General features: G+C 41.3%; 2 protein-coding genes across 2 annotated transcripts; one reads left to right on the forward strand and one right to left on the reverse strand.

The window, feature by feature from the left end:
* Positions 1 to 10,196: 10,196 nt before the first annotated feature.
* LOC126236875 (zinc finger HIT domain-containing protein 1) lies at positions 10,197 to 36,004 on the reverse strand. The gene is made up of 4 exons (XM_049946498.1): positions 35,803 to 36,004; positions 27,777 to 28,146; positions 12,711 to 12,804; positions 10,197 to 10,825 (listed from the first exon to the last, which is right to left on the reverse strand). Exons 2-4 carry the CDS (start codon positions 27,919 to 27,921, stop codon positions 10,597 to 10,599), a joined length of 468 nt encoding a protein of 155 aa, XP_049802455.1. The 5' UTR covers positions 27,922 to 28,146; positions 35,803 to 36,004; the 3' UTR covers positions 10,197 to 10,596.
* A 302-nt stretch (positions 36,005 to 36,306) lies between these two features.
* Positions 36,307 to 78,141, forward strand: LOC126236874 (hydroxyacyl-coenzyme A dehydrogenase, mitochondrial-like). Its single transcript, XM_049946497.1, has 7 exons — positions 36,307 to 36,629; positions 39,548 to 39,664; positions 50,526 to 50,684; positions 50,828 to 50,965; positions 54,108 to 54,270; positions 75,724 to 75,840; positions 77,757 to 78,141. The coding sequence occupies exons 1-7, from the start codon at positions 36,513 to 36,515 to the stop codon at positions 77,876 to 77,878; spliced, it is 933 nt and encodes a 310-aa protein (XP_049802454.1). The 5' UTR covers positions 36,307 to 36,512; the 3' UTR covers positions 77,879 to 78,141.
* The last annotated feature ends 66,038 nt before the right edge of the window (positions 78,142 to 144,179 follow it).

Below are 144,179 nucleotides of genomic sequence, written 5' to 3' on the forward strand. Positions count from 1 at the left end.
ACATCTGTTAAGACACCAAGGAATGACTTCCACGGTTCTAGAGGGAGCTGTGGAGGGCATAAAGTAGAGGAAGACAGAGATTGGAATACATACAGCAAACAATTGAGGACATAGGTAGCAAGCGGTACTCTGATAAGTGCTACGCTGAAATGAAGAGGTTGGCACAGGAGAGGAATTTGCGGCAGGCCGCATCAGACTAGTCGGAAGACATGACTCAAAACGTTCAGTCATCCCTAGATAGTTAATGGCCAGTCAGTCTGACTGACGTCCCCTGCAGTTTATTTGAATGGATGGTGGTTTGTCAGCACTGTTGGCACTTTGAATCACAGAACTTATTGTCTCTTTCCCAGTGCAACTCTCTGGAGAGGAGGTCTCCGATTGGTCATCTGCCTTGATTGGAAACTGCAGTTTGGCAGCTCTTTTCTCAGCACCATCATCAAAATATAATTCAGTACAGATGAGTAGGAGAAACAGTCCTGTGACATTCAAATATAGTATTAGTGGTGTGCTATTTGACGCAGTCACCAACAAAATATTTGTGTGTATTGTTGCAATGCAACATGAAATGGAATAAGCATGTAAGGTTTGTTGAAGGGAACATGATTGGTCAATTACAGTTTAGAAATCAGGGCTCATACAGAACTTTAAAAAAACTTTGTGTTCTGCCTTACGGCAGGCCTGGTCATGGGGGAAGCCTCGTCAGAGAGGTCCACCGCATGAACGTCTAGGGAAGTGATTCCAGTGGTGCTTTCCCGTTGCCTTCCACTGATGATGATGAAATGATAATGAGGGCAACACAACACCCAGTCCCTGAGCGGAGAAAATCTCCAACCCAGCCGGGAATTGAACACAATCCCCTAGGCGTGACAGACCGCCGCGCTGACCACTCAGCTATCGGGGTGGACTATAGAACAATACACAATACAGTCATTTTTCCCTCGTATTTGTGGCTAGGACAAGTAAGGGAACAACTAGCGGTGGTACAAAGTACCCTGCACCATGCACATTATGGTCATTTGTGGAGTATGTACGTAGATACAGATGTAAATAAAAAAATACTAGGGGCTACTGAGTGAATGCACATTAATTTTACATTGTATTAATTTTGACAAGTCCTAGTAAAAGGGTGAACAGGGACAGACTAATTGAGCGAAGAGTAGATCAAACAATGGAAACTCCAGGTACGGTGCGCCTGTTGCCAGTCTAGTCCCTGCACACTCCAGTGTGTTTGTCTGTCTCCCCAGCCACGTATTACCCTTTCCCCTTTCTGCCCCTCCAGATTGCTCCTTGCATCCCACATAATAGCTACATTCTGGCCCAAGATGCTGGAGATGGTAGGTGTGTGTGTGTGTGTGTGTGTGTGTTTTAACTGATGAAAGCGGTGGCTCAAATATCTATGTAGGTGTTTTTTAATGTGCCAGTCTGCAACTTGACGTGTCTTCTTTGTGGTTGTATAGTTAGTTAATTATTGGTCCACCTCAACTTGTACCTTTTATATATTTTTTTCCTTTTTACTATCAGTCTTCTGATAAATTTGTTGCAGACCTCCACGTCGTCCTCTTCTATGCCAACTTTTTTTATCTCATTCACACCCCACGTCCTCGGCTATTTGTTGGATATATTCCAAACTCTGTCTTTGCCTTCAGTTTTTGCCTTCTACAGATCCCACGAGTACCATGGAAGCTATTCCCCACAAATGTCCCATCATCCTGACCATTCGTCATATTCCTTTCCTTGCCAGTTTTGTGTAAGTGAATTTAATTTCTTATCTTATCAGTCCACTTATTTTCAAGATCCTCCTGGACACATCTCTAACACTCTTGCTTCATTCCCATATAATATTGTACAGACATTTGCAGGTGCTGTGGTGGAGAAGAGTTTGTACCTCTTTAATTCTGGCAAATTTTGCGTGAGAACTAGACACACACTCGACCCCCTCCTTACCTACCACCTAATTAATTAAGTGCACAACAGTAACGAAAGGAACTGATGGTGCACCCTGCTAGTTGGTAAAATAAACTCAGTAAAAAACAAAAAAAGACAACTTTATCATAATAAACAATAGTAAAATGGGATTCTGCATCTATCTACGAAATTGAAATTATATGTGGATTAAATATTACAATGAGATTTATTATATATCAGAACATAAAGCCACTTGATTATCGATACAAGCAGTAGGCTAAAGGATAGGGTATACTGGAGTATTATGAGAATAAGAGTTAGCTTGAGAACAAGGGGCTGCTACTCTCTGTGATGCAATAGATTGACAATAATGACTGGAGGTCCTAATGAATCAAATATTACTACCCCGACTGTAATGGAGTATCGCGATAAGTAGTGAGAGTTCACATGGGAATAGGTCCTACAATGCTGGAGCCACAAAATACTTTACCAGCCCTGAAACCTGCAGCACATTGTCAGTAGGCAGCATTCCGATGATGTAGGCACCAACTCTGCTGTGCAGCAACTCTGTTTCAACCTGTGGCCTCGAATGCTGTCCAAGAATTCGAAGTTGTGCTCACAAGGCCGAAGCAGGGAAACTCCTGGATCCACAAGGATGTATCTCTATGAAAAGACACAGCAAAACCACCTAAACTCGCCCTGTCTGTACAGGTGTGAAAACGCAGAGTAAGAATCTGGGATTTAAGTTGCAAAATGAAACTGGAGTATGACCAAAGTCATGCTCCTCAACGACTCTGAAAAAGTACAACTAAGTCGCAAGACTGTCCGATTCCAACGAAGATCAGACTCCAAAAGCCAATGCAACGCAAGAGCAGAGCCAACGTCACTCTACTTCCTACTACCCTCGAAAAGTCACAAATCCGCATTCAGTGCTGATTCCAAAATTCCCCCACACTATCTCGGATCATCATCCGCGCCAATAGCGATCATTCCCTCCAATTTGGGGCAGGGCTTTATGACATCAACTGGCCTCAGTTTAAGTTGACCATTCATGCCTCTGCTATTTAGCTGGGCGGCACTGAACTTGCCATTTGACTGGCTACGGAAACAGCATGCCAACACCACTGGCCATCCAGCGCCAGACAGTTGCGCCTAGAAGGGCACGGTCCATAAGTATTCTCAGAATCATGAAGACAGTACAGTCAGTCGGCAACAGCAGTCTTCATTCCAGATGCAACGGAATGGTAAACTGCGGTAACACTCGGACAGCTCACAGGTCGTTTTGCCCTCCATTCATAACACCACATACAGTTCCCAACATGCATAGCAATCAGGTGAAAAGTAATTTGAGCTCTCAATACAAATACTCTGATAAGAATAACCTTATTCGGCCCGTTCCCACCTTGAAATGATATAAAACATTAATAAAATTGATGGAAATGAGAGGTGACATGCAAAAGAAGGCATGGATCTGTCACATTCTCATAAATTTCTTCCTTAAACTGACGCCTGTGTTTGATTCTAATAGACTTCTTGTATTGAGGAATGCCCTCTTTGCTTCTGGTTGTCTGCTTATTATATCTTCCTTGCTTCACATATTGTGAATTATGTTGCTTCCAAAGCACCAGAATTCCATCACTTCTACCACATGATCACTATTTTTGGTGTCAAGTTTATTGATAATCTCACCTCTACTACTCCTGATTGTGTTTGTCTTCCTTTGGTTTACTCTTAGTCCATATTTTGTGCTCATTCATTCCATTCAACAGACCCTGCAATTCTTTATTGCTTGCACTGAGGATAGCAATGCCATCTGTGAATCTTACCATTGACAGCTATTATAGCACACGATACAAATGAATATGAGACAGTTAACTTGTTTACTGACCCAAACACATGACATCGCAGAATGAAGCGACAGATGGAGGCAATACTAAGTCAGTAACAATTTCTAGCACAGCTTAGCACAAGCAAGAGTGAAATACAAATAGCGTACCAGCCCGGCATGGTAACTGTGAACAGTATGACACAGAAAGATGATTGCACAGATAGACAGTATACATTTATCAGCATTCACCGCATAAATGTTACATTCCACATAAGGCAGAAATGATCATCCTTGATCAGAAGTAAGTATAAATCAAAATCAAGGAAAACAGTGTTCCAATAATCACCATAGCGCAACTACACAGTGGTACTGAATCCCCAGGAAGGTCGCTGGTAGCTGCTTGGTGGCATAGTGGAGCAAAGTGATAGGTGCAGACTTGGTTGAAGCTCCAACAGATAGGATGTTACAGGCGGCCAGTGTCTCCTGGAGAGCGGAGCTGCGACTGCAATGCCTGCCACAGCTTACACCACATCTTAAATACACTGCAAGTGGAGGAGTATCTGTGGGCTCTTAATGACTGTGTGATCTAAGAACACAAGCTAGTCCCCCCCCCCACACACACACACACCTGACAGCAGTGCTGCCATAGTTGCTGTGTTTGCTGAGAGATGATAGTGGTTCCTGGTGGCACCTGTAAGTCTTTAAGCCTGTAAACAGAATGTGTGTGATCAGCAATGAATCCAAACATGTGATGTATTAGCGAGATGCGTAAACAGTCTCCGAAGGAGGAGGAGCAGTAGCTACGGGCCAGGCCAGCAACACACAGGAAGTATACGTTGTGCCAGAAACAGGAGTGGCTGACTATGCAGGGGCACAGCCCAGCATACCCTACAATATTGGTTCCCAACCTCTCTTAGATGATTACCCCAGACTGCAATACAACATTAACTAGTACCCCCTGCCCTACTCCCTCCCTCTACCACATTATCACCAACTTAAGCATCTAACTAAACTCTAGAATGAAAGACTTTTCTTTTTTAAACGATGAAAGATAAATGATATTTTGTTCATGGTGCATCACAAGTGCTACCCACAACTCCTCCTCACACAAGAAAGCTAACTATCCACAGTGAACATAGACACTTATTACAAATCAAACTTCCCCTGCATTTACTCCTCACCATTGCAGCACTTGCTTGATCTGCACACTGCAACCCCATTTAAAATCAACCAAGTTAAGTGCACTATATTTAATTGTTCACAAATTCATTGATTGTTACACTTCTTACTTCTCAACTGACTGAAATTGGGAGACTTCAGGCTGTCAATGCTTTGTGTCTGACCACAGCCGCAAATAGTAAGAGTATAACAATAATTATACAACGGTATACAGAACTATAGCAGCCCTTATGTAGTTACTGCACTTTCATACTGTCAATTAATTTGTTTATTTTGAAGTGAGTAACAAAGCAGTTTCTGGACTACTTCAGGTACTATCTACAACTTGGAGAAGACACTTTCTTGAGATATTTAGCATTTTTTTTTTTTTTTTTTTTTTTTTTTTTTTTTTTGTATAAGTCTCACTTTTATCACTAGCGATGTACAGGACAAAGTGAAACCTGTGTGTAGTGGGTGAACTATGTGAGGAATCTGTAACCTCCACCACATTAATGCCATTAATTGGGAAAAAGTAAGTCGAGGGGCATGAAAGGGAAGCAGTGGTTGGGAAAGGAGTGAGACAGGGTTGTAGCCTCTCCCCAATGCTATTCAATCTGTATATTGAGCAAACAGTAAAGGAAACAAAAGAAAAATTCGGAGTAGGTATTAAAATTCATGGAGAAGAAGTAAAAACTTTGAGGTTCGCCGATGACATTGTAATTCTGTCAGAGACAGCAAAGGACTTGGAAGAGCAGTTGAACGGAATGGACAGTGTCTTGAAAGGAGGATATAAGATGAACATCAACAAAAGCAAAACGAGAATAATGGACTGTAGTCAAATTAAATCGGGTGATGCTGAGGGGATTAGATTAGGAAATGAGACACTTAAAGTAGTAAAGGAGTTTTGCTATTTAGGGAGTAAAATAACTGATGATGGTCGAAGTAGAGAGGATATAAAATGTAGACTGGCAATGGCAAGGAAATCGTTTTTGAAGAAGAGAAATTTGTTAACGTCGAGTATAGGCTTAAGTGTCAGGAAGTCGTTTCTGAAAGTATTTGTATGGGGTGTAGCCATGTATGGAAGTGAAACATGGACGATAACTAGTTTGGACAAGAAGAGAATAGAAGCTTTCGAAATGTGGTGCTACAGAAGAATGCTGAAGATTAGATGGGTAGATCACATAACTAATGAGGAGTTGTTGAATAGGATTGGGGAGAAGAGAAGTTTGTGGCACAACTTGACTAGAAGAAGGGATCGGTTGGTAGGACATGTTTTGAGGCATCAGGGGATCACAAATTTGGCAGTGGAGGGTAGAAATCATAGAGGGAGACCAAGAGATGAATACACTAAGCAGATTCAGAAGGATGTAGGTTGCAGTAGGTACTGGGAGATGAAGAAGCTTGCACAGGATAGAGTAGCATGGAGAGCTGCATCAAACCATTCTCAGGACTGAAGACAACAACAACAACAACAACATGATCTATATGAGAGTCTTACAAAATTATGATAATAGTAATGATCTTTTGAAAATAATTTAGTTTCAAAACTGAAGCAGAATCAAATTGTTTAGTTTTTACCCCCCAAAAACCCATTAGGTTGTAATTACCACCAGATTGGGAACCACTGCTCTACAATATCCTTTCATCCTGAACCCTACTTTTCCATTATTGATATAATGTACATGAACAGTAGTGGCAATGGACTGCACTCCTCCCTTATGCCCTTTTTAATCTCTCTTTGTCTTGCCCCATCATGGTTCTTGTACTTACTGTGTACCACCCGTCTTTCCCTATAGCTTATGCTTATATTTCAGAGCATTTCAACATCTTTCAGCCATTGAACACTTTCTCTCGATTGAGAAAACCTGTGAACGTGTCTTAATTTTTCTTGTTGTCGTCCCACAGTAGTGTCTCGATAATTCAAGGTGAAAAGGACTGGGACCACCTGGAACTACTGAAAACTAACAATCAAAATTTATGTGGGAAAACGAAATAAAATGGTGCTGTAAAGAATAAATCCATAAAAAATGCCTCACTTGTTTTTCTTTGTAGTTTTTCAGTTACGAGATACTTCACAGCAAGGTGTTCTCACCCCCTTTGTCTCAAGTTGCTCCAGAGCTTCTAACTTAACATTCAAAGTTACAAATTTCCTTTCCTTATTACAGCTCATTTTTAGGCATACAAACAACAGTAGTTTACAAAGAAAACGAAACATAACACTGTGCTGCACTGACAATGACAAACCTGAAACACCACTTTCAACAATGTTTGTTTGTGTACACAATTAAATACTATGAGAAAAGTATGCATGAGACCATTGACACTACTGCAACTAACAGGAGCGAGTGGTTTAACAGGTATTATGCTATGAGTAGGTGGGAAAAACAGTTCAAGGATTGATACAGTGTGTTTTAGCTTTTTTTTTAAAAAAAATTATTTTTTATTTTTGGCAACTAGGATGTATGAGCTGTTAACTGTTTATGCAACTGTTCTGACATTTACGATCATTTGCAATCTCACGAGATATATGGATGTTATTCTTCAAAAGTCCAGTGGTGTATAAAATCTATGAGATTGGAGATGTACTAACTAGGAAAATTGTTTAGTTTTCACTTTTCCCAACGATTTAAAAATTCTGAAGGAATGTGATTGGTGTCTTCTGCCTTGTTTCACAGTAAGTCTCTAAAGCTTTTTCAGGCTCCAGCTCTAGTACTGGATCACCTATGTCTTCCAAATCAGTACCCATTTCTTCTTCGTATCATGTCGGCAGACAGTTTCTGTCCCCATGTTGAGGACCACAATGTACTTTTTCCAACTATCTGCCCTTTCCTCTATGTTTAATAGTGGAATTCCTGTTACAATCTTGGTCTAGACATCCTGGCTTTTAATTCCATCAAAATTCCTTTTGGCTTTTCTCTATGTTGAATCTGGCCTCCTGACAACCCTTTACATTGTTTTCATTCACATTTTTCCTGTAGTCATTTTGTTTTAGCTTCCTTGTACTGGGTGACAATTATCGAACTACATGAAATAAAATTGTCATAACTTCTGAACCATTTGCATTAGGGCATTCAAACTGAATGGTTAGCCGCGATGCACGATGGGAACTGGTATGCACATGCATATGTGCCTCGTTGTTCTCGGCCATTTGCACATGAAAATGTTCATTATTAAGCAAAATTGGCGCATTTGAGGGACTGACAATCCGCATTTCACAATTGAGAAGTCTCTTCACCAACAACGGGTGACTGTGTGGTATGCAGTGCCCAGTCATGGAATAATCAGTGCGATATTTCTTGATGGCACAGTGATTACAGAACAATATATGAAGATTTTGGAAGATGATTTCATCCCCATTATCCAAAGTGATTCTGATTTTGACAAGATGTGGTTCGTGCATGACGGAGCTTTATCCCATCAAAGCAAGTGAGTGATGTCCTGATAGAGCACTTTGGGGACTGCATCTGGCTCTGGGGTATCCAGAGGCCACTGGCATGGGCTTCGATTGGCCACCATATTCTCCAAATCTGAACACATATGACTCCTCTTTGTGGGGCTATATTAATGGCAAGGTGTACGGCAATAGCCCCAAAACCATTGCTGAGCTGGAAAGAGGCATTCAGGAGATCATCAACAGCATCAATGTTCCGACACTTCAGCAAGTCATGCAGAATTTTGCTGGTATGCATATCGAACATCTCATAACCTAAATCCGAATATCTGTAGTAATGTTTACATGTTGAATAAAGTGCGTGCACACCGTAGTTTGTAATTAATTTACCTTATTTTTCATATAGTTCAATAATTGTCACCCTGTATGTCCTATTGATTTCTATGCTAAGTAATTTTCATAGCTGAGCTTCCTTCTTTTGTTGGTCAACTGAAGAAATTATTCTGTCGCCAAAGATTCCTTTGCGGTTACCTGTGTTGTACCTGTATTCGTGTGTTTAATTTCTGTGAAATGAATGCAGTAATAAATACAACAATTAGGGAAATGACCCAGAGTGAAGAGAAAGCATCACAAATAGAATAGGAGAGAGAGAGAGACGGGGGGGGGGGGGGGGGGGGGGGTGCTTCTGTGATTATCCATTGCAGGGAAGTCACCCCCCTTTTCATCTAAACTTAGTGATGGGAACAACCAAATGAAAACAGACAACTCATTTTGTTATTGCTTAGCATACTGGTTGGATTATTATTATTTTAGTGAAACTAGTCTGTGGGAGCAATCAAATGAAAATAGCTGAAGCAGATCATTGTAATTTTGCACACTGATTGAAGTATTCATTTTTCAAGTGAAACCAGTCTGCAGTTTTTCTGTTTGGTGAACAATGTATCAGATTAGCTCTGTCAACTGAAACCTTTCTTTTGTGTTTCAGTTGACTGTGTCATTCATTTACTCTTCTGAGTGAAACCAGTCTGAAGTACTTTCATTAATTTTATTAAAGTAGTGGTATACACAACTGGGATGTACATGGAGTAGGGCAGCCCTACGCCTGGCAGTACTTAAAGACAACTCAGGGGGTACACCAAATTTAAAATAAGCATTATGCATATTCATTTAATTGTGTACTGAATAAACTAATTCTTCTTTTCATTGTTTACAACTGATTACACATTCTGTGGATTACTTGTTCTAGATGCAGTTAACAAGTAACTAATGAAAATGATGTATTGACTGGGAAACAAATCTGAGCATCAAAGTTCTCCTAGCAGTAAGTGCAGGAGAAAGGAATATTGCCACATTTTAGTGACTGCAGTCTGTTTTACTGTGAAGGTGTGATAATGTTCATTACTTAAAAAACATCTGAACAACTCCTAACCATCTGTAAGCACATTCACATCCCTCCAGTCAACTGAGGTTGACAATTGGAGTCTTCTGTTCATTGATGCATTCAGTTCTTAGCAGAAAAATTCGATTATTTTGGCATTGTCTAATTATTATTGTTCACTGCATTCTATTATAGCTTGTTCTCACTGCTATTGTCTCCCATTGAGACTATCGTGTAAATGGTCAGCAAGCTCCCATATTTTTCAGAGAGATGGTGTACTATTATTGTCTCATTCCATATCACAGCACTATGTCACAATTATGAACCAAATAACATGTAAATAACTAATTTAACTTACTCATACAGCAATTAGATTAGGAATTTAATCACTACAATATATTCATCAGACATCTTGGCCATGGCGGTGGCTGGTTCAGAGATAAAAACTTAAAATGAGAATTTTATCATTGGATGACTACCGTATTTACAGAATTTTTCCAGGGCTTTGGAGAGAGAGAGAGCGAGAGAGAACCGTAGTTACTTGAAACAGTGAACTGCTCATTGCAAATTCACTTAATTTATTAAAAATGTATTAATGTGTAATATTTTACAAGGACACTGCAGGAAGCAATACCAAAACACAACTAAGACAATACAGTGAAGTAAACTATGATTTAACACTGACCACCAGATTAGTACTCAGCAAAGTTACTATTTTATTTACTAACACCAAAGGCTGCATACAAGCAAGCAAAATTACAAATACACAAGGAAAGAAATTATCAATATTAATACTTATGTTTACACAATATATCAGTATACTTCCAATTAAGAAATCAGTTACAATGGAACTTTTTCACTGAATAAAACAAATAACTTCTCCAACAACTCAAGAAAAAGAGTAGTGTTGTTTTCCACAATTTTCCAAGAAGATTCCTAAGCTGTCCATTTCAGACAGCGAGTGTCAAGATGTGTACCTAAACATCGAATACTGCAATATCTTGCGCCACATGGAATGCAGGTATAATTGCTGGGAAATCCACACACAGCACAAAAGTGTCTTTCTGGGAACCTTGATGGTGGTGCCTGAGCCGACATATAATTTGGTGGTTGTGGGTTAATATTTCGATCTTCCTCAACCAACTGGGCAAATGTTTTGCGAAACCTGTAAAACAAAAGACAAATATATGATAAATGAAGTTGTTCGGTAAAAGTTAATCCTGTTTTGTTTATTTGTAGTTAGGTAACAACTTTGTAACCCAGCTGCATTTCAACAAAACAATTGTGAATGTATCACAAGTTGACATTGGGGCACCTCATTACAAGAGACTTAAGTAGCATGATGTGGATGAAATCAATGAAGATTCAGTGACATGAAATGCTATTGGTGTAAACAATTCAGATATGCTGAACCTGTATTGTGCCGAACATTCAGTTAGAACTAAACATTTATGCTGGACTGTCCATCAGCTGCAGCTTCAGCTTCAGACTATCTTTCCTTCAATCATATACATTATGTGATCAAAAGTATCCGGACACCCCAAAATGATACATTTTCCATATTAGGTGCATTATGCTACCACCTAATGCCAGGTACTTCCTATCAGTGACCTCAGTAGTCATTAGACATCGTGAGACAACAGAATGGGGCACTCCGCGGAACTCATGGACATCGAACGTGGTAAGACGATTGGGTTTCACTTGTGTCATCCATCTGTAAGCGAGATTTCCACACTCCTAAACATCCTTAGGTCCACTGTTTCCAATGTGATAGTAAAGTGGAAACGTGAAGGGACACGTACAGTTCAACCTCGCCTGTTGACTGACAGAGGCTGCTGACAGTTGAAGAGGGTCACAATGTATAATAGGCAGACGCGTCTATCCAGACCATCACACAGGAATTCCAAACTGCATCAGGATCCATTGCAAGTACTGTGACAATTAGGCGGGAGATGAGGAAACTTGGATTTCCTGGTCAAGCAGCTGCTCATAAGCCACACATCACGTTGTTAAATGCCAATCAACGCCTCGCTTGGTGGAAGGAGCATAAACAATGGAAGATTGAACAGTGGAAAAATGTTGTGTGGAGTGACGAATCACGGAACACAAAATGTGGCAATCTGATGGCAGGGGGTATGTATGGCAGATGCCTGGTGAACATCATCTGCCAGCATGTGAAGTGCTAACAGTAAAATTCGGCAGCGGTGGTGTCATGGTGTGGTCATGTTTTTCATGGAGGGGGCTTGCACCCCTTGTTGTTTTGCGTGGCACTATCACAGCACAGGCCTACACTGATGTTTTAAGCACCTTCTTGCTTCCCACTATTGAACAGTAATTCGGGGATGGCGAATGCATCTTTCAACACGATCAAGCACCTGTTCATAATGCACGGTGTGTGGCGGAGTGGTTACATGACAGTAACATCCCTTTGTAATGGACTGGCCTGCACAGAGTCCTGACCTGAATTCTATAGAATGCCTTTGGGATGTTTTGGAACGCCGACATTGTGCCAGGCCTCACCGACCTACATTGATACCTCTCCTCAGTGCAGCACTCTGTGAAGAATGGGCTGCCATTCCCCAAGAAACCTTCAAACACCTGATTTAACGTATGCCTGTGAGATTGGAAGCTGTCATCAAGGCTAAGGGTGGGCGAACACCATACTGAATTTCAGCATTACTGACGGAGGGCACCACGAAGTTGTAAGTTATTTTCAGCCAGGTGTCCGGATTATTTTGATCACTTAGTGTATTAACTACAGTTAATTTTCCACTACCTTTTTTGTTACAGAGCCCTGAAACATATTCCAGATTGATCTTTTTCAACTACCATAAAACTTTGTGGTACTCTTACCATGTTATTTCTTTTTCTGTGTGCTTCTATCGACGTTTCAATTATGATGCTACAGCTACAGCCAAGACTAGTACACAATTCGAAATCAGAAGATGATCACAGGCAAAGCATGACACTGAGATGAGACCTGCCTCCCCCCCCCTTCCAACACCCATATCTATCTCTCTCTTTCTATCTATCTATCATATATAAGTTACCTTAGCTTGTAATATTCAGCACTTTTGGTCTTCTTTCTTCTTCCACCACGAGATTCTAGAGTTTCTTGAAATTTTGGGACTTTTTTGCTCATCACTGAAAAATTAGTAATTGGGAAACATTGATTCAATTATAAATGTTCAGTAAACTGATGTTATGGTAGAAATATAACACCGTAATATGATTATGTGCATGAATCATATGTTTATTACATGCATTTAAACAACATAGTTTTACTGAAGCACACAAAAATTTCATAAGCTACATGATATTATGATGTCCAGCCTGAGAACAATATACTCAAGAGAGAGCTGCTTCTCAGATACTTGCACAGAAGGTTGGTGGACCAGAATATATTTTACCCTTTTAAAATGCTACTCGAAAATTGTAATGTGATCTCAATTTGAAGAAGAGGTTACAATAAAAAGTAATAATAAGACCAAAGCTGAAATCATTAATTATTTAACACTGGAATTATTAATATTTAAAACTGATCCACAAACATACCTGACACTCTGAGGATGTCCACTTCAGAAGTGGTATCAGTGACCACGAGGCAGTTATATTAAGAAAGAATACCTAAACACAGAGGGCAACTAAAACAAGAAGAAAGGTTTGTGTGTTCAGCAAACTAGACAGGGAAACAATAGTGTCATACCTCAAAGAGAAAATTGAAAAAAGCTCAGGACAGGAGATGTAGAGGAACTGTGGCTCAAGTTTAAAAGAATAATTGGCCAGGCACTGGATATATATGTACCCAGTAGGACAGTTCATAATGAGAGAGAGCCTCCATGGTACACAGTCACTATAAAGGAACTTCTAATGAGACTACTGCATAATAAGTAACCTCAGACTTTTCACAGATGATGCAGTTATCCACAATGAAGTTCCATCTGAACACAGCTGTACAAATATTGTCAGGCAATGAAAAACTTTAAAAGTGGTGCAATAATTGGCAGCTTGCTTTAAATGTTAAAAAATGTAAAATTTTGCACTTCACAAAACGAAAAAACATAGTATCCTATGGATATAATATTAGTGAGCCACAGTTGGAATCTGTAAATTCATGCAAATACTTGGGTGTAACATATACAACGGAAACTCCCCATCGCAACCCCCTCATATTTAGTGGTAATATTGCCCAGTGGACAGTCCATTAAAAAATGAACACAAATCAAGCATGAAAACAGGAAGGTATACAGAATTGTGAAAAAAGAATCAAGATAGAAATAGTGAACAGTCCAAGCTCAAGATGTGCAACAACGAGCGAGTTTGAATAGGCACAGTGTCGTGGTTATGTTGTCACGGTATTGGACTGCAAAGCAGGAGATCCATGTTCAAATCTCCAGATTTGTGTCTGTGCTATGGTGTAACATCAGTTTGCTACAGCGAGGTGTAAGGAAGGGACCTCCAGATGTGTGTACCACCTATCTGTTCTACACAAGTATCACATGTTAAGATTCTTGTGTTCCATTTTGGAAGTTCTGATTCTTGACTTCCTAAATATTTCACGCCCATTTATTTGTTGTTTTCATTTCTGTTAAAGGTCTAGAGGTCTATGTGGCATCTCACCTGCTCTCACTATTCATCACATTTACTTGCGATGGTAATATATTCTTATCACATTACCCATATTCTATAACCAAAGTATAGTATGACAACTACCAAGACTACAGATGGAGAACAGACATGTTCATAATTTTGCAGAGGAAAAGGGGGCAGGGATTTAATACAGGTCTTCAGCTTTGCAGTCCAACACTATGACCACACAATCACAATGCCGTAGTTTTTGCATTTCGCTCAGTGTTGCACATGTTGAGCTTGGACCGTTCACTGTTTCTACGTTTTCATGCTTGGTCTGTGTTCAGTTTTTGATGGGCTATCCACTAGGTCATTTTACTACTGAATCTGAGAGGGGTGCAATGGGAAGTTTCCATTGTCAGTAGGGACATGAAGTGGAATGATCACTTAGGCTCAGTTGTGGGTAAAGCAGGTAGCAGAATTTGGTTTATGGGTAGAATATTAGGGAAATGCAATCAGTCTACAAAACAGATTGTTTACAATTCAATCACGCAACTCATCATAGAACACTGCTCAACTGTTTGGGACTCATACCAAATACAACTAGCAGGGAGTATTGAAAGCACGCAGAGAAAGGCAGCACAAATGGTCACAGTTTTGTTTGACCCACGGGAGAGTGGCATGAGATGATGAAGGAATTGAAGTGACAGTCTCTTGAAGATAGACGGAAACTATCCCACGAAAGTCTACCATCAAAGATTCACAAACCAGCTTTAAATGATGAATCTATGAATATACCACAACACTCTACATATATGTCCCATAGGGATGGAGAGGATACCGTTAGATTAATTACAGCACACACAAAAGCATCCAAACAATCATTCTTCCCACACTCCATGTGCGAATTGAACAGAAAAAAGCCTTAATAGCTGTTACAGCAGGGCACTTCATAAATGGTTCACAGGGTATAGATGATAAAGTGTAGGTCATATTAGGTCAGATACATTTTCAGTGGGGATTCAGTGTTTAAACAGTAAGGATAAATGCAGCTAAATAATCATCTCTCTGATGAAAATTTGTCACCACTTTCATAAAGTTAGGACACAAATTCTTAAAATTATATCATAATATAAACATGCATTAATTCTCCTAAATGATAGAGCAGAAGAAATATTGGCAGTGAAACTTGGTAATGACATTAAAAGTTTTATGCAATTAAATATTGAATACAACTGAGTATCTTATCTTGTGCACAAGTTATCCATGTAAATTGCTAGCTGATTATGAAATACTAACACTAAAAAATCCACAATATGTTAGCCTTCTTTAATTCACATATTAGGGGAATTTTGTAATAAATGCTTCACTACATAAATAATGCACTTCCCCATATTATCTATTGACGTGGAGAAGACACCATGAGAACAGAACATCTATAACCCAGTCGCAGAAATGAAAGGTTGTTGTTTTTTCTCTCCACTGAAATATGCTCTCAAAACACAGTGGTTACACAGGGATTGTTTCTAATACCCAAATCTTAGCTAAACTCAAACAATGGAAAATCCCTGATGGAATGTAACAATATTAAAAAAGGAAAGTTGCCACTCACCATATAGTGGAGGTGCTGAGTCACTGATGGGCACAACAAAAAGACTGTTACAAATAAAACTTTCGGCCAGTAAGCCCTTTGTCAAAAAAAAAAAAAAAAAAATGGTCACACACACACACACACACACACACACCATGCCCGAGGGAGCACTCGACCCTACAGCAGGAGGCCAATCATGATAATTTGTATCTAGGTCCAGTTAGTACTTTAACTCTGTCAAAAATATAGAATAGAGGGAAATCCTCAATTTACATGTTAGGCATGTTTTAACAGGGTGAAGCACAGGCTTCCTTGAGCAGCGTAAGTTATAATACTGTAACGTAAAAGAAGGTGTAAGTAGAAGAATGATGAACATTAATTCTATTAATGATGGTTTATGCAGCACTTGCACATACAAGAGCGCAGAGCAAACTGCCTCCGGCCAGAACACATACAGTATATATACAGCTACAGAACATTCCAGTACAATGATTCTCGACATTGGTGGATACTTCTAGAATATACTCGAACGAAATATAGAAATTAAAACTGTACAGTCCAGCTGAGTTTTAAACTCACAACCCTTCATGCAACAGTTTAGTATCATAACCACTATACCACGGAGCTACTCAGCTTCTTCTGCGACATTGCTCAGCATCTCGGTGTTATGTCCTCCTAGTCCGAGAACGAGTCATCGGTCCTGCATACTCCGACTCCCAATGACTGATTCTCACCCTGGAAGTGATCTTCTTATAACTTCTTTTGCTGCTACACTCTTCATCAACTTTCTGCTGTGTAGCTTCTCTCGGCTCTTGTAAGTGTCCTAGAACCATAGGCTATAACTTTCTCTTTTCCATCCGAAATCTGCACCAGAACAGCACCGATCCCATACCCACTGGCATCTGCGTGTAGTTCTATAAGGTGCTCTCTAATCATACAGACCATGTACAGGGTCAGTCTTCAGAGCTTTTCGCAGCATATCGAAAGAATCTTGTTGAGCACCACCCCACGTAAATTTAGCATCGGCTTTAGCAATTCTTGGAGTTGCCTGGCTTTGATACAAAAGTCTTTGATAAAACAACAGTAATAAGAACGCCATCCGAGGAAGCTTCTCACATCTATAATACTTTTAGGAATAGGAAATTCTGTTATAGCTCCCACCTTTTCTGGGTCTGGCCGCACACCTTCGCTTGACACAAGGTGCCCAAGTACTTTGCTCCAAAGAGACACTTTCTTGGATTAAGTTTCAGTCCGTCTTGTTGGAGACACTTAAGAACGGCCCTCAGTCTTTTTATGTGTTCATCAAATGTCTCTGAGAACACTATAATGTCATCTAAATAACAAAGACACATCATCCACTTCAGGTGCCTTAGAAGTTTACCCATCATTCATTCAAAAGTTGCTGGTGCATTACACAAACCAAACAGCATTATCTTCAACTCATACAGGCCCTCAGGGGTGATGAATGCAGTTTTCTCACGATCAGCCTCATCTACTTCGATTTGCCAGTATCCCAAGTACATGTCCATGGTTGAGAAAAACTTAGCCCCCTTCAGACAATCTAGTGTATCGTCAATTTGTGGAAGAGGGTAAACGTCCTTTTTAGTTATCTTGTTAAGCTTCCTGTAATCAACACAAAAGTACCAACTGCCATCCTTCTTCCTGACAAGAACCACTGGTGATGACCATGGGCTCTGCGAAGGCTGGATGATCTCATTCTTCATCATTTTTATTAGACATTCCGTTGCTGACACACAGTATGCTCTCTGGCTTATTGGTTGATGGTCTCCAGTGCTAATTCGGTGCTTCACAGTCAATTTGTCTAATTTGCTCTTCACCTGTGGATTGAAGCATTCAGAGAACTCTTGAATAATGGCAAGTAGTTTCTTCTGCAGTTCCTTAGTGTGATCTGGTGCTAGTCGAGCTAGAAGATCTTGTCTCATAGTGGTAGCGCTAACTTCGCCCACAGACTCAGCATGGGAGATTTCTATGACGCTCAGCTGTTCTTCAATTAATGGCTCAGTGTTTACTACGCACATGCGTCTTGGAAGGATCTGTGGTTCTCAGCAACAGTTAACTATCCACAATTCACCACATCCGTTCTGAAACGAGATGACTGAGGCTGGGATGACCAAGTTATTCTTCAGTGGTATGCTTCTCTTACATTCCACTACAAGATCCATGATAGCAACCTTCCTAGCACTGACTGTGGGACTGATCACTTCATTCAGCACACACAGTCTCCTAACACTCAGATGCACATCTTCCTGTCCACAGTATCTCAACTCGTCTAACATAATCTTCGAGCGACCACCATCTATAATTGCTTGAGAAGCTTTCAAAAAGTCCCATCCAAGAATGACAACATGACTACACTCTTGTAAGACAATGAATTCTAAGGGTTGTGTATGGCCACTTATACCCACACGAATGACATCTTCCTGTAGGTTTTACATATATCCCATTAGCCACCTTCAGCAGAGATGTTTTGTTGTCGACAAATACGGTTTTCTGTAACTGGCAATGGTACTTCTCCAAAATGGCTGAGTATGATGCTCCAGAGTCCCCGAGAGCTTGGGCTGGTCGGCCAACCATGAGGATATTGACGTAGTTTCCTATCATTTTTGTAGTGATCGAAGGCGGAGGATTTTTCTCTTCAGCGGCCTCACCTACAAGGAATTTTCCAGGTTGGGGCGGCTAGGTGATCGGCTGGAGCTTCTAAACCACGATGGAGACCTTGATCAGCGTGTTGTGGACCATACTCTCCAGTGGCTAGCTTGTGGTGATGGTGACCTATGTCGTCCTGCACCCACATCTTGTTCATCTTCGTTGTCCTGGAGTTGGTGCCCAAACAGGTTCCTCATGCGGCATTGTAGGAACGTAACTTCGCCTGGGTCTCGACTTTTTTACCGTGTTAAAGGGAAATGAAGGACGAGATATTGGGTTCAATGTCTGTTCCATTTCCTCCCTTATGACCTCTTGAAGCGTCTCGGTTTTTTGCTCACGGTGCAATCCAAGTGTCTTCTGAACTTCCTCTCTCACTATCTGATGAAGAACACTTGTGAAATCAGTTTCTTCCACCATCACAGACATCGATACGACATTTGGAAGCCGTTCACACTTCTTGCGTGTAATTCTTTTTTGATGCATTGTCTGGATATACTGGCACCATTTTATGAAGTCGTCTGCTGTCGAAACCTCCTTCAGGAGTAGGGCTTGATACATGTCCTCAGCAACACCTTTCATGAGGTGTGCAACCTTATCTTCCTCCTTCATTCGAGGCTCTACTATTTTACACAGCTCCAAGAGGTCTTGAATGTACGAGGGTAATCCCAAAAGTAAGGTCTCCTATTTGTTTATAAGTACATAGACCTGTTTATTTCTACAATGGTTTACATCAGTTTACAGCTTGGACATTCAGCTATTTTTCGACATAATCACCATTTCAGTCGACGTATTTTTGTAGACGCCGTGGCAGTTTTTGTACCCATGAAATACCACCTTGCCGCCGTGCTATTCAGAAAGTTATGAACCTCTTCTTTCACCTCGTCATTGGAGCTAAATTGCTTTCCAGCCAAATGTTGTTTTAACCTAGGGAACAGATGATAGTCACTGGGTGCCAAGTCAGGACTATAGGGTGGGTGGATGGTTATGTTCCACTGAAACTTGCAGGAGATTAACAGTTTGCCGAGTGATGTGTGGGTGAGTGTTGTCATGGAGAATGTGTGCGCCCTTGCTCAACATTCCTCTTCTCCAGTTATGAATTGCCCGTTTGAGTTTTTTCGGAGTCTCACAGTACCTGTCAGCGTTAATTGTGGTCCTAGCGATTCAGCTCCGATGACGAGGTGAAAGAAGAGGTTCATAACTTTCTGAACAGCACGGCGGCAAGCTGGTATGACATGCACATACAAAAATTGCCACAGCATTTACAAAAATGCATCAACAGAAATGGTTATTATGTCGAATAACAGCAAAATGTTCAAGCTGTAAACTGATGTAAACCATTGTAGAAATAAACACGTCTATGTACTTATAAAAAAATAGGAGACCTTACTTTTGGGGTTACCCTCATAGGATGCTGTTGTTTCTCCTGGACGCTGCACTCTACACTTTAGTTTATCTTCCGCCTTGCACTTGTGTCGTCGTGTGTTGCCGAAATACTTGCACAGTTCCACCTGGAAAACTTCCCAGCTTGTGAACTTCTCCTCATTGTTCTCATACCATTGCTTGGCAGTGCTCTCCAAGTACAAAAATACGTTAGCCAAACACATGGTGTCATCCCATTTGTTGAGTTTGGCTATACGCTCATATACCTTCAGCTACTTGTTTGGATCTTGGCCATCATTGCCAGAGAACCCCGGAGAATGTCTCATGTGGTGGCACACAGTTGCTGTCATCGCAACATCCTCTTCTTCTTCTTCTTCTGTCTCCGGTAGATTGTGATCTGTTGAATATGGCTCGAACTCTGGTTTCTTGCCAAGTAAACAATGGCTCTGTCGTGGCCTGATGGGAGCCACTGTTTCGTCAATAATGTGCGGTATCAGAAGTTACAATACCCAGCGCCTCCACCAGAATAATGTCATGTAGAGGAAGGCGTAAGTAGATGAATGACGAACACTAACTTCACTTAACGACTGTTTATTCATTTAGCACTTGCACATACAAGAGCGCGGAGCGAACTGCCTCCAGCCACAACACTTACGGTATACAGATGGCTACAGAACATTCCAGTACAATGATTCTTGCCATTTGTGGATACTACTAGAGTGTACTTGAACCAAATACAGACATTAAAATGTTTCAGTTCAGGTGAGTTTTGAACTCACGACCCTCCATGCAACAGTTTAGTATCATAACCACTACACTACAGTGACTACACTATTCGGCTTCTTCTGTGACAATATTAACACCATCATTTCTGATTCCGAGATGAAATGGGCATGAATTATTTGGAGCATACCTCCAATGAAAAAATTCAGGACTATTTAGCCTGGGCAACTGATAGAATCATGGAGCAGGAACTGAAAGTGAATTACAGTGATTGGGTGTAGAACTACATGAAAGCAAAACATGAGTCATTCAAATTTAAATGTTTCCCTTTTTTAATGCTCCTTCTCATCCTCACTATATGTTCCCTAAAACCCACAAATCTTACCATCATGGATACCAACAGTAACAGGTTAATATGCTCCTACAGGAAGAACCTTGGCTCTTGTTGAACTACACCTCCAACCCACTGTCTATAGCCTAACATTCCATATCAGAAATGAACCACTTCCTTCACCATCTCCCAATCATCTTAACTTCATTGTCACCCTACTTATCAGTAGAACACTACCTCCACTGATGTTTTTACTGACTCCAAACCCACCATCTCCTGACTTATACAACTGACAAACTGCATCCTTACTCAAAACTGCTTTTCCTTTGAGGGGAAGAAACACAAACCACAATACACAGCACAGCCAAGGGCACCCGCATGTCAACCTCATAAGTCAATCTGTTTATGGGCCATCTGTAGAAACCCTCTTAGATGCCCGAGATTTTGGCACACCTGAAAGGAAACTTTACCAAATGTAACGTACCTCTCACAAACCTGACAAGACAAAGGTTCAGTGAGAGAATTAATTGTTATGGGTTCTAATAGTGGTCCAGGTTCATCAATCGTATCTTCTTGATCCGGGTCCAGGCCAAGGAGGCACTATCCTAAACCCTTTGCAAGCTCGACACCTTCTCTCTCAGCTACTTTACCCGGTCCTCCTCAGCCCAGCATGTCACTTTCCTGGATATTGACCACCACTACTACGATGGTGCCATAAAAACCTCTGACTATATCACACCCACCAACATCTACAGTACCTCTATTTTCACAACTACCCTTCCTGGCACATCGAAAAGTCTCCCACAGTCTGGCAATCCAATATGCTGAAAGTCTTCACAGATTAACACTATCCTCCAAACCTAATCTGCAAATAGATTTACCATGCCATATTTACACCTGTCTCTAATACTCTGACCAGTCCATGAGTCAGCTGTAAACTAACACCCCACTTCCCATTATCCAATGACACACCAGACTGGAATAACTGCCTGAAAACGAGGAACATCCTACTCCCTCTCCTGAAGTGTGATTTCACAACCCATCTCCACCTAATTTACAGAATATCATGGTCCATCCTTACGCAACATCCACTCCTAACATCTTGCAACACAGATGCAAGACATGCCTTGCCAATACATATCCTATACTACACTCGTAAAGCATTCGTACGAGGTCTGTTCCAAAAATTCCGGAACTTTGTCCACAAAATTTTTCTACATTTGCCTTTTACTTATTGTGCATGGTCTCTTAAACACTCTCCTCCACAACTGACATGCTGCTCCCAACACTGTTTCCACTTTCGCAAGCAGTCTTGGTACACCTCTTGCTGGATTGCACGAAGTCGTGTCTGATAATTTTCTTGTATCTCGTCTATTGTTGCACATCTTCATTCTTACAACAGGAGTTTCAACTTTGGAAATGAAAAAAGTCCACACGGGCCAGGTCTGGAGAGTACAAGGATGAGACACCACAGTGATTTCATTTTTTGTGCAACAGTCACACACTGACAGGGATGAACATGTGGGTGCGTTAACCGTTAACATAATGCAAGAGCCATAAACTGTCTCACCACATTTCAGGCTATTTTCCTCTCACATTTTCTTGCAGGCGTCGCAACACATCCCGACAGTACCACTGATTAACAGTTTGTCCCTGTGGCATGAATTCATGATGAATTAATTATTCAAAGTCAAAGAAAACTACCAGCAAGGTCTTGACATTTGACCTAACCTGATGAGCTTTCATTGGTCTTGGAGAACCTTTTCCCACCCACTGCAAAGACTGAATCATGGCCTCAACATCATAACCGTAGATACACATCTCATCACCAGTTATGATTCTCTTAAGGAACATCCTGCTCTCATCTGTGCGATCTAAAAGCTCTTCGCAGATTGTGAGGCAAAAGTGTTTCTGGTCTTGACTCATGAGCCATAGGGTGAACTTGGCAGCAACATGATTCAATCCTAGATTCAGTGTCAGGATTTCAAGACATGATCCAACTGAAATATTACATTCTTCTGCAATCTCTCAGTCAGTCAGTCTTCAACTGGTATGCACAATTTCATTGATGTTCCTGACATGAGCGTTGTCAGTAGACGTCAGAGCGCGTCCTGAACAAGGGTCATCTTTAACTTATGCCCGGCCATTTTTAAGCCATGTGAACCATTTGTAACACCAAGTGAGGCTTAAGCTCTCATCACCATAGGCTTTCTGCATCATTTGGTGTGCCTCTGTAAACGTTTTCTTGAGTTTCACGTAAAATTTAATGCAGACACTGCTCCTCTAACTCTGCCATCTCGAAATTCACACACTGTGCAACACAATGTACTACTGAGTACAGCACTGAACAATAACTAACATATATACAATATTGAAAGTTCCAGCGGCTACACTTTAAACACCAATGTGTGCAGGGATGCCAACTGCATTTGGCTCCAGCACACCATTGGCACGAAATTACAAATGGCCCAGAATTTTTTGAACAGACCTCATATGACATCAGCTGTATCTCCTGCCCAGCCTTTCATGTGGGTACTGCCAAATAGCTGTTCACATGAAGGAATGGTCACTGCCAAACTATGGCCAAGAGTAGAGTTGAGCACCCAACTTCAGAACTCACTGCTAAGCACAACGTGTTTGATTTCAATGGCTGTTTCACAACCTGTGCTGTTTGGATTACCCTGCCCCTGCCTCCAGTACCGGCTTTTCTGAAATACGCATGTGGGGATTGTTCTTACAATACATCCTTCAATCCCACAATCCTTCTGGCCTCAATTTCAGCTAGCCCCTATTCCTCATCCACCACCACCCCTGTCCCCATGTCTCTTCACTCATTCTATACTCACACCCTCCTCTCTACAGTCTCCCTCTTCCAGTTCTACCTCCCTCTCCCATGCCACTCCTCCCCATTATTGTGAACAGCAATGCAACTCCCTCCCCCTGTGTCAGAGCAAGCTTAATGCTGTCACATTCCTATCCTGTGTATTTGTTATCTCTGACTCCCAGCTGGCTCTAATACCATTCCCTCCAACTCTCCCTCCTGCTTCGCACCTCATTCTTCCCATCACGCACTCCACCTGATACAACCCTTGTCCCAGTCAAATTGCAATACTAGTACAATGTATTGGCCAGGACAATGTAGCCATGCGAGTATATGTGCGTATTCTGTTAGCTCTGAGTGACTCCTCCAAAGCTTAGCGACACTTTTAGTATTATTTATGCGCCCTCCAACCACTTAAGCTACATGGTCAGAAGAATATTGTGCTTGTTTATGTAAAAATTTGACATGGCAAGATTCATTTCCAGATCATCTACGCATCCCTCAGTCCCAAACTGTTTGTTGTTGTTGTTGTTGTTGTTGTTGTGGCCTTCAGTCCTGAGACTGGTTTGATGCAGCTCTCCATGCTACTCTATCCTGTGCAAGCTTCTTCATCTCCCAGTACCTACTGCAACCTACATCCTTCTGAATCTGCTTAGTGTATTCATCTCTTGGTCTCCCTCTACGATTTTTACCCTCCACGGTGCCCTCCAATGCTAAGTTTGCGATCCCTTGATGCCTCAAAACATGTCCTACCAACCGATCCCTTCTTCTAGTCAAGTTGTGCCACAAACTCCTCTTCTCCCCAATTCTATTCAATACCTCCTCATTAGTTACGTGATCTACCCACCTTATCTTCAGCATTCTTCTGTAGCACCACATTTCGAAAGCTTCTATTCTCTTCTTGTCCAAACTAGTTATCGTCCATGTTTCACTTCCATACATGGCTACACTCCATACAAATACTTTCAGAAACGACTTCCTGAGACTTAAATCTATACTCGATGTTAACAAATTTCTCTTCTTCAGAAACGCTTTCCTTACCATTGCCAGTCTGCATTTTATATCCTCTCTACTTCGACCATCATCAGTTATTTTACTCCCTAAATAGCAAAACTCCTTTACTACTTTAAGTGTCTCATTTCCTAATCTAATTCCCTCAGCATCACCCGACTTAATTTGACTACATTCCATTATCCTCGTTTTGCTTTTGTTGATGTTCATCTTATATCCTTCTTTCAAGACACTGTCCATTCCGTTCAACTGCTCTTCCAAGTCCTTTGCTGTCTCTGACAGAATTACAATGTCATCGGCGAACCTCAAAGTTTTTACTTCTTCTCCATGAATTTTAATACCTACTCCGAATTTTTCTTTTGTTTCCTTTACTGCTTGCTCAATATACAGATTGAATAACATCGGGGAGAGGCTACAACCCTGTCTCACTCCTTTCCCAACCACTGCTTCCCTTTCATACCCCTCGACTCTTATAACTGCCATCTGGTTTCTGTAAAAATTGTAAATAGCCTTTCGCTCCCTGTATTTTACCCCGGCCACCTCCAGAATTTGAAAGAGAGTATTCCAGTTAACATTGTCAAAAGCTTTCTCTAAGTCTACAAATGCTAGAAACATAGGTTTGCCTTTTCTTAATCTTTCTTCTAAGATAAGTCGTAAGGTCTGAATTGCCTCACGTGTTCCAACATTTCTAAGGAATCCAAACTGATCTTCCCCGAGGTCGGCTTCTACCAGTTTTTCCATTCGTCTGTAAAGAATTCGCGTTAGTATTTTGCAGCTGTGACTTATTAAACTGATAGTTCGGTAATTTTCACATCTGTCAACACCTGCTTTCTTTGGGATTGGAATTATTATATTCTTCTTGAAGTCTGAGGGTATTTCGCCTATCTCATACATCGCGCTCACCAGATGGTAGAGTTTTGTCATGACTGGCTCTCCCGAGGCCATCAGTAGTTCTAATGGAATGTTGTCTACTCCCGGGGCCTTGTTTCGACTCAGGTCTTTCAGTGCTCTGTCAAACTCTTCACGCAGTATCTTATCTCCCATTTCGTCTTCATCTACATCCTCTTCCATTTCCATAATATTGCCCTCAAGTACATCGCCCTTGTATAGACACTCTATATACTCCTTCCACCTTTCTGCTTTCCCTTCTTTGCTTAGAAATGGGTTTCCATCTGAGCTCTTGATATTTATACAACTAGTTCTCTTCTCTCCAAAGGTCTCTTTAATTTTCCTGTAGGCAGTATCTAACTTACCCCTAGTGAGACAAGCCTCTACATCCTTACATTAGTCCTCTAGCCATCCCTGCTTAGCCATTTTGCACTTCCTGTCGATCTCATTTTTGAGACGTTTGTATTCCTTTTTGCCTGCTTCATTTACTGCATTTTTATATTTTCTCCTTTCATCAATTAAATTCAATATCTCTTCGGTTACCCAAGGATTTCTATTAGCCCTCGTCTTTTTACCTACTTGATCGTCTGCTGCCTTCACTACTTCATCCCTCAGAGCTACCCATTCTTCTTCTACTGTATTTCTTTCCCCCATTCCTGTCAATTGTTCCCTTATGCTCTCCCTCAAACTCTCTACAACCTCTGGTTCTTTCAGTTTATCCAGATCCCATCTCCTTAAATTCCCACCTTTTTGCAGTTTCTTCAGTTTCAATCTGCAGTTCATAACCAATAGATTGTGGTCAGAATCCACATCTACCCCAGGAAATTTCTTACAATTTAAAACCTGGTTCCTACATCTCTGTCTTACCATTATATAATATATCTGATACCTTTTAGTATCTCCAGGATTCTTCCAGGTATACAACCTTCTTTTATGATTCTTGAACCAAGTGTTAGCTATGATTAAGTTATGCTCTGTGCAAAATTCTACAAGGCGGCTTCCTCTTTCATTCCTTCCCCCCAATCCATATTCACCTACTATGTTTCCTTCTCTCCCTTTTCCTACTGACGAATTCCAGTCACCCATGACTATTAAATTTTCGTCTCCCTTCACTACCTGAATAATTTCTTTTATCTCGTCATACACTTCATCTATTTCTTCATCATCTGCAGAGCTAGTTGGCATATAAACTTGTACGACTGTAGTAGGCATGGGCTTTGTGTCTATCTTGGCCACAATAATGCATTCACTATGCTGTTTGTAGTAGCCAACCCGCACTACTATTTTTTTATTCATTATTAAACCTACTCCTGCATTACCCCTATTTGATTTTGTATTTATAACCCTGTAATCACCTGACCAAAAGTCTTGTTCCTCCTGCCACCGAACTTCACTAATTCCCACTATATCTAACTTTAACCTATCCATTTCCCTTTTTAAATTTCCTAACCTACCTGCCCGATTAAGGGATCTGACATTCCACGCTCCGATCCGTAGAACGCCAGTTTTCTTTCTCCTGATAACGACGTCCTCCTGAGTAGTCCCCGCCCGGAGATCCGAATGGGGGACTATTTTACCTCCGGAATAGTTTACCCAAGAGGACGCCATCATCATTTAATCATACAGTAAAGCTGCATGTCCTCGGGAAAAATCACGGCCAAACTATCTCAAGCAAATTATTCCACTAACTATCCTCACAGCAAGGTGGCACTGGTTTCATAACAAATTAACCCTACATACTAATGATATGAATATAATAGGGGAAACATTCCTCGTGGGAAAAATATATCTAAAAACAAAGATGATGTGACTTACCAAACAAAAGCGCTGGCAGGTCGATAGACAGTGTCTATCGACCTGCCAGCGCTTTCGTTTGGTAAGTCACATCATCTTTGTTTTTAGATATATTTAACCCTACATACTGTATGTTATGCATGAGGTAAAAGATGACATGATCAACACTACACCTGTTCTTGAGAAACAGTGATTTTTTAAAACTATTCCACAGTTTCAATGAAGAAATGTAAATTACAAGCAACTGAAATACGTATACAATTGAATCAAAAGAGATCAGAAAAATGATAAATAAAAAAAATGCATTTTCATACACACTCTGCAAGCAAAAATACACTTACCAAGGTCAGCATGTGGATCTTCATGGAAATTATCTTGTTCAAGAGCTTCAAGGGCTTTTCTGGCCCTCCTGTGACGTGCAGCTTCATCTAGTACCCTTTTCTGATTGGCATCTTTCAGTCGTCCTGATTCTCTTGCAGATGCCATGGTGAAGTGTAATGAAAGCAATCACAATTGTTCAATTCTTACAACCCTCTGTCAGCCAAGGGGAAACTTATCTGGTCCATTAGATCATCAACACGAGCTTGAAGAACCTCAACAATATCAGCTGATATAAAAAGATGTGTTTCATCCAAATCCTGGATAATAAACTTCTTCCCTAATGCCAGTGTTTCATCAAGATGTAAAAGGAACTGCTTCATTGCCTGGTCACTGCAAATAAATGTGGAGCTGAGATTTTTTCCAACAAATTTAAACTCAACTTCAATTTTTCTCAACATCTCTAGCTACTAGCCATTACAGCGCTTTCGAGTTAACAACATTACATTATATGAATCATAATAAATGCATCTTGTGGATAGGGGCCACTTGGATGTGAAAAGTAGTTAAGAGCATTATTTTTATTAATCTGTAATAAAATAAATGGCTTAACATTATGAAATATCATAGTTCTAACATTAATTAGATTATAAACTAATACACTAGTGTAGAAAGTTTCTGTGAAGATTCTCTTCAATGGAATGCAAGTTGTCTAATGAAGAGTTCTCTGTTTTAAGTCAGTCTTTTATGATATACTACATTATCCACCAGCAATTTAATATGCTCTGGTCAGTTCAACATGTGTGAAACCTAGTATTTAGACTACATTCTGAGCTAATGTGAAACCCTTACAGTTCTGGTGACTTGAATATGGTCTTGGTATTATATTTCTCTGAGAAGAGACAAAAATTAGTAATGATGAATTGTTTCACAATACTACATTTTTTGAAGTTATTTCTACCAGATGTTCTAAAACCAACATCAGATGCACTTCTTCTAACATGTTTCTAGATTCAGAAAATTATATCCCTCAAAATAGAGCTTCCACAAAAATGATTTTTTAAAGCTCATTAGTAAATGGAAATATGCAGCACAAAGAAACTGCTTTATTTTTAAATCTCCTGCACCTTTAATTGTGTGCACTACAACTATGGCTTTATTAATTCTGAGGTATGGGTTTTCCAATCAAGGTTGTGATCTATCTGTTGTACATTCTAGCTGGAGCGGGGAGGGGGAAGGAGAGCAGGGTAGTGGTGTGGAACAGTCAAGTGCTCTTTGGGGGAGCATATAGGGATGAGGTAGAGATAGGATAAGGCACAAGGTGAAGTCAGTATGTTAGACTGAGGGTGGATGGGGGGAAGGGGGGTGGGGGGAGTAAAAACACTGTGGGTGTGCTTGTGGAATAGAAGGTTGGGGAGTGGGAACATGGAAGGGGATAGGTGGGTGAAGGACATCTTTGTTTTTTACATATATTTTTCCCATGTGGAGTGTTTCCCTCTATTATATATATATACACTGATATATCTAGTAATTTGTATGGAGAAATATTACTAATGATTTATTCTAAAGTGTGGAATGCTGTGTTGGTGACAGACTGCTATGAATTATTCACATTTTGTAGACTACCCTTTATTAATTTATAGTTGGTGTTTCTATTATTGACGTAGATAGCAATTGGCACTTTTTATGTTCAAGTGGTTATAACAGGATCTGTTAAATAAGAGAAAATTTTGTTTTTTAACAGTCTTATCAGAAGTAATTTGTATAAAATTGTGAATTTTTGTTCCAGTAAAAGACAAATTACATGTGATGTGTAGTCCGTCGTGTCTTCAGTTTCTGCTGTAACAGTATATTGGTGTTTCTATTACTGTTATACAGAGCACCTTCTATGCTGAAATAATAATAATGATTTATTCTGGAATGCGGAATGTTGTACTGATGACAGGCTACTATGAATTATTCATGTTCTATGGACGGCCCTTAATTAATTTACTAGTTTTGCTGCATCTTAGCATGTCTATTATTGATGTATGGAGCAGTTTGGCGCTTTTTACGTTGAAGCAGTTAATATGGGAGCTCCCTAAATCACAGAAATTTTTATTTTGTGACAGATGTGAAATAATTTGTACAATATAAGCAATTTTGGTACTACTGACAAGACTCTCATAAATGATTCCTGTTGAGTGGACAGTCATTCCTTAATTTTCTGTTAATGTTGAATCCTGGTGTTCTTATTATGACCTGTTGCCTATCGCAATGTCTATTTTAGGTTAGAAGGCAACAATCTAACTGTTATTTCGCAAACGCAACAAATGTGAAAAAAGCTGGCTGTGGTGGCAGACTGATCTGTAGCATAGCCCAATATCTAGGTTAGGTTGAAGAGGAACACTTTGGTTGAGTTGGTGAAGACAATAAATATGAAAACAACAGAAATGTTTGTGGTGACAGACTGTGTGCCATATGGCATTCCCAGTCAGTTTTTCTTTCCCTTCAGCCATCGTGGCCACAGTGTTAATTTAAAAGACCAGCTGCTTCAAACTGTTGCATACTGGGCAAGCAACTGAGTTGGATGGAGCCTTCGCACGCATGTGCAAAGGGAATAGTAAGTAGCAATCCGGTGCTTGTGGTTATATTGCAAAGCATCCAGAATTGAGGGGGCTTAGTTCAAGAAATGTTTCTAATATGTTACTAAGTGTTGGTTCTCATTTTATTGTTTCATCACTAAGCTTGAGTAATTGTTTGTGCTTCAGTGGGTTTCCAGATTAGGTTTATCTGGGGGCCACTGGTTTCAGCAGTGAAGTCACTGGGATATCCAGCTGGAGATGAAGTCTGTTGTGGTATAAGGATAGTGACTGTTTTTCTCTTTTCTACATGTGAGTGTTTGTTATTTGCATGTTTAGGGGTATTAAGACAGTTCAGAACTGTGGTGGAACTAATGTCTGATATATATTTCATCGGGTAAAACAGTTCACTTGATTTATTTAGTTGTTGGTTTCCATATGAAGTTGTACTTCAGCATATAATGAAGGTGGCCAGGGTCACATTTATAAGTACGTTGTGAAACACATATTACCTTAAACCTTGTGGCAATTGGTGTGTGGCTTAATTGCCCAAGTGGTTGTTGGTTCTGGTCTTTTACTTAAATGTTGTAACTAGAGGTCATTTAAGTATCACAAAAAGGATACGAGCTTGAGATCTAGGTTAGGTTGGACGGCAACAGTTTGGTTTGAGTTGAAGAATTCAACGAATGTGACAGGAGGGGAAAAAAAGGGTCTTTTAGACACACTGATCTATAGCATAGCCCAAGATCTAGGTTTGGTTGGAAGGCAACAGATTGGTTGTGGTTTGGCAAAGCCAACGAATGGGAATACGGATTTTAGGTTGATGTGAGAGAATAATCTGTAGCATAGCCTAAAGTTCATGTAAGAGTGATGTCTCTCATTGAAGCACGGTGAGGCTGGGTCTTGGGGGTTATTTCTCGCCAACCCAAAGAAAAAAAAATTAATGACAGTGTAAATATTTTTATCGATACAACTTTCAATTTTCTGTACCAATCTTACTCCTCTCAAACCAACAATTTCTGCAAATGCTACAACTAACTCTAGCAGTCTTTATGCAGCTCTAGTGCATCAGATATTTACTTTCGTATGATAAATGAGGTTCATATCTCTACCAAACTTTGGACATTTTCTACTACTGGTGATAAATCTGTGAGACACGCACCAGGTAACTAATTTGCCTTTGTGTTACATAAAGACAAGGTCCCTGTAACAAACTCATTTGGAAGCCATGCATCAAAACACAATGAATTTAAATAGAACTGTTCCTCAAAAGAGCACTCTTTCTCTGAAGTCATCTGTTATGGCATTTCTTACTGGATACTTACAAGAACACCAAATACAGCATTAACATCTATGGTTGCTTTCCAAGGTGAATGAAGTCTTGCAAAAATTTTTCAGTTAATTTTTCTTTGCATGTCAAGGTGTAGAAACTTTTTTATTACTTATGAACTGCAGTTATCTGAGAAGACAGTTGTAATTGGAGACGCTTCTGCAGAGAAGTGTGAATTGAAATGTGTGAGAAAGAAAGTGAGAAACTTCATGGGGACACATTTACTGTGGAAATCAATGCAGCTGTGTTTGGAAGGAGACAATTTGGCAAAGTCAACAAAAGGAAAAAGAATAGGAGGTCGTGATGCATACTTTTGAATAAAATCCTTATATTGCCATCATTTTTATATTTTCAGGAATTCCTTTTTTTCATATATAATTGTTTTCTTGGCGGTGTGGTGCATCCAAATAACTAAATAAAAGTTCACTTGTTTTTATATCATACACGTTTCACTTCATTTTATTTATGAAGCATCATTAATGACACATAATATATGACTTCTGTAAATACACAGAATCAAAACGTGTGTAGCACAAAAATTGAGTCTTACTGAGTTGCATTAACAGACCTCATCTGCAAAAATATAAAAATAGCAACTGTGCCAAATAATTCATTACAAGCTTCTGTGTATCCACATTTGTCTGCGGAGCTTCTGTTTGATCGCACTATGATATGTACTATCCTATGGGATGTTATGTTAAAATGCAATATTTGTTTCTCCACTAGAACAATTTTGTTATTAACTACACAAATCAGCTGTTCTGCCACCTTAACTTCCCATCATCACTTGAAGCAGATGTTACCAATATACGCTTCAAGTTAAGAGCACCAACGACCCTTTGTAAAGTTTTGTCTACAGTAGGTACATAAATACTCAGAAAACCACTGTGAATGGCAGACTGTACCAGTTACCAGCATTTTTATCATTCCATTCGCATATAGAGCTCAGAAAGAATGATTGTTTAAGTGCCTAAATGCACGCCGAATAGAGGCATTGTAGTATATTCCTGACTGATTCACACCATGCCTGTGGTGGTAAGATACTACTTTTTTTTTCCAAATGGCTCTGAGCACTATGGGACTTAACATCTGAGGTCATCAGTCCCCTAGAACTTAGAACTACTTAAACCTAACTAACCTAAGGACATCACACACATCCATGCCCGAGGCAGGATTCGAACCTGCGACAGACTGTCGCGCCTAGAACCGCTCTGCCACCCTGGCTGGCTTTTTTTTCCATTTTGTGTACATTTAAAGCAAGTTTCCCATCTTTAGAACACTTTGAAATCTGATCAAGAACTGACTGAATATTTATGCAGCTTCTTGCAGACAGTACTTCATTACAGATGTTTGCATCATATGCAGAAAGTCTGAGGTTACTATTGTCTGCGAGTTCATTAATATACAACATGAATAGCAAGGGTCAAAAAATGTTTCCCTGGGGCACACCCAAAGTTACTTCTACATCTGTGAATGACTTCCCTCCAAGAAAACTTGCTGCACCCTTCCTACAAAAAATTCTCATTCCAGTCGCAAATTTCAATTGACACTCCATACAACTCTCCTTTTGCTAGTAAGTGTAGGGGTAGTATTGAACCACATGTTTTTCAGACATCAAGAAATGCTACATCCACCTGATTGCCTTAATGAAAAGCTTTCAGTGTGTAATACGAGAAAAGTGCGAGTTGGGTTTCACATGATTGATGTTTTCGGAATCCATGCTGGTTGGCATGGAGGAGGTCATTCTGTTGCGGATACCTCATTATGTTTGAGATCAGAATATGTTCTAAGATTCTACAGCAAATCAATGTCAAGGATACACGATGGTAGTTTTGTGGCTCACTTCTACCAGTATTCTTGTAAACAGATATGACGTGCTTCCTTCCAACAACCGGGCATTGGTTTTTGCTCAATGGATCCACAATAAATTACAGCTATAAAAGGAGCTAACCCAGCTGCAAATTCAGTATAGAATCTGATAGCAATTCCACTGGGTCCTGGAGCTCTGTTCAATCTCAACAGTTTAAGCTGTTTCTCACTGTCACTGACACTTAATATTTATTTCACTCATCTTTTCAGTGGTGCAAGAATTAAAAAAGGGCAGTTCCAGATTTTCCTTTGTAAAGGAACATGTGGAAACGGAATTAAGTATCTCTGCTGCCCTCAATTTCCATTCCTGTCTTATACATGGGCACAAACCTTGATAACACTATCAGCCTCTACACTCGACCAGAATTTCTTTGGGTCTTGTAAAAGATCATTAGACAAAATTCAGCTACAGTAGTCACTGAAACATTGACACATCACTTGCATGACAACCAAATACATTTCATTCAGGATCTCTCTCTCTTCTCTCTCTCTCTCTCACTCACCCTATGCTTTCTTTAAGACCTATTATGCTGTGGCCTCCATTCTTTTAGAACTTTCTTAGTCACTGTACACCATGGAGCATCTCTACCATTCTGAACTGTTCTGCTGGGTACGTATCGATCCTGGGCATATGGAACTACTCATTTACACATTTAAACTTGAGCCACAGCTCCCCTACAGAATGTGATGTTAAAAGGGGAATCACCGACAGAGGCAGAAGTTGCTTCCTACAGGCCCCCAGAAACAACTGCTGGGGTCCTTTCTGTTCATATTGTATATTAATGTTCCGAGGGACAATGTTAGACCTTAACTGCTACCTCACACTTTTTGTACAGGATGCAGTTATCTTCTATGAAGAACTAGGCTATATGAGAAAAACCCGCACAGATATTCAGTCAGATCTTGATACGATTTCAAAGTGGTGCAAAAATATACCTATTTTATAATATCAAGAAGTCACAATTAGAATCAGTTAATTCACACAAATACTGCGCTGTAACTATTCTTGAGGATATGAAACTGAATGGTCGCGTAAGGTCAATAAAAAGTAGACAGGCTTAGGTCCACTGATAGGACACTGAGAAAATACAGTCTAAAAAGGAGACTGCTTACCAAACACTTGTGGAACCCATCTAAGAATATTGCTCAAAAAAAGGGGATTCTACTCCATTGGACCAAAATGGATATTGAATGTATACAAAGAGGGTAGCACCAATGGTCGCCTGTTTTGTTTCGTCCACGAGAGGGAAAAAAAAAAAAAAAAATTGCGAAAAACCTGAATTTGCACTCTCTTGAAGACACTTTCTACAACTGTTACAGCTTTCTTTCTAATTAATTACATTCCCGCTACCTTAAATTTCCAGAACTCCATATACCACTAACGTGAATCAGAACTCAAGACTTCTTAGATTAGGAATACTGTAACAACCCCTGATGTTCTTATTTGACGCTAATTGCTGGTTTGTTGTAATAATAATGCTTCTCTACCAGGTAGATTTTCTTTGACCTAGCTACACAGTTTATATCCTGCATAGCAAGGTGAATCGTCTCACATAAAGGGGATTCATACATTACGGCACAATTCAAAACTGTCCTTCAGTGTATGTTACCATTGTTCAACTCTGTCCGCATTTAAAACCTTTTGGAGAAACTGTCATAATTTAAATCGTGCTTTGATGCTAACTTCCTTGGTGAAATGTTACTGATAGGGTTTATAAAACTCATGTCACACTCAGAAATTGTACTCCGAAACACGACACGAATCCTACAAGTACACGCCATCGTTGTGTTTACTTGAAGTTAAAGTTATATACAATACTTAAACTTGGCTAAGCATTAAGGCACTACAAAGTGGAACATCGTATGTCTCTAGTAGATTAGGAATTGATATTTAGACAAGCCAACTGATTTTTTTTTAAACTAAAGAATGTTGTATGTAACATAAAAAAATGTTGATGAATTCTCAATGTTTACATAATAATTCATACCGACGAATTCTACTGCATTAGTCCAACACAAGGAAGCCAACTGCACTCGAACCTTACCAATAAATGTTCAGTATAAGGACACATAAGAATGCCAGTAATAAATTCAGTACCTTATCTACAAGAAGGAAGTTAACGTATCTCCTTAAAGCATGTAAAAATTAATTATTGGAATCCGCAGGGCGATGATTCTCTCTTGGTTCCACGGTACTATAAAAATTGTATGCAACAGGCACCGACAACATCGCACTTTATCACAAAACACTGTAATACGTGCATATGTCTTACCATTCGACCAACACACCTTTCATAACATTCACCATGTTGAAATAATGTAATATATATCCTCCACAGTTCACTGTTTAACACACATCACCGGCTGCTTACAAACAATCCAAAGCTCTTCATAATACACACGTAGAGCATCCCAAGTCTCGATGCTCAGATCATGTGTAATTATGTACTGCTAGACAGAGACGGCTTTGTTTTATATTATCAATAAAATATCGTTGACTTTCGTATGTATATAACTGACAGGGGAAACATTGCAAATTACTGTAAGACCTCAGTGAAGCTTCGGCATGATCAGATAGCTAACATAATACACATTTTAAGATGTAATCCCTTAATTTGAAAAATAGATGCGCAACACCAATAAGCATTCGCTAAGCAATGAGGTTCGCACGAGACAGCGGTGCATACGGTAAAATGATGTAATAAAAAACGCAAAAATGCTAATTAACACTTTTGCAGTACGGTATCAATGGTCAAGAGAATTACGACAGATATAACAAACAGGTCATGCGGAACACTCCGGTCGCCCGGTAACACACGGGTCTCTGGTGTACGTACGCTGTAGTCCAATCCAATGTGGTTTTGGCTGCCCTTTGATCATAGGACTTTGATCATTTAATACCCAACACCAGTAGGACCATTCCAGTTGAGAGTGTGCCTGTTTTCTGGTATCAGAGATTTCATTTGTTTTCTTCGGGGAAGATCTGATTTTCTGCAATCATGACTACGTCACTCATGGTCCTGAAGCGCTCGCTGTCGTCGTCGGCAGCTATGTCCAGCGCAATCAAGCATGTAACTGTTGTGGGAGGTGGTTTGATGGGGTCAGGGATCGCACAAGTAAGTTAGTTCTAGTGTACCATTAGGATTGTTGTCAAACTACCGGTGCTGTTACAAATTCTTGTACCACTGTCGCTGCTTAGTGTTTGTTTCAAAAGCAAGTCGCCCGTTATATACATACACATATGTATATAGAGCTGCGAGCAATGAACCTGTGTTTATGTTTCTCCAATTAAAAATTTCAAATTCGTGAGTGGCAAAATAAAATACTGCACATTAGTTGATATTTAACATCGTTCGAGTAACATTTTGCACCCCTTGTAGTGGGCTACTTCTTATTCACGCCCCCTTGCAGTCATTTCCACAGCCACTCCCATATCTCTGCCATGGAATCGAGTAATCATATCAATTAAGGTGAAAGGTTGCTATTTGTTATCCTTAAGACTTGGTTTTTAACACTCTCGCCAAGGCAGGCACAAAGGTGATCATTTACCCATCTATGTAAAACTAAGCAACATTCTGTCGAAATTCAATTAAAAAGCATAATAAGTAATTCTTATCATCTGATGAATTTCAGTGTTTTCTGTTCTATTTTGACCTTACTGCTCCCGGCAGGAGAGAGAAAAAAAAATGTGTGATAATGCCCACTAAAATTGTTTGCAAGTTTCAGTTCAATAACCTGACATTACAACACAATTTTTTTTACATTATGTTAGTTGTATTTCATGGCTCCTACAGAGAGTGGCCTCTTGGGTGTGGAAAGAAGTCAAAGATTTACATTTAAATGCAATGCAGAGAAGTGATTTCACATTATAATTACCAGTATAAACCACCAGTACTACATAATTAACCTTTCCACTAGACTGCTAAGCAATGGCTCTTTAATGATACACAATTAGATATTCTATTATTAACATAATTTAAAAATGAAGTGTAAAATAAAGTACAGATCTGTATGTTCTTGAAGCATCTTTCATCTCGATCAATTGAATTTCTCTCATTTCCTTCTGTTCCACTCTATTCAAAGGGAATATTTTACAACACATATTTACAGGCAGAAAGAATTTACAGAAATAATGTAGAAAAAGCCACCTATAAAAGCAGCGAGAGGTTCACTGAAGGCAGTGTGGGACCCGATCAGTGAACTCGGCAAGAAATCCATCTGTCCCTTAAACATGTGTAGTCCAAGCATGTAGAAAACACTTTAAGTGCAATTCTGGACATGAATACAGACCCTTCAGCTGCTGTAAGAAACAGAAGGTACATCATGATGAACCAGAGGAAAGTAAAAAAGAAATAATAAATATATATTGTAAAACCCTATAAGCCCTCAGATAGCCAGGATGTGTACTGGATGTCTGCTAATGCCATCAATAAAATTACATGCTAAATTGCTGTGGTAATTAATAAGTGTTTCTCTGGAGGTGTGTTTCCAGACTTCCTGAAACTTGCAGACAGTGCCTATTTATAAAACTGATATCCCAGACTTGGTGGCAAGCATCAGACCAATCTCAACTATTCCAATCTCCAACTAAAATAATTGAGTCTGCAATGAAAGATCAGATCTCAAATTACTTTAAAATGATAAAACTTTTTACACATGCACAGCATTGTTTTTGGAAAGGCAAATCTACAACAGCAGGATTAGGAGCAGGTAGAGAAAGAATCTTCAGCACTGAGTCTTAGTGACCTCAGCAAAGTGTTTGACTGCATTCCACATAGTCGTTCTAAACAAGCTCAGTCAGTAGGCACTGTTCTAGCAACCCTCATATCTTATTTAGAAAGCAGATTGTATCAGCCCAAGGAGCACTATCACATGACTGTATGTTTGAATACAGCATGCCAAAGGAATCTGTAATGAACCCCATTTGTTCCTAAGTTTTGTACATTATTTAAGCTCTCATGGACAGTTCTTGCAATCTGGAGATGACACAACTTTGTACTTAAAAGGCATCAAGGCTCAAGAAGCAGCAGATGTTTCGTTTGATGTGACAGAGGAAAGGTTTGCTATAAACAAAATGAAAATCAATGAAGTAAAAAAAAATTCAAAAAATTGTATGGAGCCTCAATGATAAAGGACAGATGAACTGTGTAAAGGCTGTGAAACTTATGGGTTTCATGATGGACAGCAAACTCACTTGTCACGAACACACTGCACAAACGTGTGATAAACTCTCACAACTCATATACGTCTTGAGTAAACAGAAACTCGATTACTGTGTGGGGTCAGGCTGCAAGAATGTACTGTTACTGAAAAAAAAAAAAAAGGATCGTAGTATGAAGCAGGAACCTGGACAATTGCAACCCCATCATCATATGTGTATGAGTGATGACTATTTCCAGTCAATAAGTCTTCAACTGTTTCATGTATGCGAAGGAATATTGTGAAATAGAACAGCAGCACTAGTGATATCCACAATTATAACACAGAGACATACGCCAATCTGTCAACACTCTGACGTGGAACAGTTTTCCAGCAGTGGTGTGCTCATTCATCAAACTATGAAATACATCCCTTGGAATTGGTGAAATTTTGATGAAAGATGTTGCACAATGTATGCCTAAAATCACTGAACAGTTCGAATGAATTCTTTGATAGTGAATCAGCATGTTGGATTGCTTAAAAAAATGCACTAAATTAATTACTGTTTACTGAACATGCACTTTCAAAACAAATTCCAACTTTATATATTATTAAGTATTATACTGTACTTATGGAAATTTATTATTTTATTTAAATGTCTGTGTAATCTTAACTTTTTCAAAATTACAAGGTCTGTTCAGTCATGACGGAAATGATGTAGCTATGGTAATAAATGGTAATAGTAGCAAGAAATATTTTTAAAGTGTGATGACCACAATAAAAATAATGCTGAAAAGTATGAATAAGTAAAAAATAAACATATATTTGTGATTGATGTAAGATTTCCTCGCCTCTTTTGAAATGGCACACAAATGTTTTGTCATAATGTTGAAAGGTTGCTGCCCAGACTGGTCACGAAGTTACAATAGTTGAAGTCAATGATGATGCAATTAAGAAAGCACAGAAAGGTATTCAGACTAGCCTACAGAGAGTTGCTAAAAAGGCATACAAGGTAAATATAATTGTTAATTTAGTGTAAAAATATATGGTTTATTTATTTTGTTAAAGTAATATTAGGTGTAAGGTACTAGGTTGTTTCTTATGTAATCTGTAGGTAAGAGAAGTTTGCTTTATAATGTCACACAACAAATAAAATAACATCTGACTGCATTTAAATAACTTCAAAGTTGTTTTCTTCAGTGATAGTAGAAACATAGCTATTCATATGAGCAACTGAACTGAATAATGTATCAAATCTGTTGGCCCTGTGGGAAGGTAGCAGTAAGCTACAGCAGAAGACACATGTTCTGTTTCCTGATTAGCTGAATGCAATTACTTCTTGATTAGAATATTAACCACAGTCAGCATAAGTGAGACACTGAAACTTCTTTACTGCACATACATTTGTGTCTTGAGGTTCTCTAGGATAATTCTTGGTTAATTCTGTTCTGACACAAAGAATATTTTTACTTAAACAGCCACTGAAGACATATATAATGTTAAATGATATACATTAATATAGACCTCTTTCTTTAACAAGCTGTAAATTTTGTGCAGCCGTCATAGAAAATCATTTTAGGTTATTCATTGCTGGTAATATAAAGACCACAACTACAACAATAATGGCATATATTTAATGACTATTAATATAACATTTGAAGATGAATCATTAAAATTCTAATGTCTAAAGTTTAGACTGCCTTAGGCATATCAGTTATTTTAAACTTCACAATTGTAAGTCATCTGAGTAAACATGAGAGCCTGAGGAAGGTGGCGGAGTAGTTCCAACACAGGACTTAATTCAGATGGTGTGGAGCTCAAATTTACAGTTAACCACTGTGATATAGATCCTCATACTTTCATGAAATCACAAGATTGTGATAATGTCATTCCCTAGTGTTCTCTAAATGGGCTAGTGCACTAAACCTCGTAAAACTGTATTTGAATCCTCAGGTGATATACAGTTTCCATTTTAATACTTATGATTTTTTGGGAACTGTTAAAAGCTGTAAATTTTCTGTTCATAAGCACATTAATAAAGGGTATGGAGTCCAAATAATTGCTTCAAACTGTTTAAACCCAGGCCTAAGATAGTAATAACAGTTTCAAACAAATGAAATAAAAAAACATCATGTACCAAACACAGACACTACCATAATGTAAATAAAAGACTGTAAGTGAAATTTTGTTGCCCAAATAGATACAGAGTTAAAATGAAGTGAGACACTGAGAAATTGTTTTGCATGCAATGCAGTCAGACAGTCTCTCATTACTGATCAAAGTGATGCTAATAGAGTCAATATAAAAGTAAGTGTATTTATCCTTCAGAGGACTGTGATGGGAATGATGCTCATTCAAAATAAATTTCCATTATAGCAGGTCATATGCAACTGTTATCATTCAATGGTCATCAGGTAATTTGTGTAAATGTTAAGGAAGCAAAAGCAGCAGTGATAAACAGTAACAACTTACTGCAAACACAAAAATAGCAGCTTTTTAAAAAGTATCCTTATTTGCTCTTTTTTAATGTTAATTTATGTTGTTTTTAAGCACAAGCAGTGTAAATGTATATTACCGGTAGTTACTTGTTAATACTTCTTAACACAGGCACATGACAGCTTTAGTTCTCTCTCAGCTTTTTCCTTGACTAGTTTCACACATGTCCGGACCCATTTTCATGATAAGGTGTGTCTGGAGACTGTGATTTAACTTTCCATTCACTAATTTTTGTAACTATAAACAAAAAACATGGGTTTCAAAACTGGTGTATGGAATTTACTGCTGGCACAAGAACATTAATTTATTGTTTCAGGTAGTGACATTTGAGTTTTGAGTACAGTACATTCCTCTTGTGCTTGTGTGCCAATGTGATTGGCATTATCGCTAAATGCATCTCCCGTGTCCAAAATGAATGGTCAAAGTCACTTTTTCTGTCCTGCAGAAGAGTTTTATTCAAATTGAATCCTGTTAGTATGTTGTGAGGAGCAAAGTCATCAAATGACATGGCACAAGCCAATGTGGCGAATCTCTATTTGTCCAGCTTTACCAGCGGTCATCTTGAGATAAATCTGAGACTTCACTGGATATCCTCTTACCCTTATCATGCTGTGTGGTTATACTGAAGGAAGAGCCAGATAAACTGGTACACCTGCCTAGTATCGTGTAGGTCTCCCGGACTCAACTAATGTCTGAAGTAGTGTTGAAGGGAACTGACACCATGGATCCTGCAGCGCTGCCAATAAATCCATAAGATTGAGGGGCTGAAGATCTCTTCTGAACAGCATATTGCAAGGCATTCCAGATATGCTCAATAATGTTCATGTCTGGGGAGTTTGGTGGCCAACATAAGTGTTTAAACCCAGAAGAGTATTACTGGAGCCACTATGTAGCAATTCTGGACATGTGGGTGTAGCATTGTCCTGCTGGAATTGCCCAAGTCTGCCGAAATGCGCAATGGATATAAATGGGTCACATGCTGACACTCGTTGGTGACCCAGTATTGAAATCTGCAGCAATTTACTTCTGTCACTTTGAACGATTCTCTTCAGTCATTGTTCGTCCCGTTCTTGCAGGACCTTTTTCCAGTCACAGCGATGTTGGAGATTTGATGTTTTACGGGATTTGTGATATTCACGGTACACACGTGAAATGGTCGTACAGGAAAATCCCCGCTTCATCGCTACCTCGGAGATGTTGTGTCCCATCACTCGTGCGTCGACTATAACACCACATTCATATTCACTTTAATCGTGATAACTTGCCATTGTAGCAGCAGTAACCGATCAAACAACTGCGCCAGACACTTGTTGTGTTATACAGGCATTGCTGACCGCAGCATGATATTCCACCTGTTTACATATCTCTGAATTTGAATATGCATGCCTATACCAGTTTCTTTGGTGCTTCAGTGTAATTAAATTGCAGCTACTCATGAAGGTCCAGTGTGAGCCGTAATTATCATATGGCAGTGAAACTTTGTAGATATGCTAATGCATTAATGTGGAACCGATACACCCTGGAAAAAATTAGTTTCAATTTTGGCCACCAGGTGCAAAACAGCATGACACATATGGTGTCATTTGACAAGTCATAACATTAGTGAACAGTAAGGCTATCAAGAAGAGAGACTGTGTGCTGTTAGTGAGACTGTCTGATATGAATGACAGCAATTTGAGTGCTTCTTTGAGAGAGTGTTGCCAAATGGGTGAGCTTTATGTGTCACCTGGAAGAGGAAGGTGTCTTAACCCAGTAGTAGTTACTGACAAGATTGCTGTTGCAGTAACTGATCATGCAGTACATGCCCCAGGTAGTTTTAGTACTCTCTCAGTGTCACAAGAATTGTCCATTCGACGGTCAACAGTATGGAAAGTTTTGCAGTGTTTTATACTGGCATCTTACATAATCCAGACGGTGCAGCAACTAAAACATCATAATCTGCAGCACTGATCTGAATTTTCTCTTCAGTTTCTGACATGGATTTACGTAGATAACGTTTGGCCAGGCGATATTCTATGGGTTGATGAGCACATTTTATTTTATACACAGGGTGCAATGAATACAGAGCTGCCGAATTTGGGATACTGATAAACCATGTGTTGTGCACTAGGAACCATTGCATTTGTTGTATGTGACTGTGTGGTGTGGAGTCACAAGCATCTTTATTCTCAGTCCAGTCTTCTTTGAAGAGAAGACACCCAGAGGGCCGGTCAGGTGTACCATGATGTCTGCATATTATTGAGACCATCTTATACAGTAAGTGACCACTGCTTTGAAAGAGCACAGCTGTGTGGAAACCACTGTTTTTACGCAAGATAGGGCAGGGCAACACCTAATGTTGCTTGTTGAGTGAAAGAACTACTTAATTTAACCTTCCACAAATGTGTTATCTCCAGAGGTTTTCCAAATGCATGGCCTGCAAGATCGCCTGATGTGAACCCATGTGACTTTTTGCTCTGAGGATATTTAAAAGCACACGCTGACCAGGGACATGTTTGGTCTCTACCTAATTTGATGGCCAGTATACAGGAAGATGTTGCCCCGATTCCACCAAAACTGCCGTGAGTAACTGTTGATCATGTCATTTGATGATGCAGCATTTAGTCAATGTCTTCAGTGCTCATACTGAACAAACTGTGTAAGCGGCAGTTTATAATAAAACAAACATCACACCTTCCTCTCTTGTTTGACCTTTTCTGCCTACATCCCATTTCTAATCCATTATGTATGGAAACCTTTCTATATTTCTTTCTTGCATTCACAGTGCCTGACTTGGAGCTGGTCGCCAAAATTGGAACTAATTTTTCTTCCAGTGAAAATCTGAAATCTGTTCCACACTAATGCATTAGAATATCTACAAAGTTTCCCTGCCATACCATAATTACAGCCCACAATGGACTTCTGTGAGTACTTGCACTACAGTTACAACCACCTGATACTAGTGGTGGTGGTTGTAGCTCCTTGATAGTAAACTTTTGTTTTGAGAAATCGGATACTTTCATTTTCAGAAGGCCGGATTTGTAATGATAGACTGTGCCTCCCATGAAAAACTAACCTTATGTGCCGTATTTAATGAGCAAAAATGTGGTTATCTGTCATACATAATAAAACAATAAACATCTCAGTTTGGCATTTGGCAAGTTTAAGGAAGTTACATCTGACTTACTGACTCATTATACATTACTGGAATGACACTTTAACTCGAACAGTGTGTATTCTAAATTTACAACCATACTCTGGAATCCGCACTGAAGTGCACATCAGAGGACATTTCCCATTATAGCACTTATTAGTGCTTCTTCCCTATTATAACTGGTCACATCTCCTGGCCGTTGCAACCATCAACAAGTCACTCTGCTGAGCTCTGCATGTGCCATCAATAGTGACGTGATTGTAGACTACTCTTTCATTCACAATCATATGATTACATAAACATATCTATCTGCCTTCCTATATAGGCACAGCATGACCACCAGCTAGCAGGTGGGTCCCACTTTGAGCAGTTATGCTGGTCACATCTCATGACCCATCAGGGCCACATTGTATGCCTTGCCATCCTGATGACATCATTGCATCCCGGGTGGCTGCCAATCTTTGAGCACTGCCCTCCATCAGCCCCTTACACCCATTGACACTACTGCCAGACTCTTGGCTTCACCACATTGGGCCTTGCCAGCCTGTCAGCTTTGTCATTGGTTGAGCGTTGCCTTCTATTGTCTCTAGATGCTTGTTGATATACACTATGTGATCAAAAGTATCCGGAGACCTGGCTGAAAATGACTTAAAAGTTTGTGGTGCTCTCCATCGGTAATGCTGGAATTCAATATAGTGTTGGCCCACCCTTAGCCTTGGTGGTAGCTTCCACTCTCACAGGTGTACGTTCAATCAGGTGCTGGAAGGTTTCTTGGGGAATGGCAGCCCATTCTTCATGGAGTGCTGCACTGAGGAGAGGTATCAATGTCAGTCGGTGAGGCCTGGCACGAAGTCGGCGTTCCAAAACATCCCAAAGGTGTTCCATAGGATTCAGGCCACGACTCTGTGCAGGCCAGTCTATTACAGGGATGCTATTGTCATGTAACCACTCCACCACAGGCCATGCATTATGAACAGGTTCTTGATTGTGTTGAAAGATGCAATAGCTATCCCCGAATTGCTCTTCAACAGTGGGAAGCAAATGCTTAAAACATAAATGTAGGCCTGTGCTGTGATAGTGCCACACAAAATAACAAGGGGTGCAAGCCCCCTCCATGAAATCATAACCACGCAATAACACAACCGCCTCCGAATTTTACTGTTGGCATTACACACGCTGGCAGATGACATTCACCGGGCATTCGCATACCCACACCCTGCCATCGGATCACCACATTGTGTATCGTGATTCATCACTCCACACAACGTTTTTCCATTGTTCAATCGTCCAATGTTTACACTCCTTATATCAAGCGAGGCGCCATTTGGCATTTACTGGCATGATGTGTGGCTTAAGAGCAGCCGCTCAACCATGAAATCCAAGTTTTCTCACCTCCCACCTAACTGTCATAGTACTTGCAGTCGATCCTGGTGCTGTTTGGAATTCCTGTGTGATGGTCTGGATAGATATCTGCCTATTACACATTATGACCCTCTTGAACTGTCGGCAGTCTGTGTCAGTCAACAGGTAAGGTTGGCCTGTACACTTTTGCGCTGTAAGTGTCCCTTCACGTTTCCACTTCACTATCACATCGGAAACAGTGGACCTAGGGATGTTTAGGAGTGTGGAAATCTCACTTATGGACGTATGTCACAAGTGACACCCAATCACCTGACCTCGTTCAAAGTCCGTTGAGTTCCACGGAGTGCCCCATTCTGCTCTCTCACAAAGTCTAATAACTACTGAGGTCGCTGATATGGAGTACCTGGCAGTAGGTGGCAGTACAATGCACCTAATATGAAAAACATATGTTTTTGGGGGTGTCCGGATACTTTTGATCACATAGTGTAGGTTCATCAACTTCAGTGACACTCACATTGGGCACAGGCCAAGCTCTTGTCGCAGCATCTCACAGGGTACCAGCCACATCTTTGCCACGCCACTACGCTGTGTTTCTGCAAGGCTCTCACCAACGCCATTGGCCGGGCCAGTCAACACCCTGCCTGCCAGATCCAGAGGAGCATTTTCTCTTATATTACCAAATGCCATATTTTAGTTTGCATTAAACTTTTGCAAATGTATCTGGGAATTGCTTTTTATTTTGTGTGCCTGGACACTGCACAAGGACACACAAGTTAGCAAGAAGGCTATTCTGTCAGTATTCCCAGTATCTTTGTGTAGTCATCGCTGCCAGACTCAGCTGCCAATGTGTCCTCTCTACCTGGTGCCTTTCCATTCTTGGTGAACCTGTTGGTACTTCCTGCCTATGTCCCACTGGTTCATTAGAGTCTAGCCAAGCCTGACAGCACCTCTCATTAATATACCATCAGCTCCTTGGAGTCTGGCCAAGCCCTTCAGTGTTGTCGCATCTCTGACACCTGCCATTGGTTGAGCTTCTTCCCATCAGCTGCTGATGTCTTATTGACATCTTGCCAGCCCTCCTGCTTCTGGTCAAGCCTGTCAGCAGCCTGGCCAATGTCCCACCAGACTGTTGGCATCCAGCCAGGCCAACACTGTCTTGATGTACATTTTGCTTCTTGGCAAATGCCCTGTGGCACTTGAGAACATCCAGAGGCTGTCAATGGTTGAACCCATGCCTCCCATGCTCCCCTCAGCCACAAACAATCCTTTCAATGCCACCTTGGCACTCAGTGCTTTCACGTCTTGGATGGCTGTTGTTAGTTGTTAGTTGAGCTCCTGCCTTCCATTGGCCATTGACACCCTTCCAATGCTGCCCTGCTGTTTCCTGCTGCTGTGGGACATCTGTTGATCCTTCTTGTGCTCTTCATTGCATTCTTGTTCTCTGTGGTGCTTCTGTGCACTGAACCCATTGCCCACCCTACCGGCCACATTGCATGTTTTCCGGCCCACATCTCCTCTTCTAGATGTCTGGGTGACTGTGCTGTCTTCCTTGTGATAATGTATATCCTAATGTTTCCCTCTTGCCGTGGTCTACTGTGATGTCTTGAAGTCCTTATTTACTTTTCTGTGCTCCATGTGCTGATTTTTTTTTTTTTTTTTTTTCGTTACATAACACTTTATTAGAAGAACAATGAAGAAAAATAGATGTAGGCAACTTGCCACCAAGAGTGATCTGGTATGATGCAAATTCCAATACATGCCTCCTCCTCTATTGGGAACAGATGGCTGACCTACTGAATGACACTGCCTAAGACTGGACCCGTAGAACAGGTGGAAGAAACTTTATTTAAGGCGCATTTTTATTTCCAGGCAGGGTGTAAACTTTGGAGGTGGACATTTACTTTGAGTGCCAGCAAGAATGTCAGCTGCCAGTTTCTCATTTTTCATTCCATATTTCCTGAGGATTTTTTTATTTAGACGATGATCATTTTGCTATCTCAGAAAACATTTTTGATAAAGTGCTCTGATAATGATTATTATTTTTGTACAGCATCCAGTGAATATTTTATTTTTCCATCTAACAACTAGGTAATGACCCATGCTTTATTCTCTTATGATGGAGTGTCAGTTCAACCATTTGCTGCCAGTTGTGTTTTGTCCTTCCTTCTGTTATTTTGAATTAAGAAGAACAGTACATCAAGATGTTTGAATATAAATTTGTGTTATGAAGAAATACACTTTGTGTTCTTACTACACATCTTGAAAGTTTCAGTTCTAAACAAGAATTCTCACCATGGCTCTGAGGAATACTAAGAATTCCATGTCATACCATTATGTCTTGATTAGGTTCTTTACTGCTGTGAAGATGAGAAAATTATGAATCACCCTTTGTTGAAACATGACATTTACATATAAATTTAGTTAAAGTATTGAAGCATGCCAATCACAGTGTCACCTTTGGAGAGTGCAAGGAAAGGCTGTGAGGCGAGAATAGAGGCAAAAAAGTAGTGCCTCTTGTGACGTCTTTCCCACCACTTTGTGCCTCCCCTCCAGCCCTCCCTTCATCTGTTTGTGTGTTTCTATGCATGCTCTGTATTCTGGATGGCCGTTGGGTCTCGGCCAGCTGCGTGTCAATCAAGCTCTTGCTTCCCTTCAGCCTCAGATGTCCTTCCAGCATATCTTGTTTTCTCATGTATATTTGATGCCATAGTTTGCCCTCCACCCTTTGGGTTTATCCTTTTCTCTTCTTGCCTCTTTAAACTTTGGCTGCCTTGACTTCACCATCTCCTCCTCATGAAGAAGAATGGTATAGTACTTGGCCATATCTCCACGCCAGTACATCTGCCAACACAACACCTGCATCCTGTGGGTTGTCTAGTTGTTCTCTTCTGAAGGCACCAGCTCTCTATTAAGCTGCACTTGCACCATCAATAGCGGTGCTACAATTGCAAACCATTTCTTCGTCCACAACCAAATGATTACATGGGCATATCTGTCCATCGCTCAATAGCCAGCATGCAGACAGTTCCCACTCTGGGTAATTATACCAGCTACATCCTGCAATCCATCAGTCATAGTGGTATATTGTACGACTCATTGGCCCATTGGCATCATCGCAATCCAGCAGCCGCTGTTGGTTGAGCGCTGCTCCCATTGGCAGCTTGCTTCTGTCTTCTGATGTCTGCCAGTTTAATTTTTTCACCATCTCCATTTCGGTCTCCCAAGATGAAACAAACTTCAAAAATTTATGCTGCCTTTCTTTGTACACATTCAATATTCCCTCTTAGTTGTATTTTGTGTGGGTCCCACACACATCAACAGTATTTTAAGATGGGTCCCACAAATGCCTTGTAAGAAATTTCCTTTGTAAATTATTTGCATTTCCCTAGTATAAGGGTACCATCCTTGATTGCTAATCAAAACGTCCTCGGTCCTGGGTTCGAAACCCGGCACCACTTAAATAGGTTTCTTATACATCCATTTGAATGTACTTAGTGTATTTATCTCTTGGTCTCCCTTTACAATTTTTGCCTCCACACTCATCTCCAATACAAAGTTGATGATTCCTTGATGTCTCAGAAGTAGCCTAACAACCAATATCTTCTTTTAGTGACACTATGCCTCAAATTTCTTTTTTCCCCTATTCTATTTAATATCTCCTCATTAGTTACACAATCAACCCATTTCCTAATTTTCAGCATTCTTCTGTAGCACCACATTTCAAAATCTTCTAATCCCTTCTTGTCTCAGCTGCTTATATTCCACATTTCACTTCTGTACAAGGCTACACTTAAGATAGATACTTCCAGAAAAAAAATCCTAACACTTAAATTGATATTAGATTCAGGAATGCTTTTCTTGCTATTGCCATTGTGCACTTTAAATTCTCTCTGCTCAGTTATTTTGCTGCAAAAATAGTAAAAATTCATTTACTACTTTTAGTATCACGTTTACTAATCCAGTTCCTCCAGTATCGACTGATTTTATTTGACTGCATTTCAGTACTCTTGTTTTACTTTGTTTGGTCACCTTATAATCCCCATTCCATCCAAATGCTCTTCCAAGCCCTGTGCTGACTGAAAGGATTGTAATGTCATCAGCAAACCTCAAAGTTTTTATTTCTTCTTCCTGAAGTTTAATTCCTTCTCCAAATGTTTCCTTTGCTGCTTGCTCAACCATTCAATACCATCAGGGACTGACTACAGCCCTGCCTCATTCCATTATCAACCACTGCTTCCCTTTCATGCCATTTGACTCACATAAATTCCATCCACCATATAAATTGTAAACAACCTTTTTCTCCCTGTATTTCACCGCTGCTACCTTTATAATTTCAAGGAATGTATTTGGGTCAACATCGTCAAAAGCTTTTTCTAAATTTACAAGTGCTATAAATGTAGGGTTGCCATTCCTTAACCCTTCTAAGAGAAGTTGTAGGACCAATATCGCCTCACATGTTCCTACATTTCTCCAGAACCCAAACTGATCTTCCCTGAGTTCAGATTCTACCAGTTTTTCCCATCATCTGTAATTCATGTCAGTATTTTGCAAACATGACTTATTAAACTTCACTAGTTCCCACTATATCTTCAATTTTTCTAGTCTACCTCCCTGATTGAGGGACTTAACATTCCACTCTCTAACCCATAGAATGGCAAACACGGTTTCTTGCAATAGTATTAAAAATTATGAGGTGCCACATTACAAAAATGTGAAAAAAGTGAAAAAGACCACACATCAATAAAATTGCATGGTATAAAATATTTATTAGTTGTTAGTCTAGGCAAGATAAAGAGCTTAAAGTTAAATAATGTAAAACTGCTAATTTTCATTTAATTTTTTAAGTCTGAGGAAACTCTTAAGCTGAAAATTTTGGTTTTAGGATAATCCATCAGAAGCTGAGAAATTCATCAGCACGACCCTTGGTAGGATAAAGACATCAGTGGATCTTCAAGGTGCTGTGAAAAACACAGATCTTGTTGTAGAAGCTATTGTGGAAAATTTAGGGGCAAAACATAAACTTTTTTCAAGCATTGACAGTGTAAGTATTTGTCACTAAATTAGCAAATTCCACTATTAAAAACGACTTATTAATGTTATGCTGCAAGGCAAAGATAAATGCTCTCTCTCCATAGTTTGTTTTTTCTGTGATGCTATGTTCCCTAAAACTGGTTTAAATTACAGGTAGCCCCACAGCATACAATATTTGCATCTAATACATCATCACTGCCTATTGGAGACATTGCCTCTGTCACAAAAAGGAAAGACAGATTTGGAGGTCTCCACTTCTTTAATCCAGTACCAGTAATGAAGCTTCTAGAGGTAATTATTATTATAAAAATAAAGATGTGAGTGAATACAGAGAGAGTGTATGTAGGGGCGGGGTGGGGAGAGCTGTCACTCCCTTGAATGGTCCTCAGTAGCAGGGAATGAGCAGAGCAGAGGCTCATTGTTGAAGAAAACAACAGCTGCAGGCATTTGATGAAAAAGAACAAAGGGACTTTCCCACCATGTGTTGGGGTATAGTTTACATGCCACAAAGATAAATGTTTTCTGTGGGCATGTTATTTCTTTTGTAATGGCATCAGAATTTTACTTATATCAGAAAGATGTGGTAGCTCAGTAGATTGGAGCCAAACTACAATTGCAAAGGTTTAGGGTTCAGTGTATTGTCAGCCATAGAATTTTTTTTGTTACTTATCGCCTCTTTCACCTCTGGAAATGTATCGAAAACTTCTGACTGAAAGAGAGGGCACTCAGATTGATCCACTAATTTCAATTTCCCATGCTTCCTGTCCAGGCAGATGAACCATGACCAAAATTTCAGTTCTCTCCGCAGTGTGACAGCAATAGCCCAGACACACGAGAGACTCTGTTTATGTGCCTCCATTACCAACAACAGTGAAAGAACTGAGGCATTGCATACCAGCAACAGTGGAAGCTGTAAGTTAGACATGCTCACTGCAGTGTGGGAACAATTTGAATACCACATTGACATATGCTGTTCATCTCAAGGGGGGCGTATTGAAAACTGTTATAACAGAGAGAGTAAATTTTGCACGTAACAAGTTTATAATAAACTGTTACACAGAAAGTATTCAGTTAAGCAAATCAGAGGCAATTGGCAAGAAGGGAATTCAGACAGAGGTGAAAATATAAATACTTGGTAGACAGAAAACAAAATTAATAGAAACTAGTCATGGCTTCCCCATTACACTTTTGATGGTTATTTCTACTTATTTTGAGTCTGTCATTCATTCCCTCATTATCACACTGCCCAGTCACATTAATGTGACCACCTTTTGCAGTGCGAACCACTGAGAAATGGGCAACAAGATAGCCTATGAGGTTCTGGAAGGTACCGACTGGGATGTGGAACTATGCCGACTCCACTGCCGTGGCCAACTGTGCTAGGTTTCTCAGTTGAGGATCCATGGCGCAAGCAGCCTGATTGAGGTGGACTGGGTTTAAATCTGGGGAGCTTCATATTTTTGCAGCGCAAAGACTGATCCAGAAAATTTTGGATGTGCAGCCGCATAAATTCGACTTCTTCTAATATTTCGGCTAAATGCCATCCTGCCATCTTCAGAGTGAGCCGAGGTGACTGAGTCATCTCAGCTTACTCTGAGGATGGCTGGACGGTATCCAGCTGAAATATTAGAAGAAGTAGAAGTCAAATTTATGCAGCTGCGCCCGAAATTTTATGAAAAATCTGGGGAGTTTGGTGTCAGATGTAAAATTAAACACCTTTCAGTGGTCAATTTTCAACCTTATTTTATTGGACAACCAGTTTCAGGTTTTACTATGCCGTCTTCAGGCCCCTGACTGACGTTTAGGAATAATCTACCTCGCTTGTGATCAAAACAGGGGTCAGCAATACTGGCACACTGTAACAAATATCTACTAATAACAATATTGCTGGCTCCTGTTTTGATCACAAGCGAGGTAGATTATTCCTAAATGTCGGTCAAGAGCCTGAAGATGGCATAGTAAAATGCTGAAACTGGTTGCCCAATAAAATAAGGTTGAAAATTGACAATTGAAAGGTATTTAATTTGACATCCTCTACCGAACATCCGAATCCCGCAACCATCGCTAAAAAGATGGACATACAGAGACAAGCTGGTGTTTGTTGAACCACGTGCATACTTCGTGGGCTATGTGACACTATGCATTGTCCTGATGGCAGAAGAAATCATGCTGAGGAAAAACTCACTGCATATAGGAATGAACATGGTCCCCAAACAGAGATGCATACATGTGTTGATGCGCTGTGCCTTCCAAAATGACGAGATCACTCAAGGAATGCCATGACAACATTCCCCAGACATAACTTTCCCTGTTCTGATCTGGACACTTCCAACGATTGGTGCAGGATGTTGTCATCTGTCCAGTAGAGCGTAAAATGTGATTCATCTGAAAAGGCCACCTGTCACCACTCAGTGGTTGTCCAGTTGCAAATTCCAGCCTCTGTTGCTGATGAACAATGATTAGCAGGGGTCATGAACCAGACACTTGCTGTGGAAGCCCATATGCAAAGTGTTAGCTGAAGGGTCACTGTTAGCATCCCCTTGGTTCATCTGGATGATAAGTTGCTTAACAGATGCACACCTATTTGCCCATACACATCTCCACAGCCATTGTTCATCCTTGTCTTCCATGGCCCATTGTGCACCACATTTGCTTCATTGCTGGTTTTGGATAGAGCCATTTATCCATGCACAGTATACTTTAACCATGGCAGTATGCAAACCTCAAATGCCAGTGATCATGCCCTTTGAACGTCAGACAGATATCCATGTTTCTGCATTATGACAACAACTGCACTGTTTTTACACATACCCCCCTCCCCCCAACATGCATTACATACCCTCCACTGCTAGGCTGCCAGGCTGCTAGGTTGTGAGTAGCAATTGCACATAGACATTGAACATAGGAGAAGCATCTTTAATGTAAGTGGGCCATGTAGTTGATTTAATTAAGTAGTTCCTACAGTTGCTAATTTCCTTTTGGCTGCTTATGTATTAAATGTTGGGACTAGACTTTAACTTTAGAGACTTGACAGATGCTACCTAACAGGTGAAGCTCTGAACAGAATATACAGCTATTCTGCTGATCTTTTATCTGCCAGTTCATCTCCTCCGGCACCCACCCACTTCTGCTTCTGTTACTGTTTGATGGCTGACTGTTAAACATATTCTCCAGGTGTGTCTACGGTGTTGATAATATGTTTATCATGTTGATGTGAATTAATGTATTTACTTGTCTCTTAGAAGATAAACAGCGATTTTGTTTTTTGCCAACTGTGTTTTAACTCTGTCGGGTAAAATTCACATGCCAAACAAAATAGTCTGTTGTCTGTAATTCTATATATATATATGTATTGCTCCTTGCTATGTACTTGTTTCTTAAAATTTTTCTCATAATGCTTGTTTTGAATCTTCATTCTTTTTTGACCATGAAGGTTGTTCGTATACCAGAAACGTCTGATGATACTTATAACAAAATGATGGAATGGGGTAAAGCTCTTGGCAAAACAACTGTGACCTGTAAGGATACACCAGGATTCATTGTCAACAGGCTGTTAGTGCCTTACATTGCAGAATCAATCCGTATGCTGGAGAGAGGTAAGTAAATACATAGTTTGAAAGAATTCTGATATTTGTACTGCAGTATTGTTTAAATATAAGTCTGCCTGTCTTTAACCACTTTTAATTTATTTTGCAATTTTGACAAAAAATATTTGCACTGGTTTTTACACTTGTTGAGGTGTATAAAACCACATTTAATGTGAAATATTACATTTTGTAATATGTATTATTTAAAAATCTTTTGAATGTTGTTTAACACCATTCATATTCATCAAATTATTTAAGCAAAAAACTGGTTCACACATCACAATTTAGAGTTTACAAGGCTATGCACAGCATTTTTTTTTATCGAAAATTCAACTCTATTAGTAAAAATATGTGAAATGTGTCAATATGGAAATTTCAAATATTTAAGTTTACATTTAACATGTGTGTATATTGAATATTCTCCTTATGAAACATTATGAAGTATTATTCTTTCCCATGAAAGATGGAAATACTTATTTACAGTGAATCGTAGATGCACTTTACACTTGAACCAACCAATTTTTGTAGTGAACTTGATGCACACTTTCTTCTAAACCATATTTTCAGTTTTCAGAACCATCCAAACCCTTGTCCATAATTGGAGCTACATGTACAATTGTTTTTGCTGAAGAAGTTCTTGGTAGCATTCCGGAACTTGGTCTTCCACTCTTTTGAAAAGCTGATTTCCTCGACTTCCCCACATGCAATAGACATACAACAATACTAGCTTTAGGCTGCGTGAGTGGAATCTTTGTAGTTTCCCCACATTAGATCATATGGCATTAACGGAGTAGCCGTTCACTGACAATGGTTACAGGCAGACACAGTAGACAATGGGTATGTACTCTCCTGGGGGCTCACCACTCTGTGGCGAGTTCATACTTGGCTACCACAGGGCTCAGCCTTTACAGCACCCTTCTCTGCTGCATGTCTATCCTCCTCCTATTCTTTCTCCCCTCCCTCGGGGAACATGTCTTGGATTGTTTCGGTAATGTGTTCCGAAGTTTCAATAGCTCGGCATCTAAACTGTCCCTTACCTGTTTCTTCTTCTTTCTTCATTCTCCATGTCTTCCGTTCCTCCACTTCAGTGTTTCAGGTTTCTCTTTGTTTCTTCTTGCTCCCTGTGTGCTCCTGAAGGTCAGCACACATGTTTGACACATAACAGATGACTGGTAATGCATAATTCCCAGTGTCGGATTGACAGGTAGGGTTTGCACGTACTCCCTGACACAGACCAGGTCCAGGGAGTGGTGATTGCCTGAGCTGTTATCTTCCCTTTTGCCAACTGGTCCTCGTGTCAGAAGTAAAGGAGGTGTAATCTAAGGTGTGAACAGTCACTTGAGGTGGGTAAGCTCCCCTCTAAGGTGGGTCCCAGTTGGAAGGAGCACACCATCGGAGATGCTGGCTATCGGGGGATTTTTTTGCAATTAGCTAGTCACCATCTCAGTCTATGTTTGCTAGATGTAAATGAAATGAGGCTAAGGATTCAAAAACTCTCCCATCTGCAATTCGGTTCCTCTTGCTCCCATGTACCGAAGGAGGTCAGTCCTTAGCTACGGTTAAACAGCCAGATATGTTGCTTTCAGTTGAGATGCTCACGAGGGCAATTGTCCGCCTCCTTCCCCCTACTGTATCAGTTGTAATGGCGACCATGCCACCTCGTCCCATGAGTGTCCTGTAATCTCGATGAGTGGGCCATCCAGGAGATCGGGATGACGGAAAAAGTACCCTACCCCGTAGCTTACAAGTTGTTGACTAGTCAAAAGGCCTGTATTTTACCATCTGACATTTATAGTATCATTCTTGCTATGCCTCGCTTCATGAAGGACATGGCCATGCAGACTTGTGACCTCCAATTCAGTATTGAAGATGTGAAGTTGCCTAACATCATGCCAGCATCCCCATCTCCTCCTACAGCTGCAGAACAAGCCACCAAATTCTTCGTCGCTGGTGGAAAAATCAACTGCTACACAACCAGCAGACCGGAAAGGACAAAAGGAATACTCCCACAAAGACTTCCTGCATTCCTCCAGCCAACAAACATCTGAGCCTTCATCTGCCAACTGCAAAAGCTCCAAGAAATCAAATGAAGGCAAACGGTCTTCTCCTTCTCCGAATTGGAGATCCTCTTCAACAGTGTCGCCGCGTTTTAACCTCATCCGGCCAACCACCAGTTCACCAGTGCACACTGCCAACCATTTTTCGTTTACTAGTTCTTTTAACAGTTTCACTTCCTCTCCCATCGTGTGGGGCAACCCCCTTCGGCTCTCAGGAACCAAGGTCCATTTGCCGATCTCCGGCCTGACCATAGAAGATGATGTCATTGTGGACCCTATTGCTATCTCCAACACTTTTGGTCACTGTTTGCAGAGATTTCGATCTCCACCAAGTATCACCCTGCCTCCCTCACTAGGAAACAATTGGAGGTGGCGTGGGTGACATCCTTCTCCTCTCAGAATTGCGAATGCTACAATACTGTCTATACTGTAAGGGAGCTAGACCATTCTCTCAACTCATCCTGATCTTCTGCCCTACAACTGGACCTTCCTCTTGCAGGCAAGCACTTTCTCCTTCATACGTACAATCACATTTGGACAGATGGCACATGTCTCAGAAGCTGGTGTGAAACCACTGTCATACCCATACCTAACTCCAGTAAGGACAAACACCTTCCTTCCAGCTATCACCCCATTTGTCTCACCGGCTGTGTTTGAAAGGTGATGGAAAATATGATTCATAGCCGGCTGATACGGTGGCTTGAGTCTCACAATCAACTAGCCTCTGCGTAATGTGGATTTCAAGCACACTGTTCTGCAGTAGACCATGTCATCATTTTGTCAACCCAGGTCATGAATGGTTTTCTGAGGAAATACCAGACTCTGGCCATGTTTTATAATTTGGAGGAAGCCTACAACACCTGCTGGAGGACAGGTATCCTCCGTATTCTATACACTGGGGCTTCCGAGGCCAGCTGACCTATTTCCTTCAGGAATTTTTAAAAGACGTAGTTTTCAAGGTACATGTGGGTTTGGCCTTGTCGGATACCTTTTACCAGGAGAACGGGGTGCCCCAAGACTGTCCTGAGCGTTGTCCTCACTGCTGTAACCATTAACACTATTATGGACTGTCTCCTACGAGGCAGTTTCCGGCGCCCTTTTAATCACCGACTTCGCCATATATTGCAATTCTCCATTGACTTGTCTCCTTGAATAGCGTCTTCAGCAATGCCTTGATTGCCTTTAACCATGGAGCACAGGCAATGGCTTTCACTTTTCCTCTTACAAAACCATTTGTTTGAATTTCTAGCGGAACATTGGGTTTCTTCCGCCGTCTTTACCTCTTCCATTCGCTAAGACTATGAAATTCCTGGGGCATGCTTGACAGGAAACTTCATTGGTTCTCCTGCATTTCTTACCTGGCCGCCTGCTGTACATGGTCCCTCAATGTCCTACATGTCCTCAGCAGTACTTCCTGGGGAGTGGATTGGACCAGCCTCTTCTGTTTGTACCAATCCCTTGTCCATTTGAAACTAGACTATGGGTGTTTCATTTATGCATCTGCACATCCATCCCTCTTATGCCATCTTAACATGCTCTCCCATCATGGTATATGTTTGGCACCCATCCTGTGCCCTCTTTTTGATTACTCCCTTGACTGCCAGTATGGGGTGCGCCTTCTTTTCTGTTACCTCCCGGAGTTGGCTTTCAGCTACTGCTCCAGCAACTTAACTTCATGCTATCTGCCACATACCAGGTGGGTGTGAACTCTTCACTGCCTTGGCTTTGTGTGGCAGTCCATGTTCATCTTGAACTTCATTGGCTTCCCAGGGACATTACTCTGGATTCGATCTATTGCTGTACGTTTCTCAACCTTCCCATGCAACTTAGAGGTAGCATCTTCAAGTATATTGACGGCTCTGACATCATAGTTTTGGGTGTGCCTTTGTCATTGGCACTGACCATTTTCAGTATTGGCTTCCAGAGCACTGCTCCATTTTTACAGCAAAGCTCTTCACCCTCTATCAAGCCATGTAGTACATCTGGCAACATAGTCTTTTCAACTGTCATATGCTCTGATTCTCTCAATGCCCTTCAGAGCCTCTGGTTACACAGTCCATCCCTTAGTGCAACGGGTTCAAGAAAGCTTCCAATTGCTCGCTTGAGGGAGCCACTGTGATGTTTATATGGGTTCCCTGTCACGTCAGTCTGAGAGGGGAAATGCTGCTGATGCTGCTGTCCTCCTACCTCGCCCTGCTAGCTCTTTCATTCCTTCTGATGATCTCTGTGTTGCCGTATGTTGGCAGATGGTGTCACTTTGACACTCCACTGGTGTTCTCTTCCCGAGAACAAGCTCCGAGGAATTAAACCTCTCTCAGTGGCTTGGCTAACCTACTCTCATTGCAAGGAGATCAGTTTAGCTAGGTTGCTTATTGAGCACTGTCTTTTTATCCATTGCCATTTGTTAAGTGGTGATCCCCCACCAGTTTGTGTTAATTGTCATCAACCTTTGACAGTGCGCCATTTCCTAACTGAAAGTCCTTTTTTTAACCACTTACATTCCAATGTATGTTTGCTGTCTGAGTTATCGGCCGATTTGGCGAATGACACGTGGGCTGTCGACTGCATTTTACTTTTATCTGTCATAGCAATATGGTGGAGCACATTTAATCTTTGGTTCAGGGCCTTTGCTTTCTCTGTGGCGTATTTTGCAGACCCTCCTTTGATTTTAGCTCTCTTTCCTTCCGCTGAGTGAGCTTAACATGTAGTTGCTTTTAACTTATTATAAGTAAAATAGTGTTCTAAGACTGTGACATGGGCACTTACGACCTCTGTTATTTTTGCGCCCCAACACATCTGTAAGATCCACATTCCCCGCCCCCCACATATGTTTGTTATAAATATAGGATCTTCATGTTGCTCTGGGCTCAATCTGTTTTCAAACAGCATTTTCCCATTCTACCTGTACTAATTGTGCCACAGAATTCAATGCCCCTTTCTTTGAAAGCAACTGCTAGTGGTATAGATGAAAACAAACTATCTGTTAAGCACTCTGAAATGTTGTTTCCCTGGCAATGTTTTGATCAATGCCAAAACATTATTCCCAGACAAACCTAACCCTCTGTCACTGCAGGTGTTTTTGCCAACATAAATTTCAAAATCCTGTCTCATGCCGGGAGCACCAGCCCACATAAGATAGCTTGGTATTCTTCTGGGGAGGGGGGGGGGGGGGGGGGGACTGACTGACTGCAACGTGCAGTGATGACTGAAATGTTGACAAACAGACAAAAATGGACAAATCTTGAAGAGTCTTTTTTGATTACTAATAGCTTCAGGCAGTGTTGATTATTGGCCATGTGAAAATACCATACTGAATGGAAGAACAGATTTCTGCTCATCATATCAGTGATTGACAGATATCTGCTGTTATTTGACCAGTTTAAATGAACGGTAGACATTTTCATTATGCCTGTGTGCAGTAAAACACCAACAAACTGTTCCAGTTCATTGTTGTTTATTTGCAAAGAAACTGAATCTTTCAATAAAGCATGGACGTTGGATTGCTCAGCAATAAGTTCAAATACATTGTCATTTAGACATGCTTTATAATACTGCAAAGGCATCATTTTCTCTACTGTTGGAGGTTGAAGTGATGCTTGCCATTCTTGTCTCTTCAACCACAAAATCAGTTTTTCGAAATTTATAGTCAGTATGCTAACATCTGTGTTTCACTTGCTGCAGCTACTTCTGTAGCTCATGTGTAGATAGTGCTTCTTCATTTGTGTCATGGTTGCTTGCGTCTGGTTCTGGCTGAGATTCTATAACATTATCATGTCTGAATAAATCATCCTGAAATCTAAATAAATCAACATCTATGTTATATAATTACACTTATGTGCACATACTTTATCAATATTATTACTTCTGTTACTGATCTGTACATTTAGAATTTCATATTCTGTCTCTTGCCCCTCCCTAAGTGGCAAAATTTCAGCCCCTTCTTCCTTTTCTACTACGAGAGTAAAATTCATGAAGGCTACTTCTCAAAGAGCTTGATACTTCATGTACAGAGAGGTCCAGAAAAATGTAGACAGTCTTTTGATAGTTCGATATTAATGGAACAAAATGATATACCGTTAAAATTCCTGCACGGGGAAAGATCATTTTATGTATTCAAAATTGACCCCCATTAGCAACGAAACAATGTTGATGTCACTGAACTGGTGATCACTGTATGGCTGTCAGGGTTGCCAGTGTGACAGCCACACAGGACACCTCGATGGTTTCTTGTAGCTTGTTCAGTATAGCTGACTTCGGTTGGTAAACTTCACTTTTCAAACCCCCACCCCTACATAGGTAGAAGTCAAGAGGTGTAAGGTGTGGAGACCGTGGTGTGCACTCAACAGCTCCTCTTCAACCTATTCATTGTTCACGTAGATTTTCATCCAATTAGGCTCTCACATCTCCGTGGTAGTGATGCAGAGCACCAACTTGTTGTTTGTAAAATTTTTCATTTCCAAAGACCTCTCGGATGGCAAGTAAAATGGATGTTTGCATCAAATGAAGATACACCTCACCAGTTACAGTCACTTCAGACTGTGTACTGACAGATCACACCACACATTAACACTTAGATTAACATGTTTGTCACATGAAAGTGAGGATTTTCAGGAGCCCAGTACAAGCTGTTGTGGCAGTTTACACTACCATTCAATTTGAATTGCACTTCGTCAGACCAAATAACCATCCCTACAAACTGTTCCTCTCACGAAGCATGCCTTCAAACCACTCGCAGAACTCCATCCTTCAATCCGCGTTGTCCTCATTCACAGAATGCAGCAGTCTTGGAATGTACACTTTACACTTTGCAGCCTTCAGAATTCATTGTACACCTACTGGTTTATCCCACTTTCATGTGCACCCTGCTTTGCAAAATTTTGAGGTGGCCTTGTAAAATGCTGCAATGCAGCAGCACTGGAAGCTGGACTCATTGATGTTTCTGGTCGGCCAGACCTTTTCGTATGCATATCCTGAACAGTACCATCAGCTTCAAATGTCCGCCCTTGGTAGCTGAGCGGTAAGCGCGACAGACTGTCAATCCTAAGGGTCCGGGTACGATTCCTGGCTGGGTCGGAGATTTTCTCCGCTCAGGGACTGGGTGTTGTGTTGTCCTAATCATCATTATTTCATCCCCACCGACACGCAAGTCACCGAAGTGGTGTCAAATCAAAAGACTTGCACCCAGCGAACGGTCTACCCGACTGGAGGCCCTAGTCACAAAACATTAAAAAAAAAAAAATCAGCTTCAAATTTATCTCGAATACAATAAATAGTTGTACATGTTGGTGACTGAGTTCCAAACACATTTATACCATTGCTGTTGTGGCTCCACAATGTTTTCGTACTTCCAGTACCACTTCAATACTAGCTTACATCGCTCAAATGACAACCTTTTTCTTCATTGCTGAACTGTCATCTGCTGGAAAATGCACGCCAAGATCTGTTGGGAAAACAATGGACTGTGCTACTACACAAAATTGCAACACTGTCATTTTTTTCCAAAGATGTTAACTATCAAAGAGTGTCAACATTTTTCTGGACCTGTCTGTATTTCGACAGTTTCTTCTTCAACTTCAGTATCTGGTATATCAGTATCGGGGACATCAATGCAAGCGCAAATTCATTGATCAAGTAAATTCATTGTAAATTCTAGGTCTTTGTTGGTCATAAAGCCAGACATAATGAAACTATGTTTGAAAACAGCTTAGTTTTATGATTTTACGCCTGAAGAGCAAAATTTCAAGCACCTTTATCAGTAGATTTGTAAAGCAAGGCACTGAATTATAGAATTTCCAGTCAACTCCACTGTTGCTTTGAAGCAGCATAAGATTTTTTGCACTGGAAATTATTTTGCAAGAAAAAATTATGATGTATTTAAGCAGTAAGGACTGTCACAACAATGAAAATTTTCACTGTAAACAAAAATGAGGGTGTGCTGAAAAGTAATACCTCTAAATTTTTTTATTCTGTACTGAATATCGACTGAAGTATTGCACGTCATGCGTATTAGTCGGTCGACTTTTGCACTTCACTGGTGCAAGTTGCTATCCTCCACTGCTACAGGGCTCCAAATTGTAGCATATAACATGGCAGTGTGTAATGTAACTATGTTGGTTCATGAGAAACAGTGTGCTTTAATGGATTTGCATGCCTCCAACTGAAATCCATTTAAAAATGGATGCTGTGTTTGGTGATTACTGTATCACATCAGTAATGTGCAACATTGGTTTGTTTATGCTCATAATGAAGGAAACAGTAGTGTTAACCTCAACATGTGTGGCAGAGCTTGGAGTGTTCCCAGAACTTGATGAAGCGGTGTAAGCAGAGGTGAGGTTGTGGCTCCATTACTAAAGACTAACATTCTGCAGTGACGGTGTCAGCAAACCTGTCTTTCATTGGGAGAAATTTGTTTGTCACCTGGGCGACCATGTTGAGAAATAAATTTGTGGACATCAAAAATAAAGATGTAGAATGTTAATAATGTTTGTTTTATTTAGAAAGCTGTGAGAGTTTTCACATAAAAATTTGGATACATTACATCAACACACAAACCCTTGTAAAAGTCATGTATTTTAGGGTATTTATATCATCGGTTCATCACAAAGAGGATTGCAGCAAATCATTGGTCGCAATAATTGTTTCCCACCTTCTGCTTGTAAGTTTCCTCTATCTTTTGTCTAGAACAATTACTACTGGTATGAGGTTTAAAGTAAACACAGTCAAAACCAGTTAAAATCAATCTCATGTGAACTATACTTATGAAAAGATGTTAGCTGTAAACAGTACTGGTAAAAAAAGATAAATTAAATACAATGATTATGGTTACATAGATGTCAATAACTTTCTATCAATAAGTAGCTCAAAGTGTCTTTTGTCTACCAAACAATATTTTCATTTAACAGGAGGGAAATTACAGTTGCGAAAGTATCAAGCTGTGGTATAGCTATGTGTATTGTAATAAAACTTCAAATGATTACAGACATAATTCCATATTATATACTCTCCAAATCACACTGATTCATTAGGGTAACTAATTGTAATCAAGACATACGACGGGAGTTTGAAAAGTCAAAAATAAAAACTACTTACATGTTTGGGGTAAACCTTTTTTATTTTTTGACAGTCTCCTTTTAGATTTATACACTTCGTCCAACGCTGTTCTAATTTGTTGGTCCCTTCCAAATAATAGGAATTGTGTCTGCAAAATAGATATTAGTTACTGCAATCCCCTCCTCGTTTGAATAAAATCTTCATCCCGCCAACCATTTCTTCAAATTTGGGAACAAATAGCAGTCCGAGGGAGCCAAGTCTGGAGAACAGGGGGGATTTGAAATGAGTTGGAATCTTGTTTCCATTAATTTTGCAACCTCAACTGCTGAAGTGTGTGCTGGTGCATTGTCGTGATGGGAAAGGATGTCTTTGCAGTCCAATCGCTTGCATTTTTCTTACAGCTCGGTTTTCAAACGGTCCAATAACGATGAATAATATGCACCTGTAATAGTTTTCCCCTTTTCTAGATGGCCGATGAGGATTATCCCTTGTGAACCCCCGTCGCCATAATCTTTCCGGCCGAAGGACTGGTCTTCGCCTTTTCTAGTGCAGATTCTCCCTTGGTAACCCATTGTTTAGATTGTTGTTTGGTCTCGGGAGTATAGTAAGGTATCCATGTTTCATCCACAGTGACAAAACAATGCTTAAAGTCCTGCAGATTCTTCCTGAACAGCTGAAAACCATCCTTGCAACATTTCACACGATTCCGTTTTTGGTCAAATGTAAGAAATCGCGGAACCCATCTTGCAGATAGCTTTCTCACGTCCAAATGTTTATGCAAAATATTATGTACCCGTTCATTCAAGATGCCCACACCGCTAGTAATCTCACGCACCTTAACTCTTCTGTCATCCATCACCATATCATGGATATTATCAATGATTCCTGGAGTCATAACCTCCACAGGGCATCCAGAACGTTCAGCCTCACTTGTGCCCATATGGCAACTCCGAAAATTTTAAAGCCACTTCTAAACCGTTCTAATCAAAGGTGCAGAGTCACCGTAATGTTTATCAAGCTTCTCTTTAGTCTCCTTAGGCTTTTTGCCATTCATAAAGTAATGTTTAATCACCGCACGAAATTCTTCTTCATCCATTTTTTTGACAATCACTCAACTTCCTTGATTCACAACAATGCCAAACACAAAGAAATGACCAATATGGCTGAAACTTGGTGTGTGTTCTTTCCAAAGATTCTACTAACTAAACATGACCTCAGTACGCGCTGGTGATGCCATCTCTCAGACTTTACACTGACTTTTCAAATGCCCCTCGTAATTAATTGGAAAACTCTACTGTTGTAGCAAATAAAATTATTTCTGAGTAAATACGCTGTCACTTTAACTTTACTCATGCCATTAGTAGTTTTGAATGATTAACACATAATCATATGATTTGCAGTTTTTCATTATAGAACCATGAATTTGTATTTAACAGATTTCTGAGAGTATTTCATAATTAGATACATTATGTGATTTAAAGTATCCAGAAACCTGGCTGAAAATGACTTAAAAGTTCGTGGCGCCCTCCATTGGTAATGCTGGACTTCAATATGGTGTTGGCCCATCCTTAGCCTTGATGACAGCTATCACTCTTGCAGGCATATGTTCAATCAAGTGCTGGAAGATTTCTTGGGTAATGGCAGCCCATTCTTCATGGAGTGCTGCACTGAGAAGAGGTATCGATGTCAGTCCATGAGGCCTGGCACAAAGTCGGTGTTCCCAAACATCCCAAAGGTGTTCTATAGGATTCAGATCAGGACTCTGTGCAGGCCAGTCCATTACAGGGATGTTATTGTCGTGTAACCACTGTGCCACAGGCCGTGCAGTATGATCAGGTGCATCCTCGAATTGCTGTTCAACAGTGGGAAGCAAGAAGGTGCTTAAAACATGAGTGTAGGCCTGTGCTGTGATAGTGCCACACAAAACAACAAGGGGTGCAAGGCCCCTCTATGAAAAACACAACCACACAATAACACCACCGCCTCCAAATTTTACTGTTGGCACTACAGATGCTGGCAGATGATGTTCACTGGGCGTTCACCATACCCGCACCCTGCCATCAGATCGCTACATTTGTACCGTGATTCGTCACTCCACACAACATTTTTCCACTGTTCAATCGTCCATTGTTTACGCTCCTTACTGTACACTTTTGTACTGTACGTGTCCCTTCACATTTCCACTTCACTATCACATCTGAAACAGTGGGCCTGGGGATGTTTAAGAGTATGGAAATCTTGCGTACAGACGTATGACACAAGTGACATCCAGTCACCTGACCACGTTCGAAGTCCGTGAGTTCCGCGGAGCGCCCCATTCTGCTCTCACACGATCTCTAATGACTATTGAGGTCGCTAATATGGAGTACCGAGCAGTAGGTGGCAGCACAATGCACCTAATTTGGGGGTGTCCGGATACTTTTGATCACATGGTGTATGTGAAATTTTTTTGGTGTTGTATAGCACAAAATCAACACGTTGTTGCTGCACTGTACTTCTAAGAGTGGAGTCATATACAAAGCATCCATAATTAAAGTTTGTTTCAAAATGCTTTAGGAAGAGTGTCACTGCCCAGAATAACATCAGTATTGAAGAACATAATAATGATGCATGGTGAAACATCATGGAACAAAACACATTCAACAAAAAATTGACCTATAGATGGTACTGTTAGTGTCACAATATGCACAGCAATAGATGCATGGCACAAGGCTATTCCCCAGTTTATGCTCAGCATCACAGTCTCCGTCAACACTCGTGCACTGCTTGTGAAGCTCTTTTGCAAGAACAGTGGCTGCATGTCAGTAGCCCTACAGAAGTTCTGGACATTTGTACCTTATATGCCATTTAAAGTTGATTCACACTGTTCACTGTGTACCGATTTAACAAGCATCTGCAAGCAATATGTGTATGGACATGGCCTTTTGCACAAGGTTCTTTATGTTTTGAAATATTTTAGTGATTACAAACCTTATATAATGTACTGATTTTTATCCACATGATGTCTTATGGGTGAGATGCAGCATAAAATGAACAAGTTTTACAACAAAAAGAATTTAATACCTGAAGATGACAGCAAAGTCTGTTGAAACCAGTGGTCTTAAATAAATAAATATTTTCTGCGATCTTGGCTGCTGAAGGGCATTTTACAATTAAAACAGACTGCCCTTCAGTTCTCTCATAATAAGAAAATTCAGTGAGATCACATGAATTGACATCTAACATCCATTGTAATGTTAGCTGAAAACTTGAAGTCTGTAAGCCTAGGTAAAGCTGAAGTCTGTTTCTGTGCTTACCTTCTGGCTACTACTGCTTTGGCTGCAACCAAGGGATCTGCACCTAGTGACTGTGTTTGCCAGCAACCTTGTTTTTCATGTAGTCCGTGAAGAACATCCGGGATGATAAACCTGGCCACTGGCTACATGAGAAGTGCATGTTGCTAAGTTTCTGCTGCCTTCAGTTAAAAATTGCAAGGACTGAGTGAACATGCAATGAATGTGACAGAGTAAAAATTAGTAAGAGTAATTAATGAAATGCACATTTCATGGTCGTTTCATTTAAAGTGAAAGAAGGTGATTTCACATTATTGCAAGAAGCCAAATTGGAAGTGTCAAATTGGAAGAAATTCGCTTATGTCTTCGATGGCAATGAGAAAATCAAAGATATAGTGGTTTGCTTTGCACGTAAAAAATTGTATTCTTATCTGGACACACAACTGGGACTTCCAGTTTGTCAAAACGCTTGTATGTGTCTGGGAAAAGTATATTTACTTTTTTTTTTAACTGAAAGAGATGTATGCGTTCCAGAAGCCCTACTGAATTTGAATGTAGCTGCAACAAAAGAATTCGCCAATCTCACCAGAAAAGCCATTTTGTCTTTCAAAGTTGCATGTGGAAATGGATTTCTTGAGATGGCACAGTTCGTTAGTGATTTGAGCCCAAATGCAGTGCAGTGGGTGCCAAGGGATTTCTACCTCATCCAATTATCATTTCGAGAAATGTAAAGGAAACAACTAATAGTGTGCATGAAGGTGTTTCTAGAGAGGTGAGGACCATTTTCAAATAAGTAGGAGGGGCACTAAAAGTTAATGTTTTGAGTGATTTATGTTGTAAAATAAACTAGATTGGAGTGACTGCACATTACATTAACAGTGAAGAAGGATACCTTGAAGTTCAAATGTTGCGCATCAGAGATTTTGTGAGTGAGATTTCAAATTTGGAGGTAATATTAAATGTGACTGAAAATTCAGCACTGTGCAAAGTGTTGTGTTGTTACTAAGAGAAGTCCAAACATTGTAGCAGCACTTCAGTATAAAGACTCCCACGGTCAGCGCACATACCCAATACTATGCTGGAGCACAACTTGAGAGATATCAACAACAAGAGTGGACTACAGCGGAACTGCACTGTCATGAAAAATCCAGTTTCGCATTGAACTTCAAAATGTGAAATAACTTTACTGACAAGGCTGAAGAGATTTTTTGTCATGGCTACCTAAAAATACCTGTGGATATGGAAGTTGTATATGCGGATGCAGATAAGGGTCTTGTATGTGCAGAATGGATAGCACAGACCTCTGGCGATGGCCTACCGCTCCAGTAGCACAATGGTGTTCAAATCAACCTTTGGGTTGATAGGTTTATCTTTCTTTCCTACATGATATACGCACTCATTTCAGAATTTGAAATGTCCTCTGCAGTGGAAATAAAAATAGGCGAGAGAAGACAAGGAAGACAGCTAGAGGAGATAGATAGTCAAGGGGCAGGTGACAAATGAGGAGTCTGTCAACATTGTTGGGGTATATGATGGTAGTGATGATGATCAAGACAGCAAAAAGTGGTACCATTCAGGGCAGCAAAAAGTGGATACAAGTCACAGAGTACAAGATAAGACAAAAGATTTCAGGTTTCTTTTAAGATGGAATACACCATGCCATAGCCACTCCATAGGAGGCGGCAAATGAGCACAGTAAGCTATGTACACTCTTCTACACACCTTAACAGTTTTTTGTTGAGAAAAAAATGTGAAGGAGTGTAACTAAACATTTCTTCTTGTGCACTTACCCCTGCTGGAAATATGTTAGTGCAAATGCAGTGCACTAGTTTTGCAGTTTGACACAGTTCACTTTCAGGTCAGTGCACTTTATCCATTGTTTTTCCAGTGAAAAGATCCCATCCCTCTGATGAAATTTTGTGCTGCACAGAATACCAGCCTGGTGATCAGTGACTGAACCCCATCTATAGCAGTGGTGAAGATGTCCACATTTTCACCAATGTTGGGCCCTAGTGGCCACCTGAATACATAGATTCATGAGGAGCAAAAATGTCTTGCCCCTGTTTTCCCACTATACCTGTATCTGGGACTTTAGTTCCCACTCCCTGATGGAAGAGAGTTCTAATAACCAGCGATCCCACTGCCCCCCAACTCCCCTTTACCCAGCACATGGTTACATTCCTCTGGGTCTTCTCAGCCTTGTGGCCCAACATAACTCAGTAATCAATAGAGGCATGAGCTATGGGCAACAGAACAGTTAGCTTGCCCTCTCCTCCAGATACACAATTCTGTATAGAGAATAAAGATAGAATAAAGATAAAAAGAAGGAAATCTGCCTTTCCTCCTCCTCTTAAGTGATATCAGTTCCCACAATCCATTGTGGGGCAACCTTAAAAAAATCCAACTGAGGCAATCTAATCGAACAAGTTATGAAAGCTCTTGACCTATGTTTATTGAACAGCAGCAGCCCAATTCATTTTAGTCTGGTGCATGGTACATATTCAGCCATTAATCTTTCTATCTGTGGCTCCAATCTTCTTCGTCAATTCAATGGAGAGTACTCGGTGACCTCTGTGACTGTGATCATTTCCTGACTGTCATGTCTCTCCCAAACCATTACTCGACAGTGTGCACCACAGTTGGTCTTCCAGAAAGCTGATTTGCATGCTTTCAGTCCTCCTCCACCATCCTATGCTACTTCACAAAGGAATATTGATGACATACTGCAGGATACAATTACCAAAACACTAACATCAGTGGGATTAATAATCCTCTTTAACTTGGAAACTTGTCTCATGGCGAACACAGCAAATTGTCAGGGCAGGAAAAGATCACAGGTTGGCAAATGCATAAGTACCACCCATAAACGGAAAATCTCACAGTCTTTACAGTGCTCCACATTCAAACATGCTATCTCATAAAATGGCAAAAGAAGGAATGTTGGGAAAGATACGTTGCTCCTACTGGAACCCGTCCCTCTTCTTCATAGATAGGCCAAGTTGCATCTACTAGTGCCCACTGGCAACCAGTGTTTCTGGCATCATTTTAGACAGTAATATTCATAGCTGTGTATGACAGTTACCCTGCCACATTCTGTCTACACACATGGGTAGACTTAACTGGCTGCCCTTCACTATGCATCACATTAAACCTTATTATGCTCTCTTCAGTGAATGAGACCTGGCCCTTTGCCAGTACATAGCACTGGGACCAAAAAGAATCCACAATCAAATGCTGCAACATGTATCCATGGATTACCAACACTACATTCTTCTGGTATTCAATTGTATCTGATGTGAGGGAGAGCTCCCAAGCCAGGGAAGGGAAAGCATGATTGTCCCAGTACTGAAAACAGGGTGAAAACCTATATGAAGTGGATAGCTACAGACATACCAGCCCCACAAATATTCTATTAGAGTTTCTCAAACAAATAGTGAATTGGCAATTGTGTTGGTCTCTTTGAGATGGGGGCCTTTTGTTCAAGACCCAACGCGAATTTTTGGAGCACCAGTCTACAGCTGATAACTTAGTCCATGCGGAGTCGGCTATAATGATGGCTTTTGCCTGCCGCCGACACCTGATTGCCATTCTCCTTGACTAAAGAAAGGCTTATGACATCCTTATCACATTGTATAGTTTGGGTTTCAGTGGGCCCCTCTCAATATACATCTGGAATTTACTGTCTCTTAGGCTGTTTTGTTTTTGCCAGCAAATTGTACAGTACCTATCATCCACAGAAGAAGAGTACAATTCCACAGGGATCTGTGTTGTGTGTGACTCTTTACCTGAAAAAGGTGGGCACCTAGAGGCTGTGGGGCCTGTAGACTCATTGTTCCTATACGTCAGTGACTTTTATATTTACAACTGTTCTTCAGTCATGTGTTGCTGAATGCAAGCTACAGAGAAACCACTCTCCTAGGCCTCCCCCATGGCTTTCACTTTTCCCTTGGCAAAAAGTGTTATAAAACATTTTACACACTTCTGATGATGAACTATTCATCCACACCCAGAAATGTACTTTCAGAATGACCTGCAAATGTGATAGTCATCTCTCTTTTTGGGACGACCAGTTGATGAGGCTACGACATCATCAACTTAATAAGAAGTGCGGGGTGCAAGCAGACACACTCCACTGCCTCAGTCTCACCTCTTGGAGAGTGGACTGCTCTACTTTCTTGCACTTTTATAGAGCCATTGTCTATATCATGCAGACTATGGGTTCAGCTTATAAATTAGTTGCACCATTGGCTTACACTCCTGAACCAATTGAACCACTGCATGATCGGACTTGTGCTCTATGACAACCCTGTTGACATCCTCATGGCACAGGTTGGGATTTCTCCTTCACAGATCAAACACTACTTATTACTACTGAATTTCGAAATACATGTCCAAAGCTACACTAAACACCCAAATCGTCTTACCCTGGGACAATGTAATTAAAGATCCTATCAAAATACAGATAAATAAAAACCAAAACCCAATAAAAGGTAAAAAGAAAAAAAGGATTTCAGTTCAAACAAGGCCTGGGGGCAGACACTCAATTTGTTAAAATATATCCCCTGCCACTTCATCCACTAGAGCTAATAAAATGCTGAGAGAATTTGCATTTCATGGAATAACAATGTGCACCTGGGAAACAAATGAGCATATAAGGGCACAGTGGATACCAGGAGCTGAACTCTGCTATAAGTAGTGGTGTGGTACCAACAATTGTTCATAGTTTGGTTAGAGCTGAGGCAGCAATTATGTGTAATGCCACAGTTCTCAGCATGTCAAGATGATTATCAAATCTGTCATCAAAATACTGTATCTAAAATGGAATCAGGAACTTGGCTAAGCACCCGAAGGCAGACTAGTAACGCTTTTGTATGTTGCTATGTTATACTTGAAGTCTGGAAGTTAATTATAAATTGTGCAAGTACTACGTAGGCTCTCCTAGCCTTCACAAGAAGTGTTTCCACATAATTATTTTATGATTAGAGCAAAAGACATTTGTAGAAGATTTATTGACTGTCATAGCTGAAGAAGAGCTGACAAAGTGCTGCTATTTCCAATGTCGAGAGGAAATTAGTTTGAAACTTCCAGGCAGGTTAAAACTGTGTGCCGGACTAAGACTCGAACTGGGGACCATTGCCTTTCGCGGGCAAGCGCTCTACCGACTGAGCTACCCAAGCACGACTCAAGCCCCGTCCTCACAGCTTTAATTCCGCCAGTACCTCGTTTCCTACCTTCCAAACTTTACAGAAGCTCTCCTGCGAAACATGCAGAACTAGCACTCCTGAAAGAAAGGATATTGTGGAGACATGGCTTAGCCACAGCCTGGGGGATGTTTCTAGAATGAAATTTTCGCTCTACAGCGGAGTGTGCACTGATATGAAACTTCCTGGCAGATCCTTTCTTTCAGGAGTGCTAGTTCTGCATGTTTCGCAGGAGAGCTTCTGTAAAGTTTGGAAGGTAGGAGACGAGGTACTGGTGGAATTAAAGCTGTGAGGATGGGGCGTGAGTCATGCTTGGGTAACTCAGTCGGTAGAGTGCTTGCCCGCAAAAGGCAAAGGTCCTGAGTTCGAGTCTCGGTTTTAATCTGCCAGGAAGTTTCATATCAACGCACACTCTGCTGTAGAGTGAAAATTTCATTCTAGAGGAAATCAGTTTGTCTAACTAGCAATCTCCGATGTTCCGCAAGAGAGTGTTAAAGGCCCTCTGCTGTTCTTAATCTATATAAATGATTTAGGAGACAATCTGAGCAGCCCTCTTACATTGGTTGCAGATAATGCTGTCATTTACCATCTAATATAGTCATCAAAAGATCAAAACCAATTGCAAAATGTTATAGACAAGGTCTGTCAGAGACAGCAAAGGACTTGGAAGAGCAGTTGAACGGAATGGACAGTGTCTTGAAAGGAGGATATAAGATGAACATCAACAAAAGCAAAACGAGGATAATGGAATGTAGTCAAATTAAATCGGGTGATGCTGAGGGGATTAGATTAGGAAATGAGACACTTAAAGTAGTAAAGGAGTTTTGCTATTTAGGGAGTAAAATAACTGATGATGGTCGAAGCAGAGAGGATATAAAATGTAGACTGGCAATGGCAAGGAAATCGTTTCTGAAGAAGAGAAATTTGTTAACATTGAGTATAGATTTAAGTGTCAGGAAATCTTTTCTGAAAGCATTTGTATGGAGTGTAGCCATGTAAGGAAGTGAAACATGGACAGGAAGACAATAGAAGCTCTCGAAATGTGGTGCTACAGAAGAATGCTGAAGATAAGGTGGGTAGATCACGTAACTAATGAGGAGGTATTGAATAGGATTGGGGAGAAGAGAAGTTTGTGGCACAACTTGACTAGAAGAAGGGATCGGTTGGTAGGACATGTTTTGAGGCATCAAGGGATCACAAATTTAGCATTGGAGGGCAGCGTGGAGGGTAAAAATCGTAGAGGGAGACCAAGAGATCAATGCACTAAGCAGATTCAGAAGGATGTAGGTTGCAGTAGGTACTGGGAGATGAAGAAGCTTGCACAGTATAGAGTAGCATGGAGAGCTGCATCAAACCAGTCTCAGGACTGAAGACCACAACAACAACAACATAGACAAGGTACCTGTGTTGGCATGAAAAGTGGCAAATTACACTGAACAATGAAAAGTGTCAGGGCCCCCAAATGAGCACTGATAGGCATGTGTTAAATTTTGGTTACATGATAAGCTGCACAAATTTAAAAGTTGCCATTTCAACTAAATATCTAAGGAATACAATCATGAACAACTTAAACTATCACATAGAAAATATTGTGGAGAAGGTGAGCCAAAGACTGCATTGTAGTGACAGAACAATTAGAACGTGCAATAGATCTACTAAAGAGATTGCCTACATAGTGCTTTTATGTCCTCTTTTGGAGTACTGCTGCACAGTCTGAGATCCTTACCAAATAGGATTGAAGACATAGAAAAAGTTCAAAGAAGTGCAGCTTGTTTTGTATTGTTGTGAAACAGAGAGAACATCATGAAAATATCTGCAAGTTGGGTTGGCAATCATTAAAACAAAGATATTTTTTGCTGTGGCAAGATCTTTTCATGAAATTTCTACCATCAACTTGATCCTCCGAAAGCAGAAAATGACCATCATAATACCATAAGAGGAATCAGAACTCGAATGGTAGAGAAAAAGTCTGAAAGTATTTCTGTTAACCCTCTGACATGCACTTAAGTCTGAATGGCGAAGTAGTCATGTAGCTGTAGATACAACAAGGAGACCATATGGTGAAAAGTAAACTGTTCAAGAAGCAGCTTTCTCATTTTCATATTGTGTTCAATATTCCTCTTGATAATTGTGATGGTGCTTCAATGGGCAGCTTTTATTTATATAGGTTTATGGCTTTCTTTATTGGTCCTCTTAGGTTACAAGCTCCAGAATCTTAAAAAGATCCAAATAGTCACTTAATAATGAATATCATGTGACCAAGCTAAGTTTGTTGAAAACTGTGAAAACAGTTTGTGTTACCAACCTCTAACACTGCAAACTGCTTTAACTGTCAAGTTTGTAATTAAGTTGCAACATTTACATGAGATGATATGAGCATTTCTGTTTCTTGTGAATGTATGTGTGTGTTGGATATTTTGTACTTTTATAAAGTTTTATATCTGCCCCCATGAATACACACGGTCCAGTCACATTAATGTGAGCACTGCCTATGTTCGATGCCAGCGTGCAGTAACCACTCACATACGGCAGGTGGCAGCACTAGCAATGGAGGCTATATAACGTTGTTGGGGGGATGCAAAAAACAGTGCCACTGCCTTAACAAAGAAATGGTGTGATTGATCTGACATCCAAAAGAACATGATCAATAGCTTTTGGACCAAGGGTGGAATCATTTGCAAAGGGCTAAGTTTGTAAACTGTTTGTGTGCTGCCGTGATTAAAGTATACTGTGCACAGCAAAATGGCACTATCCAAATCCTGCACCAAGGCAGCTGTGGTGCAGCAGGGGCCACGGATGACAGGAGTGAATGATGGCTGCAGAGATGTGTATGAGACAAACAGAGGTGCAGCTGTTGAGCAATTGACAGCCCAGATGAACCAAGGGGCTACAAACAATTTCTAATCAGTGAACATTGCTGCATATCGAGCTCCATAGCAGGTGCCTGGTTCGTGCGCCCAAGCTAGCTGCTGCCCATCGGTGACTAAGGCTGTGATTTGCATGGTAGTATCGCATCAGCTTTTTACTTTCTCTACTACAAATTATTTTCTTCTAAATGTGTATGACATTGCCGCCTACCCTCTTCTATATCATATTCAATATTCAGGCAGCTTTCTCCAACTTTTGAGCAATGTCTCCAGTACACAAATCTGCATATGTGCCTCAGCTCTGTCACAATAGCCTTATATGGCAGCAACATTATAGTTATATATAATAAGAACTCTTATGAAACTGATGTTAAATTAATATTAATGTGACAGATATAGATAGAGAATATTATGAAATATTAAATGCAGACTAGAGTCTATAAGTTATTACATATTTAACGCAGAACACCTCGTATGGTCTGTAATTACTTCTCTCCTTCTCTCTTTTTTGCATTAAGTTGCTGAAGACAGATTAATATTATTTATTTAGATTTATCAATGTCGCCAAAAATATATGAACTGGCCGCTTCTTTGCATAGCATCTTCTAGTAACGAGAGTCTGGTAGTAGAGAAGGTGATTTGAAACTACCTAACCTGTAATTTCAAAGTGGATCTAGCAGTCTATTTCTTTGGATAAATGAACTAAATGGAAATGTTGCCTAATATTTTACAGGTTGTGGAATTGGTCTAAAATTAGTTTATCATCTTGGTACCATAATTATGAATACGAGTACAGGATATAATGTTACCATATAACTAAAAGATTCAAGATGACAGTTGCATATGCATCTTGAATTAATTAAGTACTCTACTTTTTGTGAACATAAATGTCACAACAGTTTATTTACAGTACAAATGTCATTTGGCATGCAAGGACCATTACAAACAGGTTCTTAACCCTATATGATCAAATACGCAATGCTATTTTTAATATCTAAAATAAATGTTGTTCCAGGTGATGCATCTCCAAGGGACATCGATACTGCCATGAAGTTAGGAGCTGGCTATCCGATGGGGCCATTTGAGCTTGCTGATTATGTTGGACTAGATACCAACAAATTTATACTTGATGGTATGTGTATGTTGTGTCTACAGTGTGTCATAGACTGTTATTGTGATCATCATTGTTCATTTTACACCCACTGCTGGATAAATGCCCCTGTAGACTTTTCTGTGTGAACTTAAACATCTGTGTTAATCCTGCATGTTTCCTAATTTTATCAACCCACCTTCCATTAAGCTGTCATTTCAGTCTTTTCGTATCTCTGAGAATTCAGCAGATAACTTCATTGGTTCATCAGCTACTCACTTGCATGACAGCATCTTCCACTTACTCTCATTTCATTTTCAGTACAGCGACAATTATCCATTCCACTCTAGTTTAATTGGTTTGTTTGTTTTCCATTGTCTTCCAGTAATTCCCAACATTTATCTTCCTTTTGTTTGCTGAACAAGCCTCAGTTGTTTTAATGATTTTCACATTATAAATCACATGGCTTGTTGCTATAAGTTAAAAGTTGTAATACACAATTTGTTATAAACTTTATGCTTCAAACACTTTGTAAGCTTTGTTATAAAACCTCTAGTTTACCAGCAACACTTGAGGTCATTTTTACTCTGCTGTTTATTTCTTTTGTTATCCATATAGTTATCTCTAACTGCTCTAAATGTAAAAAAATACAACAGGTTCTAAGACTTAATTGTTACTTAGTACAGTTCATTTTTGATATGCTGTTACATTCCGTATTTTACTTATTATGATAATTCTCTGACCTACTTTCAGACTTAGTCTGTGCAGTTCTTCCATTTGTTGTTCAAGTTCATTTTCCTCAGTTAGAGATCTGATAATTTTCTTGGGCTGCTGGAAGTTGTATTTTCAATTTCCATTATTCTGAAGAGGTATAACAGAATCTGCAGCACTGATGTACATATTCTTCAATATATCATAGTGTAACTTCATGCTTTGTTTCTCAGTCTTTTAGTATAGATTTTATTGAAATTAAGTATTCCCTTTCATTTTTTGCTAAAAGGAAAGTAAGTTTTCTATTGGAAACTGCAAAAGGAAGAACTAAAAACGATCAGACAGGTTTCATTTACTAGAAAGGTATGTTCAAATGTGCATCATATTCAGACAGAGCACAGTTTTTTAGCTGTTTGCATTTAACAAAATGGTAGGCACGTAAAATGAATACAGATGTTTGGGCAATTAAAATCACCTGTAACACGGAAATAGTAAAACAATTTCATTCTTTCATCATAATCTGAAATTTTACTTGATTGAGCAACTGCACCACCACCACCACCACCACGACCACCACCACCACCAACAACAACAACAACACATTTAAGTGTGTATTGTGTTTGTACATATCTATTTTTCTTTAACACATTTTGATTCAAATATACAATCCTTTGCCCTGAATATTAGAAGCCATTCTGATTTCAAAACTGACTAAACAGTTTCTGCTGTAATCTTATTTCTTTGTCATTCAAGGCATTACCTGCATTCGACACTGGATTCCAAAATAAAAATTAAAATCTAATTATGATTTCTACTCTACTGATTATTTAAAATGTGGACCTGCTTGAAATAAATTCAGAAACTAACCTCCATTTGCAGTTACTCTCAAGATAACCCAGACTGGTTAACATGCCATTAGATCAATTGACATATAAGGCAGCTCTCCTCATTTCCAATTTTTCTGCATGTTAGTTGTTAACACACCAGTATATTTGAACATTCCACAGCATCTGTTAAATGCTGTAACTGTAAACTCCACAGCACTCAGTCAAAAATAATTCAGAGAATTTAGGTTGAAAAGAAGAAACATTCTTTCTTGGCTATGAGCATTTCAAATAACTAGTAATTATTTGACAATGGCAGTGCCTTTCCATGAAGTTAAATGTGTAATTCTATTATTTTATTGTTGTATTTGCTGTAATAAATACTGTACATAGCTAATATTTCATGCAATGTTTTTTTCACAGGCTGGTATGAAAAATATCCAAATGAACCATTATTCAAACCAATTCCACTGCTGAACAAGCTTGTTTCTGAAGGCAAACTTGGCGTGAAATCTGGAGAGGGATTTTACAAGTATAACAAATAATCCTGTCGTCAAAAAGTGTTTAAAAGGTGTCATTCGACATTAAGAACATCAAAAAGGGGAAGTGGCACAAATATAGTATTCCTACTTCTGTGTCATACATCTCTGACACACTTGCCAGAGGTTTTATGGACCTTAACTGATTTATTGTTATTGGTCGTTTTTCCATTGTTTTGCAAGCTATTTTTACAAATCTTGTAACTATGTATTTTTACTGGAGCAAATCTAGTTTTTGATAAGAAAAAAATATACAGTTTAAACTCAGACTTTGATATATTACATACAAATCAAGGTTTTTGCAGCACCTCAGAGCAATGAAATCTCCTTGGCTGACTTGCAAATCAATTTGCAATGTGTTCATAATATTTTGAAAGGTATTTATTTGCCTCTCATCCTCTGCCACCTGTCTTTTCATCTTTGTCTCCCCACATCCTCATAAAAGGGGGCTCCATCTCAACCTACGACTGAACAACCTGCTCCTCCTTCCCAAACATGTTCTCTCCTTCCTCAGTAAGGAATTAACAGCTCTGAGCACTAGGAATAGTACAAGGGATGTTCAATAATTAATTCAACAAATTTTTTTCTCAGCAAAATTTAGTTAAAAAACTGTAATTCTGTTGTGACATCCATAAACATATCCACATCTTCTCATACCTTTTCAATAATTTCCAATAGATGACTGGCCTATAACCAGTCTTCAAAATGGCATCTGCAATGCAGGTGTGTTCTAAACAACGAGCAGTTATTAAATTTCTTTTGGCAGAAAACCAGATCATCACAAATATTCACAAGTGTTCACAGAATGTCTAGACGCCGGACTGTGAATAAAAGCAAGGTAAGCCACTTTGCGAAGCATCTGTCGTTGGTCCATCTCATCTCCCACATGCAGGCTGGCCACATGCAGCTGTGATGCCTGCGATGTTGTACAATGCAGACACACTTATTAAAGGTGACTGGCAAATAACAATCAAGCAACTCAGTGCTCAGTTTGACATCTCTGTAGCTATTGATTTCACACTAGACCCCAGTTGGTGTTTTCGAAAGTTTGAGCCTGTTGGGTTCCTTGAAGCGTAGTGAAGAGCACAAAGTAAAGAAAGAACACATGTGCCAAACTGATTTGCTGCTGCTACTGATTTCTTGTCAAACATTGTCACCAGTGATAAAACGTGGATTCACGTCTTAGAGCTTGGAACAAAGCTGCAGTGCGTGGAATGGCTCCACCCACCTGTCTCCTTCGAAAAACAAGTTCAAAACAGTACCATTCAGCTGGTACAGTCACAGCTACAGTATGGCTGGGCCTCTGAAGGAATTATTCTGTTCTATGTCCTTCCTCATGGTAAAATGATTAACTCCTAACTCTATTGTGAGATTCGTAGGAAAGTGAAGAAATGATTGTAGTGTGTTCATGGTGACAAAAATGTGAAAGCATTTCTCTTTCTCCAAGATAATGGAAGGCCACACAAGAGTCTGCAAACCATAGAGGAGATAATAAAACCTTGCTAGACTGCTCCTCTCCATTCGCCCTGTAGCCGGATCTCACATTTGTCCATTGAGGTATGGATTCTGTGGGAAGTACTACAGCAATGATAGGGAAGTTATTGATGCACCAAGTACTTCTCTGAGATGCAGACGAATACAGTGGTATCAAAGTGGCTTAGGGACAAAGAACTGAATGGAGATTACATTAAAAAATAGAGTTCTACAGCCAAAGAATTGAGGACCAGTGTGAGTTATATCAATAATCATTAAAACTACCCCACTGTGAGAAAAAAATGTGATGCACTATGTATTGAATGGATCATTGTATTTTCCTACTTGTAAATGTGTGTATTGGTAATACTGTAATTTTACCTCCTGAAAGTAGGTACTGGGCTATCATTCTGTCTCCTTGTAATTTTATAATGTAGACTAATGAAGACAAGAATGTTCAGCAGGTAACTTTTGTACATTAAATGGGAATATGAAAATACAAACTGTCAATCTAGAAATGACTGTTTGCTTGCTGGAAGTTCAGAAATGTAGACTGATTCATTTCAATGACATATCAGCTAGAGCAGGCTGTTCCAGCTTGTCGGCTCCGTTGTGAGCCGCGGAGCGCTCCCTGCTCCAGGGAGCCGTGTCGCTTGCTGTGACGATTCATGTGGGCCGGCACATGGCACGGCTGGCTGAGGCAGGCGGCAAGGCGAGCGTTTTGATGTGCCAGCTGTGTCTTACAAGATTGACAACCTCATACTCCTAGGTGCTAAGACTTGGTGACATGCTACACCAGGAAATGTGATGTTCAGGAAATAAATAAGAAACAACTGTTTTACAAGAACTTGCATACTAAATTTATTGGGCCTCTGTAGCTTGACATTTTCTTTTTATTACAAGATTAGAAATATCAGGCGTCAAAGTGTTCGCAGCGTTAATGCGGAGGACGGCCTTCATTGTTGCATCCTGAAGAAACGATCGTTCCTTACTTTTTACTCTTTTCATTGCTGAGAAAAGCTGCTCACAACAATACCTAGATCCAAACATGCACATGATCTGAGCTTGGGAAATGTTTTTTTGCTGTAATTAACGATACCATCGTGACAAATCCAACGTGTTGTAGTACCTCTCTTTCAACAAAGTTGAATTTTGCAAATCAATATTCTCCAATTGAAGTCATCTGGGAAAACTGAAAAAGGACTGCTGAACAGCTTAAGTTCCATTTCCAAACTCGTGAGGTCTCGGAATCGTGTTTCAAACGACATGATGAGCTGCTTTAACTTTGCTTGGTAATCGCCTTCAGGTAGTTTTAAACAAGCAAGATGATTGAAGAACGTTAAATGTCTATTACTCATCTGCCTCTCAAACAAACGTAACTTTTCTGGTCGTGCATGTCAACGATTAGCTGCCCTTTGCCCTACAATGACAGATTTAAATTATTCGGATGCATAGTTATGTCAGCTAGGAACGCCAGGACTGATATCCATTTTATATCTTTCAGACAACACATTTCTTCCCCTTTCATTTCAAGAAAAAGGGATAGTTCCTCACGAATGCAAGGAAAACATCAAGAACTTTTCCCTGACTCAGCCAACGAACTGTACTGTGGTAAGGTATAACCCCATACTCCGCTTCCATATCTTTTAGGAATCCTTTGAATTGGCGATGATTCATACCGCGACACCGTACAAAGTTCACACACTTCACGACATCTTTCATTACGCCACCAAGCTCTACTGTTTCAGCACACAGTGCCTCGTGGTGAATAAAACAATGAAGAGTAAAAATGTCTTTCCCGAATTCGTCCATGAGTTTATTTTTCAAACAAGAAGCAAAACCTTGGTGATGCCCGATCATTTGTGGTGCACCATCTGTCGCTACAGAATGGAGCTTATCCCACGGCAAATTCATATTGTTCACTGATTCACAAACAGCTTCAAAATGTCATGTCCTGTTGCGGTGTAATCGAGTGGTACCACATCCAAGAGTTCTTCAGTTACTTGCAGCTCCATGTCGAAACCACGCACAAAGACTGCAAGCTGAGCACAGTCCAATATGTCGGTGCTTTCGTCAAGTGCTAGCGAAAATTCAACAAAGCTCTCCGCCTTTTTCCTGAGCTGTGTCTCTAAATCCGCTGCCATGTCCAGGATTCGATGAGACGTTGTTTGCTTCGACAGGCAAACCCCTTCAATTGCCTGCACCTCCCTTGGAAACAAACATTCTGCAACTGCTACCATGCACGATTTTACGAGTGGTCCCACTGAAAATGGCTTGCCACTCATCGCAATGATGTGAGCGACCCTGTAGCTTGCTCGAATTGCAGATTCAGTAGTGTTTTCTCCGCTCTCATTCACCTGAAAATTATAAACGCATTACAGAACACGAACTATGTTGCATGTTTTGACATCCTCTGTATTACGAAACCGTTTTTAAACTTATTTCTCCTGGTATGTCGTTCTTAAGCCTGGCTACCAGTTCTCTGCGTGCAACACCTTCTACATGATGGTAGTGCGCTGCATGAAGATGTGTATAATGTCGTTTTATATTGTACCTCTTCGCAGAATTAAATACTTTATGACATACAAGACACTGCAGACGACCATCCCTCTCAATGAATACAAAGGTATCCTCCAACAGAGGTACAGGGCTCCCGCGGCTAGTCATAGCTGTCATTGGACACGGATTATTGCGTCAGTTGTGGCTGCATGCGGCCAGGGGGCAGTGAATTCGTTTTCCCCCTCCACGCGGGCTCCGAGCTGCCGCAGTGAGCGCTCCGGCTCCCTGGAGCTCGGTTGGAACAGCCTGAGCTAGATGGACATCCCATGTCAAATCACTATAGGCCTCCCACTTGACGCTCTCCAAATTTCATGAAATTTCATAATGAAGTAGCTCCAGACCTCAAATGAGACTGTGCAAAATTTTGGGGCTCAGTTTTCTATTATTGACCCTTGTTTAACGGACTGTCAACTGGTTACTGTGCGGTGCTGCAAAAAGAACCAATTTTGACCCTCTATTAAATCAGTTATAGTTTCAACGTAAGAGTAAAATTTGGCACATCATGACAACTTTTGGAGTGGAATGTAGTGGTATGATGAAAATGATAGCATGCTTGACAATTCAGCTGTTAATCCATGCCAAAGTTACCACCAAATGTTGTCATAACAGATTTGGACTTGACTTTGAGGGCCAGGCACTCAGCAGCAAAAGATCTATATGCCATGATATCTTTTTAATATATCCAGAGGCGTGCCAAACAAAAGTTGTCCCAAAAATTATGTCTGAAAGTAGCCAACTTTCTGGATGGGTAAACAGACACGAGGAAAGATGATATAGCATTTGACACACCACTAACACATACTTGCCTTTCACTAACAGGCACAAAGTAATGATCTTCCATTGCTCTGGGAATGGTGCCTCCATTTAAAAAGCACACTCCTTGACTTGCCCTGATAGCTACAATTTCTTCTCGAGCAGTGAAAATGAAACTGATTCCATCACATGTTTATCCCAAACTGGAACAAATAAAGTGGTATCAAAAGCTCATCTACTGGCCGCTTAAGACTCGCATGTGCTGCTAACCTTTTCACTGTCTCACCATCCTGTCAAAAGGGCAACTTTCCATGATTTGAGGCAAAAAATTCCGTTTAGCAGTAACGCCAAAATCTTTCTTGTGATTGCACAGGTTGACAAAATTTTTGAAATTTGTATACTGTGCTGCTGAATCATCGCTGAAATAGTGAAAGTGTTCAACAGCCAGACTGGAGTTTTTCAGGCAATCAATTAACTTGTGCAGGAAGACGTGTATTGCTACTGTGTCATGCCATAGACCAGTCACTGATGGTGCAATAACTGATGCAATTCGTGCATTCTAGCCCCTTCTAGTATACAACAAAAGGGTGCAGTGTTGTCCAGCTGTTTTACCAATGAAAGCTTTGAATGGCATCTTGGACTATAAATGAATAGTTTTCAGCAAAATCAGTTACGATGATTAGACTTCCTGCTTCAATGCTTTCTGTCAGTTGGTGCAAGTGTCGACTTTGATGCTTGGCAATGCACTGATGAACTGAAAGATTCAAAATTTTTATAACCAGTTCTTCAGGAAATTCATCCACAATCAATTGCTTCATATCAAAAATACCCTATCCATGTCAATCCACTGCCTGAGAACAACTGCACTATCAGGATCGTATTTGCCAAAAACTTGTTCCAAGAAAGCTTCCCTGGACAACTTTCGGACTGGTGAAACATGCATTTCTTTGATTCTAGGCTACACACTGTTTTTGCAATCAATGACTTGTACTTATCTTCAGTTACACTGGCTGCTAGCATTAGCTTTACATTTTGGTATAGCGCGCACGCACACACACACACACACACACACACACACACACACACACACACACACACACACACACAGAATGCATTTCCAGTGAGTAACTGTCACATACCATTTTGGGTGTAATTGACGAAACTTTGAGAACCCAATTTCAGATCCATTTTACTCATGATATTCAACAAACATCACCTTCAAGTTGCTGTGCTACAAGTATTTCTGCTTCTGAACTTCATTTATTTGAATGGAAATAGTCTTTCTTTTTAGGACACATCTGAATTCTTCACTCTCAAAAAATTGTGTAACTCTTCCTCTCACCTCTTGGGGAAGTCTTTTGCCTTGGTTTCTCTTAGCTAAAATTCCTTGTTCTGCTTTCAGCTTCCAAGCTTCTTCAACAATGTATTCGGTAACTTTGAACTGCTCAATTGTCTCCTTTATAGACCAGCTTTGTGGCAACTGTGTTAAGATTAGTATTTTTTCTGGGCGGTTCACTTTGTGCAGTTTCTGCTTCATGTCTTCCATGGGTTTATTGAGGCCTTTACAGTTTGTGCACTGTTGGTTAGTACTTTGGTTCAACAGGCTTTAATGATCACTACTGCCAGCTGTGGCAATGTGCTTGGCAATGGTTTCTTGCACCTGACTAATCATAATGCTTTGCTTAGCTGTGCTGATTCCTTGCCCTCACTCATTGAAACTTAACAGGTGAGACTCGTAGGCTGACAAACTTGAGCTCACACTTCCAGAGATTTCCATCAGGGTCTTCAGAATCCACAGAACTGATCTCGTTCAGTTGCCTCAAATCAAATTCCTTTCTACAAGAAGTGCATAACTTCTGGGCAGGCTTAACACTAACTTCTCTGCAGCAGCAACTGTAATTGCTTACAAATCTCCTCGTTTTTCATGACACTCCATTCTGTAGGGATTGCAGCAAATTTTTTTTTTTTTTTTTTTTTTTTTTTTTTTTTTTTTTTTTGCAAAAATTCAAATTTTGTCAATAGCAAGGCTTAATGATGAAGGCATATCCATGATTCATCATGTAAATGTAGTTCACTTAGTCTTGATACAAGTTTTGTGTGTCAGCATTGTAATCAGAAAAACTTCAAGCCTTTTCTGGAAGTGCAGGTCCTCAGGTGGCTGTCAGAACTGCTAGGCTGATGGTTACTAATAGCACATGGCAATAAATCAGCAAGATTGTCATCCACTGATATTCAAATTCTGAGCAAATGCTGTTGAATACAATTATTTCAAATGAAATCTACAATGTATGAATTGAAATTTATTACATATATTTAGGTTAGTAAATATACATAGTGATGAACGGCAATGTACGATACCACAGAGATACAAACACTTACACAAGAAATTGATAATAGAATGGTGATATTCATAATGAAAACATAAGAACTCTGAATTCTCTCACAAAGATTTCTAATCAATAAAACAAGAAATTTTACAATCCTATAATACGAATAAACAGAATGATGTATTTACCGTATCTCAATGACACACCTGCAGCACAAAGAACCTAAAACAATAACGACTTCTCATTGGAAACTTGTGAATTGTGAATTCCTGTCAAAAATACTCTTAACTAGAGACTGGAAAATGTAGCATCTATTTTTTGCAAAACTAGCCTATTTTTGTCGAAGTTACCCCTTTTTGTCTGTAAATCATCAGACGCTCAAATTCAAAAGGTTGCCACGATACCAAAGAAAACAAGCAAAGTCTTAGTTCTTTGAAACTGACTGTAAGTGTGGTAACCTTTTGATGGAATGCGTGCTCCGCAAAAACTTAAGGCGTCATTTTCATCCGAAATGGCGTTTGTTTAGCTGTATTTAAGCTGTCAAAAATGATTGTTCTATTGAAAAGCAGCTGCATTTCCCCGCCAGTGACCTTAATGCGTCGACGATTTAAGGTGTTCAACACATTGTCTTTTCCCGCCCAATTCGGTGATTAATTTCTACCTTTCGAGGGAATTCATAGCCGTGCGACCCACGCTTGATAACGCTACAGATTGAACTGACAAAACACTTCACGTAGAAGTAGAAGCAAACTTCCAGTAACTATACATTAACGTCAGAGAAAGAATTTTGGTGCAGTAGAAAAACGTTACAAATTTTACTTTCCAATCGCTGTAGCGCAGTGTTCGGCCACTTTAGGCTATAGTAGCCAACGGTCGCGAGTGTACACAAACTATAACTTTCCCCCTCAGTAGGAAGAGGAGCGGTGCTGGATAATAAGCCACACCTCTCTTTCACAGGGCTGCAGCCTATAACAGGACTGACATTGTCAGAGGCTGGCCGATCTCTTCTGGTGTTGTAAGAGTCGTAATAGAAATCCGGGACGGATCAGGATCTTCAAAATAAGAAAACTAGCATTGCACAACACACAGCATTCGGGGCGACTATCGTGCAATTGGTGGTTGTTATCAGCTGTGTATTGTTAACGACATAGTTCAGACCCGACCTCTAGCGGTATTCGATGCAACCGCAGTTCAAAACATCCGCCACCTAAAATGCCACCTTATAAGTGTCCACATTACACTATCTTTTGAAGTTTAGCTACGAAACGAGTGGGCGTTTCTTTGTAATAAAATCCTAGGTCCTGCAGCTGAGTACTACGTTACATTATGCGGCGTGTATTTTAGACTGACTACTCAACCGCCCACCACTGGCGTGGCATCAGATCACTGCGTGCACGTATACGGCGTTGCGTTTGCACACTTTTTATTTTGCAAACCGGTCCGTACGACACTATCTTTCCAAACTGGCCTGTGCCAGATGATGTACAATACTAGTAACTGAAAATTGGTTAAGATTTCGATATTTATATGCATAAAATAAAGCTATTTCGAATTACCCCTGATAACATAGTTCGTCTGGATACAATTCGCTATGAAATAGCGTCTATTTAGTAATTTCGCATTTTGAGGCTGAATTCGCATCTATTTCGTATTTATCGCAAAATGCGAATTTTTCCGCTCCCAAACTCTCACGAATGAAGTTTCAAATTTTTACCCATCAGTTTGGATTACATTTTGCACGCAACCCTAGTCGGTCGATAACAAATCAGGCGGGGGAACGTAATCAGATTTTTTTATTATACTGCAGAAATCGATCTCGTCTTTGGAGTACTGCAGCCATCCAAAAAACTCAGATCCGAATGTAACCAGACATTATAAATAAACTTGACCTTTCTAATAGTACGGCAACGGCCTTGCCACAGGGGATACACCGGTTCCCTTGCGATCACCGAAGTTAAGCGCTGTCGGATGTGGCCGGCACTTGGATGGGTGACCATCCAGCCGCTATGCGCTGTTGCCATTTTTCGGGGGTGCACTCAGCCTCGTGATGCCAATTGAGGTGCTACTCGACCGAACAGTAGCGGCTCCGGTCAAAGGAAACCATTATAACGACCGGGAGAGCGGTGTGCTGACCACACGCCCCTCCTATCCGCATCCTCAATTGAGGATGATACGGCGGTCGGATGGTCCCAATGGGCCACTTGTGGCCTGAAGACGGAGTGCTTTTCTGATGGTACCAATGAAAATTAATTTGGGAGTGATGCATGTTGAGGTATTTTGTTCAGGAAGTTAGCTGGTTTCACACTCGTAATTTTTTTTGGACAACTTTCGTTTGGCACAACTCTGGACATATTAGGACAACAGCATTGTCACTTCAGCCTAGCTTATTATGGTGCTCGCTATATACAGTTCCAAAATATCATGGCACACAGATCTTTTGCTGGTGAACGATAGGCCCTCAGTCATTTATCACTACATTGTGCTGTAAAAGTTGTCATAATGTGACAAAAGTCACTCTTATCTGGGAACTTGAACTGGTTTGACAAAGGGTCAAATTTGGCTCTTTCTGCAGCACCATGCTTTAACCAGATGAAAGTCCATTAAACATGGGTCCATAACTTTTTTCACAGCTGCATTTTGGGTTTGGGGCTAATTTATAATGAAATTTCATGAGCTAGGGAGAGGGTCGAATGGCAGCCTTCTGTGAATTTTCGGTGATTTGACATGGAGTGACTGTTAAATAAATATTTATGAAGTACACTGTATTTCATTTCATAAAATGACATGATAGGACAGGTTAGGGGCATATTTCACAAGTCCGTAGGCAGTGTAGTGTACTTAACATTCACAGGGACCACACAGCTTTCATTTTTGTATCTTTGATTCGCTGATCCACACTTTTGAAAATTGCTTTAAAACGTGCATGTTATTTGTGAGCCAACAGCGTTGTGGCCTGACAAAACTACTTCCATATGTTCAGAAAGGAGAAACTTTGATCTCTGCCACATGTGGGCAAAAAAAAAGAATTTACTGGTGACAAATGAAAATTTGTTTTAAGGCTGGGATTTGAACCAGAGTCCCCTGCTTACTAGGCAGATGTGTTAACCATTTGCGCCACCTTGGTACAGTGGTTAGACACAACTGCATGGATTACCCAAGCACGCCTCCCCCCCACCCCCCCACCCCACCCCACCCCACCCACCCACCCACCTCAATCCAAGACACAACTGCATGGATTACCCAAGCACGCCTCCCCCCCCACCCACCCACCCACCTCAATCCAAATTCCCATTCGCCGCACCCTTCCAAAGTAGTGTCTCCTGATGTTTTTCGAATGGCAGCCTTGGTACATATTTTCATTTCTTCGTCAATGAAATCTTTCATTGCCCGAATGTGGCAGAGATTGGAATTTCTCCTTTCTAACATTTTCTATTTCCGGCCACTTGATCAAACACAGAAATGGTGTCTGTTCTTTTGGACACATTCAAAAGAACACACACCGTTCACATAGAAACTAGTGTCATCCTACTACTGCTGTGGGTTCTTAGATGTCCCTAGGTAAAGCTTCATCACACTAGAACACATTAAATATTAGTTCACTTTATTACATAAAGATTTACTTAACTTTGACACAGTCCTTTGCTGCACGAGTACTGGATAAGTTAAAACAGTCACGGACTAGTAAGGCATCACTTGATGCACCGATTAACAAACTGTAGTCTTGTTATACAAAATGGAACATTTATACAGTACATTTCATCAAAAACTTTAATGGTCTCTGTCCTGCTCAATGGTGTGGACTGCTGATGTCTCAAACTGTGGCAGAGCTCTTCCTGGCCCAACACTATATTCACCTCAATGTCAGGACACTGCTGTTCTGAGGCAGGAACGTGCTCTTCAGGAGTGCCTCCCACACATCTTGGCAGGGTGCAGGGGGCCCTTGCTAATGTGTGTGTAATTGATTTGTATTGCCAACTTGGGTGCAGCAACTTGATCTCTGTACAATTCCACAAGCTAATTGCACAATTTACATTTCAAAAGCATAACTATTTTGTGTTAAATGCAACTGGCTACAAATTAATAAAGTTGTTAAAATGTGTCCCAGGTAAATTCCAACTTCACCTTGGTGCCAATCAGATTTTCGGTGAAACTTATTACAGTTTAACAACAAAACTGGCTTTCAAGATAATACATTTAATATTAATCAATACCTGGACAACGCAGCAACTACTTACTGTCAATTTAAAGATTTTTATCCTCACCAGAAGAGAGATCAGTAATGTGAGGAACATAGATTGTATTAAGAATGACAGAATTTGTATCAAAGCTGCTCACAGGGATTGTGACCAATATGTTCAACACAGAGTGATTATAAATGGCCACCCAGCAAAGGGCAGACACTTTGCTTACATGTAGGGAGCTGTACGTCATGCACTTTATTAGTTTGCTGTGTTTGATGATGTTAAGGATCTGATTTGGTTATATTTTGAACTTTTACAGTAGTTAGTACACTGAAGCATCAAAGAAACTGGTACAGGCATGCGTATCCAAATACAGAGATGTGTAAACAGGCAGAATACAGCAACACCTATATAAGAAAACAAATGTCTGGCGCAGGTTGTTAGATTTTTTTTTTTACTACAATGGCAGGTTATCAAGATTCAAGTGAGTTTGAACATGGTGTTACAGTCGGCACGATCAATGGGACACAGCATCTCCAAGGTAGCGATGAAATGGGGATTTTCCCATATGACCATTTCACGAGTTTACCATGAATATCAGGAATGCAGTAAAACGTCAAATCTCTGACATTGCTACAGCCAGAAAAACATCCTGGAAGAATGGGACCAATGACGACTGAAGAGAATCGTTCAATGTGACAGAAGTGCAACCCTTTTGCAAATTGCTACAGATTTCAGTTCTGCGCCATCAACAAGTGTCAGAGTGTGAACCATTCTGCAAAACATCATTGATATGGGCTTTCGGAGCCGAAGGCCCACTCATGTACTGTTGATGACTGCACGACACAAAGCTTTACGCCTCCCATAGGGCGCAAGACAACCCCAAGAATCCATGCACCCTGCATGTCAGCAGGATACTGTTCATGCTGGTGGAGGTTCTGTAATGGTGAGGGGCATGTGCCGTTCGAGTGATATGGGACCCCTGTTTCATCTAGATACAACTCTAGCAGGTGACATGTATGTAAGCATCGTGTCTGATCACCTGCATCCATTCATACCAGTTGTGCATTCCAACAGACATGGGCAATTCCAGCAGGATAATATGACATCCCACATATGCAGAATTGCTACAGAGTGGCTTCAGGAACACTCTTCTGAGTTTAAACACCCACTGGCCACCAAACTCCCCAGATATGAACATTACTGAGCATATCTGAGATGTCTTACAACGAGCTGCTCAGAAGAGATCTCCACCCCCTTGTACCCTTATAGATTTATGGTCAGCCCCGCAGGATTTAAGGTGTCACTTCCCTCCAGCACAACTTCAGACATTAGTCGAGTCCATGCCACGTCATGTTGCTGGCCTTCTGCATGCTCTCAGGGCCCTACACGATATTAGGAAGGTGTACAAGTTTCTTTAGCTCTTCAGTGTAGTTTTAATAATAAATTGTAAGCATTTCCAGGCTGCTCATAATTACAGAACTCTTCTGGATCCTCTTGTAGATCTGCCATCTTTACACTTCTTCAGTTGTCAGTGTCAGTTTATTTGCATTGTTATTACTAATTAGTAGGGCTGTCCAAATGTTTGATTCTGTTCAGTCCAGAACCTAAGTTTATATTCTCATGGACATATTTGGATAAGAGGTTTGAAACCATGGCATTCTTATTTTGTTGCACAAACTGTAGGGTCAGTGTGTGAAGATCTTGGACTGTTTTTTAAATGTTATCTGCGTTTCAGTGCTCTCCTCTTTTAGGTCAATGCACTTTGTCTTGTAGTTCTACAGCGAGCGTATTCTGCCCCCAGAGCACAATTATGGACGATCTGCAAACCTATAGCTACCATAACCTTGTCATGGGATGAAAAAGATTTTGCTGCCATAAATTTCTTTTAACTGCATCAATAGCTGGATGTCTCTGCACCATACTTAAAGCAATACAGGTTTTCTTCTGTAAAGTTCTCGGATTTCCAGACAGGTGAGATCATCAAAACTTTATGCCAATTCGGCAAACTTACCCTGCTGGAAATCAGAAAACTTCATATAGTTCAGCTCACCAGAAAGACAATGTTTTCACTAAGCTTTCCCCTTACCAAAGCACCTTTTAGCTGATGATAAAAAAAATATTTTCTCTTTTGTAATCTATGTCTGTTCAAATTTTTTCACCACTTGGTATAATTTTTAACAGTCATGGCCTTATCCTTTGCAAGGCAATTGATAAGAATTCCTTTTGCATTCCTAAAAACACTGGCCATAACCCTTCTTGCAGATGAAGGGCTCTATCATTGGGTTCCACTAACTGTTTCGATTGGTGTTTTGTTTCTGCTGTGAAGTGATAGGATCATGTGCCCCCATAGTAATATTTCAGTGCATAAAATTGTTTGGAATCTTTTCAAAATGTGTAAAACATTTGTTTTCATATTTGCTTTGGGTCGTCACCCAACCAGTGCCACCCATCTTGCACCAATATGCAATAGAATATAGTGCATTTCCTCTAAAATTCTCTCCTGTGTTTGCAAGTCTAGGACTTCATTCACTTGGATCATCTTCAAAATGAATTGTGCTGCTAAAATCTTAACTGTGAAAATTAAGGAGCACAGATCCTTCAGTAACTTTGGGTAAAATTTCCCGGGCAGAAATAGTCCCAAACATTCAACTTCTGACTACACAGTATTACTGTTCATTGACAAACCTGTTTCTTCACATCAGTTTATATTACAATTGACTTACATTATTGCGTACCAATGTGCTTATGTAAACAATATCAAAATTTCATCCATATCAACAGAGTCTCCTTTCAGCTTACAAGAGCACCCATACTCAAGGGCGAGGGGGGTGGGGGCTGTCCCCCTATCCCCCTCCTCACCACCTAGCTCTCAGGGACAGAAAAAATATTGTGTACTCTGATGTTTCTCTTTCAACAAAATGGTTTAAAAGTCGGTATTACGTGAGATTTTCAGGGTTCGAAGTGGAACTTCTTTGTGGCTATCTGCAAGTTGCCATTCATCTTCCAAAATATTAAAAATACTCTTGGATCTAGCTGTCCCCTCTGCCTCCCCAAACACAAACTATGATATGGGCACCCTCGCACGTTACATCAGGGCCAGTTTAAATTTTACAGGGCCCATAGCACTGATGAATTGTCGAGCTCATTTCTTTTTCTCCCCTTGAGTATACAATATTTACTTTCGTACATAACATGAAAGTAGCATTTAATAGTATGTTACTTCACTTACAGTAAGCACCAGTTCCTGTTTTACAAAGACTAAGTCTCTCCTTCATAAAGTTAAATTTAAATGTTTGAATCACTGCTATAAACAACTGCAAAAACAACTTTAAGTGAGCTAGACTATCAGCAACATTAATTTAATTTAATTCTCGTTGCCTGTCTGTCTACCAGGTCCGGTACAAGAAAATTTGTCCACACAAGTGAATTTTATCATTCAGTGCCACCCTTACCCTCTTTTTTTTCCTGTTGTACATTTTTCACCTGTGTCAGTTTTCAGAATTAATGATGATCTGCCTGTAGGAGCCCTTTTAGCAGCATCTTGTCATTTGGGCTACAGCCAGCCCTGCTGTCTGATTTATTTAATCATTAATAGTGAACTGGGGTCACTTTGTAACACTTCTTTACATTTTTGAAAATACTGGACACAAAACAAATTACATATTGCGACAGATATTGTAACATTTTACATTTATGAGTGTTTGGAAAAGTGAAAGTGTACCCTAATTATATGCTCTTGGAGTAAGATAGCAAGTTTAACACTGGTACAAAAGCCGGCCGGTGTGGCCGTGCAGTTCTAGGCACTTCAGTTTGGAACCGCGTGACCGCTACGGTAGCAGGTTCGAATTCTGTCTCGGGCATGGATGTGTGTGATGTCCTTAGGTTAGTTAGGTTTAAGTAGTTCTAAGTTCTATGGGACTGATGACCTCAGATGTTAAGTCCCATAGTGCTCAGAGCCATTTGAACCATTTTGAACTGGTACAAAGCTATATTATAATTTCGGTTAACTTTGGCCAGACTCAAAAAAGCATAGTATTTTTTCTATATCTAATGCTCTGGCTAAATTTAAGTCGTGTCTAAAGGAAGTAAGGTATTAATGACAAGTAAAATCGAACAGTATTAACTCAGTTTGACAAAGTTTCCTTTGAAATATCAAAATATTAATATCAAACTGGCACTGTTTGACATCAATCTCTGTCATCAGCAGTTCTCTTTACAGCTAACGTAATTAAAGAGTTATCACAAGCCTAAGAGGTTTCAGGAGAGTAAACGGTTAATTGAAATACTAAGTGTAAATCATGCTGTCACCTTTAGTACAAAATAATGCAAGTAGGTGGCACACTAGCCATTGCAAACAAAAACGGAAAATAGTACAAAGATATCATAACTGGTGAAAAGTTACCTTGTTCACAGTACATCATCCTGTGTGAGGGTATCAACAACTGAGGCGACCTTTGTTAACAATGTAAAGCAAACAATCTGTGTCGACAGTATAGAAGCGGAAGTCCGCAGCTGTGAAAGCACGCCAGAGAGGAAATAAAATGTGAATAAAACTCATGTCAATTTGTAATAAGTAAAAAAATCTGTTTAATTCGGGAGAATTGCCACGTACGCCTACCTTTTCTCCAAGCATTCGAAAATAAACAATTTTATGTTATGATCTACAAGGTATACAACTTTGCTTCTGCCATTTGCCGTAGGTGGCGACAACGGTAAGTAGCGGTCGAAAGAAACAGATTGCCGACGTTTGGCAGTTATAGCTTGGACCCCGGTCAACATAACCTCATTCAAACATTAGTCGATCTGTGTGTGACTGCATGATAAAGTTGTTCTTGATTTAAAACGTCAGTTTACGAGCCTAATTCTCGTCGTTTGCGGGAGGTGTTACTGGTTTGTTTCAATATGAAGAAAACAGCGGTTGAGTCTCATCGAATGCTCTCAAGTACGTGTGGTAAGGACGCTATTAGTGAAAGAACGTGTCGTGAGTGGTTTCAACGCCTCAAGAACGGGTGATTTTAACGTCGCAGACCGGCATAGTGGTGGAAGAGAGAATGTTTTCGAAGATGCGGAATTGGAGACATTGCTGAGTGAAGACTCGTGTCAAACTCAAGAAGAATTGGCACGATTAGTGGGAGTGACACAGCAAACCATTTCAAAACGTCTCAAGGCATTGGGCATGATTCAGAAAGAAGGAATTTGGGTCCCGTGTGAGCTGAACCAAGAGACGTTGAACGGCGTTTGTATGTTTGTGAACAGTTGCTTCAGAGGCAGAAACGGAAGAGGTTTCTGCATCGCATTGTGACCGGGGAAGAAAAATGGGTTCATTACGATAACCCTAAACGAAAACAATCATGGGGATATCCCGGCCATGCTTCCACGGCTCCTAGATTATACTCTGCATTTGGTGGGACCAGCTCGGCGTCGTGTACTATGAGGTGTTAAAACCAAGTGAAACAATCACAGGTGCTCGTTATCGAACGCAATTAATGCGTCTGAGCAGAGCATTAAAAGACAAACGGTCGCAGCGAGAGGCGCTATAAAGTGATTTTGCTGCAAGACAGCGCTCGACCCCACGTTGCAAAAAAGAGGTCAAAATGTACTTGGAAACGTTAAAATGGGAAGTCCTACCTCACCCGCCGTATTCCCCAGACATTGCTCCCTCTGACTATCACCTGTTTAGATCTGTGGCGCATGGCCTGGCTGACGACCACTTCAGATCGCACGAAGTCACAAATTGGATGGATTCGTCGATCGCTTCAAAAGATGAACAATTTTTTCGACGCGGGATTCGTACACTGCCCGAAAGACGGGAGAAAGTAGTGGCCAGCGGTGGAAAAACTTTGAATGATACATGTGTAATAAATTTGTTTCATTAAAGCCTCAAATGTTGGGGAAAAAACGGCGGAAGCAAAGTTGTACACCTTATATTATGCGCAGTGGTGCACGATCTTGCGCATACATCACCATAAAGACGATCATTGTTTTCAATTCGTAGCCGCTAACGGCTAATTTTTCCCCTGTTAGACTGGACAGTGAGCCTGCCCCAGACTGCGCGGGCTCCTCAGCGCGTCGTAGATGGATAAAACGCATGTCATACACTCGCATTGTGTGATTCGTTTGTGGAAACTTACATTCAACCGCAGCTGAATGGCACGTGTCTGTTCTGCCAACTGTACTGTACAAGTCACAACAGCGCGTAGGGATTTCATAATAAACGGAAATTCCACTTTTGCTTTCCGTTTCTTTCGATTCTTATGAATTATGCGTGTAAACTACATATCTGTATGTCCATTACTTCTGTATCAACAACAGAATAATTTGGCCATTAAGTACCGGACCCCTAAAAACTGCGAGGATACCTGTTGCGTGACGCCTCTTCGCGCAGATGCCCCGCCCACGTGCCTGCTGCGCTCGTGACGTCGCAGAGGCGAGCGAGCCGATGGGAAGGGCCGCGCCAGGTCGGAAGCGCAGTTCGGCGCAAGTCAGTGGGGGTGTCGTGTCGCTTCGTCTCGCTTCGTCTCGCTTCGCGTAGCGTGGCGTGTGCGCATCACAGCCAGGGCTCTGCCGGCGCGGTGAGTACACACACAGCGCCCTGAGCGCCCGGTTGCTGTAGAGCGTACGTGGTGCATCTGCTGTCTTTTGGCGCAGAAATGACGCATTGTTACTTAGCGTTTAACAACCAGCCCTCTAACGTTGCACGTCCGTACAGCTCCTGAAAGTTATTTTGATGTTTCCATTAACAATATTCGGTTATTTATCTATGGTGGAAGGTGAACCTCGCGGCACCAGATATTCGAGTAAGCAACCGAATTTTTCTTCACATTTGTTGAGCCTAGATCTATATTGCTTGGTGTCTGAGAGCCAACGAACTGTGGACACGCTGCGACCCCCCCCCCCACCCACCCACCCCTTCCTCCCTTCGAAAAAGTCGATTGTTTCTTCCCCCAACAAAAGTTTTTCATCACAAGTTTAGTCCCGAGACGTTGTCCCTACGGACTGATACAATTTTTTATGAAATCTGAAAACCCTAGTCGCCAAATCCCAAATTACTCTGTAGATTGCATTATCAGACTCTGACATTGTAATAGTTGGGTCGATTGAGATATTTGCCGCATAATCTGGTGAACAAGTGCAAAAGCCTAGTTGAAGTAAAGCGTCTAATCCAAATGTTCTAAGACGTCTCCAATCCCATTTGTACTATTCGGGAAATACGTAAGGGACAGAATTGAAAGAGAACACTACCGCCTGTGTCGGAAACAACCCCTGTTGTCAGAGGTGGTACACGGCCTGTTTAGTATATAATAGATGTGGTCAGTACGGTTATCGTACTTAGCGGGTTGCATAATAGTTCCATACTGTTTATTTTTGGTGGTTGTTATTCTAATAGCTGTTGGTACTTACTACCGAATGCACCGTGTAGTACAGCATCCGCGTGGATGTATTTGATATATGCTGTTTCTTCCATTTATAGGAATTGCATGGCAGTGGGCCTTTAGCTTATCCCGTCTCCACTCTCCTCCCCCCCCCCTCCCTCCCTCCGTCTGTCCAACTAAAGAAGCCAAAATACCCTGCTAGCCCACTTTTACAATTACAAGAAAACAAACACATATATTACCGTGAAGCGTTAAAGTTATTCCAAACAGAGGTAAAGAGCATAGGAATCCAGTAGCTGTATCTCTCTAGAAATAACAGATGATTTCCACAGAAGTATGAATTCTTTTTGCTCACGAATCATCCATTGATAGATAGCGCGACACCAAAACGCGCGCTTCGGTTAAAAAAACTATAGCACGTAATATCGACTTACTTTAACCACCAAATACATATTCATGTCTGTTGCGATAACTGCAATGATTAAATATATCTATGTTAATGGTATCTGAGCTTCGTGAGTGTGAAATAACATACAGTGTTGGAGTCCAGACAGTGGGCAACCGATGTCTCTACACGTGAAGATAACTTGGGACACTGTCGGATTATTATAAAAGGACTTGACTACAAAATAGAATACCTGGTTATTATCCATACGCATTCAAAGATAACTGTGGAACAGTTTAGAATTGCAACGACCAATCGTTGTTTTGTCAGTCAGCCAAGTTTATTTTGTCACACAGGGCATAGCAAACTAGAAACGTACCGACCTCTTCTCCTTAATGTGGTTACAAGATGCCGCCTAAAATGATCACGAACCCCATAAAAACAAAAATTTTCTTTTGCCAGGGTTAAGGAACAAGTTGGCTATAGAAGTCTATGGGTTATTTCGAAGTCGTGAATGAATCTGCGGAATGGAACGATGAGTGCGAACTGCCACGTCTGTGGAATTCATAGTTTGGGACGGAATGCTTTCTGCGTTCAGAGTTTTTGCTAACAGTTATGGGGGTACTGACGAATATTCATGTCAATGCTAATACTCCCAATCGACGTCAATAAGCAGTGAGAAACTCAGAACTGAAAGAGGGCAGAAGAGAAGCTATTCCATATCACCAATACGGTTTTTAGCAGCCCAAGGGCATGTTTTCAGACACTAAGAAACATTACGGGTTAATGTAACTATCTAAGATGCCTTCTGTTCGCTGATGACTACTGTTTGCCGATAGTGCAGAAAATCTTGAACAATTTGAAGAAATGAATGGAGCACGTATGAAAGTGCGCCTGAAAAATATTCAGACAGTGTGAACTGGAACTCCACCGACAAAATGTCTAGGATGTTCAAAGACTCTTTAATAGTTTGATATAGGAAACCCGTAGTTTCCGATGACTCGTTTCAGAATAATAGATTTCATATCCCCATTTCTTTTTGTAGCTGTACTGCTCTGGAACGCCTCGGTAGCTGATTGGTCAACGCGGTTGAGTGCCATGCGGGAGATTTAATCCGGTCGGGTAATGGATGTTGTGATGTAGTCATTATCATCATTTGATCTTCGTTGACGAAGTCGCCTAATACCCCAGATGGGGTATCCGGGCCAAAAATGCCATACGAACATTCTATTTCATTTCATTCATCTGCTCAACAGTGGAGACGGTGTCGGTACGCGCAACGAGTCATGTCTGGAACCCAGCCTGTTTCATTCACGCACACGGGATTCTTTATGTTGACGACGGAAATGCCCAGTTTAATGTTCGCCCTTAAGTTTGCTTACACTACTTGGTTCAAATGGCTCTGAGCACTATGGGACTTAACATCTGTGGTCATCAGTCACCTAGAACTTGGAACTACCTAAACCTAACTAACCTAAGGACATCACACACATCCATGCCCGAGGCAGGATTCGAACCTGCGACCGTAGCGGTCACGCGCTTCCAGACGGAAGCGCCTAGAACCGGACGGCCACTCCGGCCGGCCTTACACTACTGCTCGGCACTGTTTCGTGTCTGTTTTTACGGCAGTGTTAGTCGTGCTTTAACGGTGATACGCATAAGAACGAATAATTTTTCAAGTTGCAGATGTACTGTGATAATGGTTAACGTCGCTGAAAGGACAGCTCAGCGCTGCGTTATTGTGCCGTTCTTCTATTGTACTCAGTGAACCGATAAAGAGACGTGTATCAGCAAATCTATGCTTATTGTTCTGTATAATCTGTAACGTACTACAAACACTCCCAGGAAAACAAATCCGAGACAGAACCGAAAAGTACTGTATTCAGGCAGTAGGGCGGTGTGTAAAGTGAACATTGAGAGGTAGTCAAAAGTTTATCATTTCGAAAATATTATGTTGCGTAAGTAATGTTTTGATTGTTTATAGGTACGAGGTGGCTATAATTAAAGTGCAGCTGCTCACAGAGGTCCAGTGTGGGCTGTAATTATCGTATGGCAGCGAAATTTGGTATATATTCTAATGTGTTAACATGGAACCGATTTGCGCTGGAAATTAATTAGTTTCAGGTTGGCCACCAGGTGCAAATTTGGTGCTGTGAATGCCAGAAAGATGTATAGAAATGTTTCCATATGTAACGGATTGGGTATGGGGCATGGGCAGAAGAGATCAAACAAGTGATAAAGCTGTGTTGATATTATTAACTGCAGAACCAAATTTGCACCTAGTGGCCACAATTGGAACTATTTTTTTCCAGTGTAAATCTGTTCCGCATTAACACGTCGGAATTCTAACAAGTTTCGGTGCCAGGAAGATTACAGCCCACACCGGACCTCTGTGATTATGTGCACTTCAATTATAACCACCCGGTTCATGTGTGCAGTCCTGGTATACACTGAAATTCCTGCGCCACAGCGCTGCAGCACACGCCCTAGGCGAGCCAAATCTGAATGGCGCAGCTCATTGATAAATGGAAATAGGCTCCCTCGTTTTCTACCAGCGTGCTACGGGATTGTGGAGCGGAGATTTCAATCTGTACCAGAACTGCACGCATCTGCCTGCCAACAAACAAAAACGTAAGTGTATTTTTTCGAGAAGATTATGATGAAAACATTAACTGCCACTCGTACTGTTGTCAACAGCAGGTATCGTTTCAGACTGGAACGAATTTGTCTCTAAACACATCGCGCATATCGTTGACATTTACACTGTCGTGCAGATATTTTCAGTGCAGTCCAGATACAAAGATAAAAAAGGTGTAAGAAATCCGGCCACAGGAGACCACGGGTCCCAGATACCAAAATACTCAGAAAATGTCCACAGACAAGCTCCAAAATTTTGTCAGTGAAGTTCAGGTTCACCCTGTAGGTAAGATTTAAAATTGTGTTGAACATATCGAAAATACAATAGTATGAACGAATAGTGAAGTTGTAAAGGCAGATGAAACGTTTTAATATAGAGCAACTGCAGATAATGATTGCATGAATAGCAAGATAAATAAATGGAATAAAAATGGCCTGGCGTATTTTTGGTAACGTAAGGTGGGCTTCCAAAATTGTGCTTCCGATGGGTCTAGAAAGGAAAATTACAATCAAAGTGCATCACCAGTTTTGACAAATCGGTGACTCATGGACTTTTTATGTGAAAACCATTCAAAAACCGAGTGTAGCGAAGTGGGCAACAGAGAGATACATATTGGAAATTGTTGCTAGAGGCCGGAAATCAAACAGGTGGCTTAGGGAATACACTGGAGTGAAGACTTAATGGCAAGAGCGCCCATACGATAGTTGGTGGGGAGACGGGGTTTAGACCTGGGGATACAATGCATATTCAATATTTTGGGAGACGAATGGCGACTTGTAAAAAGCCATAAAAATAGCCAGTTCTGACTCGTTAAAAGCGTGATAATACTGACGTTTTAATCATTTCCTTGAAAGCTAGGGGATGGCGCTCCCACCTTCTTCCCCAATCCCCACCCCACCCACCATCCCCTTTAGCCCCCAGGTATGGGCGCGCCCTTGCCTAATGGCGACGAAATGGAGGTAGGCTGGACAAGCAGCAAAGTATAAGGACCAAGGAAGTTTCCAAAAGAATATATACATATGAAAACCTAATGGAAAGTGGGAACATGAAGTTAGAAAACATGCAGGAACAAGGCGAGCGTACATCTGAAGACTGAAGCATGGAGCAGTCGACAGTGAGCCTTTATCCATAAATGAATGATGATGAATTCGACGTACATAAAATGTCACTGTTGAAAATAATCTTCTCTTGGTACTACATGAGTCACTCCTCTACACTATGCCAATGCACTGAAGACCGTTTAGCACAACATTCGCTGCCAGAATAGCAGAAACTGTTTCTCGGTGAGCTTAAAAACTTCGTTCACGTGAAATATGTAGAATATGGCGTCTCTTAAAGACAGCTCGGCAGTTCTGGCGCTCTGTATGTCGTATTAAGGCAAAGACCCAATCCATTAGTTTCACTTACTGAAGTAATCTGATAAAGTGGTTATTTTGTTCAAACATTTCTAGCAACATTCTCCTTTTCGTCCCAGCAAACTATGCGCACTGACATCACTCCGCTTCGTACACGCGCCGGAAACATTCGTCACATGAAAAACACAGTAAAAAAACATCACAAGTACTCGTAAACTATCAGAGCTTTGTCAGTATGAATGACCGAGTTTGAAACTGATACTGATGCATATATATTCTACAATCATACTTATTGCTGCAAACTACATATCAACGAGATGGAACACAGCAGTCAACATTGGCTTTTACAATCTTACTGTAAAGATCGTTGTTTGGTAGCTAAAGGCGGCAATAACTATACACAAAACTATACTGTTCCGAAGATTTCAGACTGCTGTCGATACAGAATTGTACTGAAGAGTCTGAACGCCAATACAAAGTTCGTGAATAGTGTATTATTTCGCCAGTGTTCAAGAACCTGTAGAATAATACCAACAGTGCACCTCCTATCATCTCTCTTATGCTTTTAGTGCCTGTATCAATACTTGAACATTTTGTATACAGCTTCAAAAAATCGATAAAATCAGATTTTCGTCAAGTTTCCAAAGCTGCAGATGATGTACCATCAGTATCACAATGGTGTTCTTTGCAATGTCTTTGTTATTATGCCAGATATATGTTAACTGTAATTTCATTCGTAATGGTATTGCATTTCAGTTTTAATTGCGCAAAATTATTTTTCACTGCAGGACTCCATGGTATACAAACGGATTGAAGCCATATGATGATCTTTATCAGTTGCAATCCTATCGAACAGAAATATTTGATATAATCGGCTGACTTAAAGAGTCGCTTATCTTATCACACAGTAGGATCACCCTTAATGTATAGTCCATTGCCCTTTTCAGATTGGTCAGACTGAAACCATGGTGGGTAGCAGCAGGCCATTATTGACAGCTTATGTAAGGGTGTGTGGGGGGATCACAGTGCAGAACTGAACCTTTAGTGTATAGTTCCACCACTGCAGTGCAAGTTCTAAACTCTCCTGTGAAGTCGCAGGATGCTTGTGTTGTCAAATGGGCAAATTTCAACTAATTTGTTAACGTATTTGTTAGGCCTATGCTATTTCGTGTACTTCTGTGATCTTACGCACCCATCAGATTTTAAAAAGTTCGCCACTCCCTCGTACTTTTACGGATTTATGGACGGCCCTGCAGGATTCATGGTGTCAAATCCCTCCAGCACTACTTCAGACATTAGTCGAGTCCATGTCACGTCGTGTTGCGGCACTTCTGCGTGCTCGCTGGGGCCCTACACGATATTAGGCAAGTCTACCAGTTTCTTTGGTTCTTCAGAGTATTTGACCGAGAGAAACATCGAATAGACGTCTCATTGCTCGTGTTCACCGGGTTTATAACCTAGCAACTTCTTTTTGTTCCCCTGTGGCAAACAAAGCGTGTGCGGACTGCGATCTTGATTACCTCAAGAAACTGAATCCTCCCAAAATAATGTTTTTGAAGTATGAAAATTAGAGTGGAATTTGTCCAAGTGTATAAATTTAAAGGTGAATATGGTGAGAAACAACAGAACCATTTGTACCCAAAATAGTTTTTCTTTCATTGTTTTTGCAAAAACTTGAAAGGCTACACTCGTCTCTGACAAGACGGTGGACCGACCCGGATCGAATCCGCGCACCTGGTTAATGATACTTAGTCTACCACGCCGATCAGCCGAAGTGTAGTTCCCCCCCCCCCCCTCCCCCCCCCCCTCCCCCCCCATGCACATTTACGCAACGTTTAGAGCTGATTCCCAAACTCTGTCTCAGAATATGTGATAAACCAATAGCTGAAATACGATAGCAGACAAAGATAGTTTAAACGATTCACAGTGACGTGGCGCCAACAACTGTGGTGACCGGAAGAGTATGACCACCAATTTAAAATAAATCATAAAGTAGAAAAACAATCGCTGTAACCACCTAATAACGCTCAGAATATTGTCTCTTCGTGTAGCATTTTAACAATGGTAGCACAGACTGGGTCTGTAGCAACAAATAAATCAATCCTTTTTAGTCTGATTGCTTTCGCTGAGGTGAAGTATTTGAAATCTGATTTTTGCTGAAAACGGAACGCAGTTTGAACACAATTTTAAACAGAATATTTGTTAGATGGTTACGATGAAAGAAAAAGGAACACATCTAGGGCATTGATTTTAAACGCGGGAGAAAGGAGTTAAAGAGTAGATGAGGCAAATGGAGTTGATTGTCATTATGCATATCATGTGAAAGTGATGCTGAAAAAGATGAACTATTACTAATGTGGTATGAAAGAAGGGAACCTTTACTCTTCGGCTGCTTTCCTAAAGGAAATTGAGATGCGAGTCGAGCTTAGCTCGACATCTTTAAGGATTACAAGAATTCTCGCTTCTCAATGGACAATGTCACTAGAGTACCTCTCTCAGGTTGCCAACGAAGAGACAATTAACAATTCAGGCTGTGTGTTTACCACATCTGACTACCTTTTAATTTAAATACTTTGTCTGAAGAAAGTACATGCGGAAAGACGACGTTGATTTTGATCTGATGACGGTATATGCCATTTGGGAGATAATAAATGTGGTGTGCGTACTGCAAGACCTTCGGTACACACACCATCAGATCATTTGACTTGTCGCTCTAACGAAGTAGGTCTTATCGTGGCGTGTTTATCTTCTGCCGTTAGGTCAGACGATAGAAATGCCACTTGCACGCTTAGAGTAGTAGATTGAGGGTGACCAAATTTAAACAGAACTTGATTAATTTTCACACACATTTATTAAAAATAATAACAAGCATAAAAATAACTTAACTTGGTTCTGGATGCTATTTACAATTGACAATCTGAAGTTCCTTTGGTCTTGGTACGTTAATCTTATTCTCACATATCTCTGATACTTGACAAAGTGTCTATTCATTTATCTTCATGGCTATGTACAGGAATATGGTAATCTTATTAGGCGCAGACTGAAACTTGACTACAGACTAATGCAGACTCGTACAGACTGGTGCAGACTGACTGATCGGAGGTCTGTACACTCGTTATAATACCTCGCGCGTTCAGGTATCACTGCGCGAGTGTGATCCGCGAGGAGAAAAGGTTCTACGTTAGCAGCAATCTCACTGGCTGCGTGACATATTAATACGCGGATCGGCGAAAGCAGAATTTGGTCCGTCTTTATGGCAGCGCCATCTCGTAGAGCGGAGACGGACGAGCGCTGCGCCTGCGCTGTTGTGCTTAGCGGGGCGCGCTCTAGTGGTAAAGTTGTGTACGCGCTGACTACACGGAACTATGTACACAACAATAAATATACTGATTATGATTTCAAGGTCGTTCGCAAACACACAGCGTAGTAGCATAGCTATCAGTGCGCTATCTGTCTCTATCCTTTAATAAGGAATGCTCACAGCCAGAAGGCTCACTGTGCGAAAACATGTGAAGCAAGCAGGCAACCGTGCCACGGAGACGCACTCGTGCTTTCCTACAGCCAACTGAGCGAATTTGAAAGCGCTCAAGTTGTGGTCTTCCGATCTCCGCCCCCCCCCCCCCTACCTTTTATAAATCCCTTCAAATCCTTGAACGCCATGCTCTCCGCCTCGCCTATTGCATCCGTCTCTCCTCCCCCACGCAGATCCTGTACGATCTCATTCCGTTCCCCCACCTCCTCCTTTTCCTTGAAAGGATACGGATCCTGTACACCTCCCGCAAACTCGATCCTCCTCACCCGCTTGTCTCGCCCATCCTCTCCCGCCCCCGCCCGCTGCCGCGCCTCTATTCCCACGTCCCACCCGGTGTCCATCTCTCCACCCTCCTTACCCTCTCCCAAGGTGGCTTCCGCCAGCTCCCTCTCCCTGATGATGCCCTCCTCCCCTCCATCTACCCCTCCTACCAACATTGATCCTCCCTCACTCTCCCTGTGTTTGCTCCTTTGGGCACCCTCCCTCCCTTCTCTCCATCTTCCCTCCCTCCTCTGTTTCTCCCCACTCCTCCCCCGGGCTTCCCCCCTGTCCCTCTCCTCCTCCCCCCATCTCCTCAGCCATTGGCATCCTTGTTCTCCCCTCTCCCCCACCTCACCCTTCTTCCCCTCTTGGCAGGTCCCCCAACTCGCACACGCTAAGTGGCCATTCGCGCGCTGGAGATCATCGCCATGAGTGTCTCGTGTGTGCCGTCGTGTTTAGTGTTCAGTGTTCACCGTCGCACTCCATCGTTCACCTGTGCCATCGCCATCTTCAGTGTTTGTGCATCGTGTCAACAGTTTGTAGTGTGGTTTATCGTCGAGTGTGAACGGCTCCGTTTTTGTCTTTATGTGTCTACTGTTTTATCACCCACCGTTACGTCACTTATGTGTATTCTTTCTGTTGTTTATTGATCTATTCTATGGCTGAAGAGCGGCGTAACATGCTGCTGACAGTCTGCCTGTTTATACGGGTTTGGAAATAACAATAAAGAAAAAAAAAAAGTGGTCTTCCGAGTGGCGGAATGTGCTGCGTCAGGTATCAACGATGTTATCAGTGGTCACGAGAACATTCTCACACCCGTAGACGAGCTTTTGGACGTCCAAGGTGCACAGACGCTGGCCAGCATCGTCGTACTGAAAGGGCAGCAGTGGCTGATGGTACAGCTACTTCAGCACAGATAAAAGGCCTTGTGAGTCCAGGCGTGAACTAGTTATTAGCAGTGGGACTATGGGTACGCACGCCTCTAGTCCATCTTCCACTCACGCTACAGCATCAATATGCACAGCTCGACTGATGCCGACAGATGATCACTTGGAAGATGGAATGGCGCAGCGTGATCTTCGGCGATGAAAGCACTTGGTGCTTATGAGGGATGCTAACCAGACCTCGGCTGTGCAGAAAGTTGTTAGACCCGTTCTTGTGCCGTTCTTGCAACTGGAATGTGATACGTTGTTCCAACAGGAGAATGCTCGCCCACACTCTACCTGTGAAGCTCAACGTGAACTGTCAGATGTGCAGTAACTTCCCAGACCAGTATGAACTTTGGACTTGTCTTCAATCGAGCACATGTCGATATGATGGGACGAGAAGTGACTTGTGCAACTTGTCAACAACAACTCTTATAAAACTACATGAACTGGTTGAGCACAACGTATCCCAGGACAGTGCGCTGATGCCAGAGTCAGCGCCTGCATTGCCGCCCGTGGAGGCTACAACATGTACTAATGTGGATGTTTCAGCATGGATTGATACGTGGTACCTCAGAACCGCTTTTGCTATTTATCTGTAAATACAGTTCATTTCATGTAATCTATATGCATTGTTGTAACAATAAATCTTAACTGGATTGGATACCTGTAAATGGGTGCATTATCTTTTCCCAGCATTGTATTTAAAGCCAAAAGACATTCCTTACTTCATCTTTCAGGGACTTCAAAGCAGTGTTAAAAAAAACCGTAATATTTGCTGCTGATATGGTAATAGTTGAGTAGTGGCTTCCAACTCTCACAGGTCTAGTGTAACCTACCACCATTTTTAAGTATTATTTTAATGCTTAATTTTAATTGGCTGGAGGCCCAAATTCTGCAATCTTACATTTTGAATGGCTGTTTCATTTTTAATACTAGGCTGTGGCTGGCTGGAAATAGGGGAGGGAGTTTATAATTTTCTACTAACACAACTGGGCTGGTTTTGCCATCTTGGATTTTTGTTGTCTGGACGTAAAGAATGAGAGGGGAGTGGTGTGTGGCTTGATGTGAATGATTATGTTACTGATGAGATTGGTGATGGTTGGGTAGGCCAAGTGACGCCAATGCTCCTGCAAGTAGGCAACCAGCGAGACTGTTCACTGACGCTAGCCACACGGGATATGTTCCAGAATCCTCATTATCATCCTACTAGTGGCAATCTGTAGTTATGTAGAAATGAGTTTCATTTCTATTTATAGCGGTCAGATCGGCGCTGATGTATTCATAAATCCTGGTGTTTTGTCACAAGAACCAGTGAGTCTCAAGTCCCATATCTCTTCCACTCCTAGGATTATACTATAAAGGTCTACTGGGTATGACAAGGCTGATTTGGTAATTGCTGAAGATAGACGAATTCTCGTTGTCTAGGTGGCAAATATGGTAAACTGTGTAGTATCCTTTACGACCAGGATACTAAATGCCATATTTCAGCTGGATAATGTAAATTCACACACTGCAACGCCTTGAGGACTGAATCTGCCGATCCTTGACTGGCCTGGCCCATCCTCTGATTTATCACTGACAGAGCATGTCTGGGATGTGAGAGAAGACATATACTTTCGTATCAGCTTCCAGCCAACAATCTTCTTAAACTGTCTCCTTGCTGTTTCAGGAAAGGCAAGAAATTCATGCCACAACGAGTACAAAAGTGTATTCGTGGCCGTGGGGTCACATCTCATATTGATAGACATAAGTACCGAATGAAATGAAAATTTAATAATTTTATACCTGTTATGTGATTAGCGTCTCGAGAAAGTTTGATAATTATCGAACTTACGCTTCATGAACTATTTTTAATTTGCGTCAGTGTAAAATTGATCTGTGGTGTGCTAGAAAACTAACACTGCAATGTTCAGCCCTCAAAAGTATATTAAGAAGACAATGAAGATAATCTGATTTGCATTGTTGAGAATATTATCCGACGTACTGGTAGAAGGCCGTTCAACTCGCCTATATACATGAGTGATATGGGAGAGTACAGAATTCATCGGCGTTGTGTGCCAGTATTCAATTTCATACGATCAAAGTTGCTCAAATGTCTGAATAAATTCACTTAATTCATAATGTGAATTATGGCATACCACCGATAGAATAGTAGTTGCTCAGTTATAGTGTGAAGTAGCAAATTCTCTACTTCCGTGACTGTGGACACTCTTTGAAACAACGGGATAATCGACGGAAATCAGGAGAAGCTTGCTTACACAAGTAGAAGCAGACACATTCGTTACCTCTTGTTTAAAGCTTGTAGGAGTGGGAAAGGGAGGGCAGGATAAAATTTAATTGCTTCTTGAAGAATCCGGAAATAGAACACCAAACTAGTAGAACATCAAACCATACTGTTTGCAGTCGACTTTGTCGAGGTGGCAACCATGTAAGTAAACACCTGGCATATGCTCCCTAACACCACAACACAACGTAGTGGTCGAAGAAACAGCTGGAGTAAAATCGTGCGTGACATTGCGACAGAAACGGTAGCATGAATTTCTCTGACGGGTCGAAATTTTGTTTCGAGCCTGAAAAGCACGCGTTTACACCAAGAAAGCGTGAAATAGTCTCACATTCGTCCTCGAAACCTTTCACTATTCCGGGAGCGGAGAGGATCATCAGTAAACAACGTGCGGACGTCGACATTGTCTGGAAGGGTTCTTTTAACGCTCGAAATTATGGGGACGAGCCGCTGCGAAATTATACTCTGTCGCTAGCGATTCTTTTCGTTTTGTGGAACACAATGCTCTCCCTCACAGAGCTCAAATGTCGTATTAGAAACTGTGGTTATCATTTGAATTTTCTTTGCAGGTAAAGGTCATACTGAACATGATCGGGGTTTGTTTGCACTGCGTATTGTGCGTTGACCAGAACCTCTCACGCCGATTTGTAGTGAAGATTGCTCTTATTGAGAAGTTCAAAATAAGTTTAATTCCGTGGCACTAAGGCGGAAACAGTCTTAGCCATGTTAGATTACAATAATTACCATTGTTACGCCTGTTTTTGACACCATTGATACAACAGTTGTCCTCTGACTTGTTAGCATCGGCATCAATGTAGGACAATTTCTTGCACCATAGCTGGTAGTATCAGATAAGTTTGAGCTGAAAGCTTTTCATTACGTAATATTTGATATCTTGTCTGATACCCTAATTATTTTGAGCACTGTGCTTGAGACAATCTTAACGCTTCATCATTAATATTTTTTTCCATTAAAACGGTTGTTTCGGTTGTGTAGTTACTGTGTGATAGACTTACGAGGGAATTGAAAATTAATGAAAACCTTTCTTGGCAATAAACCACTAGAGTTTTACGGTAATGTCCAGAATGTTATTTCAAGTTTTAATTTCCATCTAGTTAGTCTGCTTTCGTAGCGCAGGATCGCGGTTCGATTCCCGCCACTATCAAGCACTTTTCCTTGGTGGGAGTACAGGTGCGGGGTGCACTAAGCCTCGTGATGTCAGCTGAAGAACTTTATCGAACAGTAGTGGTTCCATGGCGTGTAAAGTCTGTAAAACGGCTGGTAGAGCGGTGTGCTGACCACATGCCCCTTCATACCGCTTCAGCAGGAAGCCGCAAGACAGAGGCTGACCCGGCTGCCGATAGACATCTCTTGGGCCCTCACGGCCCGGACGGGGGGGGGGGTTCGTTTATTGATGTTAAAAGTCCGTTCATTTTCCGACGTGGATGTAACACAAAATCACCTACTATCTTTGCACAATTTTCAAAGTGCTGCTGCGCAAAACTAACTGCAGCATAAGGTAATCGTTTGAAATGAGAAAAAAAATTGTACGATGACCTTGTTGATATAAGTGTTTAAAACTTGTGAAATTCTACAGTTAAGCTGGAGTGTCGTGAATGGCATTATACAAAGTTGGCGTGAAAAAATTGCTGCTTGTTTGTTAGACACTTCTTCGATTTCATGCAGAATTGTACTCATAAAGTGAACAACTGAACTAAACAAAAAAAAAATGTGAAGTTGTATCTTGAGTGGTCAAAGCGAGACCATTACAGGTGCTAAATGCCATCAATAGACTTTCTCTCTTTCTTTCTCTGCCGTTATTTTATAAGAAGGATAATCTGTGCTTGTAACGAATTGAAGAAAGTGATGATTTTTTTCAGTGCATATAGTGGAACGCTTTCAGCAGTTGTCAGCGTGGATATTTCGCAGTGCACAGTGATTTTCTTGTCAGTTGCTCTGAACCGGCTTCCAAGGCGACACGAAAGATTGCCTCTAGATAGGTCAGCAACAATTTTGCTGTTAGTGACGTTATTCTTGATTTCTGGGATCTGCACGTAATGGAGCCTTGGGCCATCGTGGCTTTGACATTTGTTTCTAAGCCTAGCTGCCCTTCTTTTCGTGACAGGCGCCATTACATAAGCGCGCGCGCGTGTGTGTGTGTGTGTGTGTGTGTGTGTGTGTGTGTGCGTGTGTGTGTGTGTGTGTGTGTAGTGTATGAGAGAGAGAGAGAAAGAGAGAGAGAGAGAGAATGAAGGTATTTTATTTCGAGAAGAGAGACGCTTGTTAAAACTTCCGGCTGGTGTTCGGGAGGGTAGGCTAATGTCTGTATAGTTCTTGAAAAAGGCTGTAGCCTATGACTTCCTCATCCTTTTACAAATGAGCCACTGTTCCATCTCTAATGATGTTGATTTAGATGACTGTATCCCCGTTGTGTATCTGGGCATCAATGTGGTCTCACCCGTTCGTTAGCATAAAAAGTTGTACAGGGCCAACTGAAATCGTACCTAGGGCTTCTGATGCAACTCACAATCGACTATTTTTTTAAATATAAATATTCGCTATTTTTCTAGGGGTGGGGGGGGGGTCACATGTAGCCGGGCAGTATAACACGACTTCGTCAGCGGATTTGAATTCTGCTTCGGGAGCTGGTGTTAAATTTAACTTATCGTTCAAAAAAGCGCAATTGTCGCTGCAGTTGTCTTATGGAGCATGGCAAAACCCAAACAGATTTGGTACTACACGTAATTTACTTATTTTGTCTAGTGTGGGTGTAATTGGTCTAATTAAAACACTTTATTTTTATTGTTATTTATCAACACGATGTAGAAAATATGTGTAGACAACAATATCTTTCACCGGCGAAACTGTTGTTTCAGTGAGTGTTTTACAATTCTGGAGGGACATTCTCCAGCGTTTCTTCTTTTTAAAATTTACTTATTTCTGTTTACATGGATATCATAGGTCGGAATAGACAGATGCAAAGTTTTAATTTATAGTCTTAATATGTGTGGTAGGTGGGAGGACCCAAGACTGCGTCGGTTCTTCGCGAGAAACCTTGGCAGATATGTGGCTGCCTCAATGCAAAAACACGGAGGTGAACCAGTGGTCTTTACGGAAGAAGTATTTATTTCCGTTCCCTCCGACATACTTCACTGGTAAAGCGGCCCCTAGACTGTCAATAAAATTGCGCAGTATTTCCTGATGCGCGATAATATTGAACGTTTTTGTGCCTTCTGTGGGCAGTATTGACAATTTCCGCGTGATAGCGTCTCTGGGCATATTTGTATCCACTGTTTGTTGCTGTTGTCATCGGCGTTTAATGTGCAAAGCTGAAAATGAATACAACACAAGGAGAAAGAGCATTTTTCAAATGGTTCAGATGGCTCTGAGCACTATGGGACTTAACATCTGAGGTCATCAGTCCCCTAGAACTTAGAACTACTTAAACCTAACTAACCTAAGGACATCACACACATCAATGCCCGAGGCAGGATTCGAACTTGCGACCGTAGCAGTCGCGCGGTTCCGAACTGAAGCGCCTAGAACCGCACGGTCACCACGGCCGGCCAAAGAGCATTTTTATTAGAGTATATTGAGTTCTGTAAATCAATGCTAGTATTGTGAGACGTGACGGTAGATAATTACAAAAACAGAATCTGTGTGCAATTTAAACGTTTTCTCAGCAAGAATTGTGCTGCCAACTGCCCAGCGTACTACAGCTTTGGAGTACGTTTCCCGTTGCCAAGCCGTATCACTCGCAGAGAGTGAGGCACCTATTATCGGTATCGCAGCAAAACTCTGTAGAAAGCCCGGACATGTTCTTTTTTCTGTCAATCCATCACTTTTGTTGCGCAGTGGTATTAGCATGAGATGACATGGCTAACTTACTTTCTGAAGTCCCTACGTAAAATAACTTCTGCCGTCATCAGTCACGATTTTGTTTTATTTATTTCTTGCACCACGCGTTTCGGGAAATAAACCCCTTATCGAGTACGTTTTTCGTGCAATATGGCATTTATGCCTGATGTTTCCAATGCGGGAGCTGCTGCATTATTCTGTTGCCTTTACTGAAATATATAAACACAAGCAATTTCGTGCTTAATGATGGAGCTTTCTGTGTAGTTAACGAAGAAATTGAAAAAACACCTTGTACTCACCGTTTTCTTATGCAGATACATAAAGAAGCAAAACAGACACCGTCCGACACATGCCTTGAAGGCCCAAGGGCACCGACCGGCCGCCGTGTCATCCTCAACCTTAGGCATAATCGGATGCGGACACGGAGGAGTATGTGGGCAGCAAATCGCTCTCCTGGCCGTTGTCAGTTTACTGCTACTTCTCAAATACGTAGCTCCTCAATTGGCCTCACAAGGACTGAGTTCACCCCGCTTGCCAACAGCACTCGGCGGACCTGGACGGTGACTCGCCGAAGTGCTAGCCAAGCCTGACAGCGCTTAACTTCGGTGCTCTGACGGGAACCGGTATTACTACTACAGCAAGGCTGTTGGCTGTGCAGATACATACGTACAGATATTTTACAAGGATAGCATACATACTACATTGAGGTATGAATGTGGCGTTTTTCCAGTTAGGCATCTAGTTCATTTAACTTTTTCTTCGTTTCACTACTATATAGTTCGTTTTCTAAGCCATTATCCCGTGTTTAGCTACAAAAAGGTGCAATAAGTATAAAATGGCAATGTATTTACAGTGTGTTCCAAAACAAATATGCTTTGGGCATGGATGTGTGTGATGTCCTTAGGTTAGTTAGGTTTAAGTAGTTCTAAGTTCTAGGGGACTGATGTCCTCAGATGTTAAGTCCCATAGTGCTCAGAGCCATTTGAACCAAAACAAATAGAAACATGTAACATGAATACGTTATACGTTGCATAGTAAACAGTAACCAGTTTAGTATAAACTACTTGTAACAACCATTGGCACGTCAACTGTATTTCAGTGGGACACTCGGATCCTCTCCGTTTCAAAGTCGGTGGGGGGTGGGGGGGGGGGGTGCAAGTTACGGTTTCTCCCCCACCCCGTCTTCTGCCCTCTGAAGTTCACTTTCAGATTTATATGATCCAGAGCCAGCGCTAGCGGTAAGAATTATGTTGCACGTCAGCCAATATCTGATTAGTATTTTGGTTACAGCATTTTTCCTCATGACTGAACCAAAAAATGTGTGTGAAATCTTATGGGAGTTAACTGCTAAGGTCATCAGTCCCTAAGCTTACACACTAATTAACCTAAATTATCCTAAGAACAAACACACACACCCATGCCCGAGGGAGGACTCGAACCTCCGCCGAGACCAGTCGCACAGTCCATGACTGCAGCGCCTGAGACCGTTCGGCTAATCCCGCGCGGCTGACTGAACCAAACTGACGCATCCTTGAAGCTACTATCTGTCAGACTATGCTCAACATCTTATAATTCCAGTTACATTTAGTCCTGTCCTGTCACAAGTTTCCAAAAATAAATGGAATACATCGCAAATTGGATGGTTTATGTCTTATCTGTGTCTTCATTAGAAAGAAAAGAGTGACAGCGTTGTCTGCTACGAATGCATTATGTGTATCCACACAGTAAGTAATGGAAGACCTTAGAAAGAAACGGCTTTCCTTAAAGACGGAGTCTGTAACCGGTAAATGCTACGTAAAACAAATTAGAGGAGGTGAGTCTTTTTCATCGAAAGTCTGTCTCATTTGCTCAGCAAGGTATAAATAGCACACCTGTGATAGCCCAAGCCGCGCGACATCTGCTTGCCGATCGGGAGAGAGCTTGAACAGCTTTACTAGTAATTTATCAGCTCACTCGGATTTGAGTCGAACTGGGAAAGTAGTGAGGGGTCATGAATCGATCATTGTACATTTCTCCATGAGAGGAAGAACAATTTAACAGGACGGAAAACCTGGTTGAAGCGCTGCGCAACGGCTGGCATCATTGATGCAAAACGGTACAGGAAATTATGGCTCACATGGTCCAGCGAGACACTTTGCATCAAATAAAACTGTCTCCATGTACGGCAGATTCAACGACGGGCGTGGCTAGCCAGGAGCAGTTCACTCCTTGTATACATTGCGTCAGCCCTGAGACGCTCGAGCTGGCCGGAGTGGCCGTGCGGTTCTAGGCGATACAGTCTGGAACCGCGTGACCGCTACGGTCGCAGGTTCGAATCCTGCCTCGGGCATGGATGTGTGTGATGTCCTTAGGTTAGTTAGGTTTAAGTAGTTCTAAGTTCTAGGGGACTGATGACCACAGCAGTTGAGTCCCATAGTGCTCAGAGCCATTTGAACCATTTTTGAGACGCTCGAAGTAAAAGAACTTTTTCTGGAGTTATGGAAACCACCCGACGCAATGGCACAAGCGCTGGCAACTAGCGTTAGATACATCCTCTGAAGACTCTCACATGGAGTAGTGTTTCTGTGTGGCCATTGGTACTAACAAGGGAACCTCCCCATCGCACCCCCCTCAGATTTAGTTATAAGTTGGCATAGTGGATAGGCCTTGAAAAACTGAACACAGATCAATCGAGAAAACAGGAAGAAGTTGTGTGCAGCTACAAAAAAATAAGCAAAATATACAAACTGAGTAGTCCATGCGTAAGACAGGCAATATTAACGTTAATTTGAGCATAGAAGCGCCGTGGTTCCGTGGTTAGCGTGAGCAGCTGCGGAACGAGAGGTCCTTGGTTCAAGACTTCCCTCGACTGAAAACTTTTAATTTTTTATTTCCAGTTTATGTGACAAACTCTTATGTTTTATGACTTTTTTGGGAGTGATTATCACATCCACAAGAAAACCGAAATCGGGTAAGGTAGAAGAATCTTTTTACCCATTCACCAAGTGTACAAGTTAGGTGGGTCGACAACTTATTCCTGTCATGTGACGCATATACCGTCACCAGTGTCGTATAGAATATATCAGACGCGTTTTCCTGTGGAGGAATCGGTTGACCTATGACCTTGCGATCAAATGTTTTCGGTTCCCATAGGAGAGGCACGTCCTTTCGTCTACTAATCGCACGGTTTACCGGTGCGGTCGCAAAACACAGACACTAAACTTATTACAGTGAACAGAGACGTCAACGAACGGACAGATCATAACTTTGCGAAAATAAAGAAATTGAACTTTTTACTGGAGGGAAGACTTGAACCAAGGACCTCTCGTTCCACAGCTGCTCACGCTAACCACTGGACCACGGCGCTCCTGGGCCCTGTTAATCTTGATATTGCCTATCTTACGCGTCGACTACTCAGTTTGTATATTTTGCTTATTTTTTCATAGTTCCACACAACTTCTTCCTGTTTTCTCGATTGATCTGTGTTCAGTTTTTCAAGGCGTATCCAGTGTGCCAACTTATATCTAAATCTGAGGGGGGTGCGATGGGGAGGTTCCCTTGTAAGGTGCAGCTAATACGTCGCGGCGGAACAACGGTGAGGAAGAAATCCTTCTTCAAGGCCAGCCAAAGAGCTATTGCAGTAATAATTGTTTGGATCTTGCACAACAGGAACTTTCAAAAAGCTGTGATACATCGTGTGATGTCTTGCTAAATGTAGTTCTGGAATCCACAAAAAGGAAAAGTGTGTACGCATATGTTGTGCTACCATCTGGTGCCGACTAGACGAATCCAAATCCGAAAGTTAAACGGCAGATACCAACGTGTCCAAACCTGTGGACTATCTGGCCAAAATCTCTCAAAAGTTTCAGCGAAAACTATGACCTGGTCCAGAAAGCACTGACCGAAGTATTGAATGCTCAGAGTTCACTTAGAGACGAAAGGCGGCCAGTCCTGCTGAGTCACATGAGGGGGCTGTGATAGTCGCTAAGCAAGTGTTAGAACTTTCTGAATGAATGGCGAGTTCTCGACAGATTCCAGACTTTAATGCAGCCTGACTGAAATGTTCGCTGATGTTCTAAAGCCAGCTCTTATGAATCTTAGGACTGTGGAAGCACCTGATATGCTATTACTGAAAACCAGAGATTATTCATAGCATCTAAATCAGGAAGACGCAAATATATCATGGCCAAGAAAAATTAATTGAAACACACAGAAACTTTGTCTCTTCCTGAAGAATAGCATCATGACCGAAGAGTTAAGAAAGACGTGTTTGAAATTCTTCGTCTCTTTCTGCATGTAACTGATCTAAGGTTCAACCAGGAGGACCTAAAGCGCCTATTGCATCTTGAAAACATACTTGCTACATATTCCCAAACAAATCCTGCATCTATCTGACTTTCGGAAGAGTTTCTTGGAGGAATGGGAGGACGAGATTTGTGTTTAACGTCCCGTTGACAAAGAGTTTCTTCGAGTACACACTGCAAACTTTAACCTGTACAGGCTTCATGCACAGCTCGAAATGCGGCGAACCATTACGATAAATGTACAATGTAATCCTCTACTGGATGACACCTTATTGATGAACTTGATAGTGTTACCCAGGAAGTTTCTCGCCTGATCATTCTGATAATGACATTTCCAGTATCGTCAGCATCCTGAGTGGTCACTGAGCACCTTGTGACGACTTAAAACGTGCTTAAACTCACCAGTGCCATAGTCGAGACGTGTTCATGTTCATCAAGACATGACTGGTAAAATTAATCTTATGGATGTCAAAAAATGATTTGTTTCCGCGATTATTAAAAGGAAAACTACGTTCGGAAACTGAATGTGAATCCTACAGGTAAAAGAAAAATAAGCAATATAAATGCCACCTTTTCTCAGAGAAATTAGGTTCTTCTTTTCCCAATCAAGATCCAGCACAGTGCTTGTAGAATAATTGTAATAATAGTAATAATAATAATAAGAAGAATAATAAACCCCGTGGAGACCCGGGAAAAGAATAGGCCTCCGGTATGTTCTGCCAGTCGTAAAAGGCGACGAAAAGAACAAACCACTAATAGGGCTAACCCCTCTTTTAGTGTGATTAGTTGGTTCAGGACAGAACTAAAGAAGCCTCAGACAAGCGCCGTCATGGTCGGGGACGACGCTTGAACCCTATGCCCGCCCACAATGGTAAAGACACTGCTAGCCAACTGGAAAATTATTTAAATCCAAATAGAGGTGTTTTGCAGGATATGCTTCCTGCAACCACCCTAGAAGGAAAACAAAGACAGAGGATGAGATGGTCAGATGAAGTTAACCGACACCTCATGTTCTGTTATTACCAAGCAACAAACCTAGGAACCAACACAACTGGATACAGATCACAAGTATACACAACATTTATTACCAGATACCCAGAATTAAAAATTTTAACAGAACAACGACTAGCTGATCAGATCCGTGTAATAATCAAAAATAACAGGATACCCCAGTCAGAATTAGAACACATCAAACAACAAGTACAACAAATACTGAAACAAAGTAATGTGCAATCAGAAGAAGAAGAAGAAAATACAGTAATGGACTCAAACATCCCAGAGCAAACAAACAAAGAACAACACGTACCAATTAAACAATCAGAGGAAAACGAAATCTTAAGACAGCCACCAGAACAAGCACAAATAGAACACGAAGTGACACACATGTTAGATACAGAAGAAAAATTTCAGCTGACATATATAGATAACAAAGACACAAATACAGACATTAGACCATTCTTGCATAGACCGCCAAATAACCCACAAGTCGAAACAACTATCAACACAATCATACACAACAAAATAAATGAAAATACAACTATGGAAGAGTTACAACTACTGGTTTATATAGGAGCACTCACTACACTAAATATACACACTAGGCAGAGATCAGAACCAACCAACACACAGAAGAAACCCACAAAACCAGCATGGCAACACAGGCTACAGATCAGAATAGAAAAACTGAGAAAGGACATCGGACAGCTAACACAATTTATAAGAAATGAAATATCAGACAAAAACGAAAAAGGTTAGGTAAAATCTCACAACAAGAAGCGATAGAGCAATTAGATGAAAAGAAGCAGAAATTACAGGCATTGGCCAAACGACTTAGAAGATACAAAAAAAGTGAAAATAGAAGGAAACAAAGCCAAACATTCAATACAAACCAAAAGAAATTTTACCAGACAATAGATAACACACACATTAAAATAGACAATCCACCAAACAAAACAGACATGGAACACTTCTGGAGCAACATATGGTCAAACCCGGTACAACATAATAGGCATGCACAGTGGATACAAGCAGAAACAGACACATACAAGATGATACCACAAATGCCTGAAGTGATAATATTGCAACATGAAGTCACCCAAGCAATTAATTCTACTCACAATTGGAAAGCCCCTGGAAAAGATAAAATAGCAAATTTCTGGCTAAAGAAGTTCACCTCAACACATTCACGTCTAACTAAATTATTTAACAGTTCCATTGCAGACCCATACACATTCCCTGATACACTTACACATGGAATAACTTATCTGAAACCTAAAGATCAAGCAGACACAGCAAACCCAGCTAAGTATCGCCCCATAACATGCCTTCCAACAATATACAAAATATTAACTTCAGTAATTACACAGAAATTAATGACACATACAACACAGAACAAAATTATAAATGAAGAACGAAAAGGCTGTTGCAAAGGAGCACGATGATGTAAAGAGCAACTGATAATAGATGCAGAGGTGACATATAAAGCTAAAACTAAACAAAGGTCGCTACGCTACGCATACATTGATTACCGAAAAGCTTTTGATAGTGTACCCCACTCATGGTTACTACAAATATTGGAAACATACGAAGTAGATCCTAAATTGATACAGTTCCTAAACATAGTAATGAAAAATTGGAAAATCACACTTAATATCCAAACAAATTCAAATAATATCACATCACAGCCAATACAGATTAAGCGTGGAATATACCAAGGAAACTCATTAAGTCCTTTCTGGTTCTGCCTTGATCTGAACCCACTATCCAACATCCTAAATAATACAAATTATGGATACAATATTACTGGGACTTACCAACATAAAATCACACATTTGCTATACATGGATGATCTAAAAGTACTGGCAGCAAGAAATCAACAACTCAACCAATTACTAAAGATAACAGAAGTATTCAGCAATGATATAAATATGGCTTTTGGAACAGACAAATGTAAGAAAAATAGCATAGCCAAGGGAAAATACACTAAACAAGAAGATTACATATTGGATAACCACAGTGACTGCATAGAAGCGATGGAAAAAACAGATGCCTATAAATATCTAGGATACAGACAAAATATAGGAATAGATAATACAAATATTAAAGAAGAACTAAAAGAAAAATATAGACAAAGACTAACAAAAATACTGAAAACATAATTGACAGCAAGAAACAAGACAAAAGCTATAAATACTTATGCTATACCAATATTGACCTACTCATTTGGAGTAGTGAAATGGAGTAACACAGACTTAGAAGCACTCAATACACTTACACGATCACAATGCCACAAATATAAAATACATCACATACATTCAGCAACAGAAAGATTCACATTAAGCAGAAAGGAAGGAGGAAGAGGATTTATCGACACAAAAAACCTGCATTATGAACAGGTAGACAATTTAAGAAAATTCTTTCTAGAACGGGCAGAAACTAGAAAAATACACAAAGCAATCACTCATATAAATACATCGGCTACACCATTGCAATTTCATAACCACTTCTACAACCCTTTAGATCTCATAACATCAACAGATACGAAGAAAGTAAATTGGAAAAAGAAAACACTACATGGCAAGCACCCGTATCATCTAACACAGCCGGCCGCGGTGGCCGTGCGGTTCTGGCGCTGCAGTCCGGAACCGCGGGACTGCTACGGTCGCAGGTTCGAATCCTGCCTCGGGCATGGATGTGTGCGATGTCCTTAGGTTAGTTAGGTTTAAGTAGTTCTAAGTTCTAGGGGACTGATGACCTCAGATGTTGAGTCCCATAGTGCTCAGAGCCATAGTGCTCAGAGCCATCTAACACAGCCATACATCGATCAAGACGCATCCAACACATGGCTAAGAAAAGTCAACATATACAGTGAGATGGAAGGATTCATGATTGCAATACAGGATCAAACAATAAACACCAGATATTACAGCAAGCATATTATTAAAGATCCCAATACCACAACAAATAAATGCAGACTTTGCAAACAACAAATAGAAACAGTAGATCACATCACAAGCGGATGTACAATACTAGCAAATACAGAATACCCCAGAAGACATGACAATGTAGCAAAAATAATACATCAACAATCTGCCATACAACATAAACTAATAAAACAACACGTTCCCACATACAAGTATGCACCACAAAATGTACTGGAGAATGATGAATACAAATTATGCTGGAACAGAACCATTATAACAGATAAAACACCACCACATAACAAACCTGACATCATACTCACCAACAAAAAGATGAAATTAACACAACTAATCGAAATATCCATACCCAATACAACAAATATACAGAAAAAAACAGGAGAAAAAATTGAAAAATATATCCAACTGGCTGAGGGAGTCAAAGACATGTGGCATCAGGATAAAGTTGACATCATATCACACAATATCCACCAGTACATCAACGCAATACAGCTACATGCAAACGTATATATACAACTACAGAAATCTGTAATTATTGATACATGTTCAATTACCCGAAAGTTCCTAAATGCAACGTAACATATACCGTACATTTAAAAGGAAGTCACGCTTGATCAAGGTCCGTGTCACTTTCCATTTTTAACCAGACATAACGTCTGAGACAGGAAAGAGAAATAATAATAATAATGAAGAGCCGGCCTGTGTGGCCGAGCGCTTCTAGGCGCTTCAGTCTGGAACCGCGCGACCACTACGGTCACAGGTTCGAATCTTGCCTCGGGCATGGATGTATGTGATGTCCTTAGGTTAGTAAGGTTTATGTAGTTCTAAGTTCTAGGGGACTGATGACCTCAGATGTTAAGTCCCATAGAGCTCAGAGCCATTTGAACCATTTGCCAATAATAATGATGATAATAATAATAATGAGAGGGAATACAGACTTTCTCGGTCAATTTCATTGATGAACTCTTCTCGGGTTGCAATGTTTCGACGAGTTTCCTACTGTTCATCTTCAGGTAAGTTGATTCCTTTACAGCCGCTGGACCGGAGACTCCTCTCCTAAGGACCCAACGGGTGGACCAGTCGCGTTCCTGTGGAAGAGATAATTCGGCTGCTGGTAGAGCCACCGATGGGGTGTAGGAGGTTCAGGCGTCGAGTCCTGCTGCTGCCTATCTACTCCGCCAGCTTCTTCCACCGCTTTCACATCAGATCATTCCTGGCGTATTTTTGCTAACGCCACTACCCATGTGGATGCCTGCCTTAGTTGGACATTCTGATAAAAGAAAATCCTGATCGCACACTCTAACATTCCGTGTACATGAAAGACACCCGTACCTACATAGCTGCCACCATCCGGCGCAGCGCATATCTGTGCTCACCACTGGAACAGAGTGGGAGCCATATATATGCGACAAGGAAAGTCTGCCTTCTTAGTTACACCATCAGCGCAAAACCTTTAGCAAGAACGGCTGGTCAAAGATACAAATAAGACGACGTCTCCAGCTGAAAAGTAAGAAGAAACAATACAATCCAGAAGAAGAAACCAAACATCTGGCATTCCTTCCGTACGCAAGACCACCCACAGCCAAGATTTGCAGGATCATGGAGAGACACATAATAAAAACCATTATCCGCTCAACGGTTAAAATCAAGGATGTGCTTGGTCGATCGAAGACCAACTAGGGCAAGGCCTCGCCTATGACCGGAGCGGTCAACCGGCTGGCGGTAAAATAGTAGAGCGGTGAGTGGCGCCGGCTTTGATTAGAGCAGCAGCGCGGTATTTTCCATCAGTTCTTAACGTGGCGTCATCACGTGACCTAACTAAGCTCCTCGTTTCGAGTAAGACCAACTGTTTTGGAAACGTGTCGCTGAAGGACAGGAGGAGTCTTAAGATTCAACCCATTAGCCGGCGGTGAAAAGCTTACAACAAGAATCTATCCGAACATTCGATTACATACAGCAGAAAATAGCTTCTCGCTTGACAAAGAAAAGACCAGGCCTTACCTTAAGTGACACTAGAAGAGAAACTCGTTGTAACACTGAGGTATGTAAAAATACATTTACTAAATTACAGACGCTTTACTTAAAATTGTTTGAAAAATAAGCAGTTTGTTTCCAATTCCAATTCTATTTTTACTGTGCCCAGCTCGTAGTCTTGTGGTAGCATTCTCGCTTCTCACGCACGGGATCCCGGGCTCGATTCCCGGCGGGGTCAGGGATTTTCTCTGCCTCCAGATGTGTGGGTGTCCTTCATCATCATTGACTCGCATCGCCGAAGTAGCGTCAACTAAAAAGGGCTTGCAATATGGCGGCCGAACTGCCCCGCATGGGCCTACCGGCCAACAATGTCATACGATCATTTCATTTCTATATTACTGTTAGTAAGTTAATAAAGAGTTAGGCTTCAGTATAATATGCATATGTATTTTGAAAGTAGACACAGAAAATAATTTATTTTACTGAATATTTAAACATCGACATTTTCAATTGTTTCATAAGGCAGTTCGCTCCAAAAACAGGTTTTTCTGGTCCAATATAACTACTACCCGTTGACGATGATTCATAGTGTGGAGGATATTGCTGATGAGCCTTCCTCGTTTTGCGTTCTCTTACAGCCTCCACCGCGCAATTTTGAATTTTAGAGCGGACCTGGAGCTCTTCCAGATCATCCAAACGACTCACATATGGAACGAAACTTAACAGAAATGATGGACATTTCCGTTTGCGTCAGTTTGTTCCCTCATAATTAAAACAGCATAAGTTTTTTCTTTCCTCCATTTCCATCATTCCCTTTGCCAGATCTTCTTTTTTCCTTATGATTCTCGTGGAATGGTGCTGTCTACAAAACCTGTCGTCATCTTCAGGGCGCGAAGCCATTGTGCCCTGTTGCTTGTTAGATTCTACGACATTACCCTCTGCGATTTTGCCACCTGTGCCAGCGCAATCGTCTTCTTGTTCTTCTTCCACTGAACGAGAAGTAATGTTCCCTACCATCGGATGGGAAGAACAACATCCCGGGTGAATATCAATGAGAGTTGCAAACTTCCACTTCTTCGTGGAGGAAACAGAACCAGATTTATAAACCGCAGTGACAAAAGTCGTGCGATAGCGATTGTACAAACACAGATGGCAATAGTATCGCGTACACAAGGTATAAAAGGGCAGTGCACTGGCGGAGCTATCGTTTGTACTCGGATGATTCATGTGAAAAGGTTTCCGATGTGATTATGGCCGCACGATGGGAATTAATAGACGTTGAACGTGGAACGGTAGTTGGAACTAGACGCATGGGACATTCTATTTCGGAAATCGTTAAGGAATTCAATATTTCGCGATCCACAGTGTCAAGAGTGTGTTGAGAATACCAAATTTCATGCATTTACCTCTCACGACGGACTGCGCAGTGGCTAGCGGCTTCTCTCAACGGGCGAGAGCAGCAGCGTTTGGGTGCATTTGTCAGTGCTAACAGACAAGCAACTGCAGAAATCAATGTGGGACGTACAATGAACGTATCTGTTAGGACAGTCCTGCGAAATTTAGCGTTAGTGGGCTACGGCAGGAGACGTCGCGAGTGCCTTTGTTAACACTACGACATCGCCTGCACCACCTCTCCTGGACTCATGGCCATATTGGTTGTACCATAGACGACTGGAAAACTGGCCTGATCATATGAGTCCCGATTTCAGTTAGTAAGAGCCGATGGTAGGATTCGAGTGCGGCGCAGACCCCACGAACCCATAGACCAAAGTTGTTAACAAGGTCTTGTGCAAGCTGGTGGTGGTTCCATAATGGTGGGTAAGGTAGTCATGTTATGCTGTTCCACGAGGAAAAACAATTCCTTGATATTAAAAGTCGTAATTGTGAGTCCAGTTGTTAGGTTCTGCTTCAAAGAACGATTTCGTTCTGTTAATTTTGAAAAAGAAATTTATAGATGAGACGAAATCAGTTCTCCTTTGAGATCACTTACGACAGTTCAGATTTACTGTAAATTATAAACCGCAATATCAGTCGGCCCCATATAAGCATCTCATCGTTGATGAAATCTTCTCTAAGCCCTCGGCCAGTCATGTTATCGCAATGTTTCGACGAATTTCCTATTAATCACCTTCAGAAGTAGTGTCGGGTTCATGAGCAGTTCGTTGTTTTATAGACGCTACATCGCAGTCTCTTCTCCGGAGGGCCAAAGGGTGGTTCAATCGCATTCCTCCGGAAGAGAGAACGCGGCCGATAGCGACGGCCTCTCGACGGGGCCGAGGAAGAAGGGTATCCGGGCGTCGAGTCCCGGTGCTGCCTGTCTATCCCGGACTCTGCCTCCGCCGCTTTCACATCAGAGAGTTCCTCACATATTTTTGCTAAAGCGACTTCACCTGCGGAGCGCAGCTTGAAAAAACTGAAATATACTTTTAGGAAGAACAAACTCTACAATGCATTGGGGTGGGAACTGATGGCCTCGTAGTTTGGTCCCCTTAACTCCAACAACCAACCAACACTGAGGCGGTAAAAGTCATGGGATATCTCCTAATATCGTGTCGAACCTATAGCCTTCCATAATTTAGAAAGTATTGCTGGTGCAGGATTTTGTGCACGAACTGACTTCTCGATTATGTCCCATAAGTCTTTGGTGGGATTCTTGTCAGGCGATCTGAGTGGCCAAATCATTGTCTCGAATTGTCCTTAATGTTCTTCAAACGAGTCGTGAAAAATTGTTCCCTGGCGACGAGGCGCATTGTCAGCCATAAAAGCTCAATCGTTGTTTGGAAACATGAAGTCCATGAATGGGTGCAAATTGTCTCCAAGTAGTTGAATATAACCCATTTCCAGTCAATCATCGGTTCTGTTCGACCAGGGGACCCAGTCCACTCCACGTAAGCACAACCCACACCATCAGTACAGATGTATGCAGAAAGATGTTTGTCTAGTTCACATTATTCGGAATCAGTGAATAGGATTGCTTCTCCTCCACCCCTTCGTCCCCCAATTAAAAAATAGTTCATACGCCGCCACTGGTCACAACTGATTTTTATCAGCTACAATCACATATCCCTCTTACAGAAAGCAAATAATTGTACGTCATCCTGTATTCTGTGTCCTTTCCCAATAACAAAATTGTTAACCAGCCGAGGAAGCTATGTAGCAACGCCTCAACACTGTCAGATCGTGAAAGCGAGTGCTATCGCTCGATCCCAGCTAGTTTCTAGTTCTGTTGGCCGGCCTCCTTGTGATTTTAATTTCAGGCAGTTAACCGCTCTCGTCTAGACAATGATGGGCCGGATATGTGTTTATGCCTGACTTACACTTTACTCAAACTGGAAGAAAATAAAGAAAACACACGTCTAAAATGGTTCAAATGGCTCTGAGCACTATGGGACTCAACTTCTGAGGTCATTAGTCCCCTAGAACTTAGAACTAGTTAAACCTAACTAACCTAAGGACATCACAAACATCCATGCCCGAGGCAGGATTCGAACCTGCGACCGTAGCGGTCTTGCGGTTCCAGACTGCAGCGCCTTTAACCGCACGGCCACTTCGGCCGGCAAAACACACGTCTACATTAGAGTAGTTGTGCGCAGATAGATTTCAACCGTCATACATCCATCAGTGGGCATTTGACCACTAGTCGTCCAGTTTTGATAAAGCAAGTACAGAACGGTAATTACACCAAGAAATGAGAGGAGTACATCGAGTAATACATTTCTGCAATTTGTTTCATGTTTCTCGGCGTTCTCATAAGGAATTGGCCCCTCTGAATAGGAGAAAATTCATCGCACACCGAGCGAGGTAGCGCAGTGGTTAGCACACTGGACTCGCATTCGGGAGGACGACGGTTCAATCCCGTCTCCGGCCATTCTGATTTAGGTTTTCCGTGATTTCCCTAAATCGTTTCAGGCAAATGCCGGGATGGTTCCTTTGAAAGGGCACGGCCGATTTCCTTCCCAATCCTTCCCTAACCCGAGCCTGCGCTCCGTTTCTAATGACCTCGTTGTCGACGGGACGTTAAACTCTAACCCCCACCACATTCATCGCACAATCTATACGACTACACTATACACCGTTTACGAAAGTCTGATCCGCGTAACGCTCTTAACCTAACACTGCGACTTCCGACACGAGAAAGTCAGGTCGTTGCTGCATCCGAATGAGATACGCATTAAGGTACGCCCTCTCGAAAACGTTTCAGAAATGACATCAAACAATGGAAACTCCAGCTAGGAATAGCAACAATGTAAGAAAAGACAGGCACAACTAAAAGACACCCACATATTGCTTTCGGTCACAGCCTTAGTCAGTAACACACACACACACACACACACACACACACACACAGAAGTAAGCACACGTCACGCACACGCGACCACCAACTCCAGAATATATGTATATCAACAAATGGTTTTTAAACGAGCTTTGATAACAATGTGAACAAAACGATATCTGTCGGCAATAACGAGGGACGAGTTCGTAATAATGTACAGCAGACCAGAGTTGAAAAGAACAAGTAAAGAAAAGCTCTTGTGCCAATTTACAACACGTCAAATGCGGTAAGTAGAATCTCCCTAATGTGTGTTTCAAACGCCCGAAGGTACACAATTTAAAGTCAATGATCTTATTTATAGTGTCTTAAAGGTACTGCACTCTCATCCTAACGTAATTGTAAACTTTATAGATTAATTTCAGTTTGATACTGCCAAAGGTAAACCTGTCAACTAGGCAATGCTGCTCTAGGGATGCTGGTAGCGCGATGCCCGTAGCGTGTGCTACGATCTGTGATAACTATTGCAAATGCGAACCAAAGCATTTTTTGAACGGAACTGTGGTATTTTTTGCGCTAGAATATTAGATCTGTATGAGACAAATTCAGTATTATAACTCTTTTGTAGTGTACTAGAATTTACGGAGTAAAAGCACAATGAATAAGAGGATTTCGTTCTGTTTTTGCGGCCATTTGAATAGCGCGCGTCTAACCCTGTTAGCACAGTATTTATAGAACAAACGAAATCCTTTGAGCCAACTCATTCTTATAGCAGACAATGAAACGGCTCTTTATCCTTCAATTGCAAGACTTCATCTAACGCTTGCAGGGGAAGTAATTGTAAGATACAGCGTGACAATTATTGGACTATATGAAATAAAATCGGCATAACTTCTGAACGGTTTGCGTTAGGATGTTCAGACTGTACGGTTGGCCGCGGAGCATGATGGGAAGTATAAGCATGCATGTTTGGTGTAGCGACGAAGCCCACACTCATTTGGATGGGTTCGTCAATAAGCAAAGTTGGCGCATTTGGGGGACTGGGAATCCGCGTTTCGCGATCGAGAAGTCTCTTCACCCTCAAAGGGTGACTGTGTGGTGTGCAGTGCCCAGTCACGGAATAATCGGTGCGATATTCCTTGATGGCACGGTGACTACTGAACGGTACGTGAAGGTTTTGGAAAATGATTTCATCCCCATTATCCAAAGTGACCCTGATTTCGACAAGACGTGGATCATGCAAGACGGAGCTCGATCACATTGAAGCAGGGTAGTATTTGATGTCCTGGAGGAGCACCTTGGGGACCGCATTCTGGCTCTGGGATACCCAGAGGCCACTGGCATGGGCCTCGATTGGCCGCTATATTCTCCTGATCAGAATACATGTGACTCCTTTTTGTGGGGCTATATTAAAGAAAAGGTGTACATCAATAACCCCAAAACTATTGCTGAGCTGAAAACAGCCATTCAGGAGATTATCGACAGCATCGATGTTCCGACACTCCAGCGGGTCATGCAGAATTTCGCTATTCGTCTGCGCCTCATCATCGCCAATGATGGCAGGCGTATCGAACATGTCATAACCTAAATCTGAATATCTGTAGTGACGTTTACATGTTGAATAATGTGTGTGTACGCCTTAGTTTGTAACTAATTTACATTCTTTTTCATATAGTTCAATAGTTGTCATCCTGTACATTTGTTACATGACAGTGCTGGTATACAATTTATCTAACAAAAAACTAGTAGCACTCGCGACACTCATAGCTGTTAAAGTTATTATCTGACAATTGTAGCGCACATAGCGGAGAGAAAGCCTGTCTTTTATTGAACGCCTACGCGCCGTAAGAATTGTCTGTTTTTAATTATTTTATGCATAATTTTCGAAATAGGTAGTATATTTTTTCAACTCAAGCTGTAGTAAAATATCAAAAAGCAATAATGATCGTAAAATAAATTGAAACAGAGCAAAAATTCATGAATGAAATAAGCTAACTGACAAAGGAAGGAAAAATAAACACAGCAATTCAAGCGTAAGAATCATGTATACACGCACACGTGTGAAAAGAACTGATACACCGTTTGACGTTTCATTCTGCTTTATAGTCATAAGGACGCCCGTTGCCCAAAATACAGCTTTCAGCTTACTATTCTGTGTGGTAAAAGGTTCTTCCAATTTAAGATAGAAGTGTCATTCAATCTTTTTTATACTGCATAGTTTGCATTGCCGCTAACCTTAATCTACATACGGTATATTAATGAGTTACGGTATATTAATGATTTTCAGATATTGCATAAAGACAGGCACAAAAAGGACGAGAAAAATATGTAAAGCAAGAAGTAGATAGCAACAGAAATAGATTACTTACCTAATAGCAGCCCTAATGATACCAAAATGGTTCAAATGGCTCTCAGCACTATGGGACTTAACATCTGAGGTCATAAGTCCCTAGAACTTAGAACTACTTATACCTAACTAACCTAAGGACATCACGCACAACCATGCCCGAGGCAGGATTCGAACCTGCGACCGTAGTGGTCGCGCGGTTCCAGACTGAAGCGCCTAGAACCGCTCGGCCACTGCGGCCGGTCTAATGATACCGATTCGTCTTCTTTTAACTATGTGGATCTAATATATTTAAAAAAAAATAAGTTTGCTTTTCTTCATTTAGCTTATATAATTTTTTTCTTTGTGTTCGTATCTGTGTCAGGCAACAGTTTTATGGCTGTTCCATTAAGTTTCGGGTGTGCAGCCGCAAGAAATCTCTTTCTTCTTCTAATATTTCGGCTGTATACCGTCCAGCCATCTTCAGTAACTCACTCTGAAGATGGCTGGACGGTATACAGCCTAAATATTAAAAGAAGTAGGAGATTTCTTGCGGCTGCACACCCGAAACTTAATGGAACAGTCTTCGCACCGCCAAAACCTGAAGATTCACAGTTTTATGGCTGTCGACGTTTTGCAATCACGCCTGCGTGGCAGTTTTTTCTCTACAGTGACAGTCGTTTATTGGGTACGTTAAGTAAAGTAGATACTGCATTCCAGGCCATTTTTTAATTCATAAACTAGACTGCCTCAAAATATAGCGCACAAAAATCAGGTAATTTCCAGGAATCGGTGCACATCGAAGTTGCAGACCCATTCGGTATATATCGAACGGTGGACTCTTGAGACGTTGGCAAGAGACTCGACAAAACACGAACGTATTGAAAATAGAAAGTTACTACTTGGTACTGATCATCACGACGTACATCGAGAACCCGTCACTACATGGTTATAACAGTTTCATTTAATTAATGGAGGTGGAAATGGAAAGTACAATTCACATTTCCTACGAATGTGTCATGATATACGAGTATGTAGTTATGCAGGAACCTAAGAGTACAGGCTGAATTACTGCGACTGAAACGATCAGTACTTATATTTAGAAAATCTATAATGTCTGTCAAAAACATTTGTCGCGATGTCCGATTACAAACTTCTAAGCATACTGCCGTCTCGGTATACTTGTAACTTTTGCGTTCAATATCCATTAATGAAAGAGAACAGTTACAACCACATAGTGACTAGTTCTCGATGTATGTTGTGATGTTCAATAACATAGCTCTAAGCACGCTGCGACTTCGTCTACGACAAATGAAATGGAGCTCGTACTTACGCAACTTGCAAACCCTGGATCTCAGCGTGAACTATGGACAGATAAATTGCGCACATTTCCGCCGGCGTACGGAGGACTGCCAGTGACCCGAATTGCGAGGAAAAAATGGACTCGCTTCACTTCGTGTCGGGCCCGAGTTCGAGAGTAACGTCACTGTCTATTTGTAGCGAAATATTACGTCTCAATAATCTCACTATCACAAGTGATCAAATTGTTCGAGTGAGATGAACCAGTAAGTCCACGACTTCCATTAGGTGCAGTTACTGGATATCTATTCAAATTTGAAACTTTTTTTCACACGCAAGTCATTGTAGGTATGTCTGTGCCTAAAAATAATATGAATTATGTATTTACCCGTAACAACGTGTGATTCATCAACTTCCACTACTTTATTTGGTCCGCCAGTAGGAACGGTGTCATTATTCTCTTCAAAATATGAAATAATCACAGACGGTATTCACTGGCAAGTCAGACTCTGCCGCAGTTTCCTCAAAAATACAATTTCTTATCCAACACGCAACAACTGTGATTGTGCAAGGTAACTAAATTTGCGGCGCCACAGAGCACACAGTTTCTTGCATCGCCACTAAGAAGCAATCCATATACCCAACAAAATTCCAAACATTTCGTTGTATCGCTCTTACTTGGAATCCACTCCTTCCACTTAAGAGAATCCGATACATTCATCGTGCTAATGTCACCCAATGGAAATACAGAAGCGTCCGATCTTACCCGTCGGCTTTGACCCATGACGTCACAAATACCGCGGAAACGACCATAAACAACAATTCCAATATGGCGGATATAAAAACATCGAATACGTATTGTAAACACTGAAATACACAAGTTTCACAAAAAGCCTAATGACTGTAACGGGACAAGCGTGGGAAATTGGGGGTTTTTGGGTGGGGAGAAACTAAATATGTCGTTATGCGGTGGGGGGAGTCTGCAGTGCCCCCCCCCCCATCCCCCCACAGGCTTCATTAGTGTCAAATCAATATTTTCGAATCATAGGCGGCCGCTGCCGCGGCCGCATTCCAAAAAAAAACTCCCAACCTAACCTCAAGTGGGCTACGCTACAGATCAATATGTTCATCAAATTGCTTCATATTACGTATACATGTTCTTTAAACAAGAGTACATCAAACCATGTATTAGGTTTTCCGCGCCGTAATGACGTCACACACCACAACACGCTTACGTCACGGGTCAAAGCCGACGAGTAAGATCGGACCTTTCTGTTGACCCTAACCCAATACATGTACCTCCATCACGTAATATTTTACTGCTCTCAACCCAAGGATAGTAAATATTATCGCAGCCGACGTTCCACTGTCAGAGTATAAAACAATATCCGTATTTCCTGCTTCGAGACTCGACAGAGATCGCTCGCAGTGGGTCTACAACTTCGATGTGGACCCATTCTTGGAAATTTCCAAAAATACATTTTATTGAGTAGCTATACATCTCTCATCGAAAGTTCTCCTCTTTTACTATTGACTAACCATTTCATGCCCCTAAAGAGAACTACTAATTTTCAGTAGATGTGAGTAAGTTACAAGACCAACGTGACTAAACAGTCCTGTAATATGATGTATCATACCACACAGGGTTGTAGGTAAGGCTTACTACTTTTTACTTCGAGCAACACACACACGTTCATAAGCGAAAACAGAAAAGTTGACAGAGTAACTTCAAAGATGACCCTTTCATCAAATGTGACACACATTACAGTCGATTGTTGGATCGATTATTCCCACAGGGTTTTGGGGGGGGGGGGGGGGGACGCCAAAAGAATGACAAATGTGGTAGCTTCTTTTTGTAACTTATTGCGCTAATACGCTCCTTTTTGTAAAAAAAGTGAAGACACATTGATACAAACGATTCTCTGAAAATAGAAATAAAAAACTTGAAACATTTATTTTGATTACCGGTTTCAGCAAACTAAGTTGCCATCTTCGAATTTTATGCAGTACATTTCAATACATTGCACAAGATCCGAAGATGAGAAACTAGTTCGCTGAAACCGGTAATAGCGATAAATGCTGTACAATAGCGGTCCTAGAAGTTATAAAATTTTTACTTCTATATTCATATATCTATATCGTCCCCATAGTTAAAGGATGTGCAAACGATTCTCTTCACACTCATCAGTGTAATTTATTCGCCCTTTGGTGTGTGCTGCTGTCGTGGGCTATAACAAAAATCAGGGAGGGTATCGCGACTGGTACTAATACTGGTATCTTTAGCAACAATAATATGCAACGTTCCGCTTACACAACAGCGAGCAGCAGAATTCTCTGATTATTTTTATATCAGTTTCTTTCGCGGGTGGATGTTCATTCTTCTACGGAAGATGTTCTGCTAGTAGTTTATGTGAAATTCTCAGTACAGCCGCTGTATTTAGCATTTGCTTCAAATGACTGTCGTTGCGTCAGCACAAGGACAGCTGCAGCTGACATTGACGACTTGTACTAAAGATAACCAACAGGAACGAAAGCAGATACATGTTAATAGGGCGACCACTGCATGACACAGCGACGACACGACACGATACGTTCATGGTCGAGGCTGATGGGGTCCACACGCTAACCGATGACGTCGCCGGGCGGCGGTTAGCAGGTGAGGCACTTCTGGCAGTGGACACACGGCGCTAGCGCCACACCCAGGCCGTCACTTCCCGGTTTATCCTCTTACACAAGGTACAACCACGCCCATTCAGCTGCCTCACTTCCTACAAAAAGCGACGCCAATTTTCCGCGAAAGAAGACTCATTCCATTGTTCCTCGGTTGCTCATCTCTCAGTAAAGTAAATAGCCTCCCTCACCTCACCTCCTACAGTAGGTGACGTGGCTTCACTAAGAAACACTTACTCACTGGGTAAGTCTCACTCACATCTCCGACAGATGTGTGTTCGTAGGTTTTCCATAAGTGTCGACTGTATTATTTCATGATGAAATACCTCGGGGTTCATTGGCACCAGTGAATCACCGACACCAGTCTATGTGCCAATGAGAATTAAAAGTAGATTAACGCTTGGCTCTAGCGCATTTCGTGCAAGACTCTCCAACTGTCCGTCGATGTTTCTTTATATGTTTCCGTCCAAAACCTTGCGTCGGTAGCTCGGAAGATGGAGAAATGCTATAGTCTACTCACAGTGTACAAGCTACTGGAGCGCACAAATGTTATCCGTATCTATGGATTAAAAATCGAATGTCATTCGAAAACAAACATTCCTATAGCATTATTGGCTGGGTGATTCGTGTGGTAGGTTCAATCGACTAATTGCAAAGTTTTCTTCCTCCACACAATATGGCCCAGTTCCTCATGGTGTGTCTTACGTTGGGCCCTGCTATAGGTGACTGTAGTGAGTGTGTGTACTGTGATCTTATGTTCGTATTGTATGAGGATGAAAGATAGGACACAGTGAAACCCGATGCCACCAGATACCTTACTCCTCTTGAATGGAACCAATGGAGCTGCTAGGCTCAACGTTTCCATCTGATGGACGGGTTTAACAGTCTCTCTGGCCCTCCAGGAAACTGACGCAAAATCTGATCATCAGGACTCTTAGATCACATCTCCTCCTCTTGTTGGTCAAATATTAGCGGTGAAAATTTCTTCGCCCACCAGGATTCGAATCAGCGCCTTTATACAGCCCTGCTGCGTTTACGACAATACCAGATCGGTTTCCAGTAAATACCAATATTCAACCTAGAGCAGAAGTAGTCAACATAAATCACTTGTAAAGATGGAGTAGCTTCCTTCGCGATTCTCCAGTAATTATGAGTACGTATGAGGTTCTCAACGTGTAATTCTTTTTCATTATCCGTAGTGTCCGCAATTTGCAATTTTCTTGTCCTACGACATCAGGAATTCAACGGACACTAGTATGATTGATTACATAATTTTTTTTAATTTGCCTGCTACAGCCGCCCAACTATACAATAAGAATTCAAATTACAAAATACAGGGTGTCCTCCTCAAACCTCCCTAATTTCAAAGACCCAGGGAAAAAACCACAGTAGATACGACAATGAAAAATGCACCACATTGTAGAGCATCTAAAAGAATTTATTTATTTATCATCAATACACATCTACATGTGAAGCATTTGTGGCACGAAGAATATCGAGTCTATATTCAATTTCTTGCCAAGTTCTTTGTAATATTTCCTCTGTTCCTGTTGTAATCGCGTTAGTGATACGATGTCGCAACGTAGGAATATCATTCACTTTGGTCGCATACACGCGGCCCTTCACGAATCCCCACATGAAGAAATCAAGCGGCGTTATGTCGGGTGAAGGTGGTGGCCAGGCAATAGGTCCTCCGCGTCCGATCCAACGATTGGGAAATTTCCTATCCAGGGATTTGCGAACAGCCGTTGACCAATTCGGCGGAGCTCCATCTTGTTGAAAAATTATGTTGGGTTGCAAGTCTTGTATCTGAGAGTACACAAACTGCTCCAACATGTCCAGATACACTGACCCATTCACTGTTTGTTTCGCAAAGAACAACGGTCCAACAATCCTGTTGTGCATTGGCCTGCACCAGACGTTTAGTTTAGGTATCACGAACATATTCAATGACAATGTGCGGATTTTGCGAACCCCAAATCCGAACATTATGCCTATTAACCCTTCCTGATAGATGAAAGGTTGCCTCATCTGAGAATAAACATCTTTCCTCGAAGCTGGCATCCATATCAATACGCTGCAGCATATCCGCAGCAAATTGTTGTCAGTGTGGTATGTCGTTCAGCATCAGATGTTGCAGAATTTCCACTTCGTAAGCACACATACGAAGACGCTGGTGAACTACATGATGCAATGTTCATCGAGGTACATCAAGTTGCCTAGATGCTTGACGAACTGACTTACGTGGGCTTCTGAGAAACGTTTGTCTGATGTTGTCCACTGTCTCTACTGAAACTCCGTAACGTGCACTGCCAGAATATTTCAGAACACTTCCTGTTGCCAGATACTTCCTATACCACTCCTTAATTGTTTTCGCATTGGTAGATCACATTCATACACACGACGATACGTTCTTTGCACAGTAATCGGCGATTTTGTTTCTGCAAACCACACTACTGCTTGCGCACGCTGCTGTGGAGTCACCATTTTCACTTCATGCGACCATGCTACACTCTGGCGACGATACTTGGCACTTCTGCCTTGGGAATATAAATTCTTTGAGAAATTCTACAATGTAGTGCATTTTTCATTGTCGTATCTACTGTGGTTTTTCTCTCCTGGGTCCTTGAAATCAGGGAGGTTTGAGTGTGACACCCTGTATATTGATAACGATCTTGCTGGATCATATTCACACAACTTTTACAATTTATTTTAAGGACTGAAAATAATTTTATGACATATCATGCAAACTGCACAAGACAAAAATAATAATCATATCAAAATTATTTTAAAAATGTGTACTTCAGCACTAAGACAAAATGAAAGTAATGGCATTCTCAGAGTTCAATGATATAAATTACAAGTTTACATTTCTAAATCACTTTCTGAAAAGAAAATCATTAAATATATCAAAGCATATGAATAAACATGTTGAATTATGCAAGAAGACACTTTTAGGTGGAAAGGGTATTCAGATTCTTCCTACCTCTGACGTACTTCCTGCGCTTAAAAAAATAGTTAACGTCTCCCGCTTCTGGATCAGGAGATGTAAATTTAAGGTCTCTGAAGTACAGCAGTAGAGGTGTTGTTGGAAACTGTCGTGGTTAATTCTGTTACAAATGAATGATGTCATGGCCTCTCGACATACCGCTTATTTGTAGTAGGGACTAATATAAGTTATGCATGTCGGCACACGCTAAAACCAATGTGCGACAACAGTGGCGCACTGCCAGAAGGCAGTACATGTGTCGTGTTTCCTAAAGACACCGTTCTGCTGTGGTGCCGATGACAGGTGCATCTCGGTGTGGGAGTGAAATGGCGCGACAACTGGAAACGTACTTCAAAGTTGAATATGGGGGACAGTACAATTCTTGTGATCAGAACGTCCGATTTGCGCGCAGATTCACCGTGAAATTCTGGCGCTATGTGAACAAAATGCAATGCCGCGTCCAACCCTAGTGCAGTGGTGCCAAGATTTTAACCAAAAGCGCACAGACGTGGACGGTGCTGATCGGGAAGTTCAGATCTTGCATCATGAGAATTACATCTTTTCTCGAGGGAACGACTTGTTCCTACGCTGAGGATGTTCACATAGCGCTTCTCGAATGCCGTCGTTTCTATGGTCGAGCAATCAAACGATTGGTAGAACGTTGCTTGCAGAGACATGGTGATTAAGTTGAAATATAGTTTTCAAGAATCTGTGTCACAACGAAGTGTAGTGCAGCATTGAATAAACGTTGCTTGACCTGTCATAGTAATGTGTAACTATTTGACCAGGTATGTAGCGGAATGTCTGATTGGATTCAGAAGTAACATTGATCTTTGTATTTATCCTGAATCTCCTCATTTGCCTTCTAGGTCTTTTTAATATTCGGCCGTACACCTTGCAGCGGATGTGTTAACAGTACTTTGATGAGAGGTCTCCCGGATGTAATTGCCGCCCTTGCCAAATGATCCAGTATTTCATTGGTGTAAATTCCATACATGCGCCTTGATCCAGACGAGAGACTTGCATTAAAATACATATATCTTATTTGTACAAAGATCTCAAACAACAGTGATCACAGATCACGCACAGTGGCAGGTGGCGCGTTCGGGAGGAACCGCTTTCACACCCTCGTCCAACCATGCATATTTAGTCTTCCCTAAACAGTTTGCCCCCCATGAACCATGGACCTTGCCGTTGGTGGGGAGGCTTGCGTGCCTCAGCGATACAGATGGCCGTACCGTAGGTGCAACCACAACGGAGGGGTATCTGTTGAGAGGCCAGAAAAACATGTGGTTCCTGAAGAGGGGCAGCAGCCTTTTCAGTAGTTGCAGGGGCAACAGTCTGGATGATTGACTGATCTGACTTGTAACATTAACCAAAACGGCCTTGCTGTGCTGGTACTGCGAACGGCTGAAAGCAAGGGGAAACTACAGCCGTAATTTTTCCCGACGACATGCAGCTTTACTGTATGATTAAATGATGATGGCGTCCTCTTGGGTAAAATATTCCGGAGGTAAAATAGTCCCCCATTCGGATCTCCGGGCGGGGACTACTCAAGAGGACATCGTTATCAGGAGAAAGAAAACTGGCATTCTACGGATCGGAGCGTGGAATGTCAGATCCCTTAATCGGGCAGGTAGGTTAGGAAATTTAAAAAGGGAAATGGATAGGTTAAAGTTAGATATAGTGGGAATTAGTGAAGTTCGGTGGCAGGAGGAACAAGACTTTTGGTCAGGTGATTACAGGGTTATAAATACAAAATCAAATAGGGGTAATGCAGGAGTAGGTTTAATAATGAATAAAAAAATAGGAGTGCGGGTTAGCTACTACAAACAGCATAGTGAACGCATTATTGTGGCCAAGACAGACACAAAGCCCATGCCTACTACAGTCGTACAAGTTTATATGCCAACTAGCTCTGCAGATGATGAAGAAATTGATGAAATGTATGACGAGATAAAAGAAATTATTCAGGTAGTGAAGGGAGACGAAAATTTAATAGTCATGGGTAACTGGAATTCGTCAGTAGGAAAAGGGAGAGAAGGAAACATAGTAGGTGAATATGGATTGGGGCTAAGAAATGAAAGAGGAAGCCGCCTTGTAGAATTTTGCACAGAGCATAACTTAATCATAGCTAACACTTGGTTCAAGAATCATAAAAGAAGGTTGTGTACCTGGAAGAATCCTGGAGATACTAAAAGGTATCAGATAGATTATATAATGGTAAGACAGAGATTTAGGAACCAGGTTTTAAATTGTAAGACATTTCCAGAGGCAGATGTGGATTCTGACCACAATCTATTGGTTATGAACTGCAGGTTGAAACTGAAGAAACTGCAAAAAGGTGGGAATTTAAGGAGATGGGACCTGGATAAACTGAAAGAATGAGAGGTTGTAGAGAGTTTCAGGGAGAGCATAAGGGAACAATTGACAGGAATGGGGGAAAGAAATACTGTAGAAGAAGAATGGGTAGCTCTGAGGAATGAAGTAGTGAAGGCAGCAGAGGATTAAGTAGGTAAAAAGACGAGGGCTCATAGAAATCCTTGGGTAACAGAAGAAATATTGAATTTAATTGATGAAAGGAGAAAATATAAAAATGCAGTAAATGAAGCAGGCAAAAAGGAATACAAACGTCTCAAAAATGAGATCGACAGGAAGTGCAAAATGGCTAAGCAGGGATGGCTAGAGGACAAATGTAAGGATGTAGAGGCTTGTCTCACTAGGGGTAAGATAGATACTGCCTACAGGAAAATTAAAGAGACCTTTGGAGAGAAGAGAACCACTTGTATGAATATCAAGAGCGTTGATGGAAACCCAGTTCTAAGCAAAGAAGGGAAGGCAGAAAGGTCGAAGGAGTATATAGAGGGTTTATACAAGGGCGATGTACTTGAGGACAATATTATGGAAATGGAAGAGGATGTAGATGAAGATGAAATGGGAGATACGATACTGCGTGAAGTGTATGACAGAGCGCTGAAAGACCTGAGTCGAAACAAGACCACGGGAGTAGACAACATCCCATTAGAACTACTGACGGCCTTGGGAGAGCCAGTTCTGACAAAACTCTATCACCTGCTGAGCAAGATACATGAGACAGGCGAAATACCCTCAGACTTCAAGAAGAATATAATAATTCCAATCCCAAAGAAAGCAGGTGTTGACAGATGTGAAAATTACCGAACTATCAGTTTAATAAGTCACAGCTGCAAAATACTAACGCGAATTCTTTACAGACGAATGGAAAAACTGGTAGAAGCGGACCTCGGGGAAGATCAGTTTGGATTCCGTAGAAATGTTGGAACACGTGAGACAATACTAACCTTACGACTTATCTTAGAAGAAAGATTAAGAAAAGGCAAACCTACGTTTCTAGCATTTGTAGACTTAGAGAAAGCTTTTGACAACGTTAACTGGAATACTCTCTTTCAAATTCTGAAGGTGGCAGGGGTAAAATACAGGGAGCGAAAGGCTATTTACAATTTGTACAGAAACCAGATGGCAGTTATAAGAGTCGAGGGGCATGAAAGGGAAGCAGTGGTTGGGAAAGGAGTGAGACAGGGTTGTAGCCTCTCCCCGATGTTATTCAATCTGTATATTGAGCAAGCAGTAAAGGAAACAAAAGAAAAATTCGGAGTAGGTATTAAAATTCATGGAGAAGAAGTAAAAACTTCGAGGTTCGCCGATGACATTGTAATTCTGTCAGAGACAGCAAAGGACTTGGAAGAGCAGTTGAACGGAATGGACAGTGTCTTGAAAGGAGGATATAAGATGAATATCAACAAAAGCAAAACGAGGATAATGGAATGTAGTCAAATTAAATCGGGTGATGCTGAGGGGATTAGATTAGGAAATGAGACAATTAAAGTAGTAAAGGAGTTTTGCTATTTAGGGAGCAAAATAACTGATTATGGTCGAAGTAGAGAGGATATAAAATGTAGACTGGCAATGGCAAGGAAAGCGTTTCTGAAGAAGAGAAATTTGTTAACATCGAGTATAGATTTAAGTGTCAGGAAGTCGTTTCTGAAAGTATTTGTATGGAAGTGAAACATGGACGATAACCAGTTTGGACAAGAAGAGAATAGAAGCTTTTGAAATGTGGTGCTACAGAAGAATGCTGAAGATAAGGTGGGTAGATCACGTAACTAATGAGGAGGTATTGAATAGGATTGGGGAGAAGAGAAGTTTGTGGCACAACTTGACTAGAAGAAGGGATCGGTTGGTAGGACATGTTTTGAGGCATCAAGGGGTCACAAATTTAGCATTGGAGGGCAGCGTGGAGGGTAAAAATCGTAGAGGGAGACCAAGAGATCAATACACTAAGCAGATTCAGAAGGATGTAGGTTGCAGTAGGTACTGGGAGATGAAGCAGCTTGCACGGGATAGAGTGGCGTGGAGAGCTGCATCAAACCAGTCTCAGGACTGAAGACCACAACAACAACAACAAACAGTTTGCGGAAAATTACACGGCAGTCCTTGCTCCTATCCCATCTTGAGCCCCATTTCTAATGATGGGATGGGACATAATGCCCTAATCTTCTTTCTACCTGTTTCATGGAGCATACGCGATCAACATCGTCACGTACCCGTTAGCTGCACATGTGAGTGATAAGTGGAGCACACATCAAATGTTGGAGCTCGAGGAGGCGTCGATGTTCGGTACGAGTGTTCACTTTAATGTGAGTGAATATTGTGCAATGTCACAGCAAACTAATTTATTCAGATGCGTGGCTTCGCGAGTGTACGAGCTAGTTAGTCACAGTGTGAGGTAGTAAATCCCAACGGTGTGTCCTCAAGTGTAAAGTCGCGGCCGTGATGTTACCTCCAAATAGCGTAAGCTATTCGACAAAGGTCAGAAAAAAAAGACATCGATGGGCAACCACAAGTAGGATCGATCGCTACGTCTCAGGGACCTCTTAATAGGAAACAGAACCAAACTGAACTGTTATAATATTCACAAACAACAACAGCATGCAGTCATCTTGGTAAATATGATCTCCGAGCACGTAGGTGCATTGGGTGTGTCGCATTAACAACATGCCACGTTACACTCCTAAAGTACTGGGCTGAGAAAATTGCGAATGGTTAATAGGACTGCGTTTCATACTCTGACGAGCCACTACATAGTCTGGAGTGTGACTACCGACGCATTAACTTCGAAATGCGAAGTAATCCAAGACTTGAGAACGAGATTTTCACTCTGCAGCGGAATGCGCGCTGATATGAAACTTCCTGGCAGACCAAGACTCGAACTCGGGATCTTTGCCTTTTGCGGGCAAGTGCGCTACCATCTGATCTACCCAAGCACAACTCACACCCCGTCCTCACAGCTCGCAGGAGAGCTTCTGTTAAGTCTGGAAGGTAGGAGACGAGGTACTGGCAGAAGTAAAGCTGTGAGGACGGGGCGTGAGTCGTGCTTGGGTAACTCAGATGGTACAGCACTTGCCCGCGAAAGGCAAAGGTCCCGAGTTCGAGTCTCGGTCCGCACACAGTTTTAATCTGCTAGGAAGTTTCGATCCAAGACTTCCTCGTCTTCCCATGTGGATCATTTCTGGTCGAACTTCTGCCCTTTTGGTCAGCTGTCTGCTGGAAAAATTTCTTTTCTTTTTAAGGAAGATAAAGCTCCTATCGTGGGTATTACTCGAATGAGCGATCACAGACTTGAACGCTAACGAACACGTTTGGATTTATCTTGAAACATCAACGAGAGTAAATTAGCACCTATCATGACAATTCCAGATCGCTTTTCATGATAACCGGAACATGTGTTCGAATAATGTCAGAAATTTCTTTGAACCCAGCTGAGCTACGCGAGACAGTAGTTCTATAACTATACTCTGCAATCCACCTTACTGTGAGTGGCGGAGGGTGCTTCTGCTACAATTACTTGTTCCCTCCTTCCCTGTTTCAATTGCAAACGGCGCCTTGGGATAATGGTTGTCGGTAAACCTCCGTATCAGCTTCAATATCTCAGATTTTATAGTTGTCATTGCGCGAGACATACACTCCTGGAAATGGAAAAAAGAACACATTGACACCGGTGTGTCAGACCCACCATACTTGCTCTGGACACTGCGAGAGGGCTGTACAAGCAATGATCACACGCACGGCACAGCGGACACACCAGGAACCGCGGTGTTGGCCGTCGAATGGCGCTAGCTGCGCAGCATTTGTGCACCGCCGCCGTCAGTGTCAGCCAGTTTGCCGTGGCATACGGAGCTCCATCGCAGTCTTTAACACTGGTAGCATGCCGCGACAGCGTGGACGTGAACCGTATGTGCAGTTGACGGACTTTGAGCGAGGGCGTATAGTGGGCATGCGGGAGGCCGGGTGGACGTACCGCCGAATTGCTCAACACGTGGGGCGTGAGGTCTCCACAGTACATCGATGTTGTCGCCAGTGGTCGGCGGAAGGTGCACGTGCCCGTCGACCTGGGACCGGACCGCAGCGACGCACGGATGCACGCCAAGACCGTAGGATCCTACGCAGTGCCGTAGGGGACCGCACCGCCACTTCCCAGCAAATTAGGGACACTGTTGCTCCTGGGGTATCGGCGAGGACCATTCGCAACCGTCTCCATGAAGCTGGGCTACGGTCCCGCACACCGTTAGGCCGTCTTCCGCTCACGCCCCAACATCGTGCAGCCCGCCTCCAGTGGTGTCGCGACAGGCGTGAATGGAGGGACGAATGGAGACGTGTCGTCTTCAGCGATGAGAGTCGCTTCTGCCTTGGTGCCAATGATGGTCGTATGCGTGTTTGGCGCCGTGCAGGTGAGCGCCACAATCAGGACTGCATACGACCGAGGCACACAGGGCCAACACCCGGCATCGTGGTGTGGGGAGCGATCTCCTACACTGGCCGTACACTACTGGTGATCGTCGAGGGGACACTGAATAGTGCACGGTACATCCAAACCGTCATCGAACCCATCGTTCTACCATTCCTAGACCGGCAAGGGAACTTGCTGTTCCAACAGGACAATGCACGTCCGCATGTATCCCGTGCCACCCAACGTGCTCTAGAAGGTGTAAGTCATCTACCCTGGCCAGCAAGATCTCCGGATCTGTCCCCCATTGAGCATGTTTGGGACTGGATGAAGCGTCGTCTCACGCGGTCTGCACGTCCAGCACGAACGCTGGTCCAACTGAGGCGCCAGGTGGAAATGGCATGGCAAGCCGTTCCACAGGACTACATCCAGCATCTCTACGATCGTCTCCATGGGAGAATAGCAGCCTGCATTGCTGCGAAAGGTGGATATACACTGTACTAGTGCCGACATTGTGCATGCTCTGTTGCCTGTGTCTATGTGCCTGTGGTTCTGTCAGTGTGATCATGTGATGTATCTGACCCCAGGAATGTGTCAATAAAGTTTCCCCTTCCTGGGACAATGAATTCACGGTGTTCTTATTTCAATTTCCAGGAGTGTATGTGAAAGGAAGTAATATGCTGCCCCATTCTTCCCGGAACGTACTCTCTCGAAATTTCGATAGTAAAGCACTATGTGATGCACACCACCTCTCTTGTAACGTCTGCCAGAGGAATTTGTAGAGGATCTCTGTAGCACTCTCGCTTTGTTGAGCATCTCTCTAGCACTCTCGCGCCGACTAGAAGATCCCGTAACGAAACACACCACTCTTTGTTGAATCTTCTCTCTCTCTCTCTCTCTCTCTCTCTCTCGAATGAATCCAATCTGGTGAAGATCCCGAAACTGATGTGCAATACTCAAGAATTGGTTGAACAACTGTTATTTCTCACCTTCCGCTCGTTTTCACTTCGTTTGGTTTTTGTCATTTAGGCTTGGCTTTGCTGAAATTTGTAATGAAGCTCTCTTTGATTTCGTAGCAGCTTTCTGACACGGCTATTACACTGGTGTCCAAAATTAAAGCAACAAACGGAAATTTTGCAACTTTGAGTTTATTTTGCCGCGAAACGGTATAAACAGGTGATTGTAAAGTAGAAAAAATGTGAAGAATACAGAACATAAGTAACTGATATTTGCATAAAAGTAGACAAAAATGTTCTTCGTTTTTTCCAACTTTTTAACGGATTTGCACACACATTCCGACGACTGGTTACTATTCTCAGTATGAGGTGTGACCACCTCTGGCAGCAATACAGACCCAACAACGACAGGCCACTCTGTGAATGATGTCACCAATCTCATGTTGAGGCCATAACGGCCATTCTTTCTGCAGAGCTGCTCACAAGTCTGGGAGAGTAGTTGCTGGATGCTGATGTGATGCAAGAGACATGCTCTATGCGGTTCAAATTGGGAGAGCGAGCAGGCCACGCCATACATGCAACATTTTCCGTTTACAAGAAAACATCAACCACCCGTTCTCTATGAAGTCAAGTATTATCGTCCATCAATACGAAGTCTGGGTCCACACCATCTCGCAACGACCACACACCAGATCCCAAGATCTCGTCACGATAACTGGCAGCAGTTAAACCTTGCAGATTCACATTTACAGTTTCATGAAGAGGTGTTCGAGTCGCCAACATAATCCTTGTCCACACCATTAGGGATCCTCCTCGATATCGGTCTCTTTTCACAATGCTTGGGTCCCGAAATCGTGTTCCACGTTCCCTCTAAATGCGAATGCTTGGAGAATCACTCTCCGGGCCTCATCTGCGAAAAGAAAATTGG

This window comes from Schistocerca nitens, chromosome 2 (genome assembly GCF_023898315.1).
Source record: "Schistocerca nitens isolate TAMUIC-IGC-003100 chromosome 2, iqSchNite1.1, whole genome shotgun sequence".
Lineage (NCBI taxonomy): Eukaryota > Metazoa > Arthropoda > Insecta > Orthoptera > Acrididae > Schistocerca > Schistocerca nitens.

Coding starts and splice junctions, on each gene's coding strand:
- LOC126236875 (XM_049946498.1), bottom strand. CDS start 27,921: ATGGCATCTGCAAGAGAATCAGGACGACTGAAAGATGCCAATCAGAAA. Junction 12,805..27,776: donor AGATCCACATGCTGACCTTG/GTAAGTGTATTT, acceptor CTAATTTTTCAG/TGATGAGCAAAAAAGTCCCA. Junction 10,826..12,710: donor GCTGAATATTACAAGCTAAG/GTAACTTATATA, acceptor TTTGTTTTACAG/GTTTCGCAAAACATTTGCCC.
- LOC126236874 (XM_049946497.1), top strand. CDS start 36,513: ATGACTACGTCACTCATGGTCCTGAAGCGCTCGCTGTCGTCGTCGGCA. Junction 50,685..50,827: donor TTTTTTCAAGCATTGACAGT/GTAAGTATTTGT, acceptor TTTAAATTACAG/GTAGCCCCACAGCATACAAT. Junction 75,841..77,756: donor CAACAAATTTATACTTGATG/GTATGTGTATGT, acceptor TTTTTTTCACAG/GCTGGTATGAAAAATATCCA.